At 55.9% G+C, this 102,418-nt stretch overlaps 3 protein-coding genes across 6 annotated transcripts; 1 reads left to right on the top strand and 2 right to left on the bottom strand.

Moving 5' to 3' along the window:
- Positions 1-18,558: 18,558 nt before the first annotated feature.
- FTSJ3 (FtsJ RNA 2'-O-methyltransferase 3) lies at positions 18,559-37,661 on the bottom strand. Of its 3 annotated transcripts, none has more exons than XM_073326014.1 (22): positions 37,558-37,661; positions 34,106-34,281; positions 33,710-33,815; positions 32,717-32,763; positions 32,408-32,487; positions 31,929-32,028; positions 31,216-31,410; positions 31,016-31,131; positions 28,945-29,049; positions 28,593-28,693; positions 28,419-28,499; positions 28,103-28,246; positions 27,168-27,303; positions 26,685-26,881; positions 25,722-25,833; positions 25,025-25,115; positions 24,430-24,589; positions 24,162-24,238; positions 22,946-23,048; positions 21,660-21,843; positions 21,449-21,543; positions 18,559-20,875 (listed from the first exon to the last, which is right to left on the bottom strand). In XM_073326014.1, the coding sequence occupies exons 2-22, from the start codon at positions 34,170-34,172 to the stop codon at positions 20,686-20,688; spliced, it is 2,487 nt and encodes an 828-aa protein (XP_073182115.1). In that variant the 5' UTR covers positions 34,173-34,281; positions 37,558-37,661; the 3' UTR covers positions 18,559-20,685. The 3 variants fall into 3 exon arrangements, with proteins under 3 accessions (XP_073182115.1, XP_073182116.1, XP_073182114.1); XM_073326015.1 differs by lacking the exon at positions 37,558-37,661 and adding an exon at positions 34,373-34,674; XM_073326013.1 differs by lacking the exon at positions 37,558-37,661 and having other exon boundaries at positions 34,106-34,674.
- Positions 37,662-38,010: 349 nt separating this feature from the next.
- PSMC5 (proteasome 26S subunit, ATPase 5) lies at positions 38,011-48,063 on the top strand. The gene is made up of 12 exons (XM_073326018.1): positions 38,011-38,112; positions 39,083-39,154; positions 40,055-40,124; positions 40,711-40,808; positions 41,974-42,030; positions 42,373-42,603; positions 43,646-43,772; positions 45,411-45,601; positions 45,857-45,955; positions 46,303-46,413; positions 46,821-46,907; positions 47,944-48,063. The coding sequence occupies exons 1-12, from the start codon at positions 38,074-38,076 to the stop codon at positions 47,995-47,997; spliced, it is 1,236 nt and encodes a 411-aa protein (XP_073182119.1). The 5' UTR covers positions 38,011-38,073; the 3' UTR covers positions 47,998-48,063.
- Positions 48,064-48,564: 501 nt separating this feature from the next.
- Positions 48,565-86,386, bottom strand: SMARCD2 (SWI/SNF related BAF chromatin remodeling complex subunit D2). Of its 2 annotated transcripts, XM_073326016.1 has the most exons (13): positions 86,138-86,384; positions 66,417-66,601; positions 64,173-64,215; positions 62,992-63,114; positions 62,400-62,519; positions 61,555-61,650; positions 57,700-57,801; positions 56,184-56,345; positions 55,604-55,701; positions 54,976-55,111; positions 51,047-51,169; positions 50,605-50,706; positions 48,565-49,753 (listed from the first exon to the last, which is right to left on the bottom strand). In XM_073326016.1, the coding sequence occupies exons 1-13, from the start codon at positions 86,297-86,299 to the stop codon at positions 49,700-49,702; spliced, it is 1,506 nt and encodes a 501-aa protein (XP_073182117.1). In that variant the 5' UTR covers positions 86,300-86,384; the 3' UTR covers positions 48,565-49,699. The 2 variants fall into 2 exon arrangements, with proteins under 2 accessions (XP_073182117.1, XP_073182118.1); XM_073326017.1 differs by lacking the exon at positions 61,555-61,650 and having other exon boundaries at positions 86,138-86,386.
- Positions 86,387-102,418: the final 16,032 nt, after the last annotated feature.

The raw sequence follows: 102,418 nt of genomic DNA, 5'->3' as shown, positions 1-102,418 counted from the left end.
ACAACCCTCTCCCCTCCCTCCTCTTCCCAAACCCAGAGCTCCCTTGTGAGTCTCCCTACAGGTCAGGACCCAGCCAGTCCCAATGATCATATATTCAATGTGGATGGAAGAGACCTGGGCTGAAGCGTGCTCAGTGTGCTCAGCACAGATGCACTGTAGCAAGACAAATATTCATAGCTTGATAGATTCCAAGGCCAGAAGAGAACATTGTGATTGTCTAGTCAGACCTCTTGTATAACCCAGGCCAGGGAATTTCCCAAATATAATTCCTAGAGCAGATCTTTTAGAAAAGCATCTCATCTTGACTTAAAAATTACCCTCACTGTTAAAAATGTACACTATATTTCCAATCTCGATTTGTTTAGCTTCAACTTCCAGCTATTGGATCATGTTATACCTTTCTCTGCTAAATTAAAGAGCCTGTTATCCAATATTTGTCCCCCATGTAGATACATATAGACTGTAACCATATCACCCTTTAGCCCATCTCTGTGCTAAGCTAATAAATTCAGCTCTTGAAGATATCACTATAACCCATGTTTCCAATCCGTTAGTCATTCTCGTGGCTCTTCTCTGAACCCTCTCCAATTTATCAAATCCTTCTTGAATGACGGACACTGGAACTGGACACAGGATTCCAGCTGCGGTCGCACCAATGCCAGATACTGTACAGAGATAAGATCACCTCTCTGCTCCTACTCCAGATTCCCCTGTTTATGCATCCAAGGATCTTATTAACCCTTTTGGCCACAGCATCACATTGGGAGGCCATGTTCAGCTGATCCACACACTCTTCCCAAACTTTTTCAGTCATCGCTTCCCAGAGCAGAGTCCCCAATCCTGTAAGTATGGCCTACATGCTTTGTTCCTAGATGTGTACATTTACACTGAGCTACACTGAAACACATATTGTTTGCCTGTGCCCAGCTTACCAAGTTATCCATAGAACCCTGTATCAGTGACCTGTCATCTTCGTTATTTAACACTCCTCCAATTTTTGTGTTGTCTGCAGTCTTTATCACTGATGATTTTAAGTTTTCTTCCAGGTCATTGATAAAAATGTTAAATAGCACAGAACCAAGAACTGATCCCTATGCAACCCCCTCGATCAATGATGATTCCCCATTTACAGTTACATTTTGAGACCTATCAGCCAGTTTTTAATCCATTTAATGTGTGCTGTATTACTTTGTATCATTCTAGTTTTTTAATCAAAATGTCATGTGGTATTAAGTCAAACACTTCACAGAAATCTTAGTAAATTATATTGACATTATTACCTTTATCTACTAAATTTATAATCTCATCAAAAAAAGATATCAAATTAGTTTGACAGGATCTGATTTCCATAAACCATTGCTAATTGGCATTAATCATGAGAGTCTCTTCTAATTCTTTATTAATGAAGTCCCATATCAGCCACTCCATTATTGTGCCTGGGATCCATGTCAGACTGACAGGCCACTAATTATCCAGGTCATCCCATTTACCATTTAAAGTATTGGCACAATATAAGCTTTCTTCCAGTCTTCTGCAACTTCACCATTAACAGTCGAGCGAGCTCCTCAGCCAGCTCTTTTAAAACTCTTGGATATAAGTTATCTGGAGCTGCTGATTTTAAAATATCTCACTTTGGTAGCTGCTGTTTAACATTCTCCCCAGATACTAGTGGAATGGAACAACTTCAACTGTTTTTTTCCCAAATGCAAAACAAAAATATTTATTGAACCTTTCTGCCTTTTCAGCATTCAGGCATGGGGGATGCTTCCTAAATTGGGGGGGACACCAGCACTGAACTATGCCCCCCCCACCGCCCCTTCCCCTCAGGCCCTGCCCCCACACTGCCCCTTCTCCCCAAGCTCCCACCCTCACACCACTCCGCTCATTCCATCCGAGGTGCCACCCACACACCACCTCTTCCGCCAAGGACCTGACCCAATGCCACCTCTTCCCCTCAGATTTCTGAACGTAATAGAGCCAAGGCCTGCTGTCCCTCCCCCGCCCCTGTTCCGGCTTCCCGTCTGCATTATTATTGATAATTCTGCCACTTGATTTGATAATGGATCAGTACCACTGTTAATATTCATTTTGTTCCTAATATACTTTAAAATATCCCTCTTACTGTCCTTAACTTGGCTGGCCATAGATTTCTTCATGTGTCATTTTACTTCCCTTATCAATTTTCTATAGTCCTCATTTATATTCATTTCTGTCAACTTCTCCTTTCTTCCCTTTGATATACATCATTTTTAAAAATATTTTATAGTTGCTTTCATTTGCCCTCTGAGCCAGGTCAGTTTTTTAACCAGTTTGATTGGTTGTGGCTTTTGGGACATCTAGTAAAGTGTTCTTAAATAATTCACAATTATTATTCACATTTTTCTGATTAAATTCTTCTTCCCAGCTGGTTTGGCTCATAATTGTTTTCAGCTTTGTGAAACAGGCCCTTTCAAAGCACCGAGTGGAAATATTACTGGTCTGGACGTTACTCTTTTGGCACATTATAAATGTGATCGAGTCAGGATCACCTGTACCTAGGCTACAGTTCATGTTTAGTTCTGTGATCAGTTCCTCTTAGCTCATATAGAACACTCCCAGGGGGCTGGAACACTTTTTGAGATAGGAAAATATATAAGAAATTCCAAAGACATTTTAGTACTGGCAGCACCAGACTGCCAGCATGTGTCACTCACATTGAAATCCCCCATGATCACACAGCTTTTTTTTCCTACATTCTATAAATAGTCGCATAAGGAGCCACTGATCCTGTTCCTTAGTGTGATTTGGTGATCTGCCCCAGTCACCAGCTAACTGCAACCCCCCTCCCATCTTGTGCTGTATCAGTTAGGACAGTGATCCATAACCATTCAAGATCATTTTCTACCAAGTTGTCGGTGACTGAGACACTCTACTGACCAGGTCCAAACGGCAATTTTCTGTACTTTATAACCTAGCCACATCGACGTGGATTTTCATGGCAACAGGAAAAACCCTTTTCTTCCCCTAGAACGGGGTGGCCAACCTGGGGCTCCGTATCCACGTGCGGCTCTGCAGAAGTTAATCTGCGGCTCCTTGTCTAGGCACCGACTCTGGGGCTGGAGCTACAGGCGCCAACCGTCCAATGTGCCGGGGGATTCTCGCTGCTCAACCCAGGACCGGCCCACAACATTTTGGCACCTGAGGCGGGGAGCTCAGATGACCCCCCCATGCCCCCTGGCTTGGGCCAAAACTTTGAAAGGTCTCAATTCTGCCTTCTTCCTGTTCTAATCCTCTCATGGTACTGCTCTGCTGTCTACCCCAATAAAGGAGAACTAACAACTTAAAATGCCATGTTCAAAAATTTTAAGTAACACTTAACTTTCAAATGCCTGAACAGCAAATGTAACTTTTCTTGTCTGCATAGTAAACACTGGCATTTTTATCTGTTTGAATAATCAAAGTGGTGCTTTCCGTGCCTTCTTGGTTGCACAGATTTGCACTGCTGCCTGAAGGTCCACAGTCTGGGCCAGCTCATGCTCTGTTGAGATGGTTGCAAGGCCGACCAGCCTCTCCTGTGTCATTGTGGAGCGTAGATGTGTTTTTATTAACTTCAACTTGGAGAAGTTGCGTTCTCCACTGGCAGCTGTTACAGGAAGCGTTAGAAGTATGCGCAGAGCAACAAAAGCATTTGGAAAGATGGTGGCCATCTTATTTGTGCACATATATTCCAGAAAAGCCTTTGGAGTTGATCCTGCTGAAATGTATCTTGAAAGGGCTTTCAGTTCATCACCTAAATCACTCGCATCAATATTGCGCATGTCATCAGGTGTCAACACTGTCTCTAGTGCCCTGCATTGCTGGTGTAGGCCTTCTTCAGGTATAGTGAGGAGTTTTGGAATGTCCTACAACATCCCAAATATACTGCTGTGTTCCTTGAGCTGCATGAAATGTTCTTCAACTGACTGTATTGCACAATCTAGCACCTGGTTAAAGAATTCAACTTTGAATTGTTATCTGGGGTCTCTTATGGGATTATCCCGTGCCTTGTAATCAAAATGTCTTCTTCTTCGGTGACTCTTGTATTCTTGAATGGGTGGGAAAATAGCTTCAGTATGAAGTTCCTCTGGCAACTTCTGTGCACTCTTCAGAACATTTTGAAATCCCTCCTCTGACAGGTAAGACTGTAGGTATGACTTTGCTTTGTCCAGTTGTTCCATTGCTCCAGATACATCAAGGTCAACACCTTGGAGTCTCTTGCTTACAACATTTATTTCAAACCGTATGTCATGCCACAACACTAAGCCACACAGAAATTTGAAGTTATGTATGTTTCTGGTGATTCCATTTCCCTCTGCCCCTGTTCTCCCATGAACAGTTCCTGTCATAGCCTTATCCTCCATAATGGCAATGGTGGCATCATCTATCTTCCCAAGTTGGTGTTTGATAGGCTTTATCGCCTCCACTCGACTTTCCCATCATGTGGCACTCAGTGGTTTCAGTGTCAGAGAGGATGTTCCCAGATGTTGCTTCAAAATTTGCCATCGATGAGTTGATGCAGAGAAAAATACATAGATGCTTTGAATTACATTTAAAAATTCAGCAGCCTCACTAGACGCTGATGCTGCATCACTGACCACCGAGTTCAATGAATGAGAACTGCATGGGACAAAAAAGCTCGAGGGTTTAACTCTTGGATCCGTGTCTGCTCTCCTCTGTTCTTGCCTCTCATGTTGGCACCATTATCGTAGCCCTGACCTCTCGTGTCAGCTATCGCAATTCCCGCATCTTCCAGCTTTTTAAGAAGCACATTTAAGAAGCAAAGCTCCTGTAGTATCATCAATGTCAATAAATTCTAGAAAATGCTCTCTGACCGTCACCATTGCAGGGACACTTTCACTAAGTTCTGTTGTTGTTACAAAACGCACCATTAAAGTCATTTGTTCTGTATGGCTGATGTCAGGTGTGCAGTCCAGAATAACAGAGGAATATCTTGCTGACTTCAGATCTGCCACAATCTTCTGTGTGACTTTTGTTGCCAGTAACTGTATGATCTCATTTGGAATTGTTTTTCCAAGGTAGTGGTGTGTGTACATTTCTTGGGTGGTGACTCTTCTTAGATGCTCCTGAAGTCCAGCATCAAACTCAGCCATCAGCTCCACAATTTTAAGGAAGTTTCCACTGTTCGGCACATACAGCTGATCTGAAGTGCCACGCAGTGCTAGGTTTTGGGTCGTGAGCATTCTCACAATGGCAATGAGCCTTTTCAGAACATTTTGTCAGTAAAGAGACTCTGATGCAATCTTCTCTTGATGCTGATCATCTATGGTGGCCTTTAACCTTAGTCTCATCTCAAGCTCTTTCCACCTATGGAATGCTCTCTGGTGATTTCCTGCCTTCTCATGGCATGCCAGATTTCCAGCCAGATTTTTCCAGTCCTTTGTTCCTGTAGAACCCAGTGTGGCTGGAACATTAGACTGGAAGAGTTGGCAACAAAAACAGTATGCAGCATCTGGGTTTTTGTGTACATAAGCCATGGCCTCTCCACTTTGTCACCATTGGGGATTTCATGCCAGTAATGTGTTGGATGGAAGCTTCTATTTTCATTGTCTTTGGGGAACATGAAGTTTTTCACTTGCTGTGGCCCATGCAGTACAAGGAAGTCCCTCAGGCTACTGCTCAAGTGGATCCAGAGTCCTGGATCATCTAGACTTAAGGAACTAAACTCAGCAGCCGCTGTTTCTTGCGCCTCCACCCCACCCTTCTCTGAGCTACACTTTTCTTCAGGAATGTGCATGGTTACATCCATTTGAGATGGAGATATGGATGCTGCAGGAGCTGCCAGGTCACCTGCACTCTGACTAACTGGAAGATCAGACATCTCCTCATCACCCACATCCTCCCTGGGGCCGGAAGGCTCACTGTGAACATTTGTGTCTATGTATCTCAGGAGAGCTCCTTCCTGCTTAGATAGAAAAGCTTCCTTTGCTTTCTTTCTTCTTCTGAATGCTGCCCCCGAGGGGCGTTTTCTTCTTTCACTCATGGCTGCTGTTCTGGGCCAGCGATAGTGGCTCTCAACACTCAATTGAAGAGGACAAATAAGCAGGCTGGTAGCAGGGCCTGAGCGAGGGAAGATAACAGAGTCTTAATGACCTAACTGGCTCCTACTACTTCAGTTGATGGTCTGTTCTCCTCAAGTGGGTTCAGGGAAGCAGCAGGACACAGGAAGCTCCCTGAGAAGCCGGGGTTAATCAGCCCAGGTTCCTGGGGGTGCTCGAGGGGTACATAAAAGGCACCTCCTCCTCTCTCTCTCCCTGCAGCTCCTGCTGCTTTCTGTGATTCCCTCTCCCCTTTTTTCCTGCCTGCCTGTTCTGTCTCTTGTGCCCTCCTCCCTCCAGCCCAGCACTCCCCGCTCTCTGTGCATCTCGAGCAGAGAGAATCCAGATGCACCAGCAGCAGACACCATCTTTTACACTCTGGGTCCTAGGGACGCCCCCCCGCCACACACACACAGTCTGGCACCTGAGGAGGCGGCCGCCTCATGGTAAGGCCAGCCCTGGCTTAACCCCTGGCTCTGCCACAGGCCCTGCCCCCACTCCACCCCTTGCCACCCCTTCCCCTGAGCCAGCCGTGCCCTCGCTCCTCCCCCCACCCCAGCCTCCTGCACGCCGGGAAACAGCTGATCAGGAGGTGCAGGGAGGGAGGGGGAGGTGCTCATCGGTGGGGCTGCCAGAGGGTGGGAGGATCTGGGAGTGGAGGTGGGAAGCTGACGGGGGGCTGTTGACGTATTACAGTGGCTCTTTGGCAACGTACATTGGTAAATTCTGGCTCCTTCTCAGGCTCAGGTTGGCCACCCCTGGCCAAGCACAATTCCCCTGCCAAATTTCAATTCCAGGCTCCAAGGCCTGGAGGTGCTGGAACTCCTCAAAGAAATACTCAGAAAAATGGACTGCCCTGGAAAAACCTACCTGTGTTAATGCTAACCGTGTTCTAAGAAATGGTGTGATTAGTTTTTGCTGAAAGTTTAACAAAAAAATTCCACCCAAAGCAGAGCCTGAGCTTGGAAAGTTCCTCCCCGGCAGTCCCAGTTTGAGAACGTTAGCAGCGATCGTGAATGGGGTTTTCACGAGACATGCTCAGCAACCCCAATGTTCTTCTCATTTGCTTTGCAGTAGTGGGGTCGCTGCCAGAACCCACTTTAACAAACTCATTTCTCAGCAAGTGCCTCCCGCCTGCTCCGGCCAGGGCTTTCCCAGGATCTGGGCTCCTGCACCACCACGGACCCCCAGAGGGGCCCCACCCCCTGCCATGTAACCAATGCAAGGGACCTCCTGGCCCACCTAAACCTTTGCAACGACCCGTCAGAGCCTCGAATCCAGCAGCTGTGGGTGGTGTTTAACTATTGTCCTGGCTGCATCCCCCAGCCCCAGCCAGAGACCTGACATGACCCTTGTTTACCCTGGATCAAAGCAAAACTCTGGCTCCAGAGTCTGTACCAGGGCAGAGCAGGCTGGTCTCCAGCACAGAGCGGGGGAGAGCGCGAGGAAGAAAGACCCAGAGGGGGAGCAGCCGAGGGCACCGATGAGGGGGCTGCTTGATCCAAAACTGACGGGACAGTTCCGTTCTCCCCGGGAACTCAGACCCCGATGCTGGGTCCCTCCTGGGCCCCTTGTTCCTTCCCCTCCAAGCACCGGGGGAGGTTGGCTCTGGTTAAGACAGTGGCTTGGGGCGTGGGAGAGCTGGGTTCAGTGCCCGGCTCTGCTGCAGTTGCCCTGTGCGCCCCCAGCCAGACACCGACCCTCTGAGCCTCAGCTAGGCTCTGTACCATGGGATGATAATCCTCTGTGGCCGCCTGCTCTGTCAGCCTGTCACCTCCTCGGGCCACGGCCTGTCTCTGTCTGAGGGTCTGTCCAGCCCGAGTGCAGGGGGACCAAGCTCGGATGGGTCTCTAGGCCCCAATGAAATAGAACAGTAATTACCGATGAACACAGAGCGTTAAACAAACATCTCAGCCAGAACCTGGGAGTGCCCCGAAGGTGCAAACACCGAAGGGTCCCTGTGAGAGCGGGCGGAGGCCCCGGGGTGCAGAGTGGCCTGGAGGTGGGGTTGTGGCAAGGTTCCTTCCCCACTCTGAACTCTAGGGTACAGATGTGGGGAACTCCATGAAAACCTCCTAAGCTTACTTTTACCAGCTTAGGTTAAAACTTCCCCAAGGTACAAACTATTTTACCCTTTGCCCCTGGACTTCCATTGCCACCACCAAACTTTATCTGGGTTCCTGAGAAAACGTAGTTTGGACACGTCTTTCCCCCCAAAATCCTCCCAACCCTTGCACCCCACTTCCTGGGGAAGATTTGGTAAAAATCCTCACCAATTTGCATAGGTGACCACAAACCCAAACCCTTGGATCTGAGAACAATGAAAAAGCATTCAGTTTCCTTACAAGAAGACTTTTAATAGAAGTAAAAAAGAATCACCTCTGTAAAATCAGGATGGTAGATACCTTAAAGGGTAATTAGATTCAAAACATAGAGAATCCCTCTAGGCAAAACCTTAAGTTACAAAAAAGACACACAGACAGGAATAGTCATTCTATTCAGCACAGTTCTTTTCTCAGCCATTTAAAGAAATCATAATCTAACACATACCTAGCTAGATTACTTACTAAGTCCTAAGACTCCATTCCTGTTCTGTCCCTGGCTATAGCATCACCCAGACAGACCCAGACCCTTTGTTTTTCTGCCTCCTCCCAGCTTTTGAAAATATCTTGTCTCCTCATTGGTCATTTTGGCAGGTGCCAGCGAAGTTACCTTTAGCTTCTTAACCCTCTACAGGTGAGAGGATTTTTCCTCTGGCCAGGAGGGATTTTAAAGGGGTTTACCCTTCCCTTTATATTTATGACAGGTTGTATCTAAAGCCGGTTACTGGCTGCAAAGGGCTCAGGTGCTCAGTCCAGCCCCAGACTAATCAGCCCCCCCCACCGCCCACGCCATGCACAGGGGTCTCTGCTCACTCTCAGCACCACTAGCCACCCCCTTCTGGGGAGACCGAGCAGCCGAGAGGACGGGGATGGACGGGAACTGAGCCCCTCTCTGTGCCCCTGAGGCCCCTCCAGCTCCGCGGGAGGCAGGCTGGGGCAGGGGATGCAGCGGGGGGCCTTGCCCTGCCCCTGCCCTGTGGTTAGAGAAACGAACCAGCTCCAGCCCCGTCGACCCAGGCCTGTCCCCAGCAGGAGGGACACTCAGGAATCGGGAGTCACGCCCGGCCCTGGGGGAGGCTCTGGGCTGTCCCCTCCCGCACTGCCCATGGTGCGTTCCCCTCCCCAGGCGCTATGTGGTGGTGAGCCCAGCCGTGCTCTACCACCCGCACTCGGGGACGGTGTCAGTTCATCTCAGCAACCTCAACGAGACCGTCCGGGTGAGCGTCCGGCTGGAGAGGGGGGATGGGCCCAGCGCTATCCCCCTGCTGGAGAGAGAGGTCCAGGAGCCCCGTCTGCACGAGAACGTGCGCTTCCAGGTGAGCCCCCGCCCGCAGCCATGGGCACGGCCCCGGGCACTGGCCATGGGCACGGAGCCCGTCAGCCCCGGGTCTGCAGCCCCCGCCCAGCCTCAGGGCCCGGGCACAGCAGGGCTCGGGGACTGGCCCTGGGCACGGAGCCCGTCAGCCCCGGGTCTGCAGCCCCCGCCCAGCCTCAGGGCCCGGGCACAGCAGGGCTCGGGGACTGGCCCTGGGCACGGAGCCCGTCAGCCCCGGGTCTGCAGCCCCCGCCCAGCCTCAGGGCCCGGGCACAGCAGGGCTCGGGGACTGGCCCTGGGCACGGAGCTGGTCACTCACTGGGCAGCTGTAGCCGCAGGACTCGAGACCATCCCTCAGCAGCGACAGGCAGGAGGGAGCAGGGATGGGGTGGGGGGTACAGAGCGCCCTGGCTTCCAACTCCATCGAGCGCCCCAGGTTCATGCTCCCTCCCGTTCAGGGCCCCAGGCTGGGGAGGGGGTTCCTGTGTTTTGGGGGGCTGGAACAGGGACTCCCAAACACCACGGCCCCCCTGCCCACGCGATAGCGGGTCTGCACCACGACCGGCCTGTTACCAGCCGCTGTGGCCTTGCTGGGGTTCCCCGTGTGCAGGTGCCAGCCCCATCCGGGGGGCGGCAGGAAGCGGCGGAGCTGCACGTCTCGATCCGGGGAGACGCCCTGCACTTCTCTGAGCGGAAGAAAGTGCTGCTGCAGGCACTGGAGTCCGGGACCTTGGTGCAGACGGACAAGGCCGTCTACAAGCCGGGACAGACAGGTGAGAGGGCAGGAGCTGCTGGAGGGAGAGTCCTGGGGCCCCAGCCCCTTGGGACGGACTCCTGGGCCCTGGGGTCAGGCTGGGGGCCTCGTGAGGGACACGGGTCTCTCACTTCTAGGCCTGTCTGCACCCGGTCCCAGGGGGCGAGAGGCCCAAAGCCTGAGGCCTGTTTGGGGGCCTGTATGGAACCAAGTGGGGGTCTCAGCCCGTCCGTGGTGATGGCACAGACGCGGCAGGGACACCGATCGGCCCCCCGGCAGCTTCCAGCCGCGCAGGGCAGGGCCGTGGTCATTGGCAGAGGGCAGCGTGGGGAAGCTGGCGCTGCACTGCCCGGGCTGTGCCCATTCTGCGGGTTCACAGAGGCCGTCAGTGCCCGGGCATCCGGCTGGCACCTTCCCCAGCTGGGAATTCACTCAGACAAACCAAGCCGGGGCTGATCCCACCTCTGCCTCTGCTCCTTTCCAGTGAAGTTTCGAATCGTCAGTTTGGACAAAGACTTCATTCCCAGTCCCAGGAAGGTGAGAGCGGGGGGCAGGGGCCGGGGGGCAGGGTAACAGGGCCCTGGTGCACTGAACATCTTAAGTATGTTTACACCAGGCAGGCCATTCATCCAGTTTGAAATCAGACAGTCCTCTTCCGGGGTGGTTTGCCCCGTCCAGGACATGCTTATGTCTGGTACTGGATGGCGGGCGCCCTTTGGAAGAGCACACTGCTCCGCCCCTGCTGGCGTGAACTCACACACACCGCGTGTGGGAGGTCACGCCAGCGGGGAGGGCCCTCGCCATTCCTGGAAACACCGGGATCTCCGGTATCCTGGGAACGCCTCAGCCGCCACCCCGGTCTTCACTGCTGCTGGGGGCGAGTCTCCCAGGGCAGGTTAACAGACTTGCAATAGCAGGGCTTGTGCTGGCCGGCTGAAAACAGCAGTGCGGACCCGCCCCTTGGGGCCTAGTGCCTTGGGCAGTCGCCTCTGTTGTTTGCAGTCTCTTTACTACGCAGAGAGGGGTGATTGCACATGGCATGGAGCCTGAATGAGGGCACTGGGCACCCCCTGGCTTTAGTGAAGTCTGTGATTGGCTGTGGATGCCAGCCCCCCACCCCCAGGATGACAGTCATTAGCACCTTTCAGCCTAACCGCGCTGGGCACTCTGAGTGAGGTGGCAGAATCGGGCCCAGTGTGGAAATACAGATTGACAGCTCCCCTCCCAGCCATCTCGCCCGGCCACTGGCTGCAACACAGACCCCCAGCCCTTCGACTGTCCCTTGGCAGAGACCCCAGCCTCTCGCCCTGCTCCTCCACGCACAGACCAGCCACCCATTGCCCTGCATCCGCCACTGCAGGGAGAGGAGGTGCGAGGCGCCAGCCTCATGGTCCCAGTGTGGGCAGGGCTGTGGGCTCCCCTTCCGGTCCCTGCTCTCTCGGTCACCCTGCTGCTGTCTGCATGATCCCCCCTGGCCTCAGAGACACCCCGGCCCTGGGGAGGTCACAAGCAGAGCCCTGGGCAGGGGGGGTGTTTCCTGTCCCTCTAACCAGCCATCTCCTGTCTGTTTGCTTTGCAGCTGCCCCTGGTGACTCTGCAGGTCAGTCTGTGCCTCTCCAGCCTCCTCCTCTTCCTGTCTGGCTCATCTGAGGGCACCCAGGGGTGTTCAGTCGTGGGGATCCCAGAGGAGTCTGGGCTGTGACCACAGTGTCCAGCAATCCAGCTCTAGACCCCTCTGCCCCGCTGTGGGGGTGCAAAGCGTCCTAGAGCACAGGGTGTTTCTAGGCTGGACCACATGGGGGGCAGGGAGGGGACATTTGTGCCATCAGGTTACGTCCTCCCACCCCCCCATTGCAGCGTCTGGGGCTGTCTGTCCAGGAGGCAGGTGGGTTTGGGGCTGGCTGGGATCCCTGCCTGAGTCGCTCACTCCGAATGTTCCCAGCCCCGGAACTCTGGGTCAGGCAGTGACTTGATCAGGCCAGTGGGGAACTCAGCGGGGAGCTCCCGTGGGAGCCTGAATGGGGGAAGGGCAGGGGAGGAGGGAGGGTCTTTGGGAGCTGCAGGGGCAGAGGGGAGGGGTGGAGGTTTGGGAGGGCTGTGTGTGGGGAAGGGGACAGGGAACATACCCACAGAGACCTAGAACTGAGATGGAAATGGTCCCTACAGCCTGTTCCCTGGGCTTCATCCAGGCTGGAGATGGGGCGTCCCTTGGGAGCCTGTTCCCCCCCCAGGCGGTGCCCTCGGGTCAGGGCTGAGGGGCACTGGCAGGGCCCCCTTGCCCAGCGGCTGCCCGGAGGTGCCTGCTCCAGGCTAAGGAGAAGGATTTGAGCCCCCGGCCGTCGATCCAGCCCCGTCGGCAGCACGAGGCACTCGGGGGCTGCCGGGGACGAGCCGTGTGTGGGGGCAGCTGCTGAGCAGGGCGTGTCCGTGTGCCAGGATCCCAGCGGGAACCGCATCGCCCAGTGGCGAGATGTGACTCCGCAGCAGGGCATCGTGGATCTGTCCCTCCCACTGTCTGCAGAGCCGACCCTGGGGACCTACGCCATCCAGGCGCAGGGGACGAGGCACTCGTTCAGCGTGGAGGAATACGGTGGGCAGCGGGGCCCAGGACAGCGACCGAGGCCGCGGGTCCAGCACATGGGGAGGGAGGGGGATTCCTGAGTCTCCTTGCGGCGAGATGTCCGTGGGTCCAACATCATGAGTCAAAACCATGACCGTTTCATGTTTTTGGTCTGCTTTGGATTTCTCCAGCCACCCCACCCCCTGCCACCTCCCAGTGTCCGTGGGAGGTGTATGGGGGCAGTTACCATGTCACCCAAATTATCGCGGAAGCTGACCCTGGCCCCTGCTGATGGAGCTCGCTGGCTGCCGGACGGGACAGAGCTTCCAGCTTCTCACCAACCACCCAGCATCTAACTCTATCCCCCCAGCCCCACCTTAGCACCCACCCACATCTGCCCTGTACCCCCCAGCCCCACCTCTGCTCAGCCCCTGAAGCACAAAGGGCTCTTCGCACATACACACCCTTCCCAGAGTGGGTGTTGCTGTGAGGGAGTGGGAAATGTCAGTGGCCCCCTCTCCATCCTCCCCCTCCCACACAAAAAAACCTCCTCTGGCTCATGTGGGGGAGGGGGAGAGAAGACTTCTGATGTCACCTACCCCCACCCTCGCCCCAGACACCTGCCCCTGACCCCCCCCAACTGCCTCCCCCAGACCTTTGCCCCTGACCTCCCCAAATGCCTTCTACTCTCACCCTTGCCCCAGACACCTGCCCCTGACCCCCTCAACTGCCTCCCACCACCCTGATCCCCAACGGATGTTTGAGGCTGGGGTCGCGTGAGGAGCCCCCTGGCTGCCCCTATGAGTAGGAGCCAGAGGGGGGACATGCTGCAGCTTCTGGGACCAGCACATAGCCACAGCATGCAGGGAGCCTGCCTTAGCCCCATTGCTCCGCCAACTGGACTTTTAACAGCCCGGTCAGTGTTGCCAACCAGAGCCATCAGGGTCCCTTTTCACCCGGGCGTTCCAGTCGAAAACTGGACAGCTGGCAACCCTACTGCTACAGCCTAAAGCCTCTGCCCAGCCCTGCTGCATTTCTGGGCCTTTCCCCTTCCCAGCCCAGCTGGCAGGTTGGTGAGGGGGCTGCAAGACCCAGGGAGAAGCTCCAAGGCCGAGGATCACAATGAAACCCCAGTTTCACCCTGTCCCTCGCTGCCCCCCAGTGCTGCCCAAGTTCAAAGTGATCCTTGAGCTGCCCCCCGTGGTGACGGTGCTGGATGAGACGATCCTGCTGCGAGTGTGCGGTTGGTGAGTCTGAAAGCAGCGCTGCCAGGCCGATAAAGGGGGGGGCTGGTACCGCCCCCAGGCCAGGATCAGACCTGCCCCTTCCCTGCCTGCACCCCGCTCTGCCCCATGCTCATGGCCAGGCAGGGCTCCCTGGGGCTCTCACTCCCATCCGCATGACCAGCCCCACCACAGCAGGGACCCCACCACGGGCAGGGGTGTTGCGCCCCTCCCCTCCCCTTTACCGTCTCCCTCCCCTCTGCTAAACAGATACAGCTATGGGAAGCCTGTCCTGGGGAGGGTCCAGGCCAGCCTGTGTCGGGAGAAACAACCATCATATCACAGGTTCAGTTCTTAAGTGGCGCTAATTTGGTGCACAGAGCTCACTGGCGAGGTGAGCGCGAATGGGGATGGGGAGACGGGAGGTACATGGCATGCTGCTGGAGGAGACTCCTCTCCATGTTTTTCTTACACTAGCCAGAGGGGGCGCTGTGATCTGCCTTGATGATGTTGGTGACATTGGTGTAAAGCTGGTGTCAGTGCAGGCGAATCAGGCCCTGGATCCGTCAGGGTCCCCGTCTGGCAGGCTGGGGGGTGGGGACTGGCAGCTGTGTAGCAGGGCTCAGGGACTTATATGGCCCCCCCTCCTTCAACATAATATCTCAGGGCCTCACTGACCCTCCTAGCCCCGGGAGGTGGGGCAGGCTCCTGTCTGCATTGTACAGATGGGGAACTGAGGCACGGAGATGCTCAGGGTCCGTCTGCGCAGCAAAAACCCTGTGGCAGCATCTCTGAGCACAGCTCTGCTGCCTGGGGCTTGCGCCGTGGTGCTAAAGTAACAGTGTAGATGCTCGGCTGCAGCCTGGGCTCCGAGACCCTCCCCCCTCCCTGGGTCTAGAGCCTGGACCCAAACGTCGACCTGCTGGTTTTAGCCCCACAGCTGGGCTCTGAGACTCGGTGCCGCAGGGTGTTTCTGCTGGAGCTGTACTCAGAGGGACTTGCAGGCAGTCTGTGGCAGAGCAGGGACTTGCCCCCCGGTCTCTCCAGACCTAGGCCAGTGTCCCAGGTTACGGGGCCTCCCTTCCTCATCAGCAGCTCTCGTTAGGCGGGGGCACTGTAAAGACACAGATCTCCCCGAATGCTCTCAGTCCTGCGGGGTTGGGGGACCAATTGGAATTATCCAGCGTTAACACGACGATGGGGGACAAGCACCAGGGGATGGTCACAAGTGACCAGGGCCTCTGTTTTACGTCTCATCCATCCACAGCAGCTCCAGCTGCACAGCGCCCCCTAGCGCCGCGCTGGGATACCGGTGTCAGGGCCGACTCCAAGGTGTGAGCTCCCCCTGCTGCTGACTTCAGTACCCAGGTTTTCTTTGAGTGTCTCCCAAGCGCTCACCAGGCCAAGCCCGATTAGAGACCTGCTGAGCTGACACCTGCAGGGCCTGCTGCAGAGCTGCTGCTAATGGGCCGTGATTCTCTCCCTCCAGACTGAGAGCAACGGCTGCTTTTCCAGAGAGGTGGGGACGGCTCCCTTCAACCTGACCCACTCTGGCTACAAGAGGAGCCTCCAGGCCAAGGCCTCTCTCATGGAGGAGGGGACAGGTGGGACTGAAATCAAGCACACATGCACGCCCCCAGGCAACCCCCAGCAGTAAACCCCCAGAGACAGAGGGGTCTCACTTGCACATGTGGTAATGACAGGTTTCAGAGTAGCAGCCGTGTTAGTCTGTATCCGCAAAAAGAAAAGGAGGACTTGTGGCACCTTAGAGACTAACCAATTTATTTGAGCATAAGCTTTCATGAGCTACAGCTCACTTCATCGGATGCATGCAGTGGAAAATACAGTGGGGATATTTTATATACACAGAGAACATGAAACAATGGGTGTTACCGGATCACTCTTGTTACAGTGTGTATGGTAAGGTGAGCTATTACCAGCAGGAGAGCGGGGGAGGAATAGTTTTACTTTGTGTAATGACCCATCCACTCCCAGTCTCTATTCAAGCCTAAGTTAATTGTATCCAGTTTGCAAATTAATTCCAATTCAGCAGTCTCTCATTGGAGTCTGGTTTTGAAGTTTTTTGTTGTTGCAGAATTGCCACTTTTAGGTCTGTAAAGAGATTGAAGTGTTCTCTGATGGGTTTTTTAATGTTATTCTTTATATCTGATTTGTGTCCATTTATTCTTTTACGTAGCGACTGTCTAGTTTGGCCAATGTACATGGCAGAGGGGCATTGCTGGCACATGATGGCATATATCGCATGGGCAGATGTGCAGGTGAACGAGCCTCTGATAGTGTGGCTGATGTGATTAGGCCCTATGATGCTGTCCCCTGAACAAATATGTGGACAGAGTTGGCAACGGGCTTTGTTGCAAGGATAGGTTCCTGGGTTAATGTTTTTGTTGTGTGGTGTTGGAATTAATTTGCAAACTGGATACAATTAAATTAGGCTTGAATAAAGACTGGGAGTGGATGGGTCATTACACAAAGTAAAACTATTTCCCCACACACACACACACTGTTCCTCACACGTTCTTGTCAACTGCTGGAAATGACCCACCTTGATTATCACTACAAAAGGTTTTCCTCCCTCCCGCCTCCGCTCTCCTGCTGGTAATAGCTCACCTTACTTGATCACTCTGGTTACAGTGTGTATGGTAACACCCATTGTTTCATGTTCTCTGTGTATATAAAATCTCCCCACTGTATTTTCCACTTCATCAGATGCATTCAGTGAGCTGTAGCTCATGAAAGCTTATGCTCAGATAAACTGGTTAGTCTCTAAGGTGCCACAAGTCCTCCTGTTCTTTTTACATGTGGTAATGTCATTTGTAGCCCAGCTGCTTTAGAGATGGGCCCAAGAGGTAGCATTTGCGGGTTGGATCTGGGTTTCTGGTTCAGCCCATCTCTGGATCAATCCCTCATGAGGAGTTTAGACCTGGGTACATTCATGCAAAGACTAAACAGCCTCCTGCGAGTGGCCTCTGGCTTTGGACTGAGCTGGCAGAGTGGAGTGAAGGCCCAGCCTGTGTCGCTGGGTCCTGAGTCACGGCCTCAGTGACCTCAGCGCTTAGCATTCAAAACTGCAAGTGCTAATCGCTTAGTAATGACCCCAGATAACTCCACATATAACCCAGAAGAATCCTGATTTCCAGAGCGGTTGACACCCATTTGGCTGAAAACTGTAACTGTGGGGTGGCTACAGCGTTACCCTTGGGTGCTGACATCAGCGATGGCGAAGTGGCTGGACGACAGCAGGTCCAGAATGGCAACGGGTCACTGGGCACTTCTGAAAACAGCCCTTTCTGGGGGCAGGCACTGTGCCGAGAGGCCTATGTGCGGGGTCAGCTCTGGGGCCGTTCAGTTAAGAGCTCTCTGCTGGGGAAAGGGCTGCAGCTCCAGGAGAGCCTGCTGCCAAATGTCAAGTGGCTGGTTTGAGATTAAGCCCCAGAGGAAGTAGGATCTAAATTTTCTAGCTTCCAGATTCCCCAGGAAAATCCTTCTCCGATCCCTGCCGAACTTCCCAAATTCTCCACCAAGATCACACCCTCCAACCCACAGCAAGACGGGGTAGAAACAGCTGCACGTATTGTTATGGAGAGAAATCTGGGACGTAGCCTGAACTCTGGTGTCGCTCCCAGCACCTTCTTCCTATCGTCCCTCCCTCTCCTGCTAGGGGTGGAGCTCAACGCAACCAAGCGCTGCGATATCTGAAAATGTGTCTGAAATCGCTATGGTGATCTTTGAGGACGCTGACACTACCTACAAGGCTGGAATCCCCTACACTGGCAAGGTAACAGGAGTACTAGTGTGACAGAGTGGAGTATGTCTGAACCAAACTGTAACCTCCATTTACACTGACTGTTTGCCAGATGTGCTGCACTTCTGGTGCACATGCTCCCCATGCACTGGAGATCAGAATGCTTTAGCTGTGCTCTCCATGTCCTCAAGCCCCCTCTTACCGAGGGCACAATGGGGGTTAAGCAACCAGCCAACCCTCAGTTCCTTCTCAGGGCCTCTGGCTGTGAGACAGAGCCAGCAGCAGTGTCCGGTCTCCTGCTCCACTGAAGTTTTTCTCTTTACATTTTGAAAATAGCAATTTTTGATAGTTAATAATTTTTACTGGAGATAGTGGTTTAGTTAGTTTAGCTGAACTCTCCAGTTTTAGGGAGGATTTGAGTCTTAGATGCCCTCTCCCCGGAGCAAAGAATGTCGGCCATACTTACAGGGCAGGGGAGTCTAGCCTGGGAAGCAGGGACTCTGAAAAAGATGTGGGGGTCGTGGTGGATAATCAGCTGACCATGAGCTCCCAGTGCGACGCTGTGGCCAAAAGAGCTAATGCGATTCTGGGATGGATAAACGGGGGACTCTCGAGTAGGATACTCTGTATTTGGCAGGGGTGCAACTGATGCTGGAACATTGTGTCCAGTTCCGGTGCCCACAGTTCAACAAGGATATTGATAAATTGAAAAGGGTTCGGAGAAGAGCCCCAGGAATGGTTAAAGGATTAGACAAGATGCCTTACAGTGAGAGACAAAGAGCTCAATATATTTAGCTTAAGAGAGAGAAGGTTAAAGGGTGACTTGATTGCAATTTGTAAATATCGGGGAACATATATCCAATCTAGCAGAGAAAGGTCGAACACAATCCAATGGCTGGAAGTTGAAGCTTAACAGATTCAAACTGTAAATATGGTGTAAATTTTTTATAGTGAGGGTAATTAACCAACAATTTACCGAGGTTCGTGGTTGATTCCCCATCCCTGACCATTTGTAAATGAAGACGGGATGTTGTTCTAACAGATCGGCTCTGGGAATTATTTTGGGGCAGGTCTCTGGCCTTGCTATACAGGAGGCCAGACTGGATGATCACAATGGTCCCTTCTGGCCTTAGAGATTATGAATCCTGGTACAGGGGAGTAGGACTCTGAGGTGAGCAGTTTCTGTCTTCTCCAGGTACATGGGGGTTTAGTCCCCAGGATTTAAATTATGTTCCTCATGTGGGTCTACCATGCCTGGAACGACACACACTCTAAGTGTCTGTATTGTCTGGGTACACAGACACACATTAGAGCAGTGCAGGGACTTCAGAGGCCTCACAAAACAGGCTGTGAAAACCAGGGAGACTAGATGGAAGGTATTTCTCCTGGAGAAGTCTAGGAGGCCAGGCTCAGTCCCGAAAGAGATGCAGGATCCTCCCAGGACCGATCATCCTTGGGTAAAAAGTACCCTGGCAGCCATCTCTTCCACCTCTAAGGCTGTGCCTGCCCCGGTTAGAAACCTCGAGTGTGATGGACACCATCCTGCCAAGGAGCATGGGAGTAGATCTCCTCCCCAGCTGCCTGCTAAGTCACCTCTTTCTTTGTCACTTACGAAGGGCAGAGAGGATTTCACTTGGGGATGCCTCTTAGCACCACTGCTTCCGGCACAGTCATTGCTGCTGTGGGTGCAGTTGGCACCACTGTTTTCCGCACCGACCCATCGCCACCGGAGCTCTCACCTTCGTTGCGCCAGGTGCCGCTCTCCTCAGCGCCTCTGCTACCCGCACCTGTGGCCCGGACGTCCCATTTCCTGCACTGAGCATCCATCGCACGGGTCCTTCCCCCACACTTGGCAACAGTGCCATTCCAGGTGCAGGATAGACCCAGGCCTCCCGACCTCCCCAGTCCCAGGAGCTAGCACCCCACTGGCCACAATTCAGGGTGCTGCTCTGCAATTGAGGCCTTTCTCTGGAGTCACCAGCTCGGCTCCCTTTCCCCTATTGAGACAGGCAGGGCTGGGAGAGAGCCCCAAGAGGAGAGGCCACAGCTCATTTGGGGAGCTGCCCAATCTGATGCTGGCAGCTGCACCTGCTTTAGTGAGCTCTGACAGCAGCCCCAGCGTCCAGCTGGTACCGCAGCCAGGAGGCCGAAAGAGACACCCAGCCACAGAGCTAACAGAAGAGGCAGGATCCCCCGGCCGCAGTCTAGCGGAGCCATGGGGAACAGCAAACAGTCCCAGAGAACAGGGTTTAATTTCAGAGCAAGCTAGGAGTGCTGCATCCCCCAGTGAGACCAGACAGTGGAGATGAAAAAGGGACAGGGACGCCTCCCCCTGCCCAGCGTTAGCTCCTGCTTTCCCAGTGAACCCCCGCGCCATGCACTCAGTCTACAACCAAAGCAGGAAGCAATGCCGGACCGAGCTCCAAGGAGCCCCTGCTACTGGCCAGGCCACGGACTGCACAGGGATTGGCCCAGCGCAGGAAGCCTGGCTGAAAGCAACAGTCAAAGCAGCTTGTGAACCTCCTGGCCTTGCTCTCTGGGGGGACCGGGACATGCACACAGTGGGGTGCGGCTAGAAGGTGGATGTACAGAGTAGAATTGACAGCTGTGATGTCAACATAACCACAGGACCAGGGCTAACCAATCGTCTGGCACACAGCAAGCCTGGGAAGGGCGGTGGTGCCAGGAAGCTGAGGCTGGCATGGCCAGTTCCCGTGAGGCTGCAGACAGGAAGTGGCTCCATTGCCCATAGGAAGTGACCTCTTATGATCCAGAGCGTGTCTCCCTCCTCCTCTGGCTGAGGAGCCGGGGGCTCAGAAGTGGGCTGTCCAGCTACCCCAGCCTGGCACATGGTGCCAGGCGCCGGCCATGCCCAGCCCTCGGGGGCAGAGTCCTCACTTGCGGCGCCGTTTCGTCTTCTCTTTTCCTTTCTGAGCCCTCATGTCCTTCTTCATGCGGCTGTCCACCACCTTGAAGTGTCCCTTGACCCCTGCAGGGCGCCGCACGCGCCGGCCAACTCCCTTCTTGGCTACCAGGTAGGTGACCTCCCGCTTCTCCTTCCCCAGGCCGGCCTTCTTGTAGATGCTGCCAGAGGAGAGGGGAGAGAGGTTAGAGCAGAGACCTGCCCCCCCAGCCGCTTGCCCCCCGGGTGGGAACAAGCCCAAGGAGGAATCAGACCAACAGGGGGTGTCAATGTGACAGCTGGTGGGAGCAACTCCCAGCTCTGGATTCCACATGCTTCCCAGGGCATGAACTGCTCTGGGCTGAGCCCCCATCTCCACAGCCCTAAGAGCTGCCATGTCCTCCAGGGCTGCAGCCTCAGAAAAGCATGGGGACCCCCTTCCTGTCTGACCCCCACCACCTCTCCACCTTTGTTCTCAGCTGCCTCTTCAGCCCGTCCAGCCAGCCAGCATCCCACCCTCCCAGGTCACGGGCTGCACAACCCTCTTCTAAGAGCCCCCCCGGCTCAACGCCACTGCCCAATATTGGTGCCCCAAGCAGCAGGGGCCTGGCCAAGGCAGAGGTGGGGAGCTGAAACGACCCCTCGGGAGCCTCATGGCTGCTTGCCTGCCTGGCACGACTTCTGTTGTTCTGACAGATCCCAAGACAATCCAACCACCCCTTGCCCATGCCGTAGATCCCGACATCATAACTCACCTGCGCAGCTGGGCCACCTTTTCACGCTCTGAAATATCCACTGTGCTCACCACAGCCTCCGCCTTCTTCTTCATCTGTTCCATCTTCTTCAGCATCTGGGGGAGATGGGAGAGATTAGGGAGTAGCTGGGGGGGCCCGGGCAGGCGGGGAGAGAAGAGGGTAGGGGGAAGGGCAACTCCGCCCAGGGACGCAGGCCACGCAGCTCACTTACCCGCCGCTTCTTCCGGGCCTTGGCCTCTGCCACCTTTCTGATGGGGCGGGCGTTGATCTGGCACCAGCGCTGCCGGTACTCCTCCACCGTCTGCCGGTCCAGAGGCAGCTGCTTCCGGCGGTGCTGCTGTTCTTCCTGCTGGAACCACTCAGGCAGCTCCCCCTCCTCCTCGTTAAAGGCATACCTGGGGAAGGAGTGCCCCAGCTGACGGTGGGGCCCAAGGACAAGCAGAGGAGTAGCCCCTTCTCCTCCCCCGCCCCTGCCCCCAGCCTTGGGGCTAACAGACAGAAGACTCAGACTCATAGACATTAAGGTCAGAAGGGACCATTACGACCATCTAGTCTGACCTCCTGTGGCATAACGCAGGCCACAGAATCTCACCCACCCACCCACTCCTGCAATAAACCTCTCACCTATGTCTGAGCTACTGAAGTCCTAAAATCGTGGTTTAAAGACTTCAAGGAGCAGAGAATCCTCCAGCAAGTGAGCCGTGCCCCATGCTACAGAGGAAGGCAAAAAACCCCCAGGGCCTCTGCCAATCTGCCCTGGAGAAAAATTCCTTCCCGACCCCAAATATGGCAGTCAGCACGTGGGCAAGATTCACCAGCCAGATACCCAGGAAAGAATTCTCTATAGTAACTCAGATCCCACCCCATCTAACATCCCATCACAGGCCATTGGGCCTATTTACCATGAATAAAGATCAATTAATTGCCAAAATCATGTTATCCCATCATACCATCTCCTCCATAAACTTATCGAGTTTAATCTTGAAGCCAGATACATCTTTTGCCCCCACTGCTCCCCTTGGAAGGCTACTCCAAAACTTCACTCCTCTGATGGTTAGAAACCTTCGTCTAATTCCAAGTCTAAACTTCCTGATGGATATAAACTGGCCAGTTGTTCTTGTGTCCACATTGGTACTGAGCTTAAATAATTCCTCTCCCTCCCTGGTATATATCCCTCTGATATATTTATAGAAAGCAATCATATCTCCCCTCAGCCTTCTTTTGGTTAGGCTAAACAAGCCAAGCTCCTGACACCACCCCCACAGAAAGTGACCACCAGACACAACTCACACCCACAGGGCAGGAGAGAAGGGGTCAAATGAGGGCTCCACCTCCCGCAACACACCCTCTTCTCTACCCAAGAGGGAGCAACCAAGGGGGAACGGACCCCTCAAAATCACAGCTGTCTGCCCGCTCAGCGCCGCTGCTCCCCCCCCCACAGGAGCTACCCAGAGAAGCTGGTCGCCGCTGCCCCCATACTGACTGCTGCCCCGGTACCTGTTGAAGGAGTTGTCAATCAGGTCCCGCTTGGCTTTCCTGGAGGTGGCAATGACAGACCCCAGCGCGAGCCCCTCCGCATCCAGGACACGGGCTCGCTTCACTGTGTGTGTGGGGGGAGAGGGGGGGAGGAAGGAGAGAAGATGGACAAGTATGGGCTCAGGCTGCTACAAACCCTCCCACCTGGGCCCTGGCACCTCCATATATGAAACCGTTTACTCCTGAGAGAATTCTGCACCAAAACATGAAGAATTCTGCAAGTGGAGGCTCCCCAGCATGGCAGTGGGGAGGACAGGCCACTGGCTGCTCAGGGGTGGGAGATCACAGTGCAGCTCCCCCAGGACACAGACTCAGTGGTGAGGCTGCACCCAACCCTGATGCAGCGCAAGGACCAGGCCTGCCCCAGAAACACCCCAAGGCCCTGCCCCTCCATGCCAGGTGTGGGCAGGCAGGCTCAGCCCAGCAGAATCCAAGTGTGGAGGGGCTTAGCGTGGGGGGATCCAGGTGTGGGTTGAGAGGGTTCTGCGTGGGGCAATCTGGGTGCAGGCGGCTCAGTGGGGGATCAGGAGCAATGGTAATGGGACTCTGCAGGGGGGTCCAGGTGAAGGTGGTTGGGGCTCAGCGGGAGGGGGGGTCTGGGTTTGGAGGGTTCAGTGGGGTGGGGATCCAGGTGCAGCTGCTTGGGGCTCGTGGGATGAGGATCCAGGTGCAGGTGGCTCGTCAGGGTGGTCCAGGTGCAGGGGGAGCAATGGGTGCAGGATGCGTGGGGGAGGGGGGAATTTGCAGAGCTTCCTACAGCCAGGGGAGAAATCTGGGGGTGGCTCTGACAACCCCGGATGCTGTGCAGGGTAGGAGCCACCAGCCGGGTCTTCCCCAGTCCCGCCCCGTTCCCCACAGTGATTTACCTCTCTGCCGGCTGCCCTGGACACCCGAAACATACTGATGGGGAGGGTCACATGACGGCTCTTGTGGCTTCCCTTTACTTCCCTGTCAGAAAGTCATTTTTCTGCAGGGAAGCAAAGAAATCTGTGGGGCACAAACTCTGCGCATGCGCAGTGGTGCAGAATTCCCCCACGAGTAGAAACCTCCATGGCCAGATATCCGTGGCCTTATGCCCTGTGCCCACCACCCAGCCCTGAGCTCCATGCTGGTGTCCAGGGGTGCAGACACCCCAGCAGGGCTGCCTTTCCCTGCACAGAGCCCCCACTCAACTCACCTGGGTCCTCAATGGGCACCACCTCGAAGCCACCTGGCTCAACCAGCGCCCGCTTCCTTCCCTTCTGTGACGTCTCCCTGGGGGGAAGACAGGAGCTGTCACTGCCGCTCATACAGTGTCTCCCAAGGCAAGGGTGCTCAGGACTGGGGGGGAGGGGCAGCCCCCCCAGCTCATCCCTCCCACTGCGTAGAGTCTGGGGGCCTGGGGCCCTGCTACACCCACCCTGCCCCCACACCAGGCAGGCCAGCGACCCCCATTTGCTCCTCACCTCTCCTCATCGCTGCTGCTGTCAGAGTCGTCTTCGCCACTGCTCCCCCCGCCCTGGGCTTCGCTGGGACCAGCCCCTACGGCTGCTCTGGACCCCACCTCTGCTGCAGCTGCATCCTGGGATGGGGGCAGCTTCTTCTGCTCCTTCCCCTTCACATTCCCTGGGTGTGACAAGCAAGGCCAGTGGGTGAGGCGGACTGGAGGGCCCCCAAGAGAGCTCATTGCTGGGAGGGGCATTGCTGCTGGTCATGCTGATAAGAGGTAGTCCTGCTTCCCAGGGGCCCCAGCCACACCGGTTGAATGGACAGCATGGGGACGGCCTGTTAGCTGCAGGGGAGCCCTGCGCCCTGCCCTGTTTGGCTGGGCCCCTTTCCCTGGGGGCTGAGCCAGGGTCAAGCTTGTCTCACCAGACACTCCCCCCATTCAGGTGGTCCCGAGAGCAAGCCGGGGACCCAGAGCTCCAATTGCTTCTGTGACCTTGTGGCCAGTTCCTCACCTGGACAATGGGGGCCCAGCTTCCTCCTGGGCTTGGCTGCCAAGGGTGCTACCCCCAGCGACAGCAGGCCTTGTGCATCACACCATGGCCCCCTTCTCACCTGGCGGCGGCTCCTTCCTCTCAGACAGCACCTGCGTCTGGCTGATCTCCAGGGCCTCGTCTGCGTCGTCCTCAATGCCGGCAAAGACCTCCTAGGGACAGGGAGCGCTCAATCACAGAAGGCAGGGCTGAGCTGGCAGGGAGGTGGGGGGCAAGAGACACGTGAATGGCAGGGAGCTGGCGGAGGAGGGGGCAGCGGGAAACACATGGGTGGCAGGGAGCTGGAGGGGAGAGACACATGGGTGGCAGGGAGCTGGCCGGGGGGCAATGAGAGACACGTGGGTGGCAGGGAGCTGGCAGGGATGGAGGGGGCAGCGAGAGACACGTGGGTGGCTGGCAGGAGGGGGCAAGGACACAGGCCCTCATGCGTGGGCTGTTTCCACTGTGCTCCCCACTCTCCCCCCTGGGGTCCCTGAAGCCCACGTGGGGAGACTCTGGCCCCTGTAATTCCCCAGCCCTGCGGCTGCCCAGCCCCAGGCAGGCCTCCCTGGGGGAGCTCAGGAGTCTCCTGCCAGCCATTAGTACCACAGCTCACATGTGCTGTGCTGCCACCAGAGAGCGACAGGCCAGAGCCAGCGCACACCTATCTCCAGCCAGCAGAGGGTGGGTGAACCCAGGTGAGGCTGGAGCCGCTGCACAGGGGCTGGGACACCCCCCACCCCAGGGCCTGGCCCTTCCTGGCCAGCGGGGGCACTCACCTTCCTGAACCACAGGGTGGTCTGCCTCTCGTCCAGCACCGACTTCTCCTCCAGGGGCACCAGCAGGGGATTCTCCTCCCCCTCCTCCTCTGCCAGCTGCTGGAAGGTCCCTCTGCAACACAGCCAGCCGGGCACGCTCAGCCCTGGCCCCACGGACAGGGACCCAGCAGGGGCAGCCAGGCTGCTTCACACAGGGCTCCCCGAGGCGGGGCACTCAGCAGAGCTGCCCACCTGGCTACAACCCCTAGGAAATGGGGCAGAAGCTCCCACTGCAACAGTGCTGCAAGGGTTAAGGGCCAACCAGGCCGACTCCATCCGCCTGGTCATCACCCCAGCCAGTCTCAGCGCCTCCTACTGGGAGCCCAGAGTGGAGGGGCTGTCGTTTGCCCAGCACCCCTCATGGCCATGGCCCTACCAAATTTACATCATTTTCGTAAATTTCAGTCACAGCATTTTAAAAAGCTTGAATGTCACGGTTTCAGATACTTAAATTTCATGGTGTTGTAACAAAGCATGAATATGTATTTAAAAATGGCAAAATATAAACATGTAAAGCCCCCGCCAATCCTCCCCCCCAAAAGGTGATGACCCCCCAATGCAGTGCCACTTCCGTGCTGCTGCTGGCGGCGGTGCTGCCTTCAGAGCTGGGCTGCCAGCCAGCAGCTGCCGCTCTCCAGCTGCCCAGCTCTGAAGGTGGTGCAGAAGTAGGAGGGGCAATGCTGGGAGCCACAGTTTGCGAAACGCTGCTTAGGTAAAAAGTACACAAGAGACCAGATTTTACAGGGAAGACCAGATTTCATGGTCTAGGACGTGTTTTTCACGGACATGAATTTGGTAGCGCCCTACTCACGGCCAAGCTGGTCCAACCAGGGGGATTTTACTGCAGCTGCCAGGATCCCTCACCTGCCCTCCAGCCCCAGGGCAGGTGGGTGAGTGCCCCCTGCTCCCCACAACGGCTCTGACCTCTTTGGGCCCAGTCCCCGCTTGGCTTCCTGCGGCCGCTCCTCGATGTCGGCCAGCTCATCCGAGCCCAAGTCGCTGGCCAGAGACACATCGTCCGCGTCGTCCTGCTCCGAGAGGGCCACGTCATCCTCTTCATGTGGCGCCTCCAGGAAGGCATCAGCAGACGCCATATCACCCAGGGCCACCTCATTCAGCAGCTGAGGACCAGGGAGCGAGTTTCAGGAGCCAGGCCCCACAGAAATCAAATCATCCTGTCTCCTCTTCCTCTCCTGCCAGTTCCCCCTTTGGCCAGCCGCTCTCCCAGCCCAGCACCCACCTGGCCGGCCAACACCCCTGGAGTGCCCCCACCCGCCACGCTCCTAGCCCTGCTCACTCCCCGGTAGCCTCCTCATTGCTCACGGCCCACCAACCCTCCAGCTCTGCCCCGAGCAGACATTGGCCGTCACGCCGGTGGGGAGCCAGCTGTCGCCCCCGCAGCCTCACCCGGGTCTTGCCAATGGTTCTGAGGGAGAACATGCCAGTCTCGCCCTCGTCCGCGATGGAGACACCGGGCAGGTCCATCTTCAGCTCAATGCGCTCACGCTGCTTACGCTGCTCCTTCAGGATCTTCTTCTTCTTCCTGGGGGGAACCCCGCCGGGGGAGGGGTGTCATGCTGCAGCCAGTGCCCCACAGCTGCTGTCACAAGGATGGGAGCCCGGCTGCCCCAGCATGCCTCCCAGCGGGTCTGTCCGACTGCCCCCCCCAGATGGAGACCCCTGAGCTGCAGGGCTGGGCCCATAGCTCTCACAGCTCTCTACTGCTGCAGGGCCATGCTCTCCAGTCATGGGGGAAGGGGCACAATCCCCCTCACCCGAGGGCAACCATCATGCTGCGATAGAGCAGTGGGCTGCCACCAGGCAATGAGCTCCAGCTGCTGCTGGGGACACATGGAGCCGGGTCTTGTGGGGGGTGTCAGAGAAGGCCTGGCTGGCAGGATTCCTGGGTTCTATTCCCAGCTCTGCTGCAGACCTTGGGAACTTGGGCAAGTCACTTCACTCAGAGCCTCTGCTTCCCTCGCACACTGGGGTGGGCGAGCGTCTGAGCCAGGCTGGGGTCCCTGGGAAGGGCAGCAGTCCTGAGGCCAAAGGAAACTACTCCTGGAAATAGGTCTGAAGGGAGAGGAGCCATGGGGGGCACTCAAGGCACATAGGAGTACCGGGCGGGGAGGGGGGGAGGGTAGGCACCCAGGGAGCTTCCAGGGTGCCCAAGTATGGCAAGGGAGAGCCCCCTGCAGCATTTCTGCTGGCTGGACATCCCAGCCCAGCTGAGGATGAGCCCATCACATGCCTGAAAATAGCGGGAGCTCACAGCACTGAGCTTCCCCCACCCCTGGGTGCCCAGATCCCCTCGCTCAGCCCCCTAGGAAGGCAGCACTCACCTCTTCAGCTCAGCCACTTCCTCTGCCTTCAGCTCTGCCAGCCTCAGCTCCATCTCCTCCTCCTCAGCGGCTCCATCCCCAGCTGCTCCCGATGTCTTCCCGACCTCCTCCTCGCCGCCCTCCTCCTCCTCGCCGGAGCTCAAGCTGGCAGAAGATGGAGTCACTCAGCCTGGCCCTGCCCCACCAGCCAACCCTGGGCTAGGCTCCCCAGTGCAACCAGTTGGGGGGTACTAGCTACGGAGCTCCCGGTGTCACAGCACCCCCTGGTGTGCATGGAGGGGGCAGCTGAGGTTGGAAGCCACGTTTCTCGTCCTACCTGATGTCCAGCTCCTTGGCCTGCTCCTTCAGTTTTCTGGCCATAAAGCGACGGAGCTTCGTCCTCCAGTTCAGCAGGGCCCTGAGCAGAGAGGCAGCGAGTTAGAACCAGCCACCCCAGGCAATGCCAGACTCCCCAAGCCCAGGCCGCGTGCCCCTGCCCCTGCCCCCGTACCTGAGCTCCTTGCGGCCCAGCACACGGATGTCCCGGCAGCACTGGTGCAGCTCCTCGGTGGTGATGCTGTGCCGCTCCAGCTCGCTGTCCCCCAGCGTGATCTGCACAGGAGCCGAAGGGGAAAGGCTGCAGCTGCCTCCTTCCCGAGGCCCCGCAGCCCCCGCAACCCTTCCCTGCCCCAAGCCCAAGGTCAGGGCCACGGGTCCCACCTGCAAGCCCCTGGGTGCTGCTAAGTGCACTGCAGGCGTCCAGCAGAGGGGCTGAGCCGAGCCCAGCACACATGCCCAGGGTCCAGCCTGTGGGCCCTGCCTTCTCCGCTCCCACAGGGGCCAGCCATGCCCTGGGCACTCACCTCGTTGGCCTTGGAGAGAAAATCCACAGGGTTGGGGGCCTTGAGGAAATCCATCAGCGTGAAGCGGTGATAGAGCGTTGTGTCACCTTCCGCGTATCCCTCCGCCTGTGAGACGGGAGAGCGGGGTCAGAGCCGTACGTTCACGGCAGGGCCATCAGATCAGCTAGCCTGACCTCTGGCCTAGCCCAGCTGCTTCACTTCCCCCCTCACGCCCATATGGAACCCACGGCTTGTGGTGGCTAAAGTGGGCAGTCTGCTCCAATGGCCAGTCGCCCGCTCAGGGAACACTTCCTGCCTCATTTCTAATTTGAATGTGCCTAACTTCAGCTTCCAGCCAGGGGTTCTCGTTTTGCCTGTCGCCCTTAACGAGCCTGTTAGTCGCCAGTATTTTCTCCCCGTGAAGATTAAATCACTGTCGTCATGACAACTCTCAGTCTGCTCTGGGATCAGCGAAACAGAGTGAGCTCTGCGTGTCACTCTCTGGCCTCTTCACCAGCCCCCGAATCGGTTTTGTGGCTCTTTTCTGCACCCTCTCGAATACGTCAACACCTTTTCGAATGCGGACCCCTGACTGGGGTGCGATCTCCAGCGTCGATCCCAGCAGTGCCATACAGAACTCTGCTTCAACTCCCCTCTTCACACAGCCACGGGTCACATCAGCATCACACCTGGAGCTCCCGGGCAGCTACTTGTCCACGAGCACTCCTAGGTCCTGTCCAGAGTCCCTGCTTTCCAGGACACAGGCCCCCATTCTGCAGGTACGGCCCTAGACACATGACCTTGCTTTTGGCTGAATTAAAACACCTGGTGTTTGAATGGGTCCAGATCACCCTGCGATCCTGATCGCTCCATAGCGCTACCCTGTCCCAATCGGTATGTCTCAATCCACAAATCTTTGGCTCAGTTGCACCTTTGCTATTTGCTTCCCGACTGATGAAAACTTTGAATGAGGTCAGGCCTAGTACCAGTCCCTGTGGAACCTCACTGGACACTCGCCCATTAGATGACGATGCCATACGGACAAACACTTTCTGAGATCTGTCAGTTCCCCAGATCTTAATCCACTCACTGAGTGCTTCGCAGGTACCGCTCAGTGCTACGTTTTTAGTTAGCCTGTTGTGCAGTACTAAGACAAGAACCTTTCGAAGAATGAAATCAGGTTTGTTTGACAAGAACCCCCCCACCACCACCACCAAATCACGCTGACTGGCATGAATTAACATCAGTAGGCTAGAGATTTTCTCAGCCCGCTCTTTTATGACTTTTTGGGTGCTAGTTATTTGCTACTGACTTGCTGATTTTAAAATGTTTGTTCCTAGTAGATAATTTTTAACATCCACCTTGGTTACTAATGGACTAGAAACTACTTCACCATCCTCATGTAATACGATAACATAATCCTGCTTCTTGCCAAATACACAAATATTCATTAAACACTTTTCTGCCTTTTCTATATTAATAACTTCGCCATCTCCCCCGCGTGTAATAGGCCTATACCATTGCTAGCATTTATTTTATTTCTAATATCCTTAAACTCTTTATTGTCCTTAGCTCTGCAAACCAGGGAGTTTACCCTGATCTCTTTAGCTTCCCTTATCAATTTTCTACCCTCCATAACTTTGAATTCATATCCATTGCTATGCATTTCCCCTTTTTTCCCCATGTGTTATATATTGCTTTTTTATGTCTAATTGTCACTTTCTCTTCACCACTGAACCAGGATGGAATTTTAGACAAAATTCTTTCTTGATTGTAGAATTATGGCTTTTTGGCCACACCCTCTAAAAGGGCTCCCAATTTTCATTCGCCTGTCTACATTTTTCCTCCCAGGCAATTTCACTCATAGTTTTCCTCGGCATTGGGAAATTAGCGCGTTTGAAGTGCCAAGCATATATATTACTAGCCAGATGGGATAAGTAAGCAGCAGGCTCCACTCGGCAGGGTCCAAGTGCTACAGCCTCCCCCGGCCCCACTCTAAGCTGTGCACCCCTCTCCTCATCCCTGGGGGCTACTCTCTCTGACCCAAAGGACCTCCCCTCACAGCCAAGCCCCCCGGACTGCTCACTTGTACCTTTGGTTTCTTTTTGGTCACCAGCTCGCTCACAGATTTGGCCTGAATCTCAACTTCCTTGAAGGCAAATTTGGGATCAAAAAATTTGCTGTCAATTTTATCTGGGGACAGATATCCTGGGAGAGGGAAAAGGAAAGGATTAGAGATGTCAGCCAGTGACTCCCCCCCTTCCCACCCAGCAACCCCTGGCCCCAGCTCACCCTGGCAGACGACGAAGATCTCGGCCGACTCATTGCGGGAGGCCTGTGGCTTGGTGGCCTGCACCTTGCGAAAAAACTGCTGGAAGATCCACAGGAGGGGCTGGTAGTCGCGGGAGCGGAAGACTTTTGTGATAAACCAGCCACCCTTGGAAAGGAATTCACAGGCCAACTTCAGGGCCATGAGCGTCAGGTTGGCTGGAGTGAAGAATGGAGGTGGGTCAGTGCCATAGCCAACCCCATTGAGCCCTCGCTCCCAGTGGCTCCAAGCGCAGCAGGCCGGAGTGTGGCTAGGCAGTGGGATCCAGCTTGATTCTGGTTCCCACGGTGCCTGTCATTGTGGTACCTGAGGGGAAGGATAGGGCAGGGCCGGACTCAGCCCTGGGCCTGTTGAGGAAACAACTCCACAGACACTTGCCCGGCGCTGCAACTCGTGCTCCTTTCCCTCCCCTGGGACGTCTCCCACTTCCACGGGGCCCCGGCCTCCTGCCGCTCTCTGCACTGGAGCATCCGACCAACAGTGCCGGGCTACAGCCAGAGGGTCCCAATCCCTCGTAACTGGGCTGGCCCCAGCAGGCACTGGGGGACATGGGCGATGGGACACAGGACTGCTGAGCTGGACGCAGGGACTGCGCTGCAGCTCCAGGGTGCAAGGGATGGAGCTGAACCCTCGACTATCACAGGGACCAGTGCTGCCAGTCGAGTGGGGGACGTACCTTGGGAATATGCATCATGCACCCAGCTGGCCCCCACATTGGGGGCCCCGTCGTTCAGCACCACGTCCACCTTCCACGTCTGCAGTTCCTTGCGCACGGCCTGGGGGGCGAGGGCAGGGGGTGAGCCTGGGACACCCTCCCTGCCAGGACAGTCCCCCTCACATTCCCTACAGCAGAGTGGGGGAAGGGGGCGAGGGCACACAGTGAGCCCACCGCCCCTCTCCCCACGCCAGGCCTCTCCACCAACACCCCAAGACCAACGCTCCCGCTTGCCTACAGAATCTGTGCACCAGCACTGAGTGGCCGAGCCACTCCCCCCAAGGGAAACCAGGGTTGGTGGCTCAGGGATCCCACCACAGAGACGCCTCTGGGGGGCGGGTGGACATGGTGCCCCCAATTCCCCCAGAAAAAAGGCCAGGAGAGATGCGCTAAAGCATCTGGCTGTTGGGGTTCAGGAGGTGTTGTGGGGTGGGAATTACCTGGTGACACTTCTCCGTGGTGATGTCCTCCTGCAGCGTCACCACGTTGGGGATGGGCTTAATGGGGACCAAATCCACCCCTAGGAGAGAGAGACTGCTGAGACTGCATCTGCTGGACCCCCTCCCCCAACGGGGGTGCTGTCCCATTCTCAACAGCCCTCAACTCCCATGAGGGGTGGCATCCGCCCCAGTCATCAGGAGGGACAGTGTCCCCTTCCCAACCAGCCCCTCAGCAACTGCCCCTTCTCTCCTAGGCCCAGCCCCCCAGGCATCCTGTCCTGCCCCCGGACCCACGCTCCCATCACTCACCAATAATGAGGCTCGAAACTGGCATGAACTTGGAGGCCACCTGCAGCCTGTGGAGAGGAGAGAGGGCCAGAGACAGCGTAAGGCCTCAGCTTCCTCCTTCGCCCCCCGTAATGACCCACACAGCCCCCCATCACAGGAAAGGAAACAAGTCCCACAGGACTGACTCTGACAGAGGAGAAACCCAAGAGGTGTGGGGCTCCGCAACCATCCCTTGGGGTCTGGCACCCCAATGAGTCTCTACGCAGCCCACAGATATGGCTGTTTGGGGTCACCCCCACTCCAGGCTGGTCCGAGACTGGGTGGAGGGCATAGTGGGGGGTCCAGCCTGGAGGGTCTGGTAGCATAGGGAGCTGCTCCCCTGACTCACAGCAACCCCGCCCAGTCCACGCTGCCTCGGCTGGGAACAGATGTGTTGCCATGGAGGACTCTACCCTCATCTTTCATGGGGAGACACCTGCAATACCTCATCTGGCAGAGCCAGAGCAGGGAGAGCTCCCTGCGGTCCCTAAGGACAGGCAATGCACCACCAGCAGCTCCAGGCCTGGGTGCTGATCTCTTGCCAGCGACTGCCTGCTCTTGGGAGCTGCCCACTACCGGACAGTCACCCAGGGTTTGGGACAGGATAGCTCTGGCGTCTCCTGGAGTGCCACGAATTGCCCCCTGGCAGCAGCCTGCCATGGCCACAAGGCTGTTTGCCAGCCCGGGGGGGCGGGGATGTTGGACAGTGCGTGTCCGCCGCACAATTGCTCTTCTGCCCCAAGACTCAGTTTGTTAGCCACTGCTGGTGCCCAGGAAGTAGACAGGGCTGCACATGGGCTCTGGGCCTTCCCAAAATGTAAGTGAGCGGGCTGGAGCTCTGCCAAGTCAGCCAGGACATTCCTGCCTCCTGTCACCAAGGGGCCCCCGGGGTACCTGCCAGCCCCCGTTCCAAGAGCCGGGGGGCAGGGGGGTCCCCTGGGTTCTGACGGGGCAGCTGTGGCCCCTGACACTCACCAGCCGCCAGGGGCTGCACACAAGTCCAGCAGTGCGCGGGATTTTGGCAGGAACTGGAACTTCCGGTTGAGCTGAATCAGCTTGAACGAGGATCGTGAGCGAAAGCCTAAAGGGAGGGACAGTCATAGCTTTTCAGGGTGAGTCCCAGCTCTGCACTCTGCAGCTCCAAGGGGGGACAAGACCAGCTTGGTGCCTGTCACAAACTCCCCAGCAGCCGCTGCAGGGCAGGAAGTGTGGAAACAAACAGAACAACTTATGGCAGGGAGCACAGCCCAGGCCGGGCCATGCGTGGGAGGTCGTGGCCCAGGAGAGGTAGGATGTGGGTGCTGAGGGGCAGAGTCACATCTCAGGAGAGATGCCCCCAGAACTCAGATACTGACCCTTGCCCCCGCTCACCTGTCTCCTTGGCCAGGCGGTAGAACTTGTCCCGGCGGCTCTTCCCCACTTTGCCCTTCTTGCCCATGCTGGGGGGTGAAGGAGCCCGTAGGCTCGCTCAGGCCCAGAGTCTCTGCTCGCTCTTTGACAGGCGGGGGAGCCCCACAATCAGTCGCAGGCAGCAGTGCACACGCCTTCTGTGGAGAGAGGGGAAGCGGCAGCAGGCTGAACCCAAAGTCCAAATTGTCCCTCAGTGGCTCTGAACACCCCTGGGGGCACGTCACTCACCCCAACACTGGGCTGGGGGAAGGGAGGTCTCTCCCATCCCATTCTCTGCAGCTGCTCGCCAAGCCAGACTGCTACAGATCAAAGAGTGAGTAACCCCATGACTCCACCCAAGGCCCCACATCCCCATGCTGCCCCACCAGTACCGCAGTTCCAAACCCACTGCTGTCTACAGTAGGACAACCCTCTAGATGCATTTAGTCCCCGCACCCTGCAAAAAAAATCTACATGGCTAGATATGGGCCCCCCCCACACTGTGACGCCAAGCTCCAAAGCAACCCGTACCCACCCGCCTCCCACTGAGTAGCAGCTGAGTGGGGCTAGGACCCATCAGACCCCCAGCCAAATCCCCCCACCCCAGCAAACCTCCCCGTGTCCCCGCACCCCCCCGCAAATCCCCCCACCCCAGCAAACCTCCCCGTGTCCCCCGCACCTCCCCGTGTCCCCGCACCCCCCCGCAAAATCCCCCCACCCCAGCAAACCTCCCCGTGTCCCCGCACCCCCCCCCGCAAATCCCCCCACCCCAGCAAACCTCCCCGTGTCCCCCGCACCTTCCCGTGTCCCCGCACCCCCCCGCAAAATCCCCCCACCCCAGCAAACCTCCCGTGTCCCCGCACCCCCCCGCAAATCCCCCCACCCCAGCAAACCTCCCCGTGTCCCCGCACCCCCCCGCAAATCCCCCCACCCCAGCAAAACCCCGTGTCCCCGCACCCCCCCGCAAATCCCCCCACCCCAGCAAACCTCCCCGTGTCCCCGCACCCCCCCCGCAAATCCCCCCACCCCAGCAAACCTCCCCGTGTCCCCGCACCCCCCCCGCAAATCCCCCCACCCCAGCAAACCTCCCCGTGTCCCCGCACCCCCCCGCAAATCCCCCCACCCCAGCAAAACCCCGTGTCCCCGCACCCCCCCCGCAAATCCCCCCACCCCAGCAAACCTCCCCGTGTCCCCGCACCCCCCCGCAAATCCCCCACCCCAGCAAACCTCCCCGTGTCCCCGCACCCCCCCGCAAATCCCCCCACCCCAGCAAACCTCCCCGTGTCCCCGCACCCCCCCGCAAATCCCCCCACCCCAGCAAACCTCCCCGTGTCCCCGCACCCCCCCGCAAATCCCCCACCCCAGCAAACCCCCGTGTCCCCGCACCCCCCCCGCAAATCCCCCCACCCCAGCAAACCTCCCCGTGTCCCCGCACCCCCCCCGCAAATCCCCCCACCCCAGCAAACCTCCCCGTGTCCCCCGCACCTCCCCGCAAATCCCCCCACCCCAGCAAACCTCCCCGTGTCCCCGCACCCCCCCGCAAATCCCCCACCCCAGCAAACCCCCGTGTCCCCGCACCCCCCCCCGCAAATCCCCCCACCCCAGCAAACCTCCCCGTGTCCCCGCACCCCCCCCGCAAATCCCCCCACCCCAGCAAACCTCCCCGTGTCCCCGCACCCCCCCGCAAATCCCCCCACCCCAGCAAACCTCCCCGTGTCCCCGCACCCCCCCGCAAATCCCCCCACCCCAGCAAACCTCCCCGTGTCCCCGCACCCCCCCGCAAATCCCCCCACCCCAGCAAACCTCCCCGTGTCCCCGCACCCCCCCGCAAATCCCCCCACCCCAGCAAACCTCCCCGTGTCCCCGCACCCCCCCGCAAATCCCCCCACCCCAGCAAACCTCCCCGTGTCCCCGCACCCCCCCGCAAATCCCCCCACCCCAGCAAACCTCCCCGTGTCCCCGCACCCCCCCCGCAAATCCCCCCACCCCAGCAAACCTCCCCGTGTCCCCGCACCCCCCCCCGCAAATCCCCCCACCCCAGCAAAACCCCGTGTCCCCGCACCCCCCCCGCAAATCCCCCCACCCCAGCAAAACCCCGTGTCCCCGCACCCCCCCGCAAATCCCCCCACCCCAGCAAACCTCCCCGTGTCCCCGCACCCCCCCCGCAAATCCCCCCACCCCAGCAAACCTCCCCGTGTCCCCGCACCCCCCCCCCGCAAATCCCCCCACCCCAGCAAACCTCCCCGTGTCCCCGCACCCCCCCCGCAAATCCCCCACCCCAGCAAACCTCCCCGTGTCCCCGCACCCCCCCCGCAAATCCCCCCACCCCAGCAAACCTCCCCGTGTCCCCGCACCCCCCCGCAAATCCCCCACCCCAGCAAACCTCCCCGTGTCTCCGCACCCCCCCGCAAAACCCCCACCCCAGCAAACCTCCCCGTGTCCCCGCACCCCCCCGCAAATCCCCCCACCCCAGCAAACCTCCCCGTGTCCCCGCACCCCCCCGCAAATCCCCCCACCCCAGCAAACCTCCCCGTGTCCCCGCACCCCCCCGCAAATCCCCCCACCCCAGCAAACCTCCCCGTGTCCCCGCACCCCCCCCCGCAAATCCCCCCACCCCAGCAAAACCCCGTGTCCCCGCACCCCCCCCGCAAATCCCCCCACCCCAGCAAAACCCCGTGTCCCCGCACCCCCCCCGCAAATCCCCCCACCCCAGCAAAACCCCGTGTCCCCGCACCCCCCCGCAAATCCCCCCACCCCAGCAAACCTCCCCGTGTCCCCGCACCCCCCCCCGCAAATCCCCCCACCCCAGCAAACCTTCCCGTGTCCCCGCACCCCCCCCGCAAATCCCCCACCCCAGCAAACCTCCCCGTGTCCCCGCACCCCCCCGCAAATCCCCCCACCCCAGCAAACCTCCCCGTGTCCCCGCACCCCCCCCGCAAATCCCCCCACCCCAGCAAACCTCCCCGTGTCCCCGCACCCCCCCGCAAATCCCCCCACCCCAGCAAAACCCCGTGTCCCCGCACCCCCCCCGCAAATCCCCCACCCCAGCAAACCTCCCCGTGTCCCCGCACCCCCCCCCCGCAAATCCCCCCACCCCAGCAAACCTCCCCGTGTCCCCGCACCTCCCCGCAAATCCCCCCACCCCAGCAAACCTCCCCGTGTCCCCGCACCCCCCCGCAAATGCCCCCACCCCAGCAAACCTCCCCGTGTCCCCGCACCCCCTCCGCAAATCCCCCCACCCCAGCAAAACCCCGTGTCCCCGCACCCCCCCGCAAATCCCCCACCCCAGCAAACCTCCCCCCGCAAATCCCCCCACCCCAGCAAATCCCTGCACCTCCCCCCCACTACTGCCCCGGCGCTGGGGGGCGCTGCTCGCGGACACAGGGTCACAGCCCGATCCCGCGTGACCGACCGGGCACCTGACCCCGACTCACCCCCACCCCGACCCGGCTGGCGGTGCGGGCAGTTTGCACGCCACATGCACGGGGCACGCTACTTCCCCCACTGCCCCCACGCGCACCGTCACTTCCGTTTCCGTCACGACGCTGCCCAGCCGCCATCTTGTGAGTGGCGCCCAAGCACTGAGGCCGCCCGGCGGAGCTGGGCAGGCAGTGGAACATGGCGCACAGGGAGGACTGAGGGGAACATTCACATCAGGGGGTTCCCCTTCTCCCTACAAGACCGAAGATTACTGGAGAGACCCTACCAAGATGGCGGCTAAGGACGGGTGGAGGCGGCCATCTTAGGTGTGGTCATTTGAGCCCGGAAGCGACTTGCGTGTTTTGAGTGGTCATAGTCAGAGAAAGGAAATGACGACTACGCTCTTCTTGCGCGTGCGCACGGGGAAAGAGTCGGGGCGGCGGCCATCTTGGATGTGGGCAGATAGCTCCGCTTGTCTCTCTACGCCTGCGCAGTACGCGTCAGTTCCCTGACCTGATCACGGCGCTCAGATGCCGTCGGAGAAGATGGCGGTGGACGGGCCGGAGCAGGTGAGAGACCCCGGGGGGCTGAGGGAGCGGCCGGGAGGAAGGGGCCGTGGGGGCTCGTCCTACCCTGGGGGCAGCTCCGTGGAGCTGGGGACCCGGTTCTGCTGAGTCAGGCCGGGGCTGGGATGGGGGCCGGGAGGAGGCGAGGGGGTCGGTGACTGGGGGGAAGGGCGGGAGGGAGGGAGAGGGATAGGAGGGGGCGGGGGAGGGGCAGGAGGGGGCGGGGGCGGGGGAGGGGCAGGAGGGGGCGGGGGAGGGGGAGCGGAGGGGTGGGCGGGGAGGAAGAGGAGGGATGGGGGCAGGGTTTGTTGCAGATGCTCCTGCAGAACCAAGGGAGAAAGGGTTCCTCCCTCACCAGTGGGGTCCAGCCCCCTTGGGTGGGCTGCCCGGGATCTCCGTGCCTGCTGCCAGGGATGCCTCCCGGGCGGTGGGGCTGGAGCACCGGCTTCTCCCACCCACCAGCTCCTGTCCTCTTTGGATTCTTTGCCTGTGATTGGAGCAGCCGGGTCCCCTGAGAGTTTGGGGAACTCCACGGAAGCGACCAGAGCCCCGGCCTGCACCAGCCTTGTGTACCTGGGTCTCCTTGGAGCCTGGTGGCTGCAGATGTTAGTTACTCTGGGGCTGCCTCCTACCCTTTGGAAGGGGCTGAACCTGCCTGCGCCGGAAGCTGCCCCTGGAGAGCCATTTGGATGCTCCCCACCCGATCAGAGGGTCTCTGGGGAGCCCTGGGGCCTCCTTCACCTCAGATCAAGCCTTTGCGGTGTCCCAAGCTCCAGAGGCTCTGGGTTGGTTTATAGCTGGCAGCCAGCTCAGGGGGCTGTTCTGCCAGACCTGTGGACGGCGCCCTTATTGGAAGGGTCCGCCTGTCGCCACCCAGCCTCTGCTCCTCTAGAGAATGAGCAGCACCTCCCCTTCGGCGCCGAGGGGCTTCCCTGGGCTGATGGACGTGTCCTGATGTGTGCTCTCTCTGCAGATGGAGATGGATGAAGGCAAAGGGGGGACGGGTCTCCGCCAGTACTACCTGTCCAAAATTGAGGAGCTGCAGGTGAGCTGCATGGTGGGGGCTCTCTGATCACAGAGAGTGGGGTCTGGGCTGGGGCACCGTTTCTTCTAAGTGGGTGGCCGGAGGGGTACTAGTCTGATGGTGCTGAGGATGCGCATTCTGGATTGCGGCAGGGGTACTACCATCTCTGCTGGGCAGTTCTTCTCACAGGACCTCCGAGGGAACCAGCAGCCTCTTCCAAGCGATTCTAGTCCATGTTCTGTGACAGCATCTCTGTCAGTAGGGCTGGGGCCTCAGAGGCTCCCAGCAGGAGGTGTAGGCTGGGACCCAGGAACTAGTAGGCAGATGTGGGGCCTTCCTAGAGCAGTGTTGCTAGCTGTCAGTGGCGGGCGTCTCCAAAGCCAGCTGGCCTGACTCTGCAGAAGGCAGGTCTGCAGGGCTAAAAGGGGCCGTTTTGACTGTTGTTCCTCGGAGCAGAGTGGTGCCTGTCTGATAACAGATTGGGGGAGAGGGCGTCACAGCAGCAATTTGTCTAGGCAGAGGCCCCTTGCCCAGGTTTCAGGGTGTTGAGGTTGGTGGTGGTACCCCCACTCCTATGGCAGGGACAAAGTGACCAGCAAACCCCTTCATAATGTTCCTTGTTCCTGACGGAGAGGGGAGGCCATTAGCCAGGGTTTGGGTGCAGACCACGTGGTAAGAGACGCTCACAGCTGGGTCCCCTCCCCTTCCTGTGCCGGGCTGCTTTCCCGAGCGGTTCACACTGGAGACGCTAGAGAGGATTGCCAACCGGACACACATGGGCACTTCCTAGCTGCTAGACTGGCAGTTAGCCTGTGTTCAGGAGCGAGTCGACTCTGAGCTGAGGTGCTGAGGTGGGGGCGGTTGTGCAGGGGGGACCCCTGGGCTCGTGTGGGCTTATCCCTTCTCCCTCTCTCCCCAAAGCTCATTGTGAATGAAAAGAGCCAGAATCTCCGCCGCCTGCAAGCACAGAGGAACGAGCTGAACGCCAAAGGTAGGGCTCCCACTGGCCTTCCCCGGCCTCGTCCGTGGTCTCCGCGCTCAGCCCCCCCCGAATTGGTGCTTTGAAAACGAGAAAGTTTTCTGCATCCCAGCCAGGGGGTCGGCCTGGTGGGTGGGATGCGAAAGGTGGCCAGAGCGTACCATGAGAGCAGCCTCCTGCAGGGAGGGTTGGATTGTTCCATGTTCTGCCAGGGAGGGACGCAAATCTCACTGGCTGGGTGATCTCTTGTGTTCCTGGTGGTCACAGCCTCTTCATTTCCACGCCACCGGGAAAGCTGGACAGCCCGTTTCCCAAGCGCGCTCTCCCGGGGATACAAAGGCAGGGTGCTACCTGTTATTTCCTGCCTGAGAGGGAGGCCGGTGCTGACTCCGGAGCATGGCTGCTGTGTCCCCAAGGGGCTGGGGCATGTGGGAAGTTAGCAGCACCTGCCCCCTCTGAGTTAATGGAAGTGGCTGGTTACCCCTGCCCTGGAAATGCCCTTTATGCTTGGGCCCTGAGCGGGGGCCCTGTGAACAGCTGCTGGCCTCTTTGCTCTTTGGTGGCCAGGCAGGGCTGACGTCTCCTTGTTGTGCTACAGTGCGCCTGCTGCGGGAGGAGCTGCAGCTGCTGCAGGAGCAGGGCTCCTACGTCGGTGAGGTGGTGAGGGCCATGGATAAGAAGAAGGTGCTTGTCAAGGTATGGAGCTGGGGTGCTGCTTCCCAGGGCCGAGCAGTGCCAGCTGCTGGCTGAGGGCCTCGATGGCACTGCATGGGGGTTCGTGGGTGGGTGGCCAGGCTCATGAGCTCAGGGCAGCGCTGCTCTGCTCCCTGACTGGGGACCGTAGCTCTCCTGGCCTTCCCAGGCTGCTGGTGGGCTCACTCCCCAAATGAGCCTGGGAACAGAAACCCCAGGAGCCCCAGCCGTGCGCCCCAGGGGACTGCCCTGGAGCAGGCCAGGGGGAGGGTGAACTGCCCTAGGGCTGCCAGCACACTGCAAATCCATGTGGCAGCAAGGAGCCACCTGTCCCCCTCCCAGCGCCGAGGAGTGGCCCCGGAGGAAAGGGGGTGCTAGACCTGGTGGCAGGCGCTCCCTCTGAGGGGAAGGAGAGTCATTCAAGATGTCCTGGGGAGCTGTTACTAGGAAGGACGGGCTAAATCTAAGGGGCTGGCTCTGCGGAGAAGTTGGTTACCAGCATGTTCTGCTGGGCTGGGGAACCGTCTCCCAGGAGCAGGAGGCCCAGCGGGCGGGACGGGGTATTAGAAAAGGCTTGAGCCGGAGCAGCCCCTCCCCAAGCCCCTGGGGACCTTGCTGGGCTCTTCCCCCACCCCCACCCTCGCCCGAACACCTGGGGCGCTCCTTGGACAGGCTGTGCCTTGCTGCCCTCAAGAGCAGGACTATGTGGACCCTGATGTGCCTGGCCCTCAGTGGTGTTCAAAATGAAGCAGGGCTGGGCCCAGGAGACCACCAGGGGGTCACTAGGGGCCCATTCAGGGCGACTGCCCCAGCCCCGAGAACTGACTGCTTAGACTCTGCTTGTGCAGCGAGACCCACCTGTGTGGGGGCCAGTTACTGAGTGACGCACAAAGTCCTGGCCCCTGTGGGACCTGCCCCAGGGCCTTGGCTCTCCTGCGCTGACTGGGAGGTTTGTGGGAGCTGTGCACGCCTGTTGGGGATGAGTGGGGCGGGGGGGGCTGTGCACGCCTGCTGGGGGGGAAGCCTGCACATGGGCTGGGCGGGAGGAGGTGTGTACACACGCACTGGGGCAGGGAGGAGGCCTGTGCGCGCATACTGGGGCAGGACGGGGAGAGCTGCGTGTGCTTCCCCAGCCCCACCCCACAGGTCTCTGCTCTCTCTGTTCCAGGTTCACCCAGAAGGAAAGTTTGTGGTGGATGTTGATAAAAACATTGACATCAATGATGTGAGTACCAGACCCCTTGGTGAACCCAGCCCTCGGAGCAGCGCGTTCAGTGCTGGGGGCAAAGGGAGGCGGCTTGGCAGCAGCTGCCTTCCCTTGTGCCTGTCTTCGCCAGCCTGCTGGGGGCAGCAGAGGGTGATGCTCCCTTCTAACCAGCTGCTGCTGACCCACCCAGGGGGTTCCGTGGGCCCTGCCCCAGCAGCTGCCCCAAGTCCCAGCTCTTGCTGGGGAGGTGCCCAAGCTGGGTGCATAGGCTAGGGCACTGCGAGTGCGGCAGCTCCCGCCAGCTGGTGCTGAAGGTGAGTGGAGGCCACACGGTGAGTTCCTACCCGTCTGTCTCCAAAGGTGACCCCGAACTGCCGCGTGGCGCTAAGGAACGACAGCTACACACTCCACAAAATCCTGCCCAACAAAGTGGACCCGCTGGTGTCCCTGATGATGGTGGAGAAGGTCCCGGACTCCACCTACGAGATGATTGGCGGCTTGGACAAGCAGATCAAAGAGATCAAGGAAGTAATCGAGCTGCCCGTCAAACACCCGGAGCTCTTCGAGGCCCTGGGGATCGCCCAGCCAAAGGCAAGTGCTCTCGGGGCAGGACTCCCAGCATGTGCAGATCGCGCTCAGCCAGCTGTGCACTGCCACCTGCCGCGGGGAGGGGGCTCTGCCAGCCGTGGGCATCTCAGATCTGCTGCTCAGAACTGAGCAGAAAATAGCTCTGCATTGCTGGGTGCTGGTGCTCTGCACACGTGCCCTGTCGGGCTTCTGGGCTAGGTTGGCACGGAGAAGGGAGCCCTCTACCTTCCCTGGATGGTTCCTGCCACCCCATGGAGATTCATTACCAGCTCCCAGTAATGGGGACGACGGAGCAGCTGGTGCTGTTCACCACCTCTTGCTCCCACTCTCCCGTGACTTGCTCTGGTTCTCTGGCCGTGTGGGAGCAGGGAGCAGGGAACCACTCACGTACCTGTCACTGAGTGGGTGGGATCCCAGTGCCTGCCAAAGGAGAGGCCCAGCACTCAGCCCCTGTGCACCCACTGGCAGCACCCCCCTGCAATGCTAGCTGGGGAGAGGGGTGGCTACACGAAGGACATAGATGCTCCCAGTGGAAAGCAGCTGTAACAAGACCCTTTACCCTGCCAGAGCCCAGCACAGCTCCCTGCTGGCAGCTGCAGCAGGGCCAGGGCCAAGAGTGGGTGCGAGTCTCCTCTAGCCTCAGCCCTTCCCAGGGGATGGCAGCTCCTCGCCCATGTGGAGGAGGGGGTGATCCTTAGGAAATGCAGCGCTCCTTGCTGGAGGAGGCAGAGCTTGAGCAGCCCCCCATGGCGCGAATCCCCGAGGGCACTGCAGGCCTGGTCTGTCCCCACCTGTCCAAAGCCAGGCTCTCCCCCTTCTGGCAGCACTGGGCATGACTCTGGCAGCTGCGTTCCACTCCCTGCTGCACCCAGGACGTGTGGCCCTGGTCGGATCGTTGGGGCCCCCTCTCCTGCTGGGACGTGGATGGGATTTATGGGTAAATTGCCCACTAGGTGGCACCAAATGCCCATGTCTGTGCCAGGCTGTGCAGTGTAGCTCCTGCACTGAGCGCCCTCAGCTAATGACACTGCACTGGCCGTTGCAGGGGGTGCTGCTCTACGGACCTCCCGGCACCGGGAAGACCCTGCTTGCCAGGGCCGTGGCTCATCACACTGACTGCACCTTCATCCGAGTCTCGGGCTCTGAGCTGGTGCAGAAGTTTATTGGCGAGGGTAAGTGTGGATGTGGGAACACGATGGGGTGGGGGGTAGGATGGAGACACATGAGTTCAACCCCCCATTCCCAAGCTGTCCCTCTGCGAAGCCTGGTAGCAGGGCAGGGGGGCGATGTGGCCCCCCTCACAGCTGTGGCTGTGGGGCCGGTGTTCCTGTTCTGAAGAGCTGGGCCCAGGGGGGATAAAAATCGATGGTTACAAAAAACCCTACAAAATGGGAGTAGGTGCTGTAATTAAATACATTTTTCTCTTTAAAAATAACACTAAATTATAAAATTCTAGTTGAAATTATTCTGGCCTGTGTTCAAGCCTAAGAGTGTAATTATTAACATTTAAATAACCAATGTGCCATGAGCTTTCAAAAGGTCCCAATGTCATGTTACCCCATCTTACTATCAGTCCTTACAATGGAGCGAAGGCTGGTTATTTACATCTTTCCAAGAGTCGGTATTTCCAGTGTCTGGGGGAGCAGAGACGCTTTTGGGGTTCAGATTAGCTAACAGGTGCAAAGAATCCTTCATCTGGACTAGCTCATTCCAAATTGAGAAAGCAGCTGGGAGTTGGAAGCTTGAAGCTTGTTTCCCCTTCCCGTCTGTGAATAACAGGCAGGTGTGGGAGGATGAGCTCTGCTAACTAAAACCTTGAAGGATGTGGGGCCAGATTTCCAAAGGGGTTCAGGCACCTAAAGATGCAGGGAAGCTGTAGGTATCTCAGTGCACCCATTACAGTGAATGCTTCCTTTGTGTAATAAATCAAGCTGTTTTAAATGCAAATCACATTTGACAACCTGAATGTTTTTTCCAGCGCATCTGAGTTAGGTTTATTGAACTGAAACAGTTTTAAAATGCTGATTTTGTAGATTTAATCAAAATCCAGTTTCCAGCCAAATACAGCTTGACCCCAATCCCAAGTCAAAGAATTAGCTAGTAAATAACTGAATTGTTTCCTGTTTTCGAACATCATAAAGTGTGACAGTCAAGAATCTGAAAACAAAACATGCCGCGAGCTCGTGTGTTGGCCTGGCTGGCAGAAAGCAGCACCAAGCGCCGAGGGAAGGTGGTATGGGTTGGCCAGGCGACGCTGTGTAATGGTTATACCAGCCAATGAGCATGAACCTGGATGCAGGGAAATAGCTGCAGGACAAACACAAACCAAGATTGCTATCAGTGATTTAAATCAGTCCCTCCTGTTTTCATGGCCCGCAGCCAAGCCCTGCGCTGAATGCCTCTTGTCCGTGCCCGCAGGAACCAAGTCCGGAGGGCCGGGCCTGGTCTCCGGGTTCCCAGTGCTGAAGAGGAGCACTCCTCAGGCTAGGCCTGTGACCAGGCTCCTACCCTCGAGGGTGCCATGGTCCCAGCCCCTGGGGCTGCGCTGACCAGCGCATTGAAGGAACTCTCCATCCCTGCAGTGAGCATGGGGCCGGGGCGCAACCCTGGGGCTGCAGAGCTGTGGTGGGCCGCGCGCTGTCCTATGGCAGGGCGTTCAGGGGCCCCTCTGCTTTGCTCTCAGGCGCTCGCATGGTGCGGGAGCTCTTTGTGATGGCCAGGGAACCCGCTCCCTCCATTATCTTCATGGATGAGATCCCGCGCGCTGTCCTATGGCAGGGCGTTCAGGGGCCCCTCTGCTTTGCTCTCAGGCGCTCGCATGGTGCGGGAGCTCTTTGTGATGGCCAGGGAACACGCTCCCTCCATTATCTTCATGGATGAGATCGACTCCATCGGCTCCTCGCGCTTGGAGGGCGGCTCTGGGGGGGACAGCGAAGTGCAGCGCACCATGCTGGAGCTCCTCAACCAGCTCGACGGCTTCGAAGCCACTAAGAACATTAAGGTGCGTAGAGCCTAGCATGACCCTGGCCTCCTGGCCACTTCTCGGCCCCACCGCGAGTCTCCCCCACAGGGCTAGGCCGGCGCCCCTCCCACATGCTCAGGGTAAGAGGGGAATCAGCTGCCCCGTTTCTGAGCTGGGAGCTGAAGCCAGGTGGCTTGGCTGGCACCCAGAGCCCCCGCGGGAGGGGGGCACTTGCCCCTCACTGCGGGATAAAACCCCAGCTCCTTTACACAGTGACAGCCTCCTCCCCTACAGGTGATCATGGCCACTAACCGGATAGACATCCTGGACTCTGCTCTGCTGCGCCCAGGCCGCATCGACAGGAAGATCGAGTTCCCTCCTCCAAATGAAGAGGTAATGGGGGCGTTCCCCTGTGGCAGGCCCCTTGCAGGCTCCCAGGCCTGGGTGCGCATTCTCTGTGTTCCCAGTGCTATTTATCAGCAGGGCATCCCCCCATCCCCACCGTGCATTCGCCTGCGGGCCAGGGACAAAGGGTTGAACTCTGCTTCTGTAGTGTCATGGCGCTGAAAGGGGCTGAGTCCCAGCCTAGACCCACAGATGTTCTCACTGTGCTGGCAGTTCCTTGCCCTGGCCGACCGCTCAGGTGCTGGACCCCCTTCTTGTCCCTCACCCCCGTTGCTGGGGCTCTCGGCACAGGCTTGCCTAGGCTCTTACCCCCCTTGCTGGGGCTCTCCCTGCAGGCTCGCCTAGACATTCTCAAGATCCACTCTCGGAAAATGAACCTGACGCGGGGGATAAATCTGCGTAAAATTGCGGAGCTGATGCCAGGAGCGTCTGGGGCCGAGGTGAAGGTGAGTAGCTGGGCCTGGAGCTCTACAGACTGGTGCAGCGGCAGCATGTGGGACAGGGAGCAGCTGCCCCTGATTAGCTCTGGCTGGAGCCTGGGGCTCTGGAGTGTGTTTTGAGCCAGGACAGGCTTCCATTGAGCTGCCATGTGCCTGCTCCTTGCATGTTCCTGGGGCAGGCTGGGGCCCTCTCAGGAAGTGCTGAGCTCACTGTGTTCCCCTGGAGGGATACAGACTGGCAGGAGACATACAGGACTCCTCCGTCACACGCTGCCCCTCTACCAGGGAACTGCTCTCCCCGTGTGAGAAGATGGCTGCAGTGTGTGGCTAGGCGGGTGCGTCCGGGTGGCGGGGGATGGGACACTGTGCAGAAAGGGGAGTGACTGTTCTTCCTTGCTCTTGGTCCCTTGCAGGGGGTGTGCACAGAAGCTGGCATGTACGCCCTGAGGGAGCGGAGGGTGCATGTTACACAGGAAGATTTTGAAATGGCTGTAGCCAAGGTAAAATCCCCCTTGCTCTGCCCCAGCAGCGGGTGGGGGAGGTGGCTTCAGAGCACCAGTCACTTTAAGGGACCAATTGCAGGCTCTTCCGTTCCTTCAGCGCTGCTGGCCGTGCCCCTGGTCCAGCTGGCAATGGCTAGCCTGCCAGCCCAGTCAGCCCCCTGCTGGAGAAGTGGGACACCCCGAAAGAGAGGTGTGGGGAAAGAGACAGGCTAAAGGAATGCAAAGAAATGAGGGGTCCCCCAAAGGTAGATGGAGGGCTGCTGATGCGCTTGTCCTCATGTGGCCCAAACAAGGGCCCACAATAAAACCCTTGTGAGGAACTTTTACCCCATGCCCCTTTGGCCATGAGTTCCACAGGTACCAGCATGACTCAAGTGGTAAAGTCAGTGTGGAAAGGCTGAAACCCTCCTGCCACCTGCCCTGGCTCTGCTTCTCCCACCTTCCTCTGCAGCTTTGGGCCAGGTGCTGGCAGTGTCCCAAGCTGTTCCCTCTGGCAGATCCTGGGCTCCCAGTTCTGTTGCTGGCTGCTCAAGAAGGGATCAGCCTGTGGCTGAGTTGCTCAGTGTGAAGTGAGAGCAGCTGAGAGGGGAGTTAACTGGCTTTAGGGGCAACCCCTGGGGCCTCCCTTATGCACAGAGACCCTGCTGCTGTAGGGTGGGGGACAGCCTGGCCTTTGCAGCTGTGCTGGGGCAATGTGCTTCCCAGCTCCCCAGTAGCTGATTCCTTCCCTGAGTCTTGGCTTCTGTGCACTTTGGGGGATGGGCTTTTACTGCTACTATCATTGCCCTGCCTTTGGTGAATGCCAAGGGGGCTGTGTCCTAGGCAGTGCAGTGCTATGGTGCCCTAAGCTGGAGCGCTGGGTCCTGCCCCTGCCCGCAGGGGGTACTAGGCAGAAACCTTGCCAGGCAGGCTCCTGGGGCCTAGCCTGGTTCCTGCCTCAGGACAGTGACTGAGGACACATGCAGGTGACTTCACTCAAGGTCTGAGTGCTGGATGCAGGGTCTAACACTTACCTTTCTCCTCCCCCCTGCAGGTGATGCAGAAGGACAGCGAGAAGAACATGTCGATCAAGAAGCTCTGGAAGTAACTGGGGGCCTGAACCCTGTGTGCTGGCCCCCTCACCTTTTCTCTAATAAAGCTCTGTGCTGGCTGAGTTACTTCCCCTCAGACTCTGGCTGTTGGAGGGAGGGATATGACCAGGGGAAAGCAGCCTCTGTGCCTGCCAGCAGCTGGGAACCCTCTCTCCCCCTTAGGTTACAGATCAAGGAGCCTAGAGCCCAGCCAGCGGGCTAAACACTAGTGGGTTTCCGTGTGGCAAAGGGGACACAGTGACTGGCCCTGGCTTGGTGCAGTCTGCTCTTGCCCTGCCTTGAACAGCTAAAGCCCAGGCTGGTGCTCAGTAACTGCTCTGCAGTGAGATGGGCTCCTCCCATCCCTGAGGGGCAGGACTGGACTTTGGCCTGCTTACAGAGCAGGGATGGGCCCTTGGGGAAGGAGGGAAGTATTGACAGTGTTACTCCCTAGGCCTTTGAGCTCCTGTCTGCAGCCAGGGTCTCCTCCCCCCTCTGGTTACCCTAGGGAAGGCTTGGCACAGCAGGGGCACTAGGCTCCCAGCTGCTCAGCAGGTGGTGAGGAAGGAGACACTGGCACAAGCTGTTCCTAAATGTTTTTATTAGAAAATATCTAACCCAGACAAAACGGTTACAACAGCAAGAGCAGGCAGCCACAGCCTGCATGTCTGTAAACACCCCCCCTCTCCTGCCTAATTCTACCATGCGCCATAACTGCAAGGCTGCTCTGCCCCCCAGGAAACAGCCCCTGTTCCCTTGGGCCAGGGATGGCTGGGCTAAGGCACATGGGAATGCCCAGCTCCTGGTGTCACAGATGCTGGGTCTAGTCCTGTGGGCACTACCTTGTGTCAGGGTGTCTGCAGCCAGTAGGCGCAGCATGCTCTTCCTGCCCTGGCTCCCTTGAGAGAGAAGCCCCCCACCCCACTGTATGTGAAAGAAAAGGGAGGATGGAACATTCAGTTGATTGTCAGAGACTCTGACTAAGCTCAGCTGCCCAGGAGCAGAGTGAATCCATTGCATAGGTTTAGGCAAGTGCAGGACTAGCGGGAAACCTTATATTAATCAAATACAAACCCACTGTACAAAAGGCTTCCTTTTATAAACCCTGCTCACAAAAACAGATAGTGCAAAACGCCGCCAGCTCGGCCGGCCTTTGGAATGGATGAAGCTTTGGTTTTAAAAGTGCCAGCAGCTGCCTGCCCTTCCCCATGTAGGGGGGAGGCTGGCACAGCTCAGCAGGAAGCAGGCAAAGCCCTTGTCCTCCCAGTGCTGAAGCTCAGGAGCCCATGCAGCTGTTGCGATGCTCTGGCCACATCGCTCAGCATGAAGAAGGGCCTCGGTGGCCCCTTGGCTCCAGCTCAGGGAGAGCTCATACCCTCTGGTCAGCGACTCCGCCAAGGCTCAGGCCCAGGCAGGAAGGGGAGGGTGGAGCTCCGAGCCTGCAATGAACACTGGGGAGAGGCGAAGGCAGCAAGCTAGGCCAGTAATGCAATAAAGGGGCCGGAATGAGAGTGGCAGGGACAGGGCAGAGGCTGCACAGGTTACCATGTGACCCATGCCTTTGGCTAGAGCTCCCTGACCCAGAGAAGCCACAGGGTTGGGAGCCCCTGGGCACACAGGCTTTGTGCAAGTGCTGTATTTGATTCCAGTAAGATGTACCGTAAGGCTCAGGCACTCTCTCAGAGGAGAGAACAAAGCTCCTGAGCTGTGCCCAGCCCGTTAGGTGAGGCGAATCCCAAGCACTTGTTCCAGTTCCTGTCTGCGCTGCTGAACCTGAAAGGCACAAGAGGCAGGAGGTCAAGCGGGCTCTGGGACCTGCCGAAGCTCGCCCAGGAGAAAGGCAGGGCTGGCTGGGGGAGCGTTGGATGGGCACAAGCTCTCTTGCCCCTCGGAGGCGTTCTCCACTTCGGAGTGTCTCACTGGAGCTCAGCCGCCACTCAAGAGCCTCACAGCACCAAGCCGATGGGCGACTGAGCCACGACAGGGGAGGTACATTTCCTGATTCCGCTCAGGATTTTAGACAGCAGGCCTGATGCCCCCCCATGCTTGCTGCTCTGTCCCTGGCTGCAGTCCATTCCCACAGCATGCTGTGGGGCAGATCTTACCTATTCTAGGCCTCCCATAGCTCGTTACCCTTGAGTCCTTCCTCCAGGGGAGGACTCCAGTACTTGTGGCCTCCCTGGGCAGCTGTGAGTGAAACCCACAGGGCTGGGTCAGTTTCATGCCCGCCGAGTGAAATTGAGCAGGGTCTTGTCAGGTTCACTGCTGACTGGGAAGGCCTGCAGAAGGGCAGGGACAGAGCTCTAGAGTGGGGGTGGGAAGGACCAAATCTGGTCAGGAAAGGGGAGGGGCTGAGGTGCAGGAAGGGGGTGAGCACTGATCCTTCAGAAACAGCCCAGTTCCCAGCTGGACATCCCAGACCTGGCTCAGCTTCAGGGGAGGGCAGGTTCTAGTTCGAACCACGTGCTCACAGGAAAAGGCACAGCGTGATTGGGCCATGGAACATGGGGCTCTGCCCACCCCTCTAGCATTGGCTAGGGCAGGGAGGAGAGGGTGGCAGGGATGCTGGTAACAGCTAAGGGGCCAAGCCCAGGCAGCCTGGTCTGCATGGCAAGAATCCACACCTTGGCAAAGATGTGCCTCCCCGCAGCCTCCTGCGCCCAGGGCTGATGGTAGAAGTCAGCTCGTCTCTCCTCTTCGGGGTTCCCAATCACATCCGTTATGATCTGCGGCACCACATGGGGAGGAGGGAATGGTCAGGGGGACACAGACTGCTGGGCTCACGGGCAGCTGCTGCCATCCCAGGACCCACAGCAGGCTTCCTGGACACCCCGCCCCTGCCAGCATGATCACACGTCCCGCGGGGCAGGGCAAGCACCATGGCAGAGCCTGCTCCAGAGGGGAGATGCCCCATGGCTTCTGGGCTGGATACTGCACTGCAGCGTGGGCCCCATGCCGGTGTGGTTATGCTGCAGGGGGCTGTTACTGCATTACCCTGCAGGGTAATGCCATGCCCCAGCCCCTGCTCAGCAGCAGCTCGTCTCTCCAGTGGGGCCCCAGCTTTACCTTGAGGTCCCTCCTCTGGGATTTGATCCATTCCTGAATGAAGTCCTGCGGGTTGTTACTGAAGCTCAGCATGAAATCTCGCTGTGTCTTCAGCTGGTTAATGGACTCAATGGTCTCGTGGATCTAGCAAGAGAAATCGGGTGAGAGGGAGCCAGCCGAGGCAGGACTGGCTTTGCCATTTTGCTTGCAATCGTCTGTAAAGGGCTCCAAGCCAGGACCCTCCACAGCATGGGGAGAGGCTGGGTGGGGGCCCAAGGGAAGGCTCAGCAAGAAATGAGTGGAGTCCACTTCCTCCTCATGCCAAAGCTCAGAAACACATGGGATAGCAGCGCAGCGTAAAGCCAGGCCCAAGTCCCTGGAGCTGCAGTCCAGAGGGGTTAACTTGTCCCCCAGCCCAGTGCCAGACACAAAAGGAGCTCCGTCCCCCAGGGGTTAGCATCTCCACTGGCAGCTAGCACAATGGATTCCAGGTTCCCAGCCCCGATCCCTTCCTTCCTTAATCCTGTCTTGCATGGCCTGGCCCCGGGCAGGCGGCTCTGGACTCCCAGGGCAGGGCTGGCTAGGCCAGCCTGCAGAGCGCAGCATGCCAACAGCGGGAGGAGGGTGAGGGGAGCACTCTGCAGCCTGCAGTGAGAGCAGAGGGGGAGCGGTGCCTGCACCGGTACTGAATCTCCTGTGGTATGCTAGCTCACCTGATGGGAGGCTGCTGGCCTGGCACACAGCTCAGATGGCGCAGTGAATCCGACCAGGGGCCCATTTCCTCCTCCCCTGGGTGGGCAGCTGCAGCCCAATGGCTTGGCACACTGAGAGGCACAGGACTCTGCCTAGCTCCAAGCCAGAAGCAGCAGATTCCTGCCCAAGGCTCAGGTGCTGTGCACTCAGAAGCCCAGCCCTCGCCCAGAATCGGGATCTCAGCTGTTACTCAAACAGGGGTCTAACCCGTATGGGGGAGGGGGAAGCTTGAAAACGTGGACCAGGGTGACTGGTGCAACATCTTTGTGGGGGAGGGATAGCTCAGTGGTTTGAGCGTTGGCCTGGTAAACCCAGGGTTCTGAGTTCAATCCTTGAGGGGGCCAAATTGGGGATTGGTCCTGCTTTGAGCAGGGGGTTGGAGTAGTGCTTTGGCTGAAACGTGCATGGGCTGAAATTGTGAAAATGTGCCCCATAACCTCAGCCGTGCAGAACACAATGCCATCCACAGCCTCAGAAACAGCTCTGACATCATAATCAAAAAGGCTGACAAAGGAGGTACTGTCGTCATCATGAATAGGTCGGAATATGAACAAGAAGCTGCTAGACAACTCTCTGACATCACATTCTACAGGCCATTACCCTCTGACTCCACTGAGGATTACCAAAAGAAACTACACCATCTGCTCAAGAAACTCAAGAACAAATGTTCTGCAACCAGAGTTCTGCACAAGAACAGATCCACACAGACACACCCCTAGAGCCCCGAGCAGGGGTATTCTATCTGCTACCCAAGATCCACAAACCTGGAAATCCTCGACGCCCCAACATCTCAGGCATTGGCACCCTGACAGCAGGATTGTCTGGCTATGTAGACTCCCTCCTCAGGCCCTACGCTACCAGCACTCCCAGCTATTTTCGAGACACCACTGACTTCCTGAGGAAACTACAATCCACCGGTGATCTTCCTAAAAACACCATCCTGGCCACTATGGATGTAGAAGCCCTCTACACCAACATTCCATACAAAGATGGACTACAAGCCGTCAAGAACACTATCCCCGATAATGTCACGGCAAATCTGGTGGCTGAACTTTGTGACTTTGTCCTCATCCATAACTATTTCACATTTGGGGACAATGGAGACCTTCAAATCAGCGGCACTGCTATGGGTACCCGCATGGCCCCACAGTATGCCAACATTTTTATGGCTGACTTAGAACAATGCTTCCTCAGCTCTCATCCCCCAATGCCCCTACTCTACTTGCGCTACATTGATGACATCATCATCATCTAGACCCATGGAAAAGAAGCCCTTGAGGAATTCCACCATGATTTCAACAATTTCCATCCCACCATCAACCTCAGCCTGGACCAGTCTACACATGAGATCCACTTCCTCAACACTACAGTGCTAATAAGTGATGGTCACATAAACACTACCCTATACCGGAAACCTACTGACCGCTATTCCTACCTGCATGCCTCCAGCTTTCATCCAGACCACACCACACGATCCATCGTCTACAGCCAAGCTCTACGATACAACCGCATTTGCTCTAACGCCTCAGACAGAGACAGACACCTAAAAGATCTCTGTCAAGCATTCTTACAACTACAATACCCACCTGCTGAAGTGAAGAAACAGATTGACAAAGCCAGAAGAGTACCCAGAAGTCACCGACTACAGGACAGGCCCAAAAAAGAAAATAACGGAATGCCACTAGCCATCACCTTCAGCCCCCAACTAAAACCTTTCCAATACATCATCAAGGATCTACAACCTATTCTGAAGGACGACCCATCACTCTCACAGATCTTGGGAGACAGGCCAGTCCTTGCTTACAGACAGCCCCCCAACCTGAAGCAAATATTCACCAGCAACCACACACCACAAACACTAACCCAGGAACCTATCCTTGCAACAAAGCCTGTTGCCAACTGTGTCCACATATCTATTCAGGGGGCACCATCATAGGGCCTAATCACATCAGCCACACTGTCAGAGGCTCGTTCACCTGCACTTCTACCAATGGGATATATGCCATCATGTGCCAGCAATGCCCTTCTGCCCTGTACATCGGTCAAACTGGACAGTCTCTACGTAAAAGAATAAATGGACACAAATCAGATGTCAAGAATTATAGCATTCAAAAACCAGTCAGAGAACACTTCAATCTCTTTGGTCACTCGATTACAGACCTAAAAGTTGCAATTCTTCAACAAAAAAACTTCAAAAACAGACTCCAACGAGAGACTGCTGAATTGGAATTAATTTGCAAACTGGACACCATTAAATTAGGCTTGAATAAAGACTGGGGGTGGATGTGTCATTACACAAAGTAAAACTATTTCCCCATGTTTATTCCCCCCCCCCCCCAACTATTCCTCACACATTCTTGTCAACTGCTGGAAATGGCTCACCTTGATTATCACTACAAAAGGTTTTTTTCTCTCTCCTCTGCTGGTAATAGCTCACCTTACCTGATCACTCTCATTACAGTGTGTATGGCAACACCCATTATTTCATGTTCTCTGTATATATAAAATCTCCCCACTGTATTTTCCACTGAATGCATCCGATGAAGTGAACTGTAGCTCATGAAAGCTTATGCGCAATTAAATTTGTTAGTCTGTAAGGTGCCACAAGTACTCCTTTTCTTTTTATGATTCTGTGATCTGCCTGAGTCTGCTGAGAGCCTGATACTAGCTCTCCCTTTCGCAGCCCTTCTGCCCTCCAGGTGGGTAGCTCCATGTCCGCCCCGGGGACTCTTTTGCTGCTGCTCACCCCATGGTGCAGACATGACCCAGCTGCCCCAGCCCCCACTGACAATAGAAAGCTCAGGCCTGTCGAACTGGAAACATGGGGAGAGCAGACAAGAAAGGGAATTTCTTAACGGCTCCCTCTGGCTGCCCGGTCCCCCAACCCCCATCCATTGGGCACCCCATTAGCATCTCCCTGCCTGGGCTGGGTGCAAGCTGCCAGTAGGCCTGTGAGCTGCCAGGGCAGTCACCCCCGACCAGCCTGGATCGCGTAGGCTGAATGCTGCATTGTGCTCTGGGACATGGAGCCTTCTGCAGAGAGAATTTAGCAAGGGCGCTGACTGGAGACCCTGCAAGCAAGCCAGGACCCCAGCCATTCGCAGCCTCAGGCTCTGCCAATCGCCACAGCAGGACTGCTGCTCTCTATGGATGGGGGCAAGGGCTGAGCCCCAGGGTGGCACAGACACGCCCCAAACCTTGGTATCCAGGGAGGCGATTTCCTGCTGGTTGGTGGTGGAGGCCAGGAAGTTGCTCATCTGAGCTTTCAGGGGGTCATCCACCTCGACATCTATGTCATAGCAGGCAGTCTTCTTCTGGTCGTTGGGATCCACGCTGTGGGAGGGGAGGCTGGCAGTTAGGGCCTACACCTGGCACTTTGCAAACAGCAGCCAGCCCCCCAGCTGGAGACATGGTCACGTGCAGCCCCAGCCCGCAAGGGAGATCAGCCTCCACCCCCCACAAAACCAGCGGAAGCAGTGGCAGGGCAAACTTCAGCCTGGCAGGAAACAGAATGAACTGCACGGAGCTCACCACACCCTGGGGCCAGACTGGAGCCGGTGCTCTGGCCCCATCCCCTGGCCTCCTCCAGCCTTTCCGTCTCCCGCTCCAGAGCCAGCCAGTCCTGCCCACCCCCCACCCCACATACACGGGCCATCCATCCCTGTTCCCCACTCCAGAGCCAGCCAGTCCTGCCCATCCCCACGTACACGGCTCATCCAGTCTGAGCACACTGAAGAAAAGAATCCCAGAAGCAAACCAAACCCCAGCCCGGCCCAGGTAAGTCCCAGCTCCAGAGCGGACAGCAGGGGCCATGCCCTGCCCTACCTGATCATGTGGTTGATGATGATGGGATCCGGATGCTGCAGCAGGCCTGCCAGCTTCATGGGGATCTCGGAGAATCGCATGCGAATGCAGCTGAAGATCTGGGGGGGGGGGGGGCAAGTCAGAGCATTAGCAGCCCCAGTGAGGAGGCTCCTTCAGCCCGCGAGAGGATGGGACCCAGCTTGCAATATGGGCAGGACCAGATCACCATCTGATGGTGTAAGGCAGGTAAACACTTCAGTGACACTCATGGGAAGTGGGGCACGTTGCAGAGCAACTGGCATGGGGGCAGCCAGATCCTCAGCACTCCTCCCCCAGAGACCCCTGGCAGCCCTGGGCACGGCCCAGAGACACCTTCCCCTCACCCACCTTGGGCCCGGCCGCAGGCTGCTGAGCCCATTTCTGCATGGCAGGGACCAAACAGCAATGCTGGCCAGCAGGGAACGGTTAACCCGAGGCTGGAGAACCCCAGCTGGCAAAGGGCGGGAACAAGGGGCTGGTCTCTGCCGCGGGACGGCAGGGCCAGGCTGAGCTGGCTGCAGCCCTGGGCACACAGGGAGGGAGTGGGGAGGCCCAGGCCCACCTGGCGGAAGTATCGGTTGCAGTTGATGTACTCCTTCTCGTGGCTGTCCTGCAGCTTGTTGTGTTTGATGTAGAGCCACAGGGCCTGCATGATGCTGGCCCGGGTCTGGGTGTGGACACCCAGCAGGCGAGCCAGGCGAGGATCCAGTTTGTACTGCGGAGGCTGCAAGGAGACACAGCGCCCGGCTAGAAACAAATACGGAGACAGTGCTCCACCCCAGGGAGGGACCAGGCATCTTGGCTCCATTGAGGTACCCGGGTGTTCCCTCTCAGCACCACCTGCCGACACAGAGCTGCACCAAGCCTGCCGAGAATGGAGCTATCTGCAACCACCCCTCCTCCCTTGGTGGGCACACCAGGTCCAGAAGGGTTTGTGGTTAGAGGGGTGAGGGGGTTGGCTTGCTATTGCCATTCAAAATTCAGGCTATGGGAGCAGCCCAGCTGGGAGCTGTCTGCACTTCTCCCAGAGCTGGTGCATCTCCAGCAGTGCTATCCCAGCATGCACTGTGGCTGGGCTGATAGGATCAGGATGGGACCTGTAGTCTTCCTGGGCCACCAGGGTGCTCTGATCTAAACTGATCTTCTCCCTGCAAGAGCCTCTCATGGATCCACCTGGCCTGACCCTGGTGACCTGGGTACCACTGGCCAAGGGCTCCATAGGCCACTGCGAGAGTGACCCCCCCCATCCCTCTTGCATAGCAGCCAGCTAACACCCTGGCAGAGGCCCAAACTCTCCAGTGCACTTGCTGATTATCCGCCAGGGGGGCGGAACAGGTCACTGGAGAGGAGAGAAGTCGGTCCCATGGGAGCCAGCCCCGTCTGGGGAAAGGACCCTCATGGGGACAGGCCTGGCTCCTTCACTGTTCAGTAAAGCCTGGGGCTGGGCCACACCAGTCTCTCCTGCTGTGGGACCCAGCACACGCCCTCCCCATCCATGGACAGTCAGCAGGTAGCCTCAGAGACTCACCAGGGCAGAGAGAGAGAGAGAGAGAGAACCAACCCCCGGGGCTTTCTACAGCCTGCAGAAAGAGCAGGCTCTGGCGGGGTGCAGCCATCGACAGCTGAAAGGGCAGCCCCAGGACCCCCAGGGGGTGGTGCATATGGACAGGAGGTAGGTATGGCGGGATGGCGACATGCTGGCAGTCAGTGCTGGGACATGCCGCCTGCCTCCAGAATTAATCCCCCCACTCAGCAGAAGCTGCCAAACCTGCCCTCCCTGGGTGGGGAGCTTTATGCCTGCTCAAGACAAGCAAATGTTTTGCCTTTGGGATGCCCCAGCATGCACCACATGGCAGGTATTTTTACATACCTTTGCTGGCCCTCCCCGGCTCCTTAAAGTCATTTGATGGGCTGCTCAGATCTGCCCCAAAGGCAGCCCCTGCCAGTCAGCCCCTCCCTGTGCTCCCGGCATAGCCATGCCATTACCTGTTGCTAGAGGGGAGGGACTTTCCCCAGGGCAGGCAGGTTGGGCAGTGGGGGGGACGCCAGGCTGCACTGCTGACCCCAAAGGACCTCACCTGGTGATCCAGCATGAGCAGCAGGGTGCATTTCACATTGACATCACCAGGGCGCTTGACCTGGAAGCCGTCCGTCTCTTGGGTCGTGGGCATCCTGTGCCACTAGGGAAAAGACCAACATGATTAAAGATTTACTGCCAAGACCACAAGGGGGCGCTCTGCACACGTTATTCGCTAGTTCATCAACATCAGCCATTTGGAGCCTGACCCAGCGCCAGGTAGCTTGGGGCCAGAGCCTTCTCCGCACCCTCGGGCTGGCACCCTGACCAGATTGCTGTGCAAGGGTCTGTGAAAACCCAACTCCCAACTGCTCCGAGTGGATTTTAAACCTCCCAGGGCAGTTGAGTTTGAGCCTGTCCTTGGTTGAAAACTCACCCTGCACGCTTGTGGAGCTCAATGTGTCCCACTTCCCTGCTGCCCTCTACCCCTGGGGGAGGAGGCGGGTTGCGTATGGTTTCTGAAGAGCTCCTGGCTCCAGTGGGCCAGGGGAATAAAGAAACCCAAGATATCACAGTTAGGGGTTCACACAAACAGCTCGTTAGCAGCGCTGCACCTGGAAACACAAGTCAAGAGCCCTGGAGCTGTGCAGCTATCACAACCCAGCCCCTTGGTGGGCTGGAGAGTCAGAGCTGAGTTCTAGAAGCACCTCTGAGCACAGCGCTGTGAATTCCAGGACCAGCCCTGAACCTTCCTAACAAAAGCCAGGGTGTTACAGACAAGCTCAGAAACACGAACCAAGTGTAACTGGAGTCTGCAGCCAACCTGGAACAATAGCGCTGAGACTGGGCCCTGCCCCACTTCTCTCAGAGAGTGAGCTGAGCCACCTGGAGCGTACAGTGGAGAACCCGGTCAACCACCACTCTGGTGAAGATAATCCCCCATGATTTAACGTTCCCAGATCAACCAGGAATCACAGCAGGAGAGGTTGGGTGGGGGGTGCTGAGGAGTATTGCAGTGGTTGAATACACTAGTGTCACTGCAGAATTTGGTCCCACTGTGCCATGGAGCACGATACCCCCCCGACCGATTATTCCCAGGACCCAGTCCACCCTTCAAAATTGTCCAACAGGCAGATCTTGGCGATCACAGACCTGTTACAGCAGCTTCAGAAACTGTTCAGATCAACGATAACCAGGGTGGGGAACCTTTTCTCTATCGGGGCCACTGACCCACAGGAAAAAAAAACAGCTGTGGGCCATACACAGCCCCACGGGGGGGTGCAGAGGCTTAGAATTCCCCTAGGCTCCTGGGTGGGGCCAGAAATGAGAGGTTCAGGGCGTGGAAGGGGGCTCTGAGCTGGGGCAGGGGGTGCAGGCTCTGGGGTGGGGCTGGGGATGAGGGGTTTGGGGTGCAGGAGAGTGCTCCGGGCTGGGGCGCAGGTGGGGGTCGGGAGGTGTGGTCTGGGAGGCAGTCAGGGTGCAGGAGGGGGTTCCGACCTGGGGTTCAGGGTGTGGGCTCCAGCGCTTCCCTCAGGTGGCTCCCCCAGTTGGTGGCGTAGCAGGGCTAAGGCAGGCTCTCTGCCTGCCCTGGCTTCAAGCTGCTCCCAGAAGCAACCACCATGTTCAGCCCCTAGGCAGAGGTGCCAGGGGGCTCTGTGCAGTGCCCACAGTCCCCACTGGCGGTTCTTGGCCAATGGGAGCTCACGGAGCTTCCCGGAGCAACCCTGTGCCTAGGGGCCGCAGGGACATCCCAGTCACTTCCAGTCACTGTGTTTTAACAGCCTGGCAACCTTCCCCCCGCAGCAAGGAAAGACAGCACTCATGGCTCCAGCCCAGCGGGGGCGCACCAAGGCTCGGGACTTCCAGCCTGCGGCGCAGGGACTTGCCGCGGGCTGGATGAAATGAAGCAGAGGGCTGGAGGTTCCCCACCCCTGAACTATAAGTGAACACAGAAACTGCCAGTCTGGGTCAGAGCTGAGGTCCATCTAGCCTGGGATCTCACACTACATGCTGGAGGCCGGTGCAAGAAGCCCTGCAGGAGGCAGTTCTGAGACGATGTGCTTGTGTCTGTGTGTGTGTGGGGGGGGGGCGCCATAGAGGTTAAGGGGGGGGTCTGACCCCATTAGAGGTTGGCTGATGCCTGGGACCAGGATGGTTTTGAGTGTTCACTATCCAGCTCAGGATCCACTCCTTCTCTGCCACCCGCTAAGCTCTTGGCCCAGCGACATGTCTGGCAATAAGTTTCACAGGCTAGTCGCACATCACATTACTAGAGGTTTCCTTCTTCCCCCAGCACCCAAGGGCTGACCAGGTAAAAAGCAGATTTATGATGATATTCATCTGAGGGCTGGGACAGGCAACATTAGCCCCACACCAGCAACTATGTGGAGGTTGGGATTCTCATGCCCCACCACGGCTGGAAAGGTCTAGCACATGCCCCACTGCAGCGTGGGAATCCTCCCCTCACATGGGGGGATGGAGAGCACTGGGACGTTCTCTGAAGCTGCTGTACAGCTCCTTACACCACCCCACAGAGCCCTAGGAAGCTCGCCAGAGGACCCCTGGAGAACCAGCTCTCCATCCCTGCTCCATCCCAAGAGCCGAGATGCTGTGGGATCACTCTGACCCCTTGACTCCCATCTTGCCTCAGAGCTCCACTTAGTGGATTTCAGGGCAGGTATTTGTCAGGAGCAGGTATTGGGCAGGGTAGTGCCCCATTATTGACGGGATTTTACAGCGTATGGGCCCCTGAGGCAGGATCTCTCGGGCCCTAGAGGCTGCAAGAGTCATTCTACATGTGGGGTGTGGAGAGGTGACACACACAAGCTAGTGCCAGCAAAGCCACTGAGTGGCTGCTGGAGACACACCCTCTCTGCTGTCTATGGAGCAGTATTGCAAGAGCCCCCCTTCCCGCCCCCGTTCTTTTTGAAGTCTAGACACGACAAGCACAAGCATTGGTGCGGGCAGCAGTCGCCGTCACGGCATTCCCAGCACTGCCCTGCCCAGACCCCAAGGGCCATTTCCACCGTGCTGGGGCACAGCCCAACTCCGGCCTCAGGCTACAATGGCACCAGGATCCTCCGACTGGTTCTGCTGGGTCTGCAGCTCAGACTGGGGCTGCCTCCTTCACCCAGCACCTCCCCTGTCCTTGGGCTCCTCTCCCACCTCCTGCTCTCTGCACCTCAGGCTGCCAAATTCCCCCACCCCTTGGTCTGACTGCCCACTGTCCACCCTCCCCTGCCCTACCTGAACCTCACCTCCGGTGACAACTGCACTCGGCCCACCACAAGGGCCCCCGAGACTCCATCTCTAGTCTGCTCCTCTCACCAACACCACTTCTCAAAACCGCCCCATGCTCCACTCCCAGTTCTCCTCTCCCCTGGGACCCAAGAGGTTAACAGCCAGGACTGCTGGGGCGGGGCAACAAAACTGCAGGCAGTTGCTGCTGGGAGCCTTCCAGGTGGGGGCGGGGGAGGAGAGGCAGGCCAGGCCAGGCCGTTGCCACTTCAATCTGGGCCACGGGCCAACAACGCCACAAACAAAACAAAGCCCCAAGCTGGAGGCCAGAGCAAGCCCCAGCCACTCCCTGCAGGGAGGGCCCAGTGCAGCCGCTTAGACGCCAGCCCCAGCATTACTGCCATTCTCCCGGCTCCCCCACGGGGCGGATCTCTGCTCCAGGCACTAGCCCTGGGGGTACCAAGTGCTCAGGGGGTAACTAGCTGGCTAATGGTCTCACTTGGTCCATTTGGGTCTTGGCCAAAAGCATCCTTCCACCCCCACCACTGAGCGTGCACCAGAGCCAGCCCCAGGCCTCCAAGGAGCCCCGGAGCTCGCAGGCTAGAGACCCGCCGCAGGGCGCTGCTAGGAGACGGCTGCTCCACCCCGAGCCGTGCAGCAGCTGCTAGGCGCACCGCACCTCCACCAAATGGTTGTCTGGTCCATACAGCTCCTTGTCCAGTTCGATGACGAGGCTCTTGAAAAAGGAGGAGAACTTCCTCTTCTGCTTGCTCGGCTGAAAGACAGGAACCAGTGCGGTGCTCTGCCTGACCCTCCCCAGCCCCAGGGCCCTGCAGCTGCAGTGCCAAGGGGGCACAAGTGCAGCAGGCCATTACAGAGCCCCAGCACCCAGACAGATGGGGTGAGGGGAATTAGAGGTGTGGCTACACAGGCAGCTCCTCAGCTGGCTGCTCCCAGACGGTTGTGGGTACATCAGAGCTGCCATTGGTGCTGTGGGGCTCAGGGAGCACAAAGCTGTGCCAGGCCCTGATGAGGCTCCAGTGATGCATGGGGCACAGGGAAGGGGGGCTGGGAGTTTGCAGGGTAGGGCTATGGAAGGGGCATTATGAAGAGGCCCTACACAGCTAGAAGTGAAAGGCCACTCTGGGAGAGAGCCTGGGAACCTGTTGGCAAGGGGGGGGCAAGGGGGTGCCATCAGTGCTGTGGGGCTCTGCACAGACCAGGTGCAGTGTGGACATTCACACAGCCTCCCACATTTGGGGCAGACGCACTGTAGGAAGTCAGGTCAGACAGGCCAAGTATGGAACCCGGGCAGGGCCAGCATTGCTCCCTGTCCCGTGGCTATCAAAGGGAAGGTCTGGGCTGGCTCCGAACATGGGGTGGGATAGAGGGGGGCTGAACAGCTGCGTGCAGCTCCCCCAGCAGGCACTCGGCGGGGAACAATTCTCAGCTTCACTGTGCAGCACCAGGCAGCGTGGAGGTTGCAAGGCTGGCAGTCAGTTTACACTAGTGCTGTCTCCTTACATCCTCCAGGAGCTTGCCTTCCACTCGCAGCTCCCACGAGGCCACGCGCTCGCTGCCGTCCCCCTCCTCCTTGCCTGGGGTGAAGGTGTTGGAGATGTAAATTCGCAGCTTCCGCTTTTGCTGTGGTGCGGAGAGAAACAGAGGAACACTCAGGATTCAGTGAGCACTCAGCAGCACCCACACCAGAGCCTCTCCCTACAGAGACCCGCTGCCGGGAGAGGAAGCCGCGGCTGGAGTGGGAGCACCATCTCCCACAGTGATCGGGGAGGGGGCAGGAGAGAAGCATGCACACAGGAAACGACAAGGCCAGACCCTGGCTGCAATCTGCCATGCTGCCTCAGAGCCACACAAAGGGCTATGAAATTGCTGCTAGGCCACATGCTCCTCTTGGTCCCAGCTGCCTGGAGAGCCACCTGCTCCATGAGTATCTCGGGAAGGCCCGGGAGTGAGGTGGGCCCCACTCAGATGGGGCAGCTCCATCCCCTATTTTTGCCCTTCCAGCGAGGCAGCTGCCTGCTCCTTTGTTCCAAGGGCTGGATCACAAGTAGGAGCTGCCCCAGCAGGATCTGACTTCCCAGGGGCTGCCACGCACCGTGAGGGGTTTCTTGATGGCCTCCTGGATTTCCATTCTCTTCCGGGCAATGGTCTGATCCAGCTTGCGCTCAAAGGCGAGAAGGTCCATGTAGGCCTGAGACTCTGGGACCAGCTCCCGGATCTACCAAAGAGAGAGCCCATCACAGAACCGCCGTGGGCCCACACCACATGCCTGCCCCCTCCCTGCAGGGACAGCCTGCCTGTCTCCGCCCTCACCAGGCCATGCACATCGCAGCTCGCTCCCCCGCCCCCTCCAGCAGCAGCTCCCAAGTCATGGTGCCAGCCTGTGAGCCCAGGAGTCACTAGCACCACCGAGCCCGACAAGGCAGGAGCCCAGCTCGGCCTTATACCATTTGGAAAAGCTGTCCAGAACCCCAGACAACCCGGGATACCCTGAAATCCCCACCCCAGCTGAATGGGCCTGACTACCATGATCTGAACACCCCAGCTCACATCCCCACCCACAATGCCTGGTCAACCCACCTCCCCTGCCTGGGACATCTGGAGCTAGCTATCCCAGCTGTTCAGGCTCCAGCTCTTTACCACTCTACAGCTGTGTGGCTCGCCCCAGGCGGCAGGCGGGCATAAAGACAAACCTTCCCCACAGTCCATCTCCGAGGGCCTAGTTTCGTTGGAGTACTGTTGCTGCAGGCACAGCCAGCGTGGGCCTGCAACGTACCTGCCAAGCACTCCAGCAGGGCTGGCGGCACGTTCCTGCCCCCATGGGTGCTGCCGCACAGCTTGGAGCCTGCCTCTCCACTCTGCAGCCAGCCTAGGGTTCCAGCCCAACAGGTCATCTCACACCGCTGAGGGCAGGGCAGACCGAACGCCCCAGGGGAATGGCCTTTGTCAACAAGACCAGAGGCTCAGAATGGGAACAACTGCCCAGGAGCTCCACCAGCATTCTCGAAACCAAGGCACTGTTGCTCTCCCCCTGCCGCCCCCTGGGTAGTCCCTCTCCCACGGGCATCATCTTCCTCTGCTGCCTACAGAGGACACTTCACCTCCCCCCATCTCCATCCCACTGAGGGTGCCTCAAGACCCTGGGTACCCTCCGAGGGCAGGAAGGTGACAAAGAGAAACCATCTTCCTCCTACAATGCCCATTCCACTGGCATGAGGACACCCCACTGCAGGGCGGGGGCCCAGCACCCTCGCTCAGCAGGGAGGTAGCACTTACCCTCTGTGGTAGGACCTTGTCCGCCATCTTCCTTCTTTTCAGCCTGCAAGCAGCACACAGAACGGCAGCATTAGGTGAGCGCAGGCTGATCTCCCGAGCAACTTCTAATACCCACATCAGACCAGAGACCCATGCACTGGGGCTTTGCACACACGGGGCTTCCCTCTCCTCCCCAGCACATGCTGACCACCCTACCCCTCAGCACCGCCTCATTTGCACCACAGCTTGTTATTGGTTACAGTGGCCTGCAGATCTGGTAATTCCAGCCTAGAACTCAGAGGGTCACAGCGACTCTCAAATCATGGAGAGTCAGCCACCTAGCCATCCCTAAATCCCCTGGAGACTCTGCTCCTTGTTGCGGGCATGAGAATCAACCAAACAGATCTGGAGTTTCTAGGCCACGCCGTCTCACCTGGCTCAGGAGCGCACAAGACTTCACAGATTGATCAGTCAAGGGGTGGACTCAAGACAGCTCATTATGGATGAGGGTTGTCACCTAAATTACCCCAAGCTTGGGTCTGGCTACCTCTAAGCACCGCAGCAGCACTCTGGCTAACAGCAAGGGGAAGGATGTGGAGAGCGGGGAGTATCCCAGCACCTCCCAACATCCTCCAAGAACTGGACGTTTCTGCTAAAGCAATCTGCAAAGCAGTTATTGTGGACACTTGAACTGTCCTCATTAGGTTTCAGAGTTCGCATCGTGCTTCCCCAAGGCAGCTTGGACCCAATGCCGATGCCCTCCCTGCTAACTGTCAGCTGGTCGCTGAGAGGGGAGTTCAGCACAGGAAGCCAGGAGGTCCAGTGTTTGGAGCTGTAGCTCCTACAAATGTACCTGCCCCTCTGGGAAGGAGGCAGAGCAAGGGAGAGGGCCACACCCAGGAGTTTCTGGACAAAAGTTGCCTCCTGCATGACATCAGGCTCTTGGGGAGCCCTGGCCCATTAGCTCTGCAGCTCATACGGGAGCAGAGCCAGTGCAGTGTAAGCCATGGGGGTCAGAGCGCAATGCCAGACTGGCTAGGGCAAAGCTGCGCACCCCTCAGAGGCCAAGCTCACGCATGAGAAGGGGTCCTTCACTCCCCTTTTCCTCCCCCCAGCCCAGGCGTGGCTCGTGCTGTGGAGATCACAGGAGGCAAACGGAGGACTCCAGAAACAGGAACACTGCCAGTAATCGGCTGCTTTCATGCCCCTCATTCAGCCAGCTGCATTTCCCCATTTATCTAAATTCCACCTCTGCTCAGGAACGTCCCTCAGACGCACAGACCCACTGAGTTCCCTGAGCAGTTCTCTTCCCCAGATGCCTGCAGCCAGTCTGTGACAGCATGGAAAGCTGCATTGATTCCCAGAGCATGGGAGCTCTGGCCTCATACAGTTACAGCTAGGCTCTGCTAAAGGGAATGCAAAAATACGGGCTCAGTTTGACCCAGCGATCTGCAAAGCTGGGGTAATGCACCTTCATTCAGGTTTTAAATAACCGGGTCCCAGGGCGCAGCCTCCATTAGACCCAGGAGAACCTGCCCTGGGGCCCCTGAGAAATAATCAACAAACCCGCATGAAAACAGAAACAGAGCGAAGCGACGAACAGCACTGTAAACAACTCAGGATGTGCTGGCACGGCTGCTCACCTCGAAAGGAGGAAGAGGCCAAGTGAACGCTGCGTGCCGGAAAGCTGGCTGCCACAAGGCCATGACTTCGGCTGCAGTGACGCTCCTATCAGCCTCCAGCCCCACAGCAATCCCCAGAGGGCTTCCCTCTGTTCGGCCAACAGCCTGGCAGGGGCGTGGGGGAGACATTCGAGGCATGAAGCACAGCATACAGCCCTCTCAGGAGAGGTCCATAGCTCCCATTGTGCCTGTGAGCCTGCCAGCACAGTGACACAGCAAGAGCCCCACTCACACCAACACTGCTTTTGTTGTGGCTTTTTTTTTTTTGGAGGGGGGGGGGGGGAGACCACATGACAGTTCTCAGAGCCCCATCAGAGCCTGTGCAGGGGGTGATGAGCAAGTGACAGACACTGGATCTCCACAGCTCCCCTGCAAGGGCGCTAGCATTCCCCCCATGTTCCAGTTGGGGAAATGGAGGCAGAGGTAGAACAGTGACGTGCTCCCAGCCCGGAGCCCTGGGCAGAACGGAGTTGGGATGCAGCAGCACAGCCCAGAGCCAGCGCACTAACCAGGACAGCGATGGGGACTTGGGCTCGCCCCGTCCCGAGGTCAGGCAGACCAGCAGCAGCGCAGACGCCCTTACCCTCGCCTTTGGTTTGCCAGGGGTGGCTGCGACTGCGGAGCAAGCAGGCGCTTTCTGAAGGGGTCCATAATGGACTGTGGCATTCCTGGTCGCATCGGAGAGACTGCTCCATAGGGGGGTCCTGAAGGGGATCCCACCTGCAATCCTGCCATGGGCATCCGGCTCCCCGGTGGCATCCCGGGACGCTAGCAGGAGAGAATGAGACACAGTTACCTTGGGCAAGCCTTTGACCCACACGGCCCAGGAGTCTGTGCGCCCAGCGGCTTGAGGCACAGAAGGGAACTCAGAGCAAGGCAGATGCGCTCTGAACACGAAGGCATCGGGAGCAGGCACCAAAGAACCTCTAACACCCCACCCAGCGCACTCACGGGGGGGGGGGGTAACGGTGCGGAGCAGGGGGCACAGCCAAAAAGCCACGGTGCAGGGGCAGCTGCACAAGGTGAGGGCTCATCTACATTTGAGTTTTACACGGAGATAACTGTTTGCTAATCGACACACACGGCTAGACTGCGCTGTGGCGGGAGGCAGGGCTGGGAGTACAGTCACTCACCAAGATGCGGGTGGGGGGAAGGAGGGGCGCGGCTCGCGCTCCGGCGCAGAGAGAGCCATCACCAAGTTGAAGCATGGGGGCCCAGAGAGATGTCACTTGCCGAGATGGGGGAGCACAGCGGCATCACCTGCTGAGCTGCAGTGTGGAGGGAGGGGCCATGCTGGCTGAGCTGGGGGGAGGGGCACAAAGTGCCATCATGGGTTGAGCTGCAGTTTTTGCTACTCTACAAGCAGGAAAGAGTCACAGAAAATGCAGAAGTGCAAGCCGCAGAGAGCACCCCCCATGCCAACGGACTTGTCAGTACATGGGAAACCCCCTTTGTGAGTCTAGGCAGGTTCCACCACAGGCCTGGCCGCTTTCACTTCTCTCTGGGAGGAGGAGGGGGACACTGGGGCTCAGCACAGAACGAGAGCTCCCTGCTCTGGGGCAGGCCCTCCCTGCTAATGCCTTTGGGACCCATATGCCACCACACCAATTCCCTACAACACGGGAGCAAGGGCACCAAGGGGATGTGCACCCAGAGACCCATATCGTACTCGGCAGCTACTGGTGGGAGGTTCGGGCTCCGGACTGGCCTGGTGCCTGCCCAGTGCTGCAGTGTCTAGGATCAAAGCAGCTGTACAACCTTGACTCAGGGCACACAAAGGCCTTCACACAGCTCTGTTTATTAGTGTCATGTGCCCAGAGGTGGTGTGCATGGCTCAGGGCGGGTCCTCTCTCCTGACAGCCCCAGTTCTGGCCCCAGAACCATCATGATGGGGTTCCCTAATGGCCCATGTATCTCGCTTACATGTACCTTGTGACAGACAGTATCTGATTAGGTGACAAAGGCTGCATGGGGGCCAGAGGGGTTTGAGAGACTTTAAATGAGCCTGGACAACACCTCAGGAGGTACAAGCTTGATCCTGTGACCCCTGGCCTCATCTCACGATCCCCCCGGGGATCCAGCAGAGCATTTCTTGGAGGCTGTAAACCCACAACTTCAAGCCTCAACCCTCCTCTCCAGGATCCACCTCCACCCAGAGTCAGGCCCAGATAGCTGCCCTCCCCCCACAGGGACAATCCAGTCTCCAGGGCACCCAGAGCAAACCGGAGCATTACATGCTGGGATCCGCAGTCTCTGCCGCAGCACTGCTGCACTGAACACAAGGCTGTAATTGGTCCCAGGTTACCAACATTAGGCACACCCTGAGGTGCTTGACAAACTGCCGGCGTGGTCGCTGGCTGGCCAACCACCTCAGGGCTCCTTAGTTTGCTTGGTCTGCTTTCCAAGATATCGAGAATGGGCTCCCTATTGCCAAGGCCGTTGTGTGGTTGGGAAAGTCACCAAGCCAGCAAGACAACATTTCATTGCTTCCGGCAGCTCCAGAACATGCCGAGACAGCACCCACTGTTCCCCAGCTGCCTTTGTTCGGGCCCTGCATGTGACGGATTGCGTTGGAGAGCATGGAACAAGCCCACTGATGAAAGACTGACTGAGTTGTTGTGTGGCGAGCGCTCCCTCCAAGGGAGAAGAGCTAGGGGAACTGACTCCATGGAAGAGCCATGTAACAGACTAGCAGCAGTGCTCCCCAGGGGCTTGACAGAAGCAGCTGCCAGGCCTGGTGCATAAGGCCACCAATGAAACAACAGAGGGGCCTGTTTGGCTGGGCTGGAGAGAAGAGGAGTAGCCGCCTACGGATCTCTGTAATGCACATCACAGCCAGGTTCTGCACAGCTCTACGTGACATTTTAGGTGAACTTAAAGAGCTTGTTTGCATAGAGCCATAACTTCAGCCTGAAGTCGGGTGACGTAGCGAGCATTTGAGAGCCCTAGTTAATAAAGCCTTCTCCAGAACCAGCCTCCTGCACACACAGCCAGAGGGGGTGAGACACTGCTTTTAGGAGTAACAGGAGCAGTTCAGTCCCCATGGCTCACACAGCTGTCGACCACTCAGCTGAGTTCACCAGTTAGCATAAAGCCTGGGTTTGGACTGGGGGAACTGGAACTGGTCCCACCAAACTCATCTCCTATAGAAGCCAAAGAGCCATTAAACAGGCACAATTTTTACTCCCTGCTCAGCTGGACTGGATGCAAACTGGTGAGCTACAAGTGAAAGGTTCTGACAGCTGCTAGATATGCTCTGAGGCCCCCAGTTTCTCAACAAGTGCCAACTTCACAGGAGGTCCTATTAAAAACATTTTAAAAGTCCACATTTAAACATGTTAAGGTTGCAGAGTCAGGCACCCAAAGTTAGCAAGTGCCAAGATTAAGGCTGCCCATGCAATCAATCACAATCGCATTTTTCCCCCTGCAGGGGCTGTCAGCATGCTGGAACCCAGGACCTTCAGACCCACAGTACAGACCTCCTCCACTTGAGCTAAAGGAGCAACTAGTAGCAGAAGTAGGCTGTTGCCCAATATGCCATTACTGTTGCACAAATAGTTGTATAATCTACCAGCAAACTGTCATGTTGCCCTCTTGGGGCTGGTCCACAGAAGAGTATCAGAATTCCTACCTTATATTAATAGCTCTAGAATAGAGTATGGCACAGGGTTACAGACAGGATAGACAAGCACATAAATGTGGCATATTCATTCTGAAAGGCACCATGGCAAGCCTTAGTTCTATCTTCCTAGAGACCTGGGCTCTATTCATAGATCTTCCTGAAGTCACCTTGGGCAATCTTTCAGTTACCTCCATTGTGAAGCATGGAGAATTCCAGTCGTCTAGATTTTAACATTTAATTTCAACAATTTCACTTGTCACTGAAAACACAGAACAGAATGAATTCTAAGGGGCAATGCTTGTGTAGAACTTGTACAAAAATTAATTCATTTTGCTTCCGATTTCCTTTGTTGGCACCACACAGAAAGCTGAACAATATTCCCAAATGGAGAGCAATCACTGCTACATGCCAACTAATTCCCTCCACCCACAACTGTCCATGTGGCAGCCCCCACACAGGAGACAGCATCGCATGGCGTGGCACCTACTCCACAGTACATGGGGTCCGTTTCCTATAGTACCAGAAGGAACCTGCCAGCTGCCACCAGTTTAGTCAGGGACCAGTCAGCAAGGAGCTACCTTTGATTACAAGATACTACTGGACAGATGGAGTAGTCCAGTTGGCTAATGAGCAACTAGATTGCTAAATAAACTGTTTATCATTTTACCTGGTAAATGAAATGAAGCTGTTCTGGGGACATATATGGACCTCGTTTGGTGGTTTCCAGCTCCCCCAGTTGGGCCCACTCCTTGCACATTCCCTCACAGCACTGTTGCCACTTTCTCTCTCTGCTCCCTCTCCATATTTCTTATTTGCTCTTCCCTCATCCCACATTTTTTTCCTCTCCTGCCCTGTTAGCTTCCCCTCATTCCCCCAACTTGCTTAAAGGATAGATGCTGCGGAGGATGGAGAGCAGCCAGCTGCTGATGGCTCTGCAGAGCTGGCCACGTGTACTCTTGTGACTGAGGTGGTGCTGTAGGAGCAAAAAGGGCAAGACGCTTGAGCCAGTGGCCCTGTCGTAAAGCGCATCTCTACTCTGATAAGCAACAATGTAAAGATGGCATCGTCAACAGATCCACACACAACCACCAACGCATGCACTGAAATCAGATCTGCTGGCTTTAGTGACACAAATCAGTTTTACTGCCTTTTACTCCGGATTGCCCAACAGAGTCAGCAATGGCAGGAATCTATTCCTTCTTGGACATCACCACCACAAAACGTTTCCCTCGTTCCAGTCAGTTCCATTTGCCTGCCCAGCCCAGCCCCCGAGCTCTCTCAGTTCCTTCTTGCCGGCCAGCTCTAATGCAGAGGTAGGACGACGGGCCGTGGAATGGACATGTGCAACACATCTTGAAGAACAACAGTTACAAAAGGTTAGTAACCGTTTTTTCTTTTCGAGTGTTGCACATGTGCATTCCTCTTTCGGTGACTCACAAGCTGTAATATGGGAGAAGGGATCGGAGTTCATGTACGCACAGACTGGAGTACAACTCGTCCAAATTTAGCATCGTCTCTGGAATACTGAGGAATGGCATAATGGGATGTGAAGGTGTGAACTGAAGACCAGCCACTGCTCTACGAATGTCCTGGTTAGGGACTTGCACAAGGAATGCCATCCTGGCTGCCTGTGATCTTGTGGAATGTACTATCGGTTTACCTGGCAGTGAAATGCTTGTCAGGTCATAAACATGAGTGCAGGAAGTTCCAAGATGAAATTCTTTGCAAAGGGAGCAGGAGACCCTTCATTTTATCTGCTATGGCCACAAGTAGTTGGACTGTTTAGTCCTGTCTACGTAGAAGGTCATTGCTCTTCTGACATCTGAGGTGTGCAAACACTGCTCCTCTCTATTGGCCTGTGATTCTGGGTAAAATGTAGGTAAGTAAACTGACAGGTTAATACGAAAATTAGATACCAGTTTAGAGAGACCTCTCGAACAAGGGTGCAAGTATACCTTCTCCTTAAAAAAAGATCGTATAAGGCAGCTCGACCCCCTCCTGGCTGAAGAGAGAGCTACCCAGAAAGCTTTCTGGCTGGGGCTGCAGGGTACGATCCCCAAGACTTTAGAGTGGTCCTCGAGCCCCTCAAGCCATGGAGCTTAGACTCAGTTTGCTGCAAAAACAGCAAAGCCCCTTCCAAGGGCAGGTGCCGTAAAGGCTGTTGGACCCCTTGGGGAAGCCCAGAGGTTTGCAGCCAAGAGCTCGCACGCGTGGCCACTGCAGAAGCCATGGACCGAGCCACCAAGTCCACTGCCTCCGCACAGCCTACCGAAAAGATCTTGCTACAGATTTCCCCTCATCAACTAAGGAGAACTCCCACCTAGCGTCCTCCAGCTGCATGTCTCTGAACTTTAAAAAGGAGTCCCACGTGTTAAAAATCACACTGGCCCAAAAGCATTTGCTGGTCGGCAGTCCTGAGCTGCAACCCCCCCCTAAAATAAGCTTCTCTACCAAACAGATCTAGTTTGTGTGTGTTTTTTGATTTATGGGTCGCCGCTTGCTGCTCCCTTTCATTAGCTGCTGACACCACCAGACAGCCCAGAGCGGTGGATGAGGTATTCAAACCCCTAGGAAGACAAATAGTATTTACGTTTCGCCCTTCTTGAGGTGGGGGAAGGGACAAAGGGGTCTGTCAGAGAGCCTTAACAGGGTCCCTAATTCCTTGTTAATAGGTAAAGCCACACAATGGCCCTGCTGGGGCCAGAATGTCAACAAAGCAATGAGGATTCCGGTACTGGGCTCAGGAACAGGCGGTGCCTGGTGAGCAGGCGTCCCCCACCTCTCTGAGGACACAGAACAGGAAGTCTCATGTACGACCTAGAGACTGGTGGGAAACTCCAGTGGTTCCAAAAAGGCCATTGGTCTGGTGGTGGGCCCCAGAGTGGCCACCCCCCTCAACGGGATGGAGAGTAGTGAGAGCAGCTCTGAGGCTGGGAGACACGGGAGCCAACCTCTGATTCAGAGGACAATGACTCTCCCTCCGCTGACGAAGGAGGGGCCACTCCCGACAGTGCCAAAGACCAATGCCGAGAAGGAGAATGACACAGCACAGCCCATATTGCAGGGATCCCCTTGGATGGTACCAATGGATGTGCAATTTGAGATAACAGAGGCTGACACGGTACCAAGTGGTGCACCGATGTTGCTAGTGCCCTCCCCGTCTGCTGGTACCAAGAGCATGATCTCCTGCACCACTGGAAATACCAGCACCGAAAGGTTCAGCAGATCTCTTACTGCTGCAGATACATCTGGCATAGTCAGTACCGAGACGGTCCTGGGACAGCGCGGTGCCGCAGATGTAGAAGGACTCCCTCAGGCTCTGGACTCGACAGCACCTGCCTTGGTGCTGGAGTCAATGCTTACCAGCTTTGGCAGTGCCAGAGAAGAGGCGTGCTTAGCTCTGGGCTGCCCTCTACTCTTATCCCCATGCCTAGATGACTTTGGTGAAAGCAACCTTCCCCTCTCAGCAGCCTGCTTAGAGGTCTTATACCTCTTCCTAGGCACTGGGGAGGATGAGCAGTGCTGGGACTCAGGCAACTGGGAGGCATCTAACTGATGCCAAGGCACTTGGTGCAGAGTCTGACCTATTGGCCTCTGACAGAGGTCTTAGCATGAGCAAAACTTTACCCTGACTTCTCGGTCTTTCCTTGCCTGAGGCTTAAAGTCTTTGCAGATCTGGCAATGATCCGGAATTTGAGCTTCCCCTAAACACTTCAGGCAGCCTGAGAGTGGGTCACTTAGGGGCATCTGCCTAACCCGAGAGACACAGGGCTTGAAGCCGGTCACTGAGGCATTCCTTGGTACAGAGTAATGGAAAAACCTTAACTCTGGCCAAAAGAGAAAACTTACACTATTAACTAAGTACTAACACTATAAATCTAGAAAACTCTCTATAATTAATTTACAATGAACACGCAGAGCACTTGCTAAGGCAAGCCAAGCCAAGCAATTCCAACAACCGTCACCGGCAGTAAGAAGAAACTGAGGGAGCTTGGGAGCAGCTGAGCCCTTTATACTGGCACACAGCAGCTGAGGGGAGTCAAGCCGCACTGACAGGTACCACCAGAGAAAAAGTTTCCAGCGACTGTGTGCAGGGCCCATGCTCACCAAGAATGGAATGGATGTGTGCAACCACTCAAAATAACCTTCATTGTGGTGCAAGAAAAGGGGAATGCCCAGCTTGACTTTCAGGATTATCAACAGCAAGAAAATTCACACAGGGCAACTATGTCGATGCAGCCCTAAAGCTGACTGGTGTAGTTTATGCAGGTAATTTTTCTGGCATAAGCATGTGACAAGTTTGCCCACGTGAGAGGATGTCATCAATGGCCAGGGCCTAGCCTGGCCAAGTCTCTGCCAGCCAGAGTGCAATGGTTCTGCAGTATCCCCAACTCCTAATCTCATCACTGGCTATTCCTCTCACATACACACTCTAAAGCAGTGGTTCTCAACCCAGGGATCCGGGACCACCTGTGGGTCTGCAAAGCATGACTGGTGTGAGACTTGCTAGGGCCCAGAGCACAAAGCCAAAGCCCCATCACACAGGACTGCAGCCCAGGGCCCCGACCCTGCCACATGGGGCTGAAGCCTAAGCAATTTAGTTTTGCGGGGCCCCGGGCAATTGCCCAGCTTGCTACCCCCTAACAATGGTCCTGGCTTTTATATACAGAAAAATGGTTGCTGTGGCACAGCTGGGCCGGGGGGGGTTTATAGCATGTTGGGGGAGGGGGGGCGCGCTGAGAAAGAAAAAGGTTGAAAATCCTGCTCTGAAGTAAGCGCCCCCTGGCTGTCACTCTTGGGACGCGTCCACCTTACCCCCAGCGTTGGTCACTGTGCTGTTTTATTTGGTCAGATTTCTGAAGCTTGGGCAGGAAAAGGAGATCTCTTTGGGGAGGGACTTGGAGGAGCCTGGAGTCAGCTCAGAGGGTGTGTCTGAAAGCGTGCCATGAGTGACAACATCCTGTATGAAGATTTCTCGAAGCTGACCTGGCGTGGGGAAGCCTGCAGAGACCACATGGCTCCAGTGGGGAGAAGAGAAGCCTCATGTTTGTAAATGAAGTGTCAGCACCGTGACAAATGATGCTCTTTGATGCTCGACTTTGGCATCACCCCCACTAGTGCTTGAGCAGTCTTCACCCACAGCTCAGATTTAGCCCTCTGTCCTGGCAACACATCACAGAATTGGGTTCCACCCATTGCGTGAGAGGAACTGGAAAAGTGGAATCACACAAGCAGATTCCCCATGTCCTTGTTTACCCTTGCAGCCTTGTTAAACAGCTGCTTAGAGAATCCTCTCAAGGACAAAGTGAAGCCCCTACTGGTTTGAGTTCTACCAGCAGGATCCATGGTACTGGCTTGTGTGTGTTACAGCCAGCATCATCAAAGCGAGTCCCAGCTCTTAGAACATAATGCCCATCCTGACTGGGGTCTGCAAGGGTCTCCACTCTCCACAGGCCTCTGCGGTCCTCGATCAGTGACTCTGCCACCTAGATCTCCTCACATTACTCCAGCTGATGGGCTAAGCTAAGGGCAAAGCTTGGAAGTTACATTCCAAGGAAGATGTTGCCAACAGAGAATGAGGGGAGCCATTTGAAGTGGGATAGAAAATTTTTGTTTCTATTCCCTCCCGAAGCTGAAAGCATGGACGGAGTGGTCTACAGTTGAGTGGTTCATTCCAGATCAATGCATAGGCCTCTTGGGAGCCCTGCTTGGAGTCAGCTTCCCTCAGAAGTAACATGAGTTTGGAATGCTTCCTGATGAATATTTGCCTGCATGACAGAAACCTACATGCCTGCCAAGGGCTCCTCTCGAGAAGCGGGAGTCCAGGAATTGGAGACGCTGCAAGTAGGGAAAAGAAGGGGAGAAAGAAGGCTCTCTGCTCCTCGTGCTGCCCTTCTTAGGTCAGTGGAAGTGCTCCTGGTGAGGACATGCACCACCGACCCAAGGAGGGTAGTGTGGACATGAACCACTGCAGTAATTAATGCAATGGCTGTAAGTCGACCTAACAAAGGGCAACTTATCTTTGTGATGTAGACATAGCCTGAGTCACACACTGTTAACAGAAAGAGTGATTCAGAAAGTAATGGGAAGAGATACTCTCTAATTCTTTGCTCTTCTTTATCCCAATGTAATGGCTCTTCTCTACAACTTAACACTAAGGAGCAATACTCCCCTCAGTGCCCAGGGCTAAGGAAAGGATGATCCAAAACACCTCATCTGTCTAATGAAAATGAGGAGTGGTGCCACTAGGATGCAGTATCAAGTACTCGCAAAAAACACATGCACAGAGAGCACTTCCAAGGCAGGTAGTGGGCAGGGCACATGCTTGAAAGTTGTAGGAAATCAACTGTGACTGAAACAGACAGGTTGCTGCCACAGGGGCAGGTCCATGGGACGCCTGGTGCAGATCAGAATATGTTCCTTGCTCTGGTTTGCATTTCAGGGTCCTACAGGCCATAGTTACTGTCACTATCCGTCAGTTCCCAAAACTGAATCTAGTGTAGCCTTTAAGAACAAAGAGCAAATGGGGCTTTCCTGACATGCCAGAAGCATGTGATCCAACTTCGTACACACTGACATTTATGGAGAGAGCCACATGTATTCTTGCTCGGGGCTTTGGAAGCAAGGCCTGGATGGATGCCCAGTGAAGGCAATTCCTGCATGTTCCTCCAGAATCCCCATAAGCCAAACAGCAATGTTTACCATTCTGACATGCAAAACAAACCCTGTTCAAACAGGATTTCAGCTCAGCTTTCAGGCTGATGCGAGCGATGCCTTGGATTTTGAAGCTACATTATCCATGCTGCAGATGGGCCCAACCCCCATGTGGCACTCTGAGTCCATGGCTGTTTCACTTCCCCTCGACTCAGTTTGCCAGTCTGTAGAACAGGAATAATACCTGCCCCACAGGGACATCAGGAAGCTCAGTTTGTTCAAGGGCATTGAAATCTTCAAACAGAAGGTATCAGAAGAAGGCAATATTAAGATGTTGCCTGGTCTCCTGGAAATCCCAGTACAGACTTCTCCCCTAGCAAGACTACAGCTGTGTAAGGAGACTGCTGTGGGTTAAGGACTTGCATTACTGGAGATTAGTCGTATTTTATTACGAAAGGAACTCCAGGAGTCGGGCTATTCCTGTGCTAAAAACTGAAGGGTAGTGAATAAAAGGGGCTGGGAACAAAGCAATGGCCAGAACTACGGAGCAGAATTTAGTCACGTGCTGGCGATGTGACCCAGCTGCGATATTTGAGTCCAGACAGATTTGCTTGCAAAGCCACAGATGTTACAGGTCAGAGGATTCTGCCTTCAACTCAATCTAGACATGAAACAATGTTTGTGCCAGAACCCACAATGGCAGCTTTACTGCTCGGTGCTACCACAAGGCCCCAGTGAGAGAATGGGGGAGACCGAGGGAAGGGAGAGAAACAAGTCAGTTTATGCTGCACATTAGGGTCCATTTAATACGAGTAAAAAAAAAATCCATTTCTGACATTCTGTTCCCCCAGCGCACTGTACAAACGGATGCACGAGTTATAACCTGAGACTTCTGCACCTGCCATTGAAACACACCAGGCTAGACCCAAGCCATCCTTCATGTAAAGCATCACAGAAGAAGACAGACTCACACACTTCATGGTCTCAGACAGGCAGAAGGAAGAGACAAACTGAGACGGCACAGTAAAAAGTAAATGCAAGAGTGAAAACATCACAAGCAAATCCGAGAAAGGAAGGAGACAGCAAAGGGGGAAGAGAAAAATTACTGGAATTTAATCTATCAGAGGATAGCCGTGTTAGTCTGTATCCACAAAAACAAGGAGGAGTCCGGTGGCACCTTAAAAACTAACAGATGTATTTGGGCATAAGCTTTTGTGAGTAAAAAACCCACTTCATAGTTTTGTGGAATTAAATCTGTAGCACAAGCATTAAGGCAAAATAAAATAAGGAGAAAGGAGTAAGATTCTCACCAAAAAGAGAATACTGAGAAGACTAGCTTTCTACTCCACAGGCCACAGTTAACAGCAGCATGAGAAGGAGCATTAAGTTCCCACAGGAAGCTCAGAAGGGAAACAGATCACTGAACTGGCCCTCCAAAAGGCTGGATTGGTAAGGACTGCCCTCTCCAGACCATGGCTAAGGAAAGGAAGACTACAGAAAAGAGAGGAGTTGAGGGGATATCTGCAGAAAGTGGGGGGCTTCTCAAGAGAGGCAGCAGAGAGAACTGGTGGTGGGTGGAGCAGAAGCCTCAGACAGCAAGTTTCACAGAGATTTTACATCTAGATTAACTCCAGTCTCACAACCGCAGGTGCTTTCCTCTTGGGGGCGAAGGGCTGGGTATGACCCAACTGGTGCCTCTCCCTGCCTCCCTCCTCAAAAGGAAAGCAGATGATTGAAGTGACAATACAGAATTCAACTCAGATGTATAATCTCTCTGATGAAACCTGCTCTCTAAAACCACTGCCATTCAGGAAAGGGAGGGTTACACACCAGTGTAACAGCACATCCATGGAGCTGTTTTTAAAGGGCAGATATTCCCTTGCTTGGCTAGAACCCTAGTCCAGGTCATTTGCTCTCATCTTGACTCCTAGCAACCCTGATCCCTTCTCAGATTCATTCAAAATGTTGCTGTTGCTGAAATCTTCTTGGCCTGGCACTTTGTCCATGACACCCCACTTTGAGTCCCTCCACTGGATCAGTCTTCTCTACTGCAGACAAGTGACCTGGTGCAGATTCATATTAAAAACTCCAGTGAAATATATAAACTGGATAATATAGCTTAGATAATCATGTATTCCTATTACCGATACTCCCTTCACTGTGCATTACACCCACTAAATCGCATACCAGTGAGACTGCAAGCTCTCTGGGGCAGGGACTGCCTCACTGTGTGTATAGCACAATGGGGCCTCCGCGTGCTACTGCAATACAAACAAACAACCTTATTTCAAATAGCCTCTAAACACCTTGGAAAGAAGCTCTCTCTCATTCAGCAAATACTGATCAAACCATTTCTAATGGAACATGTACCTTTCTGTTCTCTTATTTCTATTCTGGCATAACATTAGTACACGAGAGAGTTAATTTATAGGGCAGAGCCACTCGGGGCATAAATAATAGGTGCTACATAAAAGAACTGAAAGCCACTGCATCAAAGCTAGCTCTTTCTTCACCAGAATACAACCATTTTCACATGGTCAGATAGCTTAGGCCCAACACTAGATCTGTGCCCTTGCACATGAAGGGTGCCCTAATTTTGACTGAATTAAACCATCACCTAATTTGCATTAAAGAGCACAAATGGCACTTGGGTCCCTGTGTGATCAAGATGGAGATTTCATCCTGGGACTCAGCCTCTAAATGGCTGCATTTCCACCTTCGAGGTGAAAAGCACAACAGAAATGCTGCAATTAAATTCCTCCTCCTCACCGGTTCCTCAGACCACACCACTCCCTTATTGGAATCCCTTCGAGAGCTTCCCTTGCCAGCTGCAACAAGCTCAGGCGTCACCTCCTCACTATCAAGACTCTGCCTGTCTCCAGGCTTGTCTTTCTTCTACTCACCAGTTGTCTTCACTCTAACCAAGCCTCCCCCTTTGTAGCCAGTTTTCTGTCTGACTCCTTCTATGCTTAGGACAGACTTCTCCTCATGATCGAACAGTCCTCAGCACCACTGCTCACACCCTTCCCTCAAAACCGCTTCTGCTAAGCCCTACAGCAGTGACCTCTGCCAGGGCCCTGCACTGCCTGGAACTCCTCTGGACACTCATGTGTCAGAATTAGCTGGCAGGCTCATGGGGGGCACTGACCTGGTCTCCTCATTCTGTACTGTGCCAAGCACCTTGGCAAAGCTTGAATAATCGTCCATTTTCTGATCCTCTTACTCAACCCCCTTTGTTTTCTAAACTCAACTGCTGAGTGCCATGCAAAGGACCAGGGTCTGGCTATTCTGGAAACACCAGTAACTAGCCACCAGGTTAGAAGACTCTGGTGCCACTAATACATGGAGGATTAACAGAGACAAAGCCCCCTAATGCCGAGATGAGCCACCTGCTTAAACTCCCTGCTCGAGTTGTTAACGAAACAGCCAAGTGACACACAAGGATGTAGAAGGTTTAATATATCATGTTAGTAATCCACCAATTAAAGAGCCCCTGAGTACTCCCTGGCACAGACCCGAGTCACTGATGGTTATTGTGTCCCTCAGAGCCTGAACTGTGGAGTAAGTCCCCAACTAAACCAAGGCACACCAGGTCTGAATCTAATGTGTCCATAGGGCCTACATCAGCGTTCTCCAGGTGCGCAGAACAGACGGCAGCAGCTTTGCAAGGCACGTACCCCCTCTGATCTAGTGCTGTGAGGCACCAGTGAGGAGCAGTCATGGAAGTGAAGGGCTGATAGTACTGTCTACAGCTAGCCAGCGTGGAGACAGTATGTAGCCTCCCACCTCCCCCATGGCTCTATTAATGCATCCCAATCATGACCCACAGCACCCCTTGTTACCCCAGCCCTAAATCTCAGCAAACCCTTGTCAGCATACCTCTGTCCTGCCCTATGGCATCTTCCACAAATTTAAGATGTGGGTCTTTATTGACTAGTTTACTGACACTATCTTAGCATCTCCACATACTCTACACCAGACAGACAGAACAGTATGCAAAGATGCTAGGACTGGAGCATTGTGGGTGATACTGTTGAAAGGAAAGCACAAGTTACAGAATATTAGTGTGGTCAAGAGTTGGGACCCTAGTGGGTTAATGCTCAGAGTTTTGTATATTATCTTGATTTGAGATTTCCTCGTTTTCTGGTGTTTGAGGGAATAACTTGAACAGCTTTAACTCTATGTTAATGACATTTTCAATGTGGAAATTTCCTAGGCTGGGGGATGTGTTGTTTTTTAATTTGTGGATATAAATGGGGGTGGGCTGTTGACATGGAAGTGGAGACTAGCAGAGGGGTTGAAGATGGGCTAGCTGGAGAGTGTAGAACAATCAGGTCTCCTCCATTTAAACACTTTGCTTGCCCGGCAGAGAGCATTACCCAACCCTTCAGCCTGCAAGAGCCTAGCAGCATGAACAGCTTTGCACGCTGAGGGCAGAGAGTTTGAGTGTCAGTTATAATATTACACTCCTCACAAAGAACGCCTTAGACAGCAGACAGAATTGTTTCACTGACTCCCAAACTTCCCTAGCTCTGCTCACTGGCCAGCTCCACTCCAGAGACCAGTGTCCATTCCCTGCTTCAGATACGAAGCAGGAATCTTCTCCCTCCCCCTCCATTATTTTCCCACTCTCTGTCCAACTTTCTTCAGGTAAACTATATGCAGGAAATCTAAAATTTGGGCACAGCTGTTATACCTGCAAAACATACGCATTAATATTGACTTACATGAGAATGCTGCAAAAGGGGAAACGGAAAACAGGGGAACTGGAGAAGCTTCAGTAGAAAACACCATTGTCACCTGAGGTGGTTCATACTTAGCTGTCTTCAGAATGGGCTGGCTTTCACACAAACAGAATGACCATCCCACAAACCCCAAGTGAATCTCAGGCTGCCCCTGATATGGAGTCATGTGCAGCAGTTCCTGCTGGCTGTTTACAACAGACCCAGGCCATCATCCTATGTTGCTGACACAGAGATCGTTTGCACAGCAACACCATAAGTGAGTCAGCGTTCATCTGCTAACATTGTTTTTCATGGACTTTAAGTGGCTAAAAGCCATTGAGAACCAGGGAAAAGGCGGCGCAAACAGAGGCTGTATAGGGGATAAATCTGCAACAGCACCTGGACAAAGCTTCTTTAACACACTGATCACTTGCTAGAAGATTTCAATGGAATAAAATTCTCAGTTGACAATATGGAGCCTGTGATATCACCCTGCATTGTGACAATTGCTGTTCTAAGGAGGAGATGTTAATCCAGGAACCAAGTCTGGTATGTGTTAGAGATCCCATAGCACTTTTTGGAAACTGTATAGGGAAGGAGAGTCTTGTACTAAGACACAGGAAAGGGAATCAGGATTCTATTCCCAGCTCTCCCACTGGCTTGCCATCTAACCGTAGCCAAGCAATTCAGGCCAACATTATCTAAGTAGGTTCTAACATCCAAAGCTGCACACAGAGGGGCTGCTTGCTGGCCTACTGCACATCCATGATCCAACTCACCACCTCAGAAGAGGTAAAGCAGCAAGTGGGCTGCCAAATAGCCAAATCAAGCCCCAAAGTGTTACCTCCTCTCAGCACCTGGGAAAGCGGAAAGGGCTGTTTGATGCAATCGGTTTGGAGAGGTGGGCGGGGGGGAGAGAAGAAGAGAGATGTTGGCTGGATTCTAGCACATTCCTATTCAGTACTACAGCTACCCATAGATATTATGCACACACTCCCCTACAAGACCCCAAAAAAGCGACCCCATTCTCCACCCCACCCCTCTGCCAACAGGCTTTTTATCACCTCCACAGAACACCCTCAGAGCGTATGTCTACACTGCAGCTGGAAGCGTGCCTCCCAGCCCGGGTAGACAGATATGAGAGAGACAGAGCTAGCAAGCGAGAAGAATCACTGTGGATGCTGCACCACAGGCTGGCCACCCAAGTACAAGCTTGCTCAACTCCCCAGGTCAGTACTGGAGTGGCTAGCCCGTACCGTCACCCGAGCCACAGCTATTTTCAGCATGCTAGCTTGAGCGGAGCTAGCGTGTGTCTGTCTACCCAGGCTGGATGGGAGGCATGTTCCCAGCTGCAGTGCACATACCCTAAGCATCTAGTTCATAGAATATCAGGGTTGGAAGGGACCTCAGGAGGTCATCTAGTCCAACCCCCTGCTCAAAGCAGGACCAATCCCCAACTAAATCATTTTTAGCAGACCCTTGTACAGGGAACCCGGTCATGGCACCAAAACAACAAAGAAAAGAATTGATTAGGAGTCTGTCTCTTGTCTTGTAATTTTCTAATGACTCTCGCGCACAAATCCCTTACCCAAATATACACAATGCTGTTTTAGGCACCATAAAAGCCATCAAGCTTCTGGTCAATATCATCCAGTTACCTTTCAAGTAGAAGCTACCATCTCTATTGTATCCTCTCCAAAACAAAATAACACCCCCAAGTGACAGCTCCTACCAGGAGACACCCCACCCCAAGCCATCTGAAAAGGATTTCAGTCAAATTCAGAAACAGAAAGTGAAGCATGAGCTCATTCCCATGAGTCCCTGAGGGGGGAGCCACATATCTCTCCCAAGTTCCCCACTGCTTCAGAGAGCAGGGTGTCCATAAGTAGGACTGCTTCCGCCATTTCTTTTTAAACTAGTAAATGGAATGATCACATCCAACACAATGGTAAATCCACCCCTAGGGCAAGATCTCCAAGCCTCAGGACCCAATAAGCAAAGTTACAGACTCTTCTTCAGTTGACATCTTAGGCCCCTTTCCCTACTTCTTCCAAATTATGTTGTGGAATAAGAGCCAGATCGGAGGAGCTGGAATTAATGTAGTGTAACCATTGCCCACTTGATCCCGGGTTACTGCTGCACACTCTGTTTTAATTAGACCCTGGCTGCTGCTAGATGCACAGGCAGAAGCGGGGTCCATGAGCAGGTTTTTCCATCTGTGCCTGGCATGACAAGCGTGACTTTTTTTTGATGCAGACTTTGCTGCCACGACCCAGTGTTACCTAGCGCAACGTGCTCTGTGTGGGGCAACGTTCTGAGAGCACTTGGAAACTGAGGCAGGTGGCCACTTTGTAAAGTTGACCATACCCAATGCCATCACGGTTTAAGGACTTTGGGCTAATAGTTTTGATAGCTGCTTTTAACTACCTGAAAGGTGGATCCAAAGAGGATGGCTCTAGACTGTTCTCAGTGATAGCAGATGACAAGACAAGGAGTAATGGTCTCAAGTTGCAGTGGGGGAGATTTAGGTTGGATATTAGGAAAAACTTTTTCACTAGGAGCGTGGTGAAACACTGGAATGGGTTACCTAGGGAGGTGGTGGAATCCCCTTCCTTAGAAGTTTTTAAGGTCAGGCTTGACAAAGCCCTGGCTGGGATGATTTAGTTGGGATTGGCCCTGCTCTGGGCAGGTGGTTGGACTAGATGACCTCCAAAGGTCCCTTCCAACTCCGTTATTCTATGACTGCTGCACTGAACAGCGTGAGACCTAGTTACCTGAGAGGCTGCCGTGCCACTGGGCCACTGCCGCAGCTCCAGTCAGGAGAGGTACTCCAGCTGGTGGAGAGCCCAACCCCATCAGGTCACTGGACTGGAAATCATTTCCTCCCTTGGGCCAGAGCTTGGATCCCGGGGGAGGGGTGCAGGGTGCGCAGGGGCAAATTGGAAGGATGGTGTTTAGCTACATATGGCTCTAGGAAACTTGCCATGGCAGGGGAGCGGGGGGGGCTTCCTGGAGCTGCCACCGCCCTCCTCCTGTCCAGCACCACATGGCACCTACTCTCCCCACACACCCCCTGGTCCCCCCAGCGCCCTCCCCACAACACACACACAGTCCCCTCCACACATGGACCCCGCCCAGTGCCCTCCTCCCCACACCCACTCCTGGGCTCCACACAGCTCCTCCCCCCACACACCTGGGCCCCCAGTGCCTCCAGTCCTCCACAGTACCCACACACCCCAAACCCCCCAGTGCCCTCCCCCACACCCCCAGACCCCCCCAGTGCCCTCCCCCACACCCCCAGACCCCCCAGTGCCCTCCCTCAGCCCCTCCACACCCCAAACCCCCCAGTGCCCTCCCCCACATCCCCAGACCCCCCAGTGCCCTCCCTCAGCCCCCCCCACACCCCAAACCCCCCAGTGCCCTCCCCCACATCCCCCCACACCCCAGTGCCCTCCCCCACATCCCCAGACTCCCCAGTGCCCTCCCTCAGCCCCTCCACACCCCAAACCCCCCAGTGCCCTCCCCCACGTCCCCCCACACCAAACCCCCCAGTGCCCTCCCCCACATCCCCAGACCCCCCAGTGCCCTCCCTCAGCCCCCCCCACACCCCAAACCCCCCAGTGCCCTCCCCCACATCCCCAGACCCCCCCCAGTGCCCTCCCTCAGCCCCCCCACACCCCAAACCCCCCAGTGCCCTCCCCCACATCCCCAGACGCCCCAGTGCCCTCCCCCACATCCCCCCACACCCCAAACCCCCAGTGCCCTCCCCCACATCCCCCCACACCCCAGTGCCCTCCCCCACACCCCAAACCCCCAGTGCCCTCCCCCACATCCCCAGACTCCCCAGTGCCCTCCCTCAGCCCCTCCACACCCCAAACCCCCCAGTGCCCTCCCCCACGTCCCCCCACACCAAACCCCCCAGTGCCCTCCCCCACATCCCCAGACCCCCCAGTGCCCTCCCTCAGCCCCCCCACACCCCAAACCCCCCAGTGCCCTCCCCCACATCCCCAGACCCCCCCAGTGCCCTCCCTCAGCCCCCCCACACCCCCCAGTGCCCTCCCCCACATCCCCAGACTCCCCAGTGCCCTCCCCCACATGCCCCCACCCCAAACCCCCAGTGCCCTCCCTCAGCCCCTCCACACCCCAAACCCCCAGTGCCCTCCCGCACGTCCCCCCACACCAAACCCCCCAGTGCCCTCCCTCAGCCCCCCCCACACCCCAAACCCCCCAGTGCCCTCCCCCACATCCCCAGACCCCCCCCAGTGCCCTCCCTCAGCCCCCCCACACCCCAAACCCCCCAGTGCCCTCCCCCACATCCCCAGACGCCCCAGTGCCCTCCCCCACATCCCCCCACACCCCAAACCCCCAGTGCCCTCCCCCACATCCCCCCACACCCCAGTGCCCTCCCCCACACCCCAAACCCCCAGTGCCCTCCCCCACATCCCCAGACTCCCCAGTGCCCTCCCTCAGCCCCTCCACACCCCAAACCCCCCAGTGCCCTCCCCCACGTCCCCCCACACCAAACCCCCCAGTGCCCTCCCCCACATCCCCAGACCCCCCAGTGCCCTCCCTCAGCCCCCCCACATCCCCAGACCCCCCCAGTGCCCTCCCTCAGCCCCCCCAGACCCCCCCAGTGCCCTCCCTCAGCCCCCCCACACCCCAAACCCCCCAGTGCCCTCCCCCACATCCCCAGACCCCCCAGTGCCCTCCCTCAGCCCCCCCACACCAAACCCCCCAGTGCCCTCCCCCACATCCCCAGACCCCCCAGTGCCCTCCCTCAGCCCCCCCACACCAAACCCCCCAGTGCCCTCCCCCACATCCCCAAACCCCCCAGTGCCCTCCCTCATGTCCCCCCACACCCCAAACCCCCCAGTGCCCTCCCCCACGTCCCCAGACCCCCCAGTGCCCTCCCCCACATCCCCCCACACCCCAAACCCCCCAGTGCCCTCCCCCACATCCCCAGACCCCCCAGTGCCCTCCCTCAGCCCCCCCACACCAAACCCCCCAGTGCCCTCCCCCACATCCCCAGACCCCCCAGTGCCCTCCCTCAGCCCCCCCACACCCCAAACCCCCCAGTGCCCTCCCCCACATCCCCAGACCCCCCAGTGCCCTCCCTCATGTCCCCCCACACCCCAAACCCCCCAGTGCCCTCCCCCACATCCCCAGACCCCCCAGTGCCCTCCCCCACATCCCCCCACACCCCAAACCCCCCAGTGCCCTCCCCCACATCCCCAGACCCCCCAGTGCCCTCCCTCAGCCCCCCCACACCAAACCCCCCAGTGCCCTCCCGCCCGGCGGCCGCACCTGGTACTGGACGACGGCGGGCCCCATGGGCCGGTACCCAGCGGCCCCCGCTCCGGCCGGGCTCGCGCCCCGCATGAGGCCGGGCCCCGGGGCGGAAGGGGGCGGCGCGGCCCCGGGGGCGGGGGTCAGGGGGCTGAGCGGGAACGCGCCGCGGCCGGACATCGGCTCCGCGGCCCCGCGGCCCGCCTGTTTACTAGGAAGCGGCGGCGGCTCCCAGGGCGAGACACCGCGCGGCACCCAGAGCCCCGCCTCCTGGCCCCGCCCCCACCCAGAGCCCCGCCTCCGGGGCCCCGGGCCCCGCCCCCACCCAGAGCCCCGCCTCCCGGGTCCTTGGCCCCGCCCCCACCCAGAGCCCCGCCTCCGGGGCCCTGGGCCCCGCCCCCACCCAGAGCCCCGCCTGCTCCCGGCCCCGCCCCCACCCAGAGCCCCGCCTCCTCCCGGCCCCGCCCCCACCCAGAGCCCCGCCTCCTGTTCTCTCTGGGCCCCGCATCTGAGCTTCAAGCCCCGCCCCCCCAGCCCGTGAGCCCATTGGGAGTGGGAGTTGCCTGCTGCCTGAGGGTGTGCGCTGGGCGCTGTAGCAGCCGCTGAGAGGGCAGGGGCCGCCCTGGGCTCGGGGCAGGGGCCTGGCCCGGAGCAGGCGGGTGGGGCTCAGACTGTGGGACCGAGGGCCAGGCTCCACTGGGCTGATTTGCTGCTTTACCTGTAATTAAAGCAACGTGTGTGTGTGTGTCTGTACCTACACACACCCTGACACCCATGTGTGTACGCCTGTACCCCACCCGCCTCAATATACACTCGTGTATGTCAGTACCCCCACACCCTCCATCACCCACATGGGTGCGCCTGTACCTATGTACATCCGACGGGCATGCATGTGCGCCTGTACCTACACGCACACCCTGACATCTGCATGTCTACGCCTGTACCTACACACACCCGAAAAGCACGTGTGCACCTGTACCTACACACACTCTGATATCTGTGCACGTACACCCATACCTATGCACACCTCAATCTGTAGGCTTGTGTGCCTGTACCTACACACAACCCCTCACTGCATGTTTGCCTGTTCCTACACAACCTGACATGCATGAATGTACGCCTATAACCCCATACCCTCCAACACCCATACAGGTATGCCTGTACCGATGCATACCCCAACAACCCCACGTGTGCACCTATAACCATGCACACCCGACATCTGTGCATCTGCACCCATACACACACCATGACCTGCATGTATGTACATCTGTACCTCAGTACATAGTAAGGCTTTTGATACTGTCTCGCATAACTTTCTCATCAGCAAACTAGGGAAATGCAACCTAGATGGAGCTACTATAAGGTGGGTGCAAAACTGGCTGGAAAATCATTCCCAGAGAGTAGTTATCAGTGTTTCACAGTCATGCTGGAAGGGCATAATGAGTGGGGTCCCACAGGGATCAGTTCTGGGTCGGTTCTGTTCAACATCTTCATCAATGATTTAGATAAAGGCATAGAGAGTACACTTATACAGTTTGCAGACAATACCAAGCTGGGAGGGTTGCAAATGGTTTGGAGGATAGGATTAAAATTCAAAATGATCTGGACAAACTGGAGAAATGGTCTTAAGTAAATAGGATGAAATTCAATAAGGACAAATGCAAAGTACTCCACTTAGGAAGGAACAATCAGTTGCACACATACACAATGGGAAAGGAGTACTGCGGAAAGGGATCTGGGGAAGTGGATCACAAGCTAAATATGAAAAAAGAAAAGGAGTACTTGTGGCACCTTAGAGACTAACCAATTTATTTGAGCATACGCTTTCGTGAGCTACGATGAAGTGAGCTGTAGCTCACGAAAGCTTATGCTCAAATAAATTGGTTAGTCTCTAAGGTGTCACAAGTATTCCTTTTCTTTTTGCGAATAAAGACTAACACAGCTGTGACTCTGAAAGCTAAATATGAGTCAACAGTGTAACACTGTTGCAAAAAAAAGCAAACATCATTCTGGGATGTATTAGCGGGAGTGTTGTAAGCAAGACACGAGAAGTAATTCTTCAGCTCTACTCCACTCTGATTAGGCCTCAACTGGAGTCTTGTGTCCAGTTGTGGGTGCCACATTTCAGGAAAGATGTGGACAAATTGGAGAAAGTCCAGAGAAGAGCAACAAAAATGATTAAAGGTCTAGAAAACATGACCTATGAGAGAAGACTGAAAAAATTGGGTTTGTTTAGTCTGGAGAAGAGAAGACTGAGGAGACATGATAACAGTTTTCAAGTACATAAAAGGTTGGTACAAGAAGGAATTGTTCTTCTTAACCTCTGAGGACAGGACAATAAGCAATGGGCTTAAATTGCAGCAGGGGAGGTTTAGGTTGGACATTAGAAAAAATTTCCTAACTGTCAAGGTGGTTAAGCACGGGAATAAATTGCCCAGGGAGGTGGTGGAATCTCCACCATTGGGGGATTTTAAGAGCAAGTTGGACAAACACCTGTTAGGGGTGATCTAGATCAGTGCTTCTCATGCTATCTGATGTGGGGGACCGGCAATTTTCTTTTCCAATGTGCACACAGACCGGCAGCCGATGGCTCGCGGACCGTCACCGGTCCATGGACCACCACTTTGAGTATCATAGAATCATAGAATATCAGGGTTGGAAGGGACCCCAGAAGGTCATCTAGTCCAACCCCCTGCTCAAAGCAGGACCAATTCCCAGTTAAATCATCCCAGCCAGGGCTTTGTCAAGCCTGACCTTAAAAACCTCTAAGGAAGGAGATTCTACCACCTCCCTAGGTAACGCATTCCAGTGTTTCACCACCCTCTTAGTGAAGAAGTTTTTCCTAATATCCAATCTAAACCTCCCCCACTGCAACTTGAGACCATTACTCCTCGTTCTGTCATCTGCTACCATTGAGAACAGTCTAGAGCCATCCTCTTTGGAACCCCCTTTCAGGTAGTTGAAAGCAGCTATCAAATCCCCCCTCATTCTTCTCTTCTGCAGGCTAAACAATCCCAGCTCCCTCAGCCTCTCCTCATAACTCATGTGTTCCAGTCCCCTAATCATTTTTGTTGCCCTTCGCTGGACTCTCTCCAATTTATCCACATCCTTCTTGAAGTGTGGGGCCCAAAACTGGACACAGTACTCCAGATGAGGCCTCACCAATGTCGAATAGAGGGGAACGATCTCGTCCCTCGATCTGCTCGCTATGCCCCTACTTATACATCCCAAAATGCCATTGGCCTTCTTGGCAACAAGGGCACACTGCTGACTCATATCCAGCTTCTCGTCCACTGTCACCCCTAGGTCCTTTTCCGCAGAACTGCTGCCTAGCCATTCGGTCCCTAGTCTGTAGCTGTGCATTGGGTTCTTCCGTCCTAAGTGCAGGACCCTGCACTTATCCTTATTGAACCTCATCAGATTCCTTTTGGCCCAATCTTCCAATTGGTCTAGGTCCCTCTGTATCCTATCCCTCCCCTCCAGCGTATCTACCACTCCTCCCAGTTTAGTATCATCCGCAAATTTGCTGAGAGTGCAATCCACACCATCCTCCAGATCATTTATGAAGATATTGAATAAAACCGGCCCCAGGACCGAGTAGCACTGGCCTAGATAATACTTAGTCCTACCTTGAGTGCAGGGGACTAGACTAGATGACCTCTCGAGGTCCCTTCCAGTTCTGTGATTCTATGTACACATGTACCTACACACACCCTGACACGCATGTGTGTATGCCTGTACCTACACGTGTCCCAGGTGCGTCCCACTGCACCCCCACAGGCCCAAACATCCATGCCTGTACCAACACACATGCCCCAACATGCGTACATGTACACCTGTACCCCCCCACATCCTGACAAGCATCTATGCCTGTACCCCAACATGTGAACACCCACCCATGTACACCTGTACCCCCCACATCCCAATGCATAGACATACCCACGGGTACCCCACACCCCCCAACACCCCCACACGTACACACCCGACACCCATGCGTGCACACCTGTACTCGCCCTCATACCCTTACACCCATGTGTGCACACCCATACACACAAACCCCAGCACTCACGTACACACACTCATACCCATGCATACACCCCAACACCCATGTGCATACACCGATACCTCTGCACACACTCCAATACATACGCGCACACACTCCTACCCATCCATACACCCCCTGACACCCACATTCACACACCTGAAGCCATGTGCACACCCCAACACCCACATGTGCACACCCCAACCAGGCACACCCCGCCACATACCCCCACCCCCTGACATCCCCACATGCGCAACTGTACCCATGCACACACCCCGTGCACACCTGCACCCATGCACACCCTGACACCCATACGTGCGCACACATGCACATATGTTCTGACACACACATGTTCCCTCACACACACCCTGTACACATACCCCCATATGAACACACACCCAACCTCCCCTACACCCTCCATGTATGTACCAACACACACACGTGGCCCCCCCATGCACATCTGCATGTATGTGTGCGCACACTTACACAGTATAATAGTCCTTATAGCCGTGTAGTTCATTCTGGTTCAGGAAGTTAAATAAGCTACCTCAATATAAGTCACCTTTCTATGGGCACAACTGCATCTAACTAAGGTTTGGATCCATATAACTATACGGATAAAAAAAAGTCACACTCCTGCCTGCCTTGGTTACACCAGAGTAACTGTTCTGGTGCAGACCAGGCCTCAGGGACTCCTGGTGCTATTCCATTAGCTTCAAAGAAGTTACACCGGGGATGAACATAGGGGGTTTGCATCCATTTTACGCAGCTCGTTTCTCTTCTGGAGCTAGGTGAACTGGTGAAGCTGTAACATCATGGAGTGATAGATGCTGGTCCCTACAATACAGCAACCATTAGCTGTCTTCTGTCTTGTTCTGCCACCATGTGGCCATTCTACTTCCTTTCATTCATTTTAAGCTCACTGTCTCCCCACTCCACCTCCGTTATTAGGCTCTGATTCCCTCAGTCCGATCAGACAGTTTCTTGCTCCTTGACTGCTGGGCTTGTTTGACTAAATCCAGGGAGCTGGACAGACTTTGGAGTGAAGCTTGGAGCCTGTCACCCAGATCTTCACACTAGTGTAAGGGGACTGTTGCCCCCTTACTAACATTCAGTGGGGGTGTTTTGGTTGCTAGGTCCCAGTACTAAAAGGGGAAGGGTCTATGGGAAACCAGGACCCTGAGACTGATAGTCCCCAGGAACAATGGGGAGAGGCCAATGCTCCAGGTCAGCCTGAATGACAGGGCGGGCAGGCTAATCAGAGAGTCAGGAGGCCAGGGAGGTCCCGTCCTCCATGTGAGCTGGATTTGCCTGGGTCAGAGAGAGTGGGGCTGAGCTAAGCAGGGGCCCAAGCTAAGCTGGGGAGCAGAGCGGTGCCAGATCCAGAGGGACCAGAAAAGCAGCCCAGAGAGAGCAGACCTGTCCTGGGAGCTGAGCTGCAGCAACCAGAGCCAGAGGGGCCAGAGAAGCCGCCCAGGGAGCTGGAGGCAGCAGCAGCAGCGGTGCAGAGACCGAGTGGTGGAGCTGGGCCTGGAGCAGTCTCCGGAGCTGGGTGCGGTGAGCAGCTGGCGAGAGCGAGGGGAACTCTGGGCAGCAGGCCCAGCACAGGGAGACGCCTCAGCCCCAAGGGGCTCTGCAGGCCAGGCTTGGATCGTAACCCCGACAGGACGGGGGCGACACAGGGCAGAAGGGTCCTACCACTTAGAGCCTGAGAGCGTGTGGCCACCACCAGAGCAAGTGTCCAACCCAAAGCATCCCTGCAGCACAGCCAGGGCCTGAGAAGGGGCCTGGGACTTACAAGGAACAGACTGTTCCAGAGACACTGTCTGTGATGTTCCCTGCCGCAGAGCGGGCTATGTGTTTCCTTTAACCTTTCCCATTTCCCCTTATTCTTTTTAAAATTAATTGTTAATTAAGTAACTTGCATTGGAATCCTGGGCCCAGCCTTGTTGGGGTTACGAGGACTCTGCCAGACAGGAGAGTGGAAGAGGAGTTCTCAAGGGCAGGGAGGCCACTGGGTAAAGGAAGTGGGAGCGAGGACTCAGATCCTTTCGCTAACCCACTTCACCGGGGTAGTGCAGAAGCCAGGAAAGTTCCCCACAAGAGCGGGACTGTTCCCCCGCTGACACTAGTGGCAGAGGAAAGCAGGAATTGGCGTATCGGCTCAAACCAACCGTCCCACTAGTTCAGTCTCCGGCCAGTGCCACACACTTCAGAGCAAGGTGTCAACCCCTGTCATGGTTCCGGAAAACCACGCCTATATTTCCCCTCAGTGGGCCAGCAAGGGGCCACCCGCCCCCTTGCAGGCTTCTGGCTTCCTTGGCCGTCACCTCTCTCGGGTGAAGACACGTGTCTCTCTCCCTTCTCCAGGCTGAACAGGTCCCTTCCTTCACTGTGTTATTCCCAACAAAAGACAGTCTGTCCTGTGTCCTCTCTATCCCAAAGGCAGCCAATCAACTCCCAGGAAATGGAAGCACCCCCGCCCCGCCCCATTCAAGTACAGCAGCTCAGCATTTAATCCTCCCTTTTTATTCTGACTGCTGAGCTGCAAACACAGGGAATGTTCTGCACATGGGCGGTGGCACAGCTGTGGCCGCTGGTTGCAGGTTGGGTGGGCAAAGTTTTTGCTCATTATTATGCCCCATGCAGATTCCAGGGCGGCCAAGGAGGCGGTATCTGCTATTCAGCTTCTTGGGTTCACCAGTAATCTCCCTGAACCCAGGAAGCTGAGTGACACATACCGCCTCCTCAGCCACCCCGGAACCTGCATGGCTCATATCAACAGCTCAGGTTCTTCTTCTGGAAGAGAGACGAAACAAGAGCTTTTCCCGCAGGGCGGCTTGGGGTCTGGGGAGGCGCAGCTGGGGGAGGGGAGGGGAGGGGCTCCAGCTGGCCCGGGGCTCCTCTGGCCATGGGAGGGGTAGGGGCTCAGGGCTCCAGCTGGTCCAGGGCTCCTCTGGGCGGAGGGTGGGGGGCGCTTGTGGCTCTGGACGCAGGGGAAGGCAAAGGGTCTCAGGGCTCCAGCTGCAGGAGTGGTAGGGCGCTTTGGGCTCTGGCTGTGGCTGGGGGGTGGGGGAGAGGACAGAGGAAAGGGTGGAGCCGGGGACTAGCCTCCCCAAAAGGGGGCCCCACCCGTCACCAATAGTTCTGCATTTGCAATAGCCACTGACCAGAAGCCCTTTGCCGAATGCCCTGCTTCCTGGGTGCAGGGGGTGCACAGACAGATTTTGGTGAATCTCTGGGGTGAAGCGTAGCAAACTGTTCAACTTGAACAAGAGTTCCAGGAACGACCAGCTAATGGCGAAGAAGCTGGCAGCGGTGGGGATGCACCCGCCAGGTGCCCGGTGCAGGGAGAGGATTAAGTGGCTCGGGGATGACGACTGCACTTCTGGAAACTCACCGTCACCCTGCTCCGAGGAGTTTGACTGGGTGCAGCGGCAGCGCAGGAGCCAGTAAATAGAGCTGAAAACGGGAGGTTGAGTGGAGCAATGTGGGAGGAGAAGGCCGGCAAGCCCCTGGTCCTTAGGGGCAGCGAGTGAGTTCCTGAGAGTGTTTGCTTGCTCGCTGGTTTGTTTTCCTTTTGCAAAGTCTGGTAGGGTGCAGTGTGTTGTGAGAGAAGCACACCTGAACCTTGACTGGATGCGGGCCTAAAAAGGCAGCCAACATAGGTGGTGCATGAACCGCCCTTTCCGGGAGGCTAGCTCCTGGCCCTGCCCCTGCCCCTTCCGCCTGAGGCCACGCCCCGCCCCTCCCAGAGCCCCGAGCCCCGCACTGCGGCTGGAGGAGCCCTGTCTCAGCTGCCCTGAGTCCCGGCCTGCTGACTGGCCCAGGCCATCCCGGCCCAGCCCCAGGCCACCCTGCCTGAGTGCCCCCAACCCCAGGCCGGCCTGCCCGATTGCCTCCAGTCCCAAAGCACTGGGCGGCCTGAGTGCCAGAGACCAGGCAGAACTAGCCCCGGAGCGCGAGGCAGGCCCAGTCCTGGCCGGCCCAAGCACCAGCCCCAGCCGCCCTGAGTCCTGGGCCACCAGCCGGCCTGCCCTAGCCCCAGCCCCAGCCCCCGCATGCTTCTGGGAAGAGGAGCAGCCTGGGCTGGGGCCATGGGGGAAGAGCTGAAGGTGAAGCATGGGTGGGACCATGGCTGGCTGTTTGTGGAGGCTTAGCCTTTCCTGGCCTACAATACCTGCTGCCCATGGGCCAACTAGCCAGCCAGTGGCACAGGGTTCAAATGGGCTGAAAACTAGGTGGGAATTTGTAAGGGGAAGGTGTGTATGGTGGTTTGTTTGTTTGCTTGCTTCCTTCTTGACGGGAAGGCTATGACACAGTGATAGTGACCCAAAGAATGGAAGAGACAAGATGACAGGATGTGCATTATCCTGGAGCAGGTACCTGAGAAGAGCTGCGTTTGTATGAGGTGCCGCCTGATAGAGCTGATGGAAGAAAAGAGCCGAGGTTTGGAGACACAGCTAGAAACTATGGTTGAGTTTTGAAGGGGATTTGAGCAGATGATGGAGGGAAGGAGAGAGGAGGCTGAAGGGAAACCTCAAGATTGGCAGATGCAAGCTGGGCCAGAGAACTGTGAGGGGATACTGCTGGGTGAAGAAAGTGGCCGGGGAAGCATGTGACTACGAGAACAAGGCAGAGGAAAGACCAGCTAGCGAAGGAGGAATGGAGCTGAGGAACAGGTTGGCAGTGCTGGAAGATGAAGGGACGGGGCAAGCGGTAAAAGAAGGTGGGAAGTCAAGGAAGAAGAGAAGAGCAGCTAGCTCTCCAAGAAAAGGGGAAGAGTCAATGGAGATGGCTGGAGTTTGGAGCCCCAGGAGGATACAGGATGACCCACAGAAGATTGCAAGAGAGAACAGAAGATGAGCACTTGCCGCCAGAACAGAAGGGGGAAGGCTGGAGAATTGCACCAACTATATGACTGGGGACTCCCTACTAAGAAGAACAGACAGGCCTGTCACAAGAGCTGATCTGGAGCACAGAGGGATGTGCTGTCTGCTAGGGGCTAAGATAAGGGATGTGGACCTGAGGCTGAAGAGGATCCTAATGGGAATGGGAAAGAATCCACCGATTGTCCTTCATGTGAGAACAAATGATATTGCTAGATTCTCGCTGGGACACATCAAGGAAGAATATGCCAGGCTGGGTGGGGAAGATGCTTAAAGAAATGGGCTCGGGTGATCTTCAGTGGGATTTTACCTGTCCCTAGAGTGGGAGAGCGAAGATTATGATGATCAACAGATTGCTCAGGCAGGGGTGCTATTAGGAGGACTTTGGGATGTTCATCCACTGGGAGGCATTCACGGACAGAGGACTGTTCTCATGGGATGGATTCCACCTGAGAAGGGAGAGAAATAGATTTCTGGCATGAAAGTTGGCACAACTGATTAAAAGAATTTTAAACTAGGAACTTGGGGGAGACAATCTGGAAATGCTCATGTAACCTCCACGCCTGATTCTAATACTGAGTGGGAAGGAAATCAAGTAAAAGAGAATACGGCAATGGAGAAAGGAACAACAGAGGGTAGGAGAATGGACATGAAGAGGAAAGATAGTGCCAATACCAATGACTGTAACAGTCAGGTAGGCAGTACTGGCAGTAAAATGACCATTAGTAATTGAGTGAGGAATCTGGGTGAAACCAAGCAGAAGCAACAATGCCTGGAGCCTGGGTAACACAATGGAGGAACTAGAATGACTGATGCAGGAAGTGAAACCAGATATTATTGGAATCATGGAAACATGGTGGAATGGTAGTCATAACTGGAATATGGGGATTGAAGGGTATGTCCTGTTCAGGAAAGACCGAAATAAGGGTAAGGATGGAGACGTTGCATGGTATATTAATGATGTGGTAGAGTGTAAACAAATTTGAAATGATGAAATGAATAATACCAAATCTGTTTGTGTCAAAATCACTTTGGGGGAGAAAGGGAACTCCACTGGAACATTGCTTGGGGTCTGCTACAGACCCCAAGGATCTGATTGTGGTATGGATAGAGACCTCTTTAATATTTGTAATAAAATGAATACGACTGGGGATTGTGTGATATGGGAGATGTTAATTTCCCAGATACCGATTACAGGAGAAGTGCTACTAATAATAGTAGGTACTAATAATTCATGAATGTAATAAACTGACAGATTTCTTCACCAAATAGTCACTGAAGCAGCATGAGGGGATGCCATTTTAGATTTAGTATTAATCACTAGCGGGAACCTCACAGAAGAGCTGGTTGTAGAGGACAACCTTGGTTCGAGTGATCATGAGTTAATTCACTTCAAACTAAATGGAAGGATAAACAAAAATAGGTCTGCAACTAGGGGCCATGATTTCAAAAGAGCAAACTTGAAAAACATAAGGGAATGAGCTGGGGAAGTGGGCTGGACTGAAGAACTCCGGGATCTGAATGTGGAGGAGGAATCATAGAATCATAGAATATCAGGGTTGGAAGGGACCTCAGGAGGTCATCTAGTCCAACCCCCTACTCAAAGCAGGACCAATCCCCAACTAAATCACCTCAGCCAGGGCTTTGTCAAGCCTGACCTTAAAAACTTCTAAGGAAGGAGATTCCACCACCTCCCTACGTAACGCATTCCAGTGCTTCACCACCCTCCTAGTGAAAAAGATTTTTCCTAATATCCAACCAAAACCTCCCCACTGCAACTTGAGACCATTACTCCTTGTTCTGTCATCAGCTACCACTGAGAACAGTCTAGAGCCATCCTCTTTGGAACCCCCTTTCAGGTAGTTGAAAGCAGCTATCAAATCCCCCCTCATTCTTCTCTTTCGCAGACTAAACAATCCCAGTTCCCTCAGCCTCTCCTCATAACTCATGTGTTCCAGTCCCCTAATCATTTTTGTTGCCCTCCGCTGAATGTTGTCCAATTTTTCCACATCCTTCTTGTAGTGTGGGGTCCAAAACTGGACACAGTACTCCAGATGAATCATAAAATCATAGAATATCAGGGTTGGAAGGGACCTCAGGAGGTCATCTAGTCCAACCCCCTGCTCAAAAGCAGGACCCATCCCCAATTAAATCATCCCAGCCAGGGCTTTGTCAAGCCTGACCTTAAAACTTCTAAAGAAGGAGATTCCACCACCTCCCTAGGTAATGCATTCCAGTGTTTCACCACCCTCCTAGTGAAAAAGTTTTTCCTAATATCCAACCTAAACCTCCCCCACTGCAACTTGAGACCATTACTCCTTGTCCTGTCCTCTTCCACCACTGAGAATAGTCTAGAACCATCCTCTCTGGAACTACCTCTCAGGTAGTTGAAAGCAGCTATCAAATCCCCCCTCATTCTTCTCTTCTGCAGACTAAACAATCCCAGTTCCCTCAGCCTCTCCTCATAAGTCATGTGTTCCAGACCCCTAATCATTTTTGTTGCCCTTCGCTGGACTCTCTCCAATTTATCCACATCCTTCTTGTAGTGTGGGGCCGAAAACTGGACACAGTACTCCAGATGAGGCCTCACCAATGTCGAATAGAGGGGGACGATCACGTCCCTCGATCAGCTCGCTATGCCCCTACTTATACATCCCAAAATGCCATTGGCCTTCTTGGCAATAAGGAATGACTTTAAGTCAGAGTTGCAGAAACTATTTGGAGCCTGCACTCCAAGAAAGGGAAAAAACTCATCGGGAAAGGTTGCAGATCAGACTAGATGAATAAGCATCTCAACCAGGTTATTAAGAGAAAGCAGAAAGCCTGCAAGGAGTGGAGGGAGGAGAGGTTACTCGGCCTGTGCAGTGATTGTAGTTCTTCGAGACGTGTGTCCCTACAGGTGCTCCACTTCACGTGTACATACATGAGCTTCTAGGGAGCAGTGCCTGTTCAACCAGCACATGTACCCCGCCTCATGCACTGCCCCCAGCCCCAGGCCGGCTGTATAGAGCTGTGCAGGTGAAATGCCCTCTCTACTGCCAAGCTCCCTAGCAGAGAACTCTGAAGCTAGGGGGAAGGAGATCAGGTAGTGGAGTATCCGTAGGCACACATATCTTGAAGAACTACAGTTACGGCACAGGGTGAGTGTCTCTCCTTCAAGTAGTGTCTCTGTGGGTCAGTGGTTCTCAACTATATACCATTATATACCAAATATACCGTTGTGGGCCGCATATGCAGCTCTCTATATGTTATGTGGGCCTCATCCACACAATAGATACACTACTTGTATGGCCCTTAGGATGTCACATGGGCCGCAGCTGTGTGCTGATTGGGCCACAAGCGGCCCATGGGCCGGGGTTGAGAACCACTGGTCTGAGTTCTCCACTTCTCTAAGGAGGGAGGGGTCTTCAGAGTTGAGTCCAAAACTGAAGACTGAAAAGCCGAGCCAAACACAGCCTCAGAAGCTGAGTCATAAATTATTTCATAATGTTCCAAAAAGGTGTGAAGGGGGGGTTGTATAAATTGCAGCTCCACATATTTCAGTAATGGGAACGTTCTTAAGAGAGGCTACTGAAGTAGAGAGAGATCTCGCTGAATAAGTGAATACTCCAGAAGGAGGTTGGAGATCAGGAGACTGATAGCAAACGGTAATGCAGTCAGAGATCCATTTAGAGAGTCTTTGCTTGGGAATTGGAGATCCCTTCGATCTGTCCGCAACAGACATGAACAATCTGGGAGATTTTCTAATGGCTTAGTCCTGCCCAAGGAAAAGGCTAATGCCCTTTTGACATCATGGGTATGTAATACGTCCTCCTTATTCACGTGTGAATTAGGAAAGAAAACTGGAAGATGAGTAGACTGGTTAATGTGGAAATCAGAGGACACCTTCAGTAGGAATTTGGGATGTCAGTGCAATATGACTGTGTCCTTAAAAAATACTGTGAAGGGGGTGGAGGGTATGCCATCAGATCCCTTGTCTACCCAACTCTTCGAGTAGAAATGCCATTTTCATCGATAAGTCAAGAAGGGAACTAGCTCAAAGGGAGGTCCTGTAAGGCACCTAAGCACTAAGTTGAGGTCCCAAACTGGGGTAGGATATTTGACTTACGGTGTGATTATATCTCATCATGAATGCCTGAGAGCTGGTGATTCTAAATGGCAGTGTTGCAGACAAATATGATGTGCACTAACTAAATCAAGATGTTTCCTTTCTTTATAGACTTGGTGGTGCTGGTATGCTGCCCATGGATCCCAGTATGGCCAATCAGGGGGCCCGTACGGCATACGTGGGAGCACCCAAGAGTGCCATAGGTACAAGGTGCCTTAGGTAGGAGCACTCTTGGATGCCCCCAACACTAGAATGGAACTTGAATGTTTCTTTTGTGAATACGTTCCGTCTCTAGAATTCTCCAGAAAAATATTCCTCTGATAGCAAAGAGGAGAGCCCTGAACTGAAATGTGGGAGATTGATGAGAAATCCCCATCATCATCATCACCGTCCATGTCACTTTGTAGAAGTGGCGCTCCGGTAGAAGAATGTGGTGATTCCATTGGTGAATATCCGGAGATCTGGGTACCGAAATGGATCAGTACCAAACAAAGGTGAGTCAGGCATCTCTGCTGCCGGAAGGCCCTGTGGAAAGCTAAACTCCTGCAGTACCAACGTGGTGGCCGTACTGAGGTGGCAGCCTGACCAGCGGTGATTGTGACAGAGGGAGCAGACGGTATCGTAGGCTTTATGCATTCCCAGGAATGTTCACTAGCTGTTAGCCTGATCTTCAGCGGTACCAAAAGGTTAGGTACCGAGGGCCTGGCTTATTCTACCAGTACCAACTTAGAAGAGGTGGATGAAGGGAAAGCAGTGGATGTATTGTTTCTTGACTTTAGCAAAGCTTTTGACATGGTCTCCCACAGTATTCTTGTCAGCAAGTTAAAGAAGTACGGGCTGGATGAATGCACTATAAGGTGGCTCGATTGTCGGGCTCAACGGGTAATGATCAGTGGCTCCATGTCTAGTTGGCAGCCGGTATCTAGCGGAGTGCCCCAAGGGTCGGTCCTGGGGCCGGTTTTGTTCAATATCTTCATAAATGATCTGGAGGATGGTGTGGATTGCACTCTCAGCAAATTTGCGGATGATACTAAACTGGGAGGAGTGGTAGATACGCTGGAGGGCAGGGATAGGATACAGAGGGACCTAGACAAATTGGAGGATTGGGCCAAAAGAAATCTGATGAGGTTCAATAAGGATAAGTGCAGGGTCCTGCACTTAGGACGGAAGAACCCAATGCACAGCTACAGACTAGGGACCGAATGGCTAGGCAGCAGTTCTGCGGAAAAGGACCTAGGGGTGACAGTGGACGAGAAGCTGGATATGAGTCAGCAGTGTGCCCTTGTTGCCAAGAAGGCCAATGGCATTTTGGGATGTATAAGTAGGGGCATAGCGAGCAGATCGAGGGACGTGATCGTCCCCCTCTATTCGACATTGGTGAGGCCTCATCTGGAGTACTGTGTCCAGTTTTGGGCCCCACACTACAAGAAGGATGTGGATAAATTGGAAAGAGTCTAGCGAAGGGCAACAAAAATGATTAGGGGTCTGGAACACATGACTTATGAGGAGAGGCTGAGGGAACTGGGATTGTTTAGTCTGCAGAAGAGAAGAATGAGGGGGGATTTGATAGCTGCTTTCAACTACCTGAGAGGTGGTTCCAGAGAGGATGGTTCTAGACTATTCTCAGTGGTAGAAGAGGACAGGACAAGGAGTAATGGTCTCAAGTTGCAGTGGGGGAGGTTTAGGTTGGATATTAGGAAAAACTTTTTCACTAGGAGGGTGGTGAAACACTGGAATGCGTTGCCTAGGGAGGTGGTGGAATCTCCTTCCTTAGAAGTTTTTAAGGTCAGGCTTGACAAAGCCCTGGCTGGGATGATTTAATTGGGGATTGGTCCTGCTTTTGAGCAGGGGGTTGGACTAGATGACCTCCTGAGGTCCCTTCCAACCCTGATATTCTATGATTCTATGATTCTCCTTTGTCGCCTTGATCCCCTGATGGAGGAAACCAAAGATCTTACTGAGCTGGAACCCTTAGAATCTTGGGGTTCACAGCACCTGAGGAAGCTGCAGCCTTGTGGGAACCAAGTCAGGAACTGGCGAGGCGCTGAAGTAATTGTCTCACTCGTTCCCTATCTGGGGAACCTGAGCTCCGTTTCCTAAAGTCTTTGTGAGAGGATCCCTGAGTTTTCCTCTTAGAAGCTCTGGGAGAGTGTTGTGCTATAGTGGTTGAAGTGGCTGACTTGCTCAGAGACTGGTGTACATGGGGGGCAGACAGTCCCCTGGCCTGGGTCAGAAGCCAGACGGAGGGAGCTCTCCATCATTAGGTCACACAGTTCAATCTCCCGGTTCTTTCTGGCTCTCGATTTTTAAGACCAGGCAAAAATTACACCTTTTGTGGCTGTGTGACTCCCTGAGGCAACAAACATACTGGGGATGCCTGTCGCTCACCAGGATAACCTCCCAGCACAAAAGGCAATCTTTAAAAACCGGGAGAGCTGGGCATAACTTTCCAGCCATCTAAATTTCCCCACAGGGAAAAACTGAAAGGACAACGGTCCTTACTACAATTTTAAAAAAAACTAAACTACTACAACTAACTAAGGTGTGACGCAGCAGGGAGTGGGGCGGATTTGACCTGGGAGTGTTGCCGGGGAGGTTCACTGGGACTGTCTGCATTGTGGATGGGAGACTTCCCCTGAAGGAAGATACCTGAGGCTCTAACATTAGCCAGGAGGCGGGTTGGGAGAGCTGACACCTTTGCCTGGGAAACTGGACAAAGGCTAGAGGAGGAGCTGGGGGGAGGGAGGGAGAGAAAGCCTGCTGGAGGGGTTTTTGGTTTCAGTTTGGAGCTGAGTGGTGAAACGCAGGGAACCCCAGGGCTGAGGTCTAAGCTCTCTGCCCTCCAGAAGGACTTGACTGAGGGGTCCTTTTTGTACCTACAAGCTCTGTTTGGGACTGTGTTCCCGTCGTCCAATAACCTTCCATTTTACTGGCTGGCTGAGAGTCACGGTGAATCCCAGGAAGAGGGGTGCAGGGCCCCGATTCCCCCACACTCCATGACAAAAGCTAAATACAACTATGAGGAAAAACCTGCAGTTGAGGTAAGCTCAACTCGGACTTTGCTCATGAGGAGAGGAATGGAGAGCCTACCTTATGAGACAAGACTTGAGCTTGGCTTGTTTCACCTAACCAAACGAAGGCTCAGGGGAGATCTGATTGGTCTCTACAAATTCATGAGAGGGTTAACCACCGGGGAGGGAGAGGAGTTAAGTTAAAGGGCAATGTTGGCACAAGAACAAATGGATGCAAGAAGTTTAGGC

Source organism: Lepidochelys kempii, chromosome 27 (genome assembly GCF_965140265.1).
Source record: "Lepidochelys kempii isolate rLepKem1 chromosome 27, rLepKem1.hap2, whole genome shotgun sequence".
NCBI classification, from domain to species: Eukaryota; Metazoa; Chordata; order Testudines; family Cheloniidae; genus Lepidochelys; species Lepidochelys kempii.
The sequence above is the reverse complement of the archived record's forward strand: the minus strand, read 5'-3'. Positions and strand labels throughout refer to the sequence as shown.

Bases quoted from the DNA above. Each gene is read 5' to 3' on its own strand.
- FTSJ3 (XM_073326014.1), bottom strand. From the start codon at position 34,172: ATGGGCAAGAAGGGCAAAGTGGGGAAGAGCCGCCGGGACAAGTTCTAC. The intron at 28,500-28,592 runs GTACGGGGGCAG...CTCTCTGCTCAG, and splicing joins CTGGGCCGCAAGGAGCTCAG to GGCCCTGCTGAACTGGAGGA. The intron at 26,882-27,167 runs GTGAGGCTGCGG...CCTGGTCCTCAG, and splicing joins GAACCATTGGCAAGACCCGG to CTGCTGAATGAGGTGGCCCT.
- PSMC5 (XM_073326018.1), top strand. From the start codon at position 38,074: ATGCCGTCGGAGAAGATGGCGGTGGACGGGCCGGAGCAG. The intron at 40,809-41,973 runs GTATGGAGCTGG...TCTCTGTTCCAG, and splicing joins AGAAGAAGGTGCTTGTCAAG to GTTCACCCAGAAGGAAAGTT. The intron at 45,602-45,856 runs GTGCGTAGAGCC...CCTCCCCTACAG, and splicing joins AAGCCACTAAGAACATTAAG to GTGATCATGGCCACTAACCG.
- SMARCD2 (XM_073326016.1), bottom strand. From the start codon at position 86,299: ATGTCCGGCCGCGGCGCGTTCCCGCTCAGCCCCCTGACCCCCGCCCCC. The intron at 66,602-86,137 runs GTGCGGCCGCCG...CTCTCCTGCTAG, and splicing joins CCGCCGTCGTCCAGTACCAG to CGTCCCGGGATGCCACCGGG. The intron at 62,520-62,991 runs GTGCGTGGCAGC...TCCGCACCACAG, and splicing joins CCATCAAGAAACCCCTCACG to CAAAAGCGGAAGCTGCGAAT.